The sequence below is a fragment of the Typha latifolia genome, chromosome 7 (assembly GCF_019914945.1).
Source record: "Typha latifolia isolate L0001 chromosome 7, TyphaL0001v2, whole genome shotgun sequence".
NCBI classification, from domain to species: Eukaryota; Viridiplantae; Streptophyta; class Magnoliopsida; order Poales; family Typhaceae; genus Typha; species Typha latifolia.
In genome coordinates, this window is record NC_133092.1 from 5832309 (window position 1) to 5976487 (window position 144179).

Sequence of the window (144179 nt, forward strand, 5' to 3'; positions counted from 1 at the left end):
TTTTTTTAAAGAAGGCATTAGTAATTTAGATATTTATAAATTATTTTATATTTTATAATGAAATATTTGTTTGCTAGTACCGTTTAAATTAATGGAGGGTGTTAAATAAGAATTATAAAGAAAAAGTAGGAGTCACTTTACAAAACCTTAAAGTCGGAGTGTTAATCATAAAATAGATATAATATAGGGTGTGATTTGTAAAATTTTTAAAGTTTTTTTAAAAGTCCAAAGGAAATGTAAAAAAAAAAATACTGCATATAATCCATTAAGGGCACTTTAGTAAATTCCTTGCGGCTGTCGGGGCATCTTCTTAAAAACCGACGCTCCTTGGAGCCTGAAACATTACTTTATAAACTTATTTAACATAACATATTGACTTCTATTATATATATATATATATAAAATAGAGTTGGTAACGGTTCGGTTCTTAATTGTTAATCGCCATTCATCAGTATGCCGCTGATCTTATACGATCTCTATATAAATCGATCCGAATAAAGTAGAGACGTCGAGGGATCTAAAGCCTCTGCCCTCTCTTGGAGGCAGCATCGAGGTGAGTTCGCGCTGCTCTCGATTTTGATTCCTTTCGTTCCTTCTCGGTGTCATAATCCGGAGAGGAATTTGCGTTCTCAAGAAGACCCATGAGAAAAGATTTTTTTTTTTAAATTCTTTAATAGATCTTTTATACAGATATCTAGTATAAACCCACGCTGAAATCATGTACCTTTCTTTGGCAGGCTGATCCCGTTTTGGAAATTAAGGATAGGATTCGATCGAATAAAAAGTTTTTGACATTGGGTCTCTTTGCTTTTGTAATTTCTCGGATTCCAAGTTCTGGGTGGGGTTCCGATTTGAGTATATTTTTTTGTATCTATATATGAGGGGGATTTGATCTGGCATTGCTGGGAATTTCTTGGAGATCATAGGTAGCCCATTAGGATTTTTTTTTCTGCCTTTTGATTTCCACCATTTGAGGGATTAAAGGAGTAAGAAAAGGAAAAGGAGAAGAAATGGGGGTTATGTCTAGGCGGGTTTTGCCTGCCTGCGGAAGTCTTTGCATCTTCTGCCCGTCACTGCGAGCGCGATCACGTCAGCCTGTCAAACGCTACAAGAAACTCCTTGGGGATATCTTCCCTCGGTCTCAGGTAAATTTTCAACTGGTCAGTGAAGGTTGTAATTGTTTGTCTTTTGATAAGAATTTGATGTATTAGGCTTTACATATGTATTGTGAGTGAATTAATTCATACAGTTCATTTCCCTTGCTTCTGGTGATGAAGATTTAAAACTTGTTGTAAGTTGTAAGCCAAGACGAAGACAATATCTTAAATGAACGTGTGTTTATGATTTATCTCAGCTTATCTTGTCTTTTACATTTATTTTGATGCTTAGTTAGCAAATTGAGTTTTTACAGAGATAGCCCATTTCAGGTTGGGCCATAGCTCATGAATCCATGCACATCTCGAGTCATGGTGATATTATGACATCTTTTCAGAACTATATTTTACTATTGTTGTAGAATAGGAAAAGTCCAAGTCTGCATACTTAACTGAGGTCATCCTTTTCAATTTGATGCATAGACAAGTTAGGATATGAAACGCCAATTAACCGCAAATGTCTCCTTGTGAATCTAAACACTATTATTCTAATAATCCCGACATATTCCTCATGCTTAAAAAAGAAAAGTTAATTTCATCTTATAATTGTTTGAATCTGCAGAGTTATCTGTTGAAACTTGGCCTACAGCTCCTGTTGAACTGTGACATGACATGACCTTTCAAGTATTTACCAGATTCACATGCAATGATGACAATAGATTGTTTCTTAACTGTCTGTTCATGAGGTAGCATCATTTCAAATCATAAAAGAAATGAAGCAATGGAAATCTGGCATTTATCATTTGCTGCCTATGTTACATTATTTTAAGTCATCTAACAGCATTGTTTTCCCTATTTTCTTGATTTTCTGAAACCTCATAAATGCCTGTGATTCTCCATGTATTGCTAAATATTCACCTTTTCTTGTTTAAACCATTCAAGCAAACTATAACAGCTGATTTTAACATGATAGACCAACACATATTGTCTATATCCGTCTCCTGTTATGTTCTTTCTCTAGAGTTACTTTTACTCTATAAGAAACTGTTTTGGATGCTTTCTGGATGTGGATTTGCATATTAAAAGAGTCTGTGTTTATCCATTTTGTCAACATTGTTGCATCAGATCTGGAACTTTATAAAAAGTTTAAAATTTCCTTTGTGGATCCTTATCTTCTTTTAATGCGTATTTTTGACATGCGCTAAGAATATGGAAGTTTCTGACTGATTCCCTTGAAATTTATAGGACAGAGAACCAGATGATAGGATGATTAGTAAGCTCTGTGAATATGCTAAAAAGAATCCAACCCGTATTCCAAAGGTATGCTGTGATTATATTATACTTCTATGCAAATGTACTTTTCTCAATTGAATGTATCAAACCAATTTACTCTGTTTCATGTATGTAGACTTTGCAGTGTCTCACATAGCATTACCTGCCTCTGAAAAGAGATGAACATTTAGTTACATACTTTCATTTGAGCACATACTTTCATTTGAGTACACTAGTTTAACCAGACTTTTACAGAAAAATATGGAGCAATATGCAAAATTTTTAAAGTTTCTTAGAGAAATTTAGTTATATGATATTGGTCAATGTTATATTTCATTGAGAAGTGAGAACAATTACTTAAGTTTCCGATTGCTATGATGCAACTTTCATTTTATCAAAACCAATGTGCCTCTTAGCTTGGTGAATAAGGACTATGCTTGCCCAATGCCCACACATTGTTATTTGTGTTGGAGCTATTGAAGTGTAGTGTAGCCACCTTTGACAAGTCATAATTGCATGGTGTGCATTTAAAATGAGGAAATTTGGTGCAAAATGTTTTTTTTTTCCCATGTCTACAACTATTTCAATTGATCTCTTTCATCTACTTTACTTCTTATAATGAACTTCTATCTAATTATTAGTGGAATAAAGCTCTTATGAATAAGAGAATCTGTGATGAGAATTAGATTTCTGTTTTTATTTTTTATTTTTGGATGTATTTTTTTTATCTAAAAACTAGATTTTGTTTTAGAGCTTCTATTTTGTGAAAATCATAAAATCTAGGAGATTTGATTGTTTAGTTTGTTTTGTAATAATATTTGTTAGGATTTGATTGATTTATAGGATAAAAGAGTACTAGCTTAGTCATAGATTAGATTAAAAAAGATCTAGATAAGTTTAAGTTGTGATTTGTTGTAATATTTTCATCTCTATATATAGTGATGACAGGAGTTCTTAAAATGAAGAGAAAAATCATGAAAAATTAAAAATTATCTTGCGGAGGATTCCACATTTATCCTTTTCCTCTTATCCTCATCTCTTTTATAGTGAATTCCACACTTCTTTTATCCCATATGAACCTTCTTCCCCTTATAGCTGATGGGTTATCTTTTATCTTTCTTATTTATCTTTTTCTTCTTCTCTTCCTATCTTTTGTGGTGGATTTCACACTTCTTTTATCCCCTATAAACCTTCTTCCTTATCCCCTATAAACCTTCTTCCTTATCTCCTATAAACCTTCTTCAGCCCTATAGCTTGATGGGTTATTTTTTATCTTTCTTATTTATCTAGCTAATCTAATATAAAAATGTTTCTTGGAGAGTTGGGGACAAAGAAAAGATTCATAGAACCCCTTTCTTTTCTTCTTATGGGTGGATCGATGTATTTCTTTACATTGTTCCATATTGGCATGTTTTCTCAATCCTAAACCACAATGATATGTCTACATGCTTGTGCAGCACTATATTTCTATCTTCTTCTAGGTTGTTCATGACCTCAAGAATATAATTAGAAATGGTTATCCACACATATTCTTTGGAAATATGCATTAAGGTAGACAAATAAGCTCATGACCTCACTTCTACTCGAGCTCGACTTGTTTGTGGCTTGGCTCAATGATGTGGTCTACGGATGATGAAACATGCCTATACAATCTTCATGGAGAAAAGATAGGGTGTATATAAATTTCTTTATCTAATAGTACCGTTTTTATACTAGCGTAAATAGATAGATATGAACCAAATTATGGGTGAAAAAAGTCAAACCCATATAGATTATGGGGAATAAATGAAATGTAAAGTCCACCACAAAAAAGAGAAGAAGGGAGTAGGAGAAGAGGAAGGAGAAGGGGAAGAGGGATAAATGTGGAATCCTCCACAAAAATATTATTTCTTAAATTTTCATCCTTTTTTTTTCCTGGTTTTTTGAAATTCTCATCACTTCTATATATAGAGATGAGATTACGACAAATTATAAATTGATCTTATTTATATCTTTTCTAATCTAATATATAACTAAACTAGGACTCTTTTAACTTATATCTCCTAAGTTTTTAAGTTTTAACCAAATTGACACTCTAAAATCGAATCTAACTTTATAGATAAAAATATATTTGAAAATAAAAAATAAATAAAAATATAATTCCCATTACTCAATCTTACTCATTTGTTAAAGGAGCCAACCTTGAGTTCAATTAGTAGGCTCTTAATAAACAAGCTTAGCTTAAGCTGACTCAAGAGGGTGTTGAAGACATCAATTAGTGATATCTTGAGTTAGATTCTTGCGGAATCCAATTTATGATTTGACTGACATCATTTCCATCTTAGGAAAACAATCTAAGCTTCCATTCACTTGTGGAATAGAAATAAACTTATTTTAGAATAAGTTTTCTTATTTTGGTATAGTCATTAAACAACTTACCTTATTTTGGTATAATAATTATCATTCTCTTTTATTTTATTTTATACAACTTTTAAAAATAATTTAATAATAACTCACAATTACTATTTTACCCTCATATTAGACGACACTTAATTCCACATCACCTCAGTTACAGTTAAATTTTTTTTTCTCTCCTAATTATCTTTTCTCTTAAATACTAGTCATCTCAACTATAGTTTAGATTTTCTCTCTCATCTTCTATTCTTTATTTTTTTCTAGTGCATAATTATTTTACACAGAATGCGAGCTTCTAACTTTATATTACCCCACAGTGCCTCCCTACTACATAGTTATTTTATATAGAGTACGGGCTTATAACCCCGCATTATTTCATAGTGCCTCTTTATATTCTTCTAGTGCATGGTTATTTTACATAGAGTGCGGGCTTATAATTCTGCATAACTCTGCAATGCCTCTTTATATCCTATAGTATATAGTTATTTTACATATAGTGTGGTTTATAATTCCGTATTATCCTACAGTGCTTCTTTATATTCTCTAGTGCATGATTATTTTATATAGAGTGCGGACTTATAATTCTACTTTATCCTATAATGTCTTTTTATATTTTTTAATGTATAATTATCTTACATAGAGTGCGAGCTTATAACCCTATATTACTTCATAGTATCTCTTTATATCTTATAGTGTATGATTATTTTACATAGAGTGCGGCCTTATATTTCTGCATTATTTTACAGTGCCTCTTTAGATCATATAGTGTATAATTATTTTATATAGAGTGCAGACTTATAACCCTACATTATCCCGCAGTGCTTATTTATATTCTCTAGTGCATAGTTATCTTACATAGAGTGTGGGCTTATAACTCTGCAATACTCATCATTACCCTATATTGCATGGTTATTTCCTCATATTGTTGCTGTATAAAGTGTTTTAAGTATTACTAAGAAGAAAAAAATGATGCTTTGGTTGCTTATTACAATATTCTATTTTGTAGATCACTGAGTACCTAGAACAGAGATGTTATAAAGAATTGCGGAATGAACACTTCTTTTTGGCAAGAGTTGTACCATACATCTATAGGAAATTGCTGTCTTCATGTAAGGAGCAGATGTAAGTTTAGTGCTTGTTTGCCAAAACTTGTGCTGAATTTTGACACATTTATTCTGTCAGAATCATATTCTTGATATTTCTGCTAATCAATTTTTCAGTAGACTATTTACAGAAGTTCACAAGAAAAAGAGCACATTTTTATTTAGTTATGGTTAATTATATCAAAAGGATATAATTGCAATTTTCTTTGGTGTATAATTATTGGCATCAGAAACGTGAACAATTCTTAGTAGTATGAAGATGCCATCTTTCTTAGTTGGACTTTTTCTAGAATGATGTAATATGGATTTGGTAATCACCAGATGATATTAATATTTTTTGAAAAGCTATTTGTGCTTTATAACTTTGATCCTAGTCCATCTTCAGCTTAATGACATGAAAATAGGGCTTGGTTTCACTGCACTAAGGTATAAGTTTCCAATTTTCCTTGTAAATGAAGTTAAATTAATGTTATCACAAATTACAAGTAACAATGAACATAGAGGCAGGCTCCAGTGGCGTCTCACTCAAATGTAATTTTAGCAGCTTGATAGTCACCAAGTTCCTAGTCTAGCAGAAGGCACAAAACAATGTACAATATGGTATAGGTAGAAATATATTTGTATGGTATTTTCTTTTTTCTTGAAGCTTTGGTACTTTAGGTATGGGATGAAATTTGTACATGATGATTGAGCCACATAGCTTAGGCTTTTCACGTAAATATCTTGTTTTTGTAATTTTTTGTGTTTTTGTACTGATATATTAGGTAAAGGTTCAACAAAGCAGTTCAAGTAGAATCAACATTTTAAGGACTTAATTTTGGATGAGATATTGATTGTTTGATTTTGTGTAACTTGTAAATTTGGTCTACAATTAATGGTTTTTACTTGTAATTGAAAATGACTTTTGTGGTTACTTATATAAGTTCAACTGTTGTATTCTGTTATGGTGTTCTGACTTTTGAGGTTTTTTTTGACAAACAAGCCGTAGCCCTCATTTCATTGAAATTTAAAACAGAATTAATCTAGAAGAGATTAATCCACAAGTCTATCTGACACCAAACACAGCTTAGGAATTCCAACAAACAAACCATCACCCAAGAAAGTATCAGGAATCCTACTATCAGCTAAACAACAACCAGTAATATCACCAACAAAATATCTACACAACCACACAGATAAAATTTCACCCTTGGTGATACAATACCAGAATAATTAAGTCAACCACAAAGAGATAGCAATTATCTAGGTAAAAGTGCCTCCATTGCTTCCATCATCAGTCTAAATCCGCCAGGTTCTCTTCCGCATCTCCATGCATAAGCTGCGTAGCTTTTTTCACAGCAGCATCTCTTTGATTCCCTGCCCAGCAGAGGAATTTTGAGTTTACTAAACTATAATGGGCTAATCGTCTGGTTAGTTCCTTGCTGTGGGTTTCTCATAATAGCTGTGGGACTTCATGAAGCATTACTAGAAAATCTTCCTTGCTGTCTTGGATGAAGGTTGCTTGGATAATGTGGCGTTGATGATTTTGAATTCAGGCTTGTTGGTTTTGCAGAGGGGAATCGACTATTTCTTTTACATAGTAAATTTGTACATGATTGATGTTTTATTCATTTTCCATGTAATAATTATCTGAACTAATTTTTAGGCCTGAGATCTAAGAACAACAAAATCATTGGTGTGCTGCCTTATCTTTCTCAGATGTTTTAACAAAGATCAATGACTTTTACAACAATAGGTTCTTGAGGTAGGATAAATTCTACAACAAGAGATTTGGGCATATGTCTAGTGAATTAGAAACAGCTAACCTATTTGGAAGTACATTCTATGTAATTCATCATTGTGAAGTAAATTAGATTTCTTAAATGTTCATAAGTTTCTTGAGCAAGAATCTTTCTTGTAAAATCTCAAAATTTACAACCCCACCTAAGGGCTATCTTCCCTATTTCTTGCTGATTTTTATAGGTTCTGAAGCATCCCTTAGGAATTGTTCCATGTAAGAGTCTCTGTTTCTTCCCTGTATACCTTATAGAGTTATATTGTTGCTCCTTTTATTCACCTTTTTTCTAATAAATGATCTTACTCTATTATTGCCTTGCTAATTTTCTCTGAAGGAGAACTTTAGCAAGGATAAAAACTGGTTTTGGGTTGATATTTTGTTTTGCCGTAGTTTTTTGGTGTTCTGATTTAAATTTTTGGTTTTGTTGGCAGTTTAAGAATGATTTGTGTGTTTAGAAATATCCATCTGGCTAATAGTAAGAAAAAGGTGAGACTAGAGAGTCTCGAAGTTGAAATGTAGGGAATGTGAGTGTTTGATGCTTTTCATATTTGTGGGAGGTAGGATTGAATAAATTACTATCTTTTGGGGGCTTATAAGACCTGTTGCAACTTTCTCCCTGTTTTGGACCACATAGAGATGCTCTTTATTGTGTCCACATAACCATTATGGTAAGCCGCAACTACTTTTGGTGGACAATTACAGGCATGTACTTTTAATTCTTAATGCAGGGGGACACTCAGTACATGCATTAAACTTACCTATTTTCCTTCGAAGCTCTGTGGAATATCCTTTAGATTATTACAAATTTATGATTGCAATGTTACTGGAACTAATAGTTTTTTTTATTGCTAGTTCTATGGTGCATTTATTAGTAGATGTTTAGAAGGAAAAAGTCAATTATTTGGTACGTTTTGATGTGACATATATCAAAGTAAGCTGGAAGATGACATAAAGTTTCTTTTCACCTCATTATGTCCTTATTTTGATAGTTCTTCAATTTGCTCATGGCTCCTTTGTCTTTTCATCAATTATATGGATGCAGGTCTTTATTGTCAATGAGCTCACTGTGCATTGTGCGAACCCTTCTTGAACAAACACGCCAAGATGATATCCGTATCATTGGTTGTCTTCTTCTTATTGACTTTCTCAACAATCAGGTAAGTTGTGTGGTTTTTTTGAGATCTCCATTTGTGATGCTACTAGTATTTGAGCAAAATAGCTTTTGCATGACATAATTTATGGCTTTGTGCTTTTATTGTCCATGAATGTAAATAATATGATATCCTCATCATAAACTATGTGCCAGTTTAGTGCTAATGCTATGTTATAACCAATTTATAGCTTATAAATATTTAAAGAGACTACTACATATGAGAAGTACAAGGATAAGGAGAACTAAACCTTCATAGCTTTTTGCGGACAGCTAAGGGTCTTTTTCCTCTATTTAGCTATCCTCATCATAAACTATGTGCCAGTTTAGTGCTAATGCTATGTTATAACCAATTTATAGCTTATAAATATTTAAAGAGACTACTACATATGAGAAGAACAAGGATAAGGACAACTAAACCTTCATAGCTTTTTGCGGACAGCTAAGGGTCTTTTTCCTCTATTTAGCTATCTTATGCAAGGTTCTCGATATAAGTTTAAGTACCATCATATCTACCTTTCTAACTTCTCTTTGCAAGTCATTATATATTCCTGTTAAGACCAATCATCCATCTTGTTAAGGGCCTAAGGGAGATATACATTGTCGGTCCATTTCCTAACAACCTAATTGAAACACCCAAACCTTCAGATACATGTGTATACCACGTAGGTAAATCTCTCCACGCGGTACATCACGTAATCTATCAGTAATATATTTCCACAAGGCACATAGAAATATAGGTTCACACCATAAATGATCTCAAGCAAATATGAGTTAGGATACAAATTTCACAGGCCACAACAAACCTACAAAGATACACATTCAAAATACAACTCTAATGTCCAAAATACAACTCTAATCATAACACCATCGTAGGGGCTCAATACAACTAACAGAAATAACTCTAAATGAAGTAAAGGCAACTACTCCTCGCTACCCGCACCTGCTTTCTCTAACTCTGAAATGATGCCACCAAGAGATGGTGAGCACAAAGCCCAGCGAGTAGAATCCCTATAATCTATAACAATAAAGTCATAAGTGCATATTCTAATGCATTGCTATAGTTGCTAACAATAGATTAAGCTTATTTAAATGACTTACAATGAGTTACTAAATTAATGCAACTGATATAGACTACACGGTACTATCCTTGAACATGCCGAGTCCTAATCATATCAGGATAAGTCTACATAAGTATAAAGCTTGATGCAATCTCTTATTCATGCAAATCTCAATTATAGCATTTACATATTATGCGTAGGAGTAAAAAGAGTAGTTTTCCTCATATTCACGCAAGTCAAGGATGTTTAGTCATTACATGCTCACCAAGGCATTAAGTCATGATTTATCATAGCTCACCGAGCCATTTACCACATAATTTATATATTCTTTAGAAATTATCCATCACATAACCCATCCATCATCTCATACATCGAGGAGGGATATATACACATCTAGCGTTATTGTCATCCAAACATGCATGGCGACACTGCGTGTGACCGATTGTCTGTGGTCATCAGACTAATGCCCTCGGTCGTAGGCCCATATTTCACTATCTCTAAATCATCACCCTCAACGGAATAGTCAAGAGCCCTCAACTTATCAGTGGACGCCATAACCCTGCCTCGTTGGGTACCCCTAGAGATAAATCTCCGTCTCACAATTAGATTCTTACTATCATCATAATCTAGTTCTGACCATGCAATGTAATTACCTAAATGCCACTAAGGCTAACGACCTTAGGTATAAGCCGCTAATAGTATAAGTCATATACGATACACTTTACCCTTAACCTCGGGCTGAGCGAGTAGAGGGCACTGTCTAATTAGAACACGACTACTATTGATAGATAGAAGTGGTGCAGTGTTTGTGGATGTATAAGTCATGTCATAATCATCATGGTTATTACATTCTAATATTCACTATAGGTATTTATGCAATAGTGTCTCATATTAGGATACATATAGATTATAGTTATACTAATGCCTGTGCTAACATTAATATTTCCATAACATCATGAAGAGTATACTATCAATAACTGCACATGTCAAGATATATCATAGTATACTAAATGCATATGCTAATACTAACATTCCTACGATATCATGAAAAGTACACTATCAACAACTACGCATACTGGGATACATAATAGTTATACTAAATGCATGCGCTAACACTATCATTCTCATAACATCAGGAAAAGTATAATAGCAGCAACTACATGGTTCTAGACTCGTATAAACTCTACTCGCCTAAGGGTTTCTATAGTACTCTAGTTCCCCTCAACTAGCTGACTCCTTCGGAATCTCAAAATCCTCATCGCGCAGTGTCTATTTAGAGAATTAATATAATTAATTATCTTATTAGAGAATTTATATTTAGGCATATCATATGAGTCAAAGGGTTCTCTAGGGTGAGTTCCATGTCATCCTAAAATTCACACTATTTAGGTGATAAGAATTTATCTTTAAGGGAATAGTTAGGCTAATTAATAAGGTGGGGATAGGGAAATGGGGCTTATAGGGTCCAAATAACCCCATTGGGCCTAGGTTGGTGCACAGGTGGGTGTTGGGTTGGGCTCGAGCCCAACCCAACAGGCAAGGGGGGTATAGCTCATGGGCTGCAGTCTAAACCGCAGCCCACGAGCTCCATGGGCTATGGTCTAAATCGTAGCCCACCAAGGGATGTGGGTGGGGTTTGTTTAACCCCCATCCTCTCTCACCACCTCCTTCCAAAGGAAGGAGACAGAGGGGGGAGGAAAAGGCCCCGACGTTGCTGGTGGCCCACATTGCCGGCAGCCCACCCTCAAGGCTGGCGGCTCGCGACCATCACCCGAGGTGGGTGGTTAATCGGAGGGAAGGGGAGGGGAAAGAGGAAGAGGAGGGCTCGGCTCGACGACGGCGGGGCTTAGCCCGAGCCATGGTGGAGTCGCCGTCCGTCCTCCTTGCCTATGGGGGAGCGGGGCGAGCCCCCTCTCCTCCACTGGAGCTCTCAGACCGACGACTAGATGCTAAGTCGTCGACTGCTGAGGACTCCGATGACGGTGAAGGGGAGGGGTCGATTTGCTGAAATTTAATGAAGAGTAGGGGCTGATTGAGGGGGTCCCACGGTTGGCTTTGTCGGCTCCGAGTTCGGGGCTTCATTGGCTCCGGCGTCGGCAACACGAGAGGAGAGAGAGAGAGAGATGGTGGGTGGAGGGTGGAGGGAAATAGAGGAGTGGCTGGTGGCGTGCACGGAATGAGAAGAAGAAGAAGAAGAAGAAGAAGAAAGAGAGGACGAGGGTGGCAGGCTGGAACGCATGGCGCATGCGTCGGTTTTTTATTTTTTTATTTTTATTTTTAAATTTTTGGGTGTTACACTAATATTTCTGTAAAGTGGTTATTTAATATGGCAGTAGTGCCAAATTTCTAGAGGCCATGAGTTCAAATCTCATCTAGCCTCATTATTCCTTATATTTTATTATCTATTTTGGTGCAACTTGGGGGCTGCACATTCGCATCAATCATTTGTCCACATGCAATGTATAGGGGTCACATATAAGGAACATGTTAAAGGATGATGAATATTATTGGTTAGTTAGTTAACAACTTAAGCTTTTCAATCAATTGGATATGTAAAATGTCTCAACATTCTCATCTTATTGGACATTTGTTGTTTCCTTGTTAATCATAGATATTCTGCTAACCTGGAATTATCCTATAAATTTTTCCTTGATCCTCTGATATGGAATGCTTCAATAATGATATTTTTTGGGCTTCAATGCCTCTGCCATTGTTTGTGATGCTCCATGATGAGCTTTTATCAGTAAGATCAAATACTTGATGGGAAATTGTAACCTTAAGCTTTTTAAACTAAGGTTCCTAGTATCGGGATCGGGATCGGTATCGACCGTATTGGCCATTTGTATTGGATCAAACTATTTTTTAATTATATAAAATTCTAAATATTATTTAAAAATAGAGAAAAATGCAGAAAAATTTAGAAAAAATGACAAAAAAATAAGAAAACAAAATTCACTCACATATGAAGTATAAAAACTTAAAAAATGTATTAATTTACTCAAAATTTGAAACTTTGATGAATACCGAGCTGGTTCTTATAAATTTCTATAGTCTTCATCATCATAATCACCATAAGTTTGTAAATATTGATGTCTGGGTCCTGATGCTCCAAAAAGTGATTCCATCATACTAGTCATATTGTATGAATTTTGTTGTGTGACTTGCGTCTGAGGAGGATAATAATCAGCATTTGGATCTTGTGTCTGAGAATACTGAGGATAATAACTAGCATATGGATCTTGTGATGACTCCAAATAATAAATACTTGATGTACCATAATCATAGGAAGCAACATTCTCATGACAACGTCGCTGATATGTTATATACATCATCAGTTTCTCTGTCTTCAATCCTTATGCTTCCTTGACTTTCCTCAACAAATGTAGATGGGACGATCTCATCACCATATGTATTATTAGGATTATATAACTAGTACTAGTAGGTATACTATCACTCGTTGCTGAACGACTCGTACCAGCCTCTGCCTTCGTCGTGGTCATCTAATAACCTGTCCTTTATTTTTCTGATCCATGGAGTCAAGGGATCTTCTTTCATCAAAAACATGATTTAAATCAATCAGTTATTCATTTTCTGCTTTTCTTCTTAAATTTCTCTCCCTCAATCTCATATTATAAGAACAAAAAAAAGTAACTTCTCTAATCTTTCTATTGTTAATCGGTTGTGTGTTTTTGTGTGGATTAAGGAGAAAGTAGTCTAATTTCTTTCACACTGTGATGAAGACACAATTTGACTTAAAATCTTTTTTGCTATTGGCGTCAAATTTGGTGTCTCCTTCCATCTATAAATAGATCACCATTCAGCTGGAGTGTTATGAGATATAGCTGTAGCAACTTTAGGAGTACTGAATTGTCCAGCTCTCAATCTATCTCTCCATTTGAAATCAAAAAATATTATTGCATACTGATTATATTGAAAATTAAAACTTGAAATAAATAATAATAAAATTATTTAATTAAATCATAACTCACTTCTTTATCGCAAATGATTTATTTATAAATATTGGGCTCAAGCCTGCTGATTACCTTCCTAACTCCTAACCAAACTTCACTATCATTATTGACATTTGTAGAGAATTGAAATCTTGGTTTAAGAAAATACCCTGTAGAAATTTAAAATTTGTAAGCATTCGAATTTTTAAATATTCATAAATAAAAGTAAATTAGTAAATTAAAACTTAAAAGCATGCCTACTAGCAGCGTGTATATCTCCATGTAGTTTGTTCCATCTAGAATCAATCATCTTCCACCACTTTTTATAACTTTAGCTCACAAGTTTTTGATTGATTATTTTGCTATGTCCATCGCCTCATATAAGAAACCCATCTCAGACTTGTCATTATTATCTACAAGTTTTAATACTTTGATAAGAGGCTCAAATACTGTGGTGGCAATTGTAATATTATTCCAATATGCATTTCCAAGAGCCATATTTTTCAAAGTTTCACCTAAAGATTTATCTTTAGGTTTCATAATTTTAATTTTCATAGACCACTCCTGTGATGTAAACATTCGCATAATATCATCCTTGTAGCGCATGATGCTCTCTAAGGCTAAAAAATGAGTGACGCATCTAGTGATACTGGGTCTGATGATTTCCCTACCACCTGTCATCTGCTTGAGTAAATTAAGAACCAAACTATGGTTATATATAAAATTTGTCAACCTCTGACCTTTATATATGACCATGTCAATTTCATACTCTTTTGCAATATCCTCTAAAATTATATCAATATAATATGTAGTACATGACGTCCAATATAAATGAGGTCTTTTTATCATAAGTAAATTTCTAGCAGCTTTATAATTGGCCACATTATCAGTAACCACTTGAACTACTCTTTTTTCACCGATTTCTTATACTTCATTCATCAACTGACAAATATAATTTGCATTTTTGAAATGAGCAGTAGCATCCACAAATTTCAAAAATATTGTCCCTATGCTAGAGTACATTAAGAAATTAATTATATTTCTTCTATTTTGTGTACTCCACCCATCACACATCAGTGTACAACCAAATTCATCTCAATACTGTTTAAATGTCTCAATATAATTTTAAAGTTCATCTACCTCTGAGTCAAGATATTTAGTAGCAATATCATTTGAACTAGAAGGCGGAACACCAGGCCCTACTGATTGTATAGCATTCACTATAGTGCGATAATAAAGACTATCAGCTACATTGAAAGGAATATGATTGTAGAAGAAAAATTTAGAGATAGTCTTACTAATGTGTTTCTTTGCATTTTAATTCATTTGAGAGCTGTCTTGACAGAAGTCTATGTACGACTCTTTTTTTCTGAAGATATGTATCTATTGGTCTAATATTTTCAGACTCTGCTGTAACATCAGAAGTCCTATGGTAGAACTGTTGCCCCTATAATCTTTCTCTCCCTGTATCTTAACTGATTAAGATCTCTGAAAGTTATCACCAGTGCTTCTTCTCATCTCTTCCTCTCCTTTATATATATTTTTGCTCTCTTTTATTATCCTTCTCATTTATCTCTCCTTATCCTTCTCACTCTGCTCATTGCTATCATCATTAATGTGTATAGGATTATGCATCAATTCTTCACGAACCATTGACTCTCTTTGTTGTGTAGATTATTTATCCTTCTTTTTGTTAATTAAATGAACTAACATTTATTTTCTAACTTCCAAGGACACTTGAGTGCAAGCTGCTACATTTTCTTCTCTTCCAGCTAAATGTTCTTTCAAACAGCTGACACCACCACTCATTTCTTTTCGACACCAGTTGCATTTAACATGTCTTTTATCTTGCCTAATCGTGCTGTAATGTTGCCATCCAATGTCAGTATCATATGACTTCTCTTTTAGAGCCATTGATATTTTAACTCTGCAATTAAAAAATATAAACAAAAATCAAAAGAAAATATAAAATAATTTAAAATTTATAAAAATAAAACCCTCTTAATTTTTTTTCTATTATTTTTCTTTACTTCTTTCTAATTTTTAGTTTTCACCCCTTTCAACTCTCAAGTTTTTAGCAGCAGCTTGCTGTACACCTGCAGTAGTAGCACACCTGCTGCTGCAGGTGCTGAGCAGCATAAGTAGTAGCTGCAGAAGCAATAGGTGCTGCACCCGAGGTCGCCGAAGGTTGAGGTTGTCGAATCTTCGCCGGAGAACGTCGCCGGAAGTCGAGGTCACCGGAGATCTACTCATTTGTGGTGAGAAAAAGACCCGTGAGAAAGAGAGAAAAAAAGAGAGAAAGAGAGAAAGAGAGAAAGAAAGAAAAGAGAGAGAGAGAGAAAGGGGAGAAAGAGAGGTAGGTGGGTTGGGGGACATCAATTATTGATGTCCTTTGGGTTGGATCCGACCCGTTCCCACCCGTTTCGGCCGAAACGGTCGAAACCGGCTTGTTTCAGCTAGGGCCGATCCCGATCTGTTTCAGCCGATCCCACTCGGGATTGGCCGAAACTGGGAACCTTGTTTTAAACACATGTTGAAGTATTTCACATGATTCTAAGTGCCTCTTTGGCTTCCTCTATATAAATAATAAATGGGGAAGGTTAAATTTCACACAAATTTATGATTTACGCCCCCTATTTCTAGTATTTACATTTGGAACTCCATGTTTGGACATTATCCGAAAGCATCCTCCATTACATAAAGGTATAAAAAATGGAATATTCTGTCAGTCTAAAACTTGATTTTTCATTAATACCTCATCATATATGTAGATTTTAGAAGGGACTCCCCTTTAGAGAGATAAGATAAGGTACTTTTTAGAAAATCTAATAGAATGTGCTTCTGTTGATACCTTCCATTAGATATGGTTAACTTAGAGTATTTTCTAAGAATAAAGTCCAAAACATGGGCCTTGAAATGTAAATACTTGAAGGTAGGGTCTGAGTTGTAAATTCATGAAAATGTAGGTCGTGAAATGTAATATTCTTTTATTATAAATTTGTATATTATCAATGCAAATTCTCAAATACTAACATAAACTATCTATTGATATGATTCATAATTACTATAATTTATAATGATATTAAAATTGTAACATCACATTTCACAAGGCCAATTATCATATATAAAAAGTTATTTATGCTTTTATTCCTAAATATATTAATTTATTAATCATTATTTTTTAAAGTATATAATTATATAATTTATAAAACTAATATATCATAGGGTCAATTTGGTAATTGACATAAAAAAGAAATCATCCTTAATTGTTATCCTTTGACCAACCTTTACAATTTTAATTATCTTATTAAAGAGAATCATTATGCCTTTATTTATCTCTTTCTACCAAACACCAAAAGGTGAATAAGGATAAGAGGTGCATTTAAAGTGTGTATAATATCTCCCTAGATTCATTATTCTCGAATTTCATATTATGCAATAAAACGAGGCCTAAAGTTAGTTATCGATAGATATTGAAGTTCCTTTCCTGGTCATAGTCTTTTTTTTCTAGGGTTTCTTTCTTAAAACCCTAAGTAAGCTGTAATTTGGTAATTCATGCATCAAGATTTCATGAACTTTGAAATAATGTAGTTAATCATGGAGCATACTCTTACCACTAGTGGATGTGGTTCATGATTGGATTACTAATCAACAGCATGTTCCTTTACTGATACTTGCAGACTGGATTACTATTTAATTGCATGTTTTTTAACAGGGGGATAGCACATACATGTTTAATGTAGAAGGCCTCATACCAAAACTTTGTCAACTTTGTCAAGAAGTAGGGGAAGATGATAGAGGACTCAGTCTGCGGTCTGCAGGATTGCAAGCACTTGCTTCTGTGGTACTTTAACTTACTGAAACTTGAACTACATTCGTTACTCAAAGATTTGTCTTTGTTTTGTCAAAACCAGTCTTTTGTGGTATCAGTTTATTAAAGAACATTACAGATATATTACAATTAAGATGGTTACATGTTTAACTGAACTGAAACAATAAATTTGACTAATCTATTTATAACTTTGAACAACAATGGCAAGACTAAGTATTTCCTTTCGCCATGCATGCCATTCGTTGGCAGCATGAGATGGCTTTTCATCATGCCAACAGCAAGAAAAGGAGGAAAGTACTCAATATATGTATGAGAGAGAGATAAGAAAATGCCATACGTTTTCTAGGTGATCATTGTTGCAGTCTCATTCTGGCATGCCCTAACTGTATCTCATTGTCATGGAGAAGAAACCATAGAACATTGTTTCTACTTTCTAGTAGAGTATGTCTTTGCTGATCTCACTAATTTATTAGCAGACCATTACGTAAGGGAAGTAGATCCACCACGTAAATGAAGTGGATCGTGTTATTCCATTATTTTCTTAGATTGGCCCATATTGACCATTTCGGTTGGAAATGGCCAAAACTCCCCCGGTATGAGCTGGTTTCTGCTGAAACTTCTTTCCATGATTATTTGAATGCAGTGTGCTACTTGTTGTATTTCTGTGCCCACAAGAAATATATTAATGGATGTTCAATAGCATGTATATTTTTATTATTTTATATATTATAGATAAAATGGTGCATCTACAGACCTCTATGCTGTCAGTGACATTTAGTTAGTCTTTCTTTTTCTTTTCTTTATTGTCAAATTGGGATGTTATTGTAGCTGGGTGGAATCATAGCATAATGAAGTAGATTTTGTCAAAATTTGTACTATTTTGTAGTTGATCATGCTTTGACAAGAGTAGCTTTGACTGCATGATCTGTTAGCAATATTTTTTTTTTTTTGGTATTAAGCATTTCTTTAGAATTGTAGTTTTAAAATTTTAATTGCATGGGCTTGTGGGAAGTCCTCCCTTGTTGCTGTTACAATGATTGAGGTTTTGGCCAATGATCTTCAAGCTCTTTAAAAGATAATGCATAAATGAAAGAAATATATAGAGGTGTTGATATTCTTGGAGTAAGTGCATGTAATACTTTTTATTCATCAGTAATATGGATTTTGAGTATAAATGTTCTGAGTAGATCTTGCGCAGTTATATCTCAAGCATGTCATTCTCTTACTGAATTTTTATCTCTACTTTTTTTCCGTTGTATCCAGGTAAAATTTATGGGTGACTACTCCCACATCTCAATGGAATTTGATGATGTGAGTCTTTCCCCTTTATGCATTTCATGAATAGTACAAAATGTCATCTGAATTTTCTCATTTGTTCTATTTAGTTATTCATGTGGAGATTTACATTCAAGCAGTGTCAACCTAGTATTAACCTTTTTCTGGATGCTACATAACCAATATGCCACTTGTCTGCAAGCTGTCTATCAGGAGACCGCATTTGTCCTTCAAATCGGTAGAGCAAACATTAAAAGACAATTAGAAATAAATCAAGCTTATAATTGTAGACCAACATGCTTTAGATAGGACTAAAGGATAGGAAGCTCTAACAACTAACCAGAGTAGCAATTAGTGCTTTAACCTTCACAAATGGGATCTATCATGAAATTTATACTAGTCCTTAACCAAGGAGTTTTCCCATACTAATCAGAGATATCTATGGTCTAGACTCTTAGTCGATATGAAATTGGGAGCAACAATAAGTTGTTCATACCTTAGCTAAAACCGAGAAGAAAGGAGGTAAAAGAGAAAACGTCCTCCTTTTCTTTTTCTCTGGTATAGGAAAGGTTTTATATTTTGGTCAAAATTGATCTTAAAAATGCTTCATTTTGAGATTTCTAGTTATAAAATGTTAAGATGTGGCTTTATCCGATCTCCCAAGTTAGTTGGGATCCTTTGGGTTCTTTGTAGGGCTTTATGTTGTTCTGCAATTACTCTTTCTGCCAGAAGCATGATTTTAAAAGGACTGGATCTTGCCCCTGTTCCTGAAACTTGGATCTTAGTCTGAAGGGGACAATGCACTTTTCCCTGTGTGGTTAGGCTTGATTTCAAGTTACCCTCTAGACTTTTAGCTTAAGCACTTAATCTTATAACCCTTATATGGTCCAGACCACTTCAAAATTGTTAGATTTTCCTTTCAAAATTAATGTTGTGATGTGTTAGAGGTGTTGTGCTGTTTTGGGGCCAATAATTTACCAAATTGCCCATAGCTTCCACAGAAGCACCATCAATGGCCATTGCAAGCTTGGTTTGATACTTAGAATATAAAAAAACTCTTAACTTCCAACTCCCTTTTGATGTTTCTTCAACTTGCCCCAACCAGCCAACTCCAGCAGGTTGTAATAGTGGTTTTGGATGGGACCCCCCATCTCTTATTGTCCACTCTTTCCTTAGGAAAGGGAAAATTTCGTTTCGGATCCTTGATTACTGCCTGATTGGGATTGGGAAGAGCTTGGGCTTTGCTGAAGTAATAGGAGAATGGGATTGGAATTGTAATAGGGCTTAGATTTGGAAGTGACTATAAGGGGAATGGCTTTGGATGCGACTAGGGATGAAATTGAGTTTTGGCGAATTAATATGAGGAAAGAAATAGGATTAGGATTATGATATGGCTTGGGTTCGACTTAAAAATAGGATTAGGATTGAGATTTGGATGGGTCTTGGACTTTGGAGATCTCTTCATCAGACTCAATTAAAGACCAATATTTTGAAAGGCGGCCGCGGGTGGTGAGCAGTCACCTCACGCCTAGTGCCAAAGCAAAAGACTAGTGAAAAGGCGGGTAACAAGACAGTTTAGCATTTTATATAAAAAAATTTAAAAAAAATTAGATATGATATTATATGTAAATTGTATTAGATTAATTAATATTAATCAGATTAAATTATACTTTGAAATTCACACTATTTGTTACTTATATAGAGAAATTTGCAGCATGTGGCAAATTCAGTAATTATAAAAGAAGATGTAGGCATTTTCTCCTAAAAATAGGTGTACTAGGACAAAGCTAGTGCTTAGGCTAATTGCCATTAATCATTTTACATTAATCACTCTACAATCTACATCATATTTCTCCTAAACTAGATGCCATCCCGTTTGCCTAAACCAACTGCCATCCCAATAATTTTCTTGTTAGGCTTTACCTAATCCAAATGGATGGTGCAAATCCTAGTATTTGGGTTATTAAATTAGGTACCTGTCAATGCTTTAAAAGACTAAAGGCAGCAAACTGGCAGCCAATGATTTGTTTAGTGCCTAAGCGTTAGGCAGGAGTTTAGACAGGCTCCTAGAACCAAGGCAACCATACATATAAGAAATAATTCAAATATAATATATATCATTAGGAAACTACATATACTCATCATAGAATAAAAATTGAGTGCTAGTAATATATCCAAAAGATGGTCTCAGAAGTCCAATGATAATATTTGTAGCAAGGTTCTCGGTTTCGGTGGATCTAGATCGTCTAAAACGGATTGAGATTGGTCATCCCACCTGAAACCAATCTATTGGCTAGTTTAGGTGGGTATTGACTAGATCGATCGAGTTTCAGTCGAAACAAACCGAAACTGAGAGAGAAAGAGAGGAAAAGAGAGAGGAGAATAAGAAAGTAATGGAGATAAGAAAAGAAAAGAGTGGGGAGTGGAGAGATGATAGGTAGCTCATTGGAGAGAGAGAGAAGAAAAAATTGCGGACTCGAGGTATTCAGAGGTTGATGGAGTCAAATCTCCATCCAAGGAGTTCGCCAAATGTTGATGGAAACTGGATATACATTTGAGAATCATCAATTTGCTTGGGAGAGAGAGAGTGGGAGAGGGGAAGTGTAAGGGAAAGAGGGGGAGAGTCGGAGATGGAGAAGGCTTTGAGTGAGATTTTTGTTTGAAGTGAGAATAGGAGATCAAGGATGATTGAGAGATAGGGAGAAGGAGATGAGAGAGAAAGAGTGGGAGAGAAAGAAAGGGATCTTTTATTTGTGTGAGATAGAGGGAGTGAAAGACAGAGAGTGGGAGAAAGTGAGAAAGAGATAGAGATTAAGAAAATAGTATTTTTTTAAGTTTTAGACTTCGTAAGTTCATATATAAGTAATTAAATTTTATTTCATATCTTTTTTTAATTTTTTAGAATTTTGTTGTATTTTAAATATGCTGATATTTATCGTTGTTTTTGGGACGAAGGGTTCCAATCTTTATCCTGATATTGAGAACCTTAATTTGTAGCACTCATAGAAAACTAAGATATAGAACCAAATGCTATAAAATCATAACATTCATATTTGTGAAAAAAAAGAGCAACAAACTGATTAATTATCACGCTGGCCTAAATTTTTAGCTTGATCACTATAAAACTCGTCATTGGATATCTCATCATTAGAATCATTATCGTTTAAGTCTAGATTCACTTCAACTCTTCATTTTTGTCATCCTCAGAGCTAAATATGCTTTATCAATGTTATTTGATCTTCTAGAACTAGAAGCACATGATGATGCAAATATAGAATTTCTCCTTGAAGTCATTATGTCCATTGCATCTGAAACATCTCCAACCATACTCCATGTTAACCCAGCGATGAATGCATTCACAGTAGCCTGCAGTGAGCGTAGCGATGACGAATGCCACCACACCTGGCAAGTGCAACCTTGTGGCTGAAATATCTGGGATGGAAGGGAAGTCAAAACGTCCTGCATTGAGGGTGAATCAATACATGTCCAATTAGTATTAGTGCATCACTAAACAAATTTAATGGATTTGGATCTTTTAAGAACCAGATCCATTTACCCACCTAAAGCCTCATTGCAGCACCTAAGCATTTTGACTGCTTAATTGCTAAGCACTGCCATATTGCCTGCCTCACATAATCCCAAATTCCCAATTAATAACACCGTTTACTCTGTGTACAAGTGACTGCCCCACCTTAGGTTGGTGCCTAGGTGCCTGTTTCTCCTTTTTTTGAAACATTGGTACCTGTTTTGCACTAAATCTGCAAAGAAAGATGCAATCTTTCTCATCCTATGAGTTGCAGTGTGCAGATACAAGATCCATGCACTGTGGATGGACGGTTGATATTGAAGATAAGTGACTAAAGGTTGCAGCAGCATCAAGTGGTTTCTCATTACTGAACTGAAGTTGGTTCTCCTTACAATATACTAATATATGGTTTCTCCATACTGAAGTCAATTCTTCATGTTTTTATTCTTATGAATAAATGATAAATATGCTTAGCATTCACGGAATCATTTACTTGGAATCTCGAATTAATTATTTCCAAGTTGGGACAGTCTGTCAGCTCATGCATGTTTAAAAAACTTTCCCTGTTATATTTGCTATCAAAAGCTTCATCTTTATTCAGTTTCTCATTCTTGTTTCATGTCGATTTTCCACTTTGTTGGTGGAAATAGATTGTCTCAGTGACATTAGATAATTATGAGGCTCATCAACTGGTCTTAGAGAATGGAAAGAAAGAGATATATCACAATCAGTCCCAAACTTACTGCATGAAGGAAGTTACAAGAATGGAAGGTCATCGTTCATCATTTGATGAAACCAGGAAGAATGTTATCTCTGTGTCAGTACGTGATAGTTTTAATGTTACATTGGATTCTACAGTGTGAGACTTCATCTTTACGCTATGGTTTTTTGTGGACTTTACCAATTTTATTTTGTTTATTCCATGTGTAACAGCTTAAATTTGTTAACAGGGATGTGAGCAGAGATCCTGCATACTGGGCCAGAGTATGCTTGTATAATATGACCAAAATTGCCCAAGAGGCAACAACTTTGCGGCGTGTTTTGGAGCCCCTGTTCCGCTACTTTGATAGTAGGAACTTTTGGTCTCCTTATGATGGGATTGCGTCTTCCATTTTGTCTGATATGCAAGCCTTGATGGAGAATTCAGGTGAAGAAATGTCTGTTTACCTTGCATAACTTTTTTATGGTTTTCATATTTTTTTTGGATTGGAAGTGTCTAATAATAGCAACCAGTTACATAATTTTCTTTTTGATGCTAAGCTTTTTTGTTGAACCTTCAGGGCAAAACAGTCATTTATTGTTATCTACCACAATTAAACACCTAGACCACAAAAATATCACCAAGCAGCCCATCATGCAAATCAACATTGTGAAGGTCGCGACTCACCTTGCACGACAGACAAAACCTCAAGCTTCAGTATCTATAACCAATGCAATAAGTGACTTGATAAGGCATTTGCGCAAATGCATGCAATGTTCTGTTGATGCATCAAAGATTGGGGCTGATTCCAGTAAACGGAACTCTGCTCTCCATTCTGCATTGGAGGAATTGCTTGTTCAACTAACGGAGAAGGTAACTTAAATTAATCCCAATTTTTTAAACCAATTGAGTTCCATAATAAGTTTCTTTCATGTTATTTTCTTTAAGAATAAATGCTAGTTTGTGTTGATTACAATATCTGATGGAAAGGTAGGGGATGTTGGACCTATTCTTGAAAAGATGGCTGTTGCGCTTGAGAATTTACCTGCTACTGCTATTGCAGCAAGAACGACAATTTCATCTATTTATCGTACTGCACAAATAGTAGCTTCTATCCCTAACTTATCATATCACAAGAAGGCAAGTTCTTTACCAGTTTCAAATATCTCTACTATATCAGAGGACAATTTTTCTAGTTTCCAATTAAAGAACCCATATTCTAAGTAAATATATGTAACTTCTAACATATATGTTTCAGGATTTTCCAGAAGCTTTGTTTTACCAACTTCTTTCAGCAATGGCACACCCAGACCATAGAACTAGAGTTGGTTCACATCGGGTTCTATCTGCAATTCTCGTGCCCTCATTTAGTTTTCCTTGGTCAGTTAAAAATCTTCCAATTGCGTTAAAGGACTATGATCCACAGGGAACACTTTTGGTAGCTCTCTCAGCTTTCTCTTCTTCTTGGACAATAAATGAGAAGATGGAACAGAACAGTTGCAATTACAAGGAACCCTTAAGAATCCATAAATCAGGTGCTGAAATGGACTGTATGAAAGAGAACGGCTGCCATCATATTGATGAGGATATACAGTGTTGTACAATTTGTCCACCTTGCAAGCGGTACCATAATGCTGAACTATCCGCCTCATGTCCTGTATATGAAGGAACAAATATTTTGAAACTTGAAGATGAAGTACGGATTGCTGAATTCCTAGATGCTTCCATAGTCTGATATCCTCCTTTTCTTTTTGTCATATTAGTTTTCATGCTGATTTGCCATCTTTTCTTCCCATTCATCTGTTCCTCCAGGATTTAAGATTTATGCGATTAAGTAGACATCAAGTGGGTCTACTTCTTTCATCAATTTGGACTCAAGCATCATCAGGAGATAATACGCCTGCAAATTATGAGGCAATGGCACACACATACAGCCTTGCTTTATTGTTTTCGCGAACCAAAGTAAGTTACTTGTGGGCAACCTTTGCTGTTTAATGAGTCATGGTTTTTTTTATTTGAATACATGTTATATCTATTTATAGAATATGGGCATTCATGCACTAGCGTGAGAGATAGGTATAGAGCAAGACAACTCGATAGTGGGAAGGAAAGAGTTGAGCCAAAACCAATGTTTTTAATTATTTTAAGTCTGTCAATTTTTTTTTAGCACGTATTTAATTTATTTTGAAACTGAAATACAAGACTAGATGAGTTGAAAAATTGCTAGTTGGGATAGCGATTTCCAAAATAAGTTGCTAACAATCAGCAAGTTATATGAAAATTTAAAGTTTGCTAAGAAAATTATTAAGTATGAAAGAAATAAATTTGTTAGTAATTTATATATGGAAGTCGTTGAACCAGAAAACAATTTATATATAAAAGTTTTCTCTTGTACTTAGCAAATTTTTTTGTGGATTTAAAGTTTCAATATAAAGTCGTTGTCCTAGTTAGTAATTTTCTAACTTATTCTCATATTTAAGTTTTGAAGTATACTAAACATGTATTAAAATTTTTAGGAAGGCTAGTTTGGTCAAAAACTCCCAAAACTATAATATCTGTCAAATCAATCTTTTCCTTAATTGAGAATGGGTACTTATTATTCTCGATTGTGTGCCATGATAGTTGGCATTTACTGTGGTCCATATCAGGTAAGCATCTTCACTATGGACTACTTGGCAAATTCAAAGCTTAAAATTGAGATGCCAGAAATTAAGTGCTCACTTATGATCAAGAATATTCCAAGAAGCTTTTATCTTGAGACCAACCAAGCTACAAATCGATTGTCCTATCATGCTAAGGATAACTTTCCTAGTAGCTTTAGGATGGATGGGTTCCCTGTCTTCCTGTCCTTTTGTTTAGCCATAAATTAAGTTGCCGTTCTTTTTACATTGTTGATGGGGCTAATGTGTTTTTTTGTGCGGTCTCTCTAATCCCTTTTTGGTTTAAACTTTAATTTTAATTTATAAAAAAAGAGCCACGGTACATCCCTTCCAATGTCCAGGCCTCTCTCCCATCCCCAGCGCTTCCACTTGAATGCTTTTTCCTGCAGCAAACCTGCATGAAGTTCCTCAACTTAGGGCAGCATATAGACTTAAATGTTGATGCTGATGGTAGAAATTCCTAAACTCAGCAATTTCTTGCAGTCAAATTTTCTATGGTGTCTATGCAAATGATGTTTCATGGTGGTTATGATAACTAGAGTGAATGATGTGGAATATGATGCTACTAATATATTTTAGACTATAAAGCTTGTAGTCTTTGATTTCCTATTTCAAGCTTTTGAGAAAACCTTTTTACTCAAAAAAAAATGATGTATTTCAGCAAGAATCCTCAATCCAATGGAGCAACCTCCTGACCAATTTAAAAAACTTTGGATCTACATTGAAGAGGTCATAACTTAATTTGTGTGATCAGGCATAACTATATTATTGACAATTTATATTTAAATTTTGGGACATCTAGGTTCTTTGGCAAGAGAGCAAAAAAAGACCATGACTTTCTTTGGCAATTAATGCTCTTTCGCGAATCATTTTCAATACTAAAATTACCTTGGTACTATTGGAGGCACAATCTTATCAATGAGAACTAAATGTAAAAGTCTAGGTCTGATTTGTGAGTGATCTACAAAATTTAAATACCCAGAGAAATAATTCTCTGACTGATGCATTGGGTTTAGATAATTAGATAGAAAGGTATAATGAATTGTTGTCACATCATCTATCTTTATCTAGGCACTTTTTGGAACCTTTTACATTTATGTCATGATTTCTATTGCTCGCAACCAAATTGTTTGGAAATTTAGTTTTCGATTTCCATGATCCTCTTATATGGTTTCATATAATTATGGAGTACATCTAATACTCTGATTGTCTGTACAGTCTCTAGAGAATAATTTGTGAGAATATGGTCTTACTAACGATTCTTCATTTTGTACATAAAATTCTATCTAAAGGCATGTCGTTTTACAACTTTGAAGTTGTTGAGTGTTGAGAGTATTATCTTAACTTCAGGTCATATATAAAAATGTGTACTAGAAGCAAAATTTTGGTTTTGGTTAAATTCAAGATTGTAATCCTTTCATTCAACTCAAGATTATCAGTTTGTATGCTGAATATTATTAATAAGTGAAAATGCTATTAACCGCAAGAATGGTTTAGAATTCTTCAACTTACTGTGCTAGTTGCTGACATTTCTCTTTAGTTTTAAGGGTATAAAGGAGTGCCATTCCATGTTTTTGGCATGTCCAAGGTATTCTCATTCTGGAAAACTGATGATTCCCGAAATATTGAAATTTTGTAGCAAGGATTGTCATGCCAATAGCACGTGCCGTGCGACACAAGATGTGCAACTCAGTATGCCTTGGCATGCCTCGACATGTTAGTGGCACACTGGCACGCCCACTAGCATGTTTCTAGTATATATTTTAGGATTTGTATACATGTTTTTAGTTTGAACATATATATTAAATCCTACATTAGAATCTTTATCTCTATATAATATTATCAATGACATATTTTGTTAAAGAATGACAATAGTCAAGGAACATAAATGACCTATTTGATCAAATAGTTTCTAATTATGATGAAACTTTAGCTAAAAATTATGAATTTTGGTTTAAAATCAACTCATATGGTTGAAATTTGGGTTCAAATCTTACACCAATTTTGGCCCTATTTGAGATATTAATTTCAGATTTTTGAAACTTTGGGCAAAAATTGGGAGAAACAATATTTTTCTCTTTGATTTCTACATTTTCAAGAGTATGTTTTATCGATCTAGCACTAAAATACTAGATCTATATACAAAGATTCTTGCAAATGATAGATATAGCAAAATTAAGCTAAATTTATCATTTCTACACCCCAAATTGGTTTTTAAAGTGTAAAACAAAGAAAATATTTGAGAGAATGAAAGAAAATTTTACCTTTTGAATGAAATATAATCTTAAAATAATCTTAAATCCCTCCTAAATCTCTTCTATTTCTTGTTTTCTAGTTTCTACCTTATATTTAGGAAAATGGCTGCCAAGAGGCCCATTTTGGATGAAAGGATTTTGCCACTTTCACTTCATAGATTGAAACCCTAAATTTGCATCTACTCCTATCATTATTATCAAATTGGTTTTAGTTTGCCGCAAACGCAAATCAAATCAACCACTTAATTATTTGCTAATGACTCTTGAATTATTATTATTGTTTGTTTATTTGGTAGTGATTACCAGAGTACTATTTGCTATGCACAATGAAATTTATGGAAGTTACTGCAATATTCGCATCAAAAGTTGATAAGATTGTGACTAAAGAGAAAAGTAAAGATGCATTTATTCTTTAACTCTATTTTAGATGCAATTTGTATGTGCTTATCACTAGCTCCTTATGATTAATTATCTACTTCATATGTAGACTTGCCTTAACAAGTTTTAGGCAGCACCTTTTGTGTGCCGCTCAATACTCTACTTGTGCCAGTTGGCAGATGGCGTCACGCACTCATGCCAATCGGCACAGCACCACTTGGCACGCGGCTATGCCAACGGCACACCTCGTTCCAGGCACCAGTGTCTTATCGGCACGGCTATCTTTGTCCCATCATAAGATTCTGTGAAAGAAAACTACTATCTGACATATGGAAAAGTAAAGACTACTTTGTGTTGGCAGATCTAATTGGATGCTAAGTGTTTTGTCATTTTTTTGATGGCTATGCATTTATGCTGACATTTTTCTCTGAGAGGTAAAATGTAGACACTATGGTCATGTATAATTGAAGTTGTTACAAATTACAAAGAGCAAGAAACATGTAGAATGAACTTAATTAACACTGTCCATTCTGTTAGAATCCTTAGCTCTATTTTAATGAATAATTCTATTTTTTTTAACAATATGCATAAAAGTTGTAGGAGAAATTAATTACTCAAAATTTTTTGATGTTTTTATCTCCACATCTGTGTGTGTGTGTGTGTGTTTAACTTGTTTATAACTTTTGCATGACTTTACCAAGTTTCCTGCAGAACTCTAGTCATTTGGTGCTAGTTCGTTGTTTTCAGTTGGCATTTTCCATCAGGAGATTATCTCTTGACCATGAAAGTAAGTTCCTTCGTCTTGATGTTTAATTATTTCTCTTTGGAGAAAATCATGAAATTTTAAAGTAGCTCTATGTTACTTGTTAAGGAAATGTCAACATTGTCTTCTCTCATCTTTATATTATCCTTTTTCTGGTAGGTTTGTTAAAGATCTTCAACTTCTGCTGCGTATTTATGTAAAGTTTTCTTAGATATTAATCACTGATTGACTTCATATTTTATGAATTTGCATCTTCAGTATTTGTACCTTCCTTTCCTAGTCAACAGTTTCATATTTCTCAGATGCATTTGCAATCAACAGTTAGTATTATCAATTTCTTAAGATCATGTACATAAATATGAGTCAACAAACATCTAAAAATCCTTAATTCCTCAAGTTTTACAGTTGGTATGCCTAATTTTTTTCTTCTTACCTTTCATCGTAAATGAAGATTTTTTGCAGCCATCTCGCAAAAGGTCCTTGCATACCTTGGCATTAGCAATGCTTATATCTTCAGCCAAAGCTGGTGATCTTCCTGATATTATTCCAGATGTGAAAGCAATGATGACAGAGAAAATGGTTTGTGGTGATAACCTGTGGTTCTTTGTTTTTTTTTTGTTGAAATAGGTGATAACCTGTGGTTCATTGAACAATAATTTGTCACTTTTCATAGATAGACAAAGCTTCACAAGTTAGTTTAATAATCCTACCTGTGAGGAAATTGCAGCTTCATAGTGCTATATTTATGGATGGTCCCTTTCATGCGTCTCATTAATAAATTGATTTTCCTCTGATATAACTATGTAGATCATATTACAGGTTAATCATCATCTTCATTTGATTGAAGATAGCAGACTATGTGCCACTTATGTAGAACCTTCTGGCAATATCTTAGTTTATGGTTCAGAGGAAGATGAGATTGCTGCAACAAACTTCCTTGCAACAATAAAGAAGGATGATAAGCAATTAAAAGAAACAGTGATATCACGCTTGTTGGAGAAATTTGAAAAAACGCCAGAGGTAACCTTGCCATATATTATATAAATGTAAACAAGGTTTTATGTTGCATTTGTCAATAAATCATCTGTTAGCAAATTTTAAGATTTAGTTCCTTCTGATATCAAATTGTAGAAGTTGATTGGCATAAAAGAACAGCTCCTTCAGGAATTCACACCAGATGATACTTTTCTACTTGGTGCCCCGTTATTCATGGAGACTCCTCACCCTTGTTTGCCATACATGCAAAAAGAAAGTGATTATCTTGATGAGGTAATTTCTCTTTTACTTCTAGTATACTTTACAAAGCCATATAACTGTCATGAGTTTGATCTGTAGTTTATCTTCTCTGTCTACAGGATAGTGTTCCTGCTCTTGCTGAAGATGAAGATCCTGACCTAGATGCAAGTGGAAATCAATCTGATAGGAGAACATCAGAATCTATAAATGCACTTGATGTTCTGAGTGTCAATCAATTAATAGAATCGGTATGTGATATATTAAAATCCAGCATTACCAATATATAAAATAATGTTAAGAAAAAACTAGTAAACCTGTTAATAATTTCTCATTGTGAAATAACAGGTAGTTTACAACACTTTAATTTTATATATGCAATGTGTGCTGGTTTATTATCACCTCACAATCAATAAGCTCCATGACTCATTTCTTCACTCTGCATGAATCAGACAACAGATATTTTCCAATCCTTGTATAACTTACAAGCATCTGTGTCGTTATATAAGTTTAGTGCCAATGGTGCAATCCTAGCCAGCCTACTAAAAGGTGTATCAGTAAAATACTGGGGTTGTTAGTCGAATTCCCCACATTCTGTTACTTTCTTAATTGGAATTTGAAATGGTCACTAAGATGACCTGTTGATTACTCAATTCTTTTCTACCATTCTACCATGATATTCATGTAGAATTATGAAATAACAAAAGTAAATGCATCTATTCTGTTTTCTTTCTGATACCTTGCTTTTTACTACTGATTACATAGTTGCCAGAAATAAAAGACCAACATAATGAGTTCCATGTCAGGAGAAACTAAGCCCTTTGACTTCAGAACTGTTTTCTGGAATGGTAAGGCTGCTGCCAACTATTTAGATGCAAAAATGCCATTCTGTAGGTATTCCTGCTGAACACTTTCTTGCAAACTTTACAAAAGTTTCCTCATGAATATCACAAGAATTAAGCAAGGAATGTCTATGTGAATACCCATTTCCAAATAATCAACTCTAGGATTATCTCTAACTAGATAACTACTCATGCATCATCTGTAGTATATAACCCTTGAAGCTGGATATCAGGTTGGCAGGTACATACTGTCCAACACCCAGCCTGGACCAAACTTGATTAGCTCAATATGGACTTTGGGTTCAAGTATGATAAATCTGGTCACCTGTCTGAGCAATCGGGGTCCATTGCCATTCCCTGTTCCAACTAACTAGGGGCTTTCCTCTGGCCAGTCAATCTTCTATATAATCACTTGCATGCACACAATGTGGGTGTAAAGAGAGCAGTGCATCACTCAGAAATTTTCACTCAAGAAGAATGAGAAAGTTATTGTGTTACAACGAGTTCATTTTGAGTTTATATTGTTCTTGCTGGTAGAGTGGAGCAGCAAGGAATTTCTACATTCCTCTATAGTTTTCTTGGAGGGAAATTTTTTAAATCATGTTGTGCATTCTCATCTAGCTTCGTCCATTTCATGCAATCTTGACTTCACTTTCCTGCAGATTCGTGAGACTGCACGGCAAGTCACAGATCTACCAGCTTCCATTAACCCAGTACCATACGACCAAATGAAAAGCCAGTGTGAAGCTCTTGTTGTTGGGAAACAACAGAAGATGTCAGTTCTCTTAAGCTTCAAGCATCAGCAAGAAAGCTCCAAAGGTTCAACAGAAGAAAACTTAAGTGTTTCAGTGGATACAAACGAGGCATGTCTGTTTGAAACATATTCTGTTCTACTATGCATTTTTCCTTCTTCTTTTCTGACTATTTCTGGACCCCTTGATTACATTTCAGCAGACATTACACCACCCTGAGGCTGAGTCAACATCAATTGAGAAGGAGCACATACGTCGATGTGATTCACTATCTAGTGAGTCTGAGCAGTCCTTCAGGCTTCCACCTTCAAGCCCATATGATAAATTCTTGAAAGCTGCTGGATGGTAAATAGATTCATGCGTGGTGCACGATACATGATAACACAGTGACCAAAAGAGGTGTCGCGTCATTTCTTTGCTTATCTTTTTCTTCTTCTTCTTCTTCTTCTCCTGCTTCTATTCTTTTACATGTATAAGTGGAAAGGACTTGATGTATACCTTCTCCCCATAGATGCATTTGCAAAAGAGACAATGGGGGCAAGTTGTAATCTTCCTTATGGCTGAAAATAAAATAATATCTCTTGTATTTTATTGTTGAATCCTCCATCAGTGTTGTTTGTATAAATGTAAACAAGGTTTGATATAATGGTAGAAAAGCAAAGTTTTCTCAGAATTCCTTTTGTTCATAAATATCTTCCTTGGATGCTCCTCATTTAAACAAGTATCATACTTCAAAATATCAAACTTGGAGAATTCCAGGTGATCAAATATCTACTTTCAGATCTTCATTTTTGTGTCTCATCATAAGGGAGGCTCACTAGCATACAGAATTGATTGATCTTGAAAAGGTTATTCATTATTGATGAATTTTGGCATGTCCACTGCATATGAATATCTGTGTAACAGTATAAGAACTGCATCAAGTTTTGGCTTTACACTAATATATCATGGATGCATACATGTATAGATATATATTATTATACTGTCTAAATTTTGACCATCTTAGTTATGCAGTCAAATATTGTCCTTTATGAACAATGTCTAAAGTCAAAACAAGTGAGACCCTGATGTTCTCACCAAGAAACTAAGGGTCGTTTGGTTTCATGTGTTTTAAGATATAGTATTTATAGTATTTACTAAACAAACCAATGTAAATAAAAGGCTCGTATATTCTCCCTTTGTTTTATTTAAAGGTTGTGAGAACGTGTTTCGAGCCTCATTTAATTGGATGAATGTCAAGATGCTGTAAGCCTATCTTAGTTATTGAAAATAATATTTCATGGATTCTATAAGTTAAAACTAATTTTTGTAATATATTTTATAAGTATAGATGCAGTTTTCCTAAATAAATGTAGCCAAACGGCCTTAAGATGATTTGTATATCAGAAATGGTTCTTAATGGCCTCTACTTCCTAATGGAATTTGAAGCACACAAAAGAAGAAATTTTATATATCACAACCAGTTCGTTTATCTATTTTAGAAAACTACCTCCTATAAAATGCATAAAAATCTCTTACATTTACCTTATTTTCACTTTGCAAGATCACATAATTGACTCTTTTCGGAGGTGGTCAAACTAGTAAATTGATCATTAAATGCAATTGACACGGTAAAAATAAGTTGACCTATTAGTTCAACCAGCAGCAAACGGACTGGGTTGCTTTTTAAACAAAAATATCTACTTAACCTTAATATTCAACTATTCTATTATTTACCCTAGGGTAATTTAATGCTATAATTATCTTTTTAAATTAAAAGTGTACTAAAATATAATTTTGTACGAGTCATATAATTTTATATACTTAAACCTAAATGTTAGTGAACAATCGCTAAATAATGGAAGACATTCAATTGTATTGCTTGTATAGATTTTTTTTTTCTTATTTTTAAAATTATTTCGAAGTATTTTGTTTTTTTTATCATAGAATCTAATTCATTTGGCATAACAGCTTTCCATTCTTCAGATTTAAGTGATTCGAGAGCTTTTATATGAGAATTTGCCTCGTTAACATAAATTGAAAGAAGTATCTCTCTTCTCCGTTCAATATCAAAATATTTCATTGGAACAATTGTATATTTACCTCTTATAATCTGATTTACTTCAACATTCAAAGATATACTCTTTGGAATGCTCCCACATACATCAACATTCATAGGATTATTTCCGCTGTCAATAATAAGAGAAGGAAGATCCAAACCAAGAGTTTCCTAAAAAAATTTTACTGCTTGTGTTTTTTATTTTTTAGGAAAATTATCTTCTATGAACTCAACATCGTTAGATTCTATCTCTGTTACTTCATCTTTATCATGTTCGCAAAGGAAAACACAGTCTTTAGAATGAGTTGAGTTAACATATAAATATACATTCAATTGCTCTACGATCCAAATTCCTAAAAATTGTGAAAGTAATTGAACATGTGCATCACAGCCCCAATGGCGCGACTATGACTCAAATTGAGTTTTTTACTGGTCCAAATCTAATATGGTGTTTTAGAAATAGATTTAGAAGAAACTCTATTCAAGATATCAGTTTCAACTAATAGAGCCTCACCCCAGAAGGAAAGAGGTAAATTGGCATAAGCTAATGTATTTAGGCGATTTGCAGCAAAAAGCCATTTAATTTTTTTAATTGGTAAAAATAGGCTCCCTTATTATTGAATTATAAATTTAAACTTTTTTTACTGATTTAGATCAATTTACTCTTTCTCTAACCCATTTAAGATTTCCTCTTTCTCTCTTCTCTCTCTTCTAGCGTAAGGTAGCATTTTAAGTTAGGAAATGCGAGAAATTTAGGAAATGTGGGGAAGTTGGGTATGACGGAGAAGTTCTTATTATAAGTACAAGGTAGTGTGAGTATACAAAGCATTTTAAGTCCGCAGTTGTAATAAAAAATATTATAATTTTAGTATATAACACTCTTTTAAGCTGAAAAATGCAGAAAAATTCTTAGTAAATGCAATATAATGAGGGTAAATGGAGCATTTTAAGTCCATAGTTATAATAAAAAATATTATAATTTCATATAAATACATATTACTATTATTATTTTGCATCCAATCAAGGGTATTTTTATCATTTGGTATTATACATCACTATGTTTTAATATAATTTAATATCAACTTTATGTCATATTAAGTGTAATTATTATTTTTTATAGTAGTATTCAACTAAATATTAGAATAGCTTATTCATATAGCTTTTTTTTATATGTCAAAATAATAGCACCATCATCTATTTATAGAAAATAAAAAGACACCAACTAAAATGTGCCAGTAGTTAGATAACTGAAAATAGTTACTATAGTTAGAAAACTAAAAAATGCAATTGAAAGGATGTTTCTTAAATATCTAATAATTAGTTATAGTGATGATACGTGTCTTATCTAAACATCCATTCACAAAATTATTTATTTATGTTAAGATAATACCATAGAAATTAATATTTCTAACAATCCCCCACTTATTTTGAAATAAATAATAATAATTTTGATTTTAAATATGCTTGTTGTTACACAGATATCAATACATAAGTGAAAATATTATATAGTTTGAATTTTTATATAGTGTAAAATTCTCAAAGTTGTATCAGGATGTTAATAGACGTAAAGTCCCTGAATTAACAAACTTTATGACACAACCAGATAATTCACAGATATCTTTATTAGAATCTCAATATTCTTTCCAGAAGTACATTTATAGCCATACATTGAATTCGACTTCATATTGTGCTAGGAGTTGACCAAAACTTTGATAGAAGCGGCCTAACTTCTCACTCACATAAATAAAGTTCTTCTAGGTGTTCTTGTAGATTAAACACACTTATTATACAAACTCATTAAGATTTTAACTCAACCTCACTTGTTTATTATAAGAACATAACACTTATCAAATAATTTCTAAGTAGGTTGATAGTGTACTACATTATTACTCTCCAGATTTATTTTTTCCCATTGAACCTAGAGCATGAAAGTCTATAGTTTAAGTAGGATTGCAATCATTTATGTTTATCTAATTATGTATTTTTTATGGCATTTAGTCAAAGCTAAATTTGTGCACGATCTTTATATTCTAATAGTTGTCTCACATAATTATATATGTTTAAAATATATATGTCTTGAATTTCCATTATATGATTCGCTATACGTCTATGATAAAGTGGTTTAGTTTGACTATCACAATGAATTGAAATAAAAAGCATAGGATTTAGCCATATTGACAAATTAATCAACAAATTCTCTTAACTACTCAGTCTCTTTGTTTATTTCTCCTAAAGCCACTTACTCAGACCCCATAGTAGCATAAGTTATACAAATCTGTTTTTTGGATTGGATCCCCAAGAAATAATAGCACCACAAAAAGTGAAAATTGCTAACTTCTAGATTTAGAACCATTATCTGCATAGTTCTAGTTTACATCACTATATTCTTCAATAATAAATAAATTTCCTCCATAGTATAGTGCAAATAATTTAGTTTCTTCAAAATATCTACTTAATTTACTTATAGTAAAAGCAATGTCTGAATGTATGCAATGCATTGCGTACATCACATGTTAAATAACTCTTGGGTATTCAAGTTATAATACACATTGATTTTATGTTTAATTACAGTAATACTCCTTGTACCATAGGGTAGTATCGAAGTGACCCTTTGACATTTAAAACACTACAACCAGACCCCCTAAACTACCAAGGGGTGTAACAGATCGGATGGTGGCAACGAAAAATGGCTAATTACTCTTTTATCCCTGACCACGTGGCATTAATCTCTAATTCTGCTGGTTGTTATGAGATAAAATGTGGATTACCTATTTTACCCTTCGATGTGATGTCATGTGATTTGATTGGGGAAGAAACTACAACAACTTTACCTTTCTCTTCTCCATTTCGAAATCTAATTTCCTCTTTCCATTTTTATATAAGCATTCTGCCTCCTCTATGCCATAATCTCCCATCATCGCCTCTGTATCATTGTCACCTCTGTGTCGTCATCGCCTACATTTTCATCTAAGCAGCCTGAAGGTATACTTTGACAACCCTAATATTTGAGTTTTTTAGTACCCTAACATTTTGATTTTTTTAGTACAAATATTTTGGAGGTAGTGTAATGTTTGTTGGATTAAGTGGAAAAATATGATTTTTAGTGCGAATATATATTTTTTGTCCCTATTTTGGGGAACCGTTTGATTCCTTCCTATAAAAATATGGTTATTTTTCGCTTTGTGGTCCCTAATATCTAGATCTATGTTGGATTTTTTTAGTGTGACTGTGAGCTAGAAAAATGTTTCTTCTTCTATAGTGGTTGTAAAAAAAATGTATTTGTGGTCCCTGTTTTGTTTGACCTAATATCCGGTTCACTTTTGTGGTAGTTTTGTCCCTTAGATTAGTAGCAAAATATCTTGCATGTAATATTTATACTAATTAATTTCATCTAAAAATATATGTCTTTTGCCTATCACAAATTGGTCATTAATTATGGGAGGAAGATAGTTCGTGGCCCTAATGTCAGTTATATTAGAGGAGATGTATCATATATGACAATGGACCTTGATTTGATGTCCTATATAAAAGTATTGGATATTTTGAAAGAATTAAATTGTACTAGAGCTAAGGTATATTACAAGTTGCCTTGTGTTGATGTGAATAGTGGATTAAAGGAGATTACTAATAACAATAATGTTCTAGTCATGTTTGGCATGCATGTTGGGTTAGAGAGGGTACTATTATACATAAATGACCCAACAAAACCCATAGAGGTAGTACATAAACCACCTAAGCCAGTAGAAAAACCTACTGAGCTAGAAACACATGTATCTCAGCTTAAAACACTACACCTTCTGTTTGGCATGCATGTTGGGTTAGAGAGGGTACTATTATACATAAATGACCCAACAAAACCCATAGAGGCAATACATAAACTACCTAAGCCAGTAGAAAAACCTACTGAGCTTCATGTATCTCAGCTTAAAACACTACACCTTCTGAGCTAGAAACACATGCACCTGAGGATGGAATAAATACATATTTTGATAATTTATGAGATGATGATACTTATAGTGATAAGGAGTGAGATAGTTATAATAGTCATGACGAGAAATCCAGTGACAGTGAAAAGGAACCAGGTTTAGAGGAATCATTAAGTGAAGGTGAATTTATGGATGCTACTGGTTTGCATTCTTCCAAATCTATCCCTACCTCTACCGGGTTTATGACTCTACTAGTAGTCAAGAGGCAAAAAGTTTGAGGGGAAGCTCAAGTAATGATGATCAACCTGATTATGAAGAATATATGGGTGAGAAGGACTTGGAAAGCTCTAGGTTATCTGTTGGTATGACTTTCCTAAATATACAAGCATTTAGGCTACTTCTCAAGGAATTTCACATCAAGGAAGATTATAAATACAAAGTTATTAAAAATAAGTACTGTTGTATGCAAGAAAGAATGTGGAATTAGATGTCATGCATCCCCATTAGTAGATAGCTCTACTTATCAAATTAAAAGTCTCAAAGGGTCTCATTCGTGTGAAAGAGTCTATAAAAATGAAGCAGCCGTAAGTACATGGCTTTCTAAAAAAATATTTGGAACAATTAACTAACAATCCAGATTGAAAAGTTAATTCTATGAAGAAGACAATTAGAAGAGACTGAATGTTAAATGTATCAAGAATGTAAGTTTATAGAGCAAAGAAAAATCATTTGCAAAAAATAGAAGGAAGTCATGTGGAGCAATATACTAAGTTATGAGATTATTGTGAAGTGTTAAAAAAAATAGAATCCTAGAAGTAGGGCCATGTTACAAGTTGATAGGCCTACTCTGGATGTACAGTCAGTGTTCAGACGACTTTTCATTATGTATGTTGCACAATTTAGAGGATTTTTAGATGGATGTAGATCCATAATTGGGTTAGATGCTTGTCATTTGAAAGGACCATATGGTGAGCAACTATTACATTCTTCAACATAATATTTGCTGACAAATAAGTTTTTCTTAGTTCGTACAAATTTATTTGATTCAAATATAAACTTATAACTATGCTTAGAAAGCAAATAATTTCAAAACAAGATTCTTTCGAATATCAAGAGCATGGTATACATCAAGTAGAGTAAGAGCTTTTTTCGATGTAAACTTTAATTTCACAGAACCTTTTCCAACTACTTTAGTAAAGAAAGGATTACTCATATAAAATGAATATCATTATTTATAAGTTCGTATTTCTTTAAAAAAGAATTCTCTCTCCATAAATATGATGAGTTGCGTTTGTATCCTTCTACCAATCTGATTGTGGGATTACCAAATTTGCCTCAGACATAACAACAATTAGATTTTTTTTCAACTTTGTTGGATTATTGTTGCTTCTTTTTAAGAATGCGACAGTCATTTTTGTAATGTCCATTCTTCTTGTAGTAATGACAAATTATATATTTTTTTGTTGTTGTTTTTTTCTCACTAGAAGGATTTTCAAATAAGAGTTTCTTCTCTTTCTTGTTGTCTATTTCTGTAATTTACAAAACTTTTGTCAGTTTTTTGATTTCCTCGGTTTTATTTCGAAGCCTTGACTCTTCCACAATTCTGAATTGACATTAGTATCAAGAGTAAAATTATCACTATCTCTCTTAAAGACTTGCGATAGTCTTTTGAACTTAGGATAATTTAGCGATGATAGCACAAACTTGAAATTTCTCGTCTACAAAAATGCCTTCAGAAAGTATTTATTATAAAATAAATTATAAATCGTGGACTTGAAAAAGAATAGACTTATTATCAACCATTTTAAAATCAAAGTAAGTGGAGATAAAATAGTTTTTATTACTAGAGCCTTCTGTTTTGTACTTATTCTCTAAGGCTATCGAAATCTCATTTATGGTCTTTATATGGGAGTACATATTAATTAAGTGGTTGGTAGGGGACTAAGAATAATACCATGGCACAAATATTATCTTTATCCCATTTTTATTTTATGATTTTTTTCTTCTACAATAGACTTTTCGGTTAAGACGGGACATTCTTTTTCCATCACATAATGCATCTTCATCAATATACACACAGACTCTAGTTTCTCCTTCTACTACTTATAGTTATTTTTATCAAAACGATCAAATTTATTATGTGGTAACATAGGTGAAAATGTAGCACTCTAAGTAGCCATTTAAAATCACCAATTAAGACAAAATTTGTTCAAGAAATGTTAGAAAACTAAAAAGTGGAGATGAGTAAAATCAAATGGCTAGTTTGGATTTCTAATCTCATCTATTAATTTTATATTAAACATAAGATTATATGAGGCCCATGGGATAACTAATCCAATTCCATCTTTTTATCTCATAAACAAATATACCTAATACGAATCTCCCCTTAGACCAAGGTTCGATCCTTTTCAATTTTCAGATCTAGACAGGATTTGACACAAAATTTTGGAAATAGATTTCGAAAGATGCCGCCATCAGATCGATGTGAGATTAGATCTTTCCAAAAAATTAAGTTTTAAGTGAATCGGATGCCGAGATCTCGAGATATTGTCCAATTAGTAGACGAACATCGGGTAGTCTGTCTTAGGATCCGTGGATGGAGGCACGAGATCCTAGATGATGGTGGATGGTGGTGGACCGGCGTAATAGGGTGACACCGGTGAATACGTAGAGATGGAAGGGTTATGGATGATGGAAGTGTTAAGATAAAGTGATAGATAAATTGGAAGAAGGGGGAGTGGGCCGTCTTAAGGGACTAGGGTGATTGGCCGGACGAGGGAGGTTAGAAGCGATGATGCCGGGGAATGAGAGAACGAGAGAACGAGAGAAAAGAAGATCAAGGAGGCATGGCAAAAACTCAATTCATCAATAATAATTCCATGGTTGCCATCCACGCTTTTAGAGGCTAACCAAACAATTCAAAAATAACAATTATTAATCCTAAACAATACATTTTTGTCGACCGCGTTCGAACGCGCCCGATCGCGTTTGAACGCACATATTTCACACTTCTCTAGATTTGCGAACGTGATGCAGACGTTTGCAGACGCGTTCGAACACACTTTTCACACTCTCTAAATGTGTGAACCTGATGCAGGCGTTCACAAGCGCGTTCGAACGCGACATATAGAAAACTTAATTTTTTATAAATTAAACACTAAAATCAGAAACAAAGACATCCCTAAAGTGTATCCATACTCGAGACGACATCGGTGAAGTCTGAATCGTATCAATTAAAATGATAAAATAGCTTTCTTGAGAAAATGATTTGAATGTCTATTGAAATGTAATTTAAAATTAAAGGTAAAAAACTGAAGGTAAAGTCATGAAAGGTGGATGAATGTGAGTTTGACTACAAACTGAAGATGTTGGGAACGATATCTTTTTGGGGAATCACTCTAAGAGGCCTCTAAACTTTGAGCCCCAGCAGAGAGGGTACGGGAGCTGCGACGACGCGACAATAGTTCCATATCAAACAAATTATTAAAATATAAATCACACTATACATTTTATCTATTTTGTGATTTACACATTATCTTTAAGAATTTTATAATCCGACTCTTTCTTCTTTTCTATAATTTTTATTTAACACCTTAATATTCCTTTGACTAACTAACATTATATAACTATACTTATCAAATTACTAAAATAACCTCATCACCCCCTCCCATCCTCTCTATCCCATCTTGTGGAGTTCAACGAGGGAGAGGAGCTCGCCAAGGTGGGTGGAGGATGAGGTGGAGCTTGGTGGTTGAGGAAGGTGGAGCTTAATGGTGGGTTTGTATGATTTTTTTTTTTCTTTAGCTGGCTGAGGAAGATGATGAAAGAGAAGCTTCTCTTTCTTTTTTGTGCTTTCCTTGGCTAACGAGGAAGGAGCTCAACGAGAGAGTTTTTTTTTTGTTGCTTTTGGCTATGGGTTGAAGAAGGATAGTGGAAGAGTTTTTTTTTTATTAATTATAGATGAAACCAGGGTAATTTAGTATTCAATAAATTATTTAGTATATTATAATAAATATTCTTTTGCTGGTACCATTTTATTTAGTTACCATTAGGCTAAGTTAACGTAGAGTGTTAGAAAAATTAGAGGGAAAAAAGAAGAGTTGAGTATAAAATCCTCAAAAACAAAGTGTAAATCATAAAATAGATAAAATATAGGGCTCAATTTATAATTCTAAAAAAAAAACTTACAAAGCACTTGATTTTATAATATCTTAATCATTAGATTATACAATTGAATTAATTCTCGATAAGAAATATGCTACATCCTCCTAGTCACCAAGTAACTTCCAATCTCTATCATCTTCAGTAGAGTAGAATGCTGGACTTTGACTATTTGTAGTAGTGATTGAGTCTTTTTTTAAAATATTATATATGGTTAGACTTTTTTATACATTATTTGAGACTTTTGTCTTATAAACTCGAGATATGTTTTAGGTTGCACTTTTCTTTATTTTATATTCCATTGTTAATTCTCTATATTTCACTATTTTTTAACTAATTTCTCATCATCTTATTTTTTAAAAGTTTTTGACAATTTTGCTTTTCATTTAATAAAGTATGGAAAAATGATGTGACATATTTTCCATTCATATGCAAAACATAGAATATTTTAAAGAGAAATTCTTTTTTTATTAAGTCAGAGTAGTGTTTGGAAAGAACTATAGCTATTTTTTTAAGCTCTCCATCGGGATGAAAAAAAATCGCTGTGCAATTTTTGAAGTATTTGTTCATCTTCCACTATGCATTGGAAATTTTATAAAGTATTTGAATATTATTTTATATGCATTGGAAATTTTATTTAATTCTTTAATAAGTATCTTCAAATTCAAACTGTCAATTTGATTAACAAAATCATCTTTCGTTCACTCCTTTTGTCGTATCTTTTCAATATAAACTTTGATAGATTTATTTTATATGTATTTAAAAACTTATTTAATTATCCAAAACTTCATCTCTATTAATATCTTTAAATTAGTAAAATAATATTATTTTATTTTACTGAATTTGCTTTCCAATGCATATAAGATAATTTTGATCGGACTTCTTATAAAACATATATAAACAAAAGAGTAAAATAAAATTAATTTTATTATCTAAATAGTCGAATTTGAAGATACTATAAAGTTTTCGAGAATTAAACTTTTTAACATAAATAAAATAAAGTTGATTGGAGTTCATATTAGAAAAAATATGACAAAATGAGCAAATGAAAGATAATTTTATTATTTAAATTTAAACCCTAGAAGTGGTCTACTTTGAAGATACTCATAGGATATAAAATTGTACTGGATTAAATAAGCTTTTCAATGTATATATTAATTATGATCGGAATACATATGAAAAAAAATATGGAAAGAGTAGTGAAATTTATTCACTTATGTTACTACCAACGTAAATACCTCGATCTCCAATGTAATTTGTTAGTAGCAACATAATTCTTTTTTTTTCTAAGTTATAATATTTAATAAATTTTAAACTCTTGAAATGATCAAATTTAAAGATAGTTATTTGAGATGATGTTGTAGAGGATTGAATAAGATTTTCAATACATATAAAATAATATTGATTAGAGTTCTTATGAGAAAGATATGAATAAAAGAGTAAAATTATAGAAATTTTATTATTTAAATGAATGAATTTGAAGATATTTATTAGAGATGAAGTTCTAGATAATTAAATAAGTTTCAAATACATGTAAAGTAAAGTCGATTGAAGATAATGGTTAGAAATGAAGTTTTAGAGAATTAGATAAGTTTTCAATACATGTGAAATAATGTCAATTGGAGTTCATATTGAAAAGATCCTAATGCTATTATAGTGCAAATAATGTCAATTGGAGTTCATATTGAAAAGATCCTAGTGCTATTACAGTCGGAAGATGAATGAAGACTTCAAAAAGTTACATTGCAATTTTTTTTTCAAATGATAAGGAGAAAGATGGATATGAGAATAAAAAATTCAAAAAAAATGGTCTCTTCCCACACATAGTATCACCTAATAAGCAAGAGTTTTTTCTTTAAAATACTTTATATTTTTTTAGAAATGCTGTATGCTTTTTTAGAAATACTCTACTTATGAAGAGGAAAAAATGTATTCTTTTTTTTTTTTACTTTATTAAATGAAAAGTATAATTGTCAAAAACTTTTAAAAGATAATGTGAAGGCAAATAAAAGATAGTAAAATAAAAAAAATTGTAATGAAAATATAAAATAATAAGAAAAATATCTCATATTTTTAAGGCAATAGTCTCTAATAAGTTGCACAAGTAGGTGTTACGGAGGATGTTTTTCTACTTTAAATTCCAGTTGCATGGGAAATAGCGGTCATCACCCATCACAACGTTTCTTTGCTGATTTCGTGGAAGTCCGACATGGCAATTGGCAAGCGAGTTCATGCAGAAAAACGGATATCTTTTTCTATGAATCTCTACCACCGTCTGATCAACATCAGAGGGCCGAAAATACTCAATACCACCACCAATTGGGTCATCTACCACCGTCCGATCGTACTAGCAGGTAGAAGAAAACGATCAGGTCCGTAGAATGGCCTTCCGCGTAATTCTTCACGTGCCGATCACGTGAGTCGAGGAGAAGGGTTTCCTCCGAGGGGGAGAACGAAGACAAGAGGGGCTAGAAAACCCCCCCTCCTCCATAGCTCTGCCCCAAAGCAGAGGTCGCTTTCTCTCTCCTCTTCTCTCCTCCTGCTACTGCTCTCTCTCTCTAGAAAAGGAAGCCAATTCCGTTCTCCTCTCGTGGAGCTACCGAGGTTAGGGTTTCGATTCATCCCTTATCTTCGCTAATCTTTTCTCTGATCTTCCGCTTCCAATCGAAGACCTACGAAAAGGCGCTTCATTTGATCATCGGATCGGAGGAGTCGTGGCTTCCCCCGGTTTTAGCTAGTTTGTTGCACGATTTGATGTTAGGGTTTGGAAATCGAGCCTTCTTTTGACTTTGATTCGGCTTTTGATAAGGTAATGGTGGGGTTGTCTTGGTAGAGGTGGTTGCCGTCGATGGATTCGAAGGCGGATGGCGCGGCCAACAGGCCTCTGCGGACGAGCGACCGGCTCCGGCAGCGGCGGAAATTCTTCGGTAGGACTTATTTGTACTACAAGCCGGTGATTAGGAAGAAGATTAAGTCCAAGAGGAGGACGGCAGCGTCTCAGATCGCGAAGAAGCTGCTGAGGCCGAGGAACCCGCCGGCTCAGACTCCCCCTTCCGATGTAAGAGCTCTTGCATTGTCTTTTGGATTGATGTAGCTTAGTTGTTTTTTCTTTACCCTTATAATGTGTAAGTAGATAATGTTGGTCGTTCTATCTTGTAAATGGTTGGTTGTTATGCAATCTGCGGAAAGTTAGGGGAATGGAATGGTAGTTGTGTTGGGTATTCGCATGTATGTACAGTGTTTTCTTTATGTAGTGACTAATCATAGTGGTAACTTATCGCAATTTTGTTCTTTCTTTAAGGATCCTTCATTTATTTACAAGGAAACATCATTAATAGTGGATGAAATGCTATTGTTTGATATCTAGGGTTTTCAAAGCTTGCAGTATCTAATGGATATCCGAGATATTAGTAAATATAATTTCCTATTCTCGTTATGGGGAAATAACAATTGTAACATGCTGAGCAAGAGTTATTCCGTCAAGATGATGACTTTAGTTTGTTTCTTTGTAATTGTGGAACTGGCACCTGCTTAAATTGGCAGGGTGAGTAGTTATAGACTGTAGTAGGGCTCTTATATTAAGGGAAGTTGCCAGAACTAGCTATAATTTAATATCTTTTCATTGTTTTCTCTGAAGTCACCAGGGGTGATCAATGAAGTTGCATGTTGGAAAATTTCAGTTGCCTAATGTGGCACATAAATAGGTGATTATGTAATGGCAATGGATGACAGAGGGAAGAGGATTTACTTTTCCTTGTTTGCTGTTGATAAATGGCGAGAGCTTTAGGTCCTTATTCGGTGCTAGTTGTGTTGTTATACTGGTTAGGGCAACAATATACTTTGCAGTATACACTGTGTTGACTGTTTCTTATTTTGTTTTCATGTATGTCAATTTCCATCTTTGAGATTTTAACTTAATGATAGTGAATGTGGACAAGGGTCATTTCTTTTGGGTTGAGGTAGTTTAATTTTTTAGTGGATACAAGAGAAATAAAGATATGAAGTGCCTGGAATGGTGATGTCCTATCAATAATCTACTCACTCTATTTCTGGATTAGTGAGTGAAGTGTAATTATTACAGTTATACCTACAGTGAATACACTTGTTTCTTAACTTAGCTACCAAAAAGAACTTTGGCTAATTTTATTTCTCAGAATAGTGAGAAAAATCTAGTGATAAGAAGAGTTCTCTTATCTTTTTCATAGTTGGCACTTGTCAAGTTTTGCAAATAATTATTGGCAATATTTTTGATGGCTATGGATGTGTATATATCGAAGAAAATCCCACAGCCATATTTAGGTACTCTAAGATGTTGAAGAGTCAGAACATCTACAAGAAAATGCATGAAGTTGAAAGTGCTCCTGATAGTTTGGCAACTGAAGTGACTACTACCATCTATACTTAATCATTAAAACCCTGTCATTTAGTCTCATAAAATTATTAAAGATGCCCAGTATATGGCCTTAAATCCCAGAATATGTCTTTCAACGAAACTAGTTAACTTGCCAAAGTTTGTCAAAGCTACATTATTTTTGTAGCAACTGACTAAATCTAGCAAAAACTGCTGTAACCCAGGAAAGTTTGTATTGATCAAGAATTGATACCTTCTGGAATCTTTTTTCTTGTGAATTGTCATGATCCAGCTTTCTTTAACACCTGGCTAGATATTCTGTTTAGCGTCTATTGAACTCCATAACTAATGTAGTTCCTTCTTCTGCAGTGAGCTAATGTTCTTGGTGTTATAACCAGCTGTAAAAATTCTTGTTATTTACAAGTTTTCGACATGTGATTGCAAATGATTTGAGCATGCGATCCTTTTATTTCTTGGTTCTCTTTGCCTTTGTGTTGTACGTGTCTCATGTGTATAGAGCACCAGCTGGACAAGTGTTGCTTGAGAGTTGGAAATTGTAGTTCTCTTATATGTAGCATATCGTTAATAGATTCTAAATTTCTACTGTTCTTTATATAGTCCATTGCAGCAAATCTTCGCCGATCAACCAGAAAAAGGAAGATTTCCATAAATCTGGAAGACTATGAAACAGACAGCTCCAGAACAGAAGATGATGATCTAATGGTGAGATTTTAAACTCTCCATGCTTGGAATATTTATAGAGGTCAGTTATCAGTATGATATCTTAGGAAACTGGAGTGTAAAACTATGTGCTTTTGTGGTTTAAGTACTCTGTTGAAATTTTTGAATGTTCTTGTTCTCCACAGACACCAAGATACCGCTCTTCTAAAAGCAAAGTAGAAAGTAATGCTAGTCATGATGAAATATCAGCATCACCGAGGAATAAAAAGATCACTAATGCCAAGTCGCTTCCCCGTCGTGAAGGTTTACGACCTAGAAGATCCTTGAGGGAGCGTAGGCAACAACCATATCAAGACTCCGATGATGAGCAGGAAAGTTCTGAGGCGCATGCCGGGCAAGATGAAACAGAAGATGGAAATGATGTTGAGGAGGATGGTGCAAATGAAGACGAGGGTGATGGAGGGGATGAAGCAGAGGACGATGGGGAGGATGAAGAGGGTGAGGAAGAACAGGAAGGACGGAAGAGATATGACCTAAGGAATCGTGCAGAAGTTCGTAGAGTCTCTCCTGAGAAGGAGGGAAAGCAGAGATCACATTCTCCTCGTAGGGTACTACATCATGGAATGGGTTCTAAGAATAACAAGTATTTGAAGAAGGGAGGGTCGCGAGTACACAAACGCCCTCGTTTCTCAATACCGGATGATTCGGATGATTCTCTTCTTGTGGATGAACTGGATCAAGGTCCTGCTATTCCATGGACACGCAGTGGAAATAGAAGCGGGCCACCTTGGCTTTCCGGTGGTTTAGACATGCAAGGAGCAACAGCTTGGGGGCTGAATGTTGCTGCATCTGGGTGGGGACATCAAGGTGAGAGTACTGCTTATCTGATGACAGGTGTTCAAACTGCTGGACCAAGTTCCAAGGGAGGGGCTGATATTCAGCCTTTACAGGTTGATGAAAGTGTGAGCTTTGATGACATTGGTGGGTTGTCCGAATACATTGATGCATTAAAGGAAATGGTATTCTTTCCTCTGCTATATCCTGATTTCTTCGCAAGCTATCACATCACTCCGCCAAGGGGGGTTCTACTGTGTGGTCCTCCTGGTACAGGAAAAACACTAATTGCTAGAGCATTAGCTTGTGCTGCTTCTAAAGCTGGTCAGAAGGTCAGCTTTTACATGCGCAAGGGAGCTGATGTTCTCAGCAAATGGGTTGGTGAGGCAGAGAGACAGCTGAAGTTGCTTTTTGAAGAAGCTCAAAGGAATCAGCCATCCATTATTTTTTTTGATGAGATAGATGGCCTTGCTCCTGTTAGATCCAGCAAACAGGAACAGATTCACAACTCTATTGTCTCAACTTTACTTGCCTTGATGGATGGTCTTGACTCTCGTGGTCAAGTTGTTTTGATAGGAGCAACTAATAGGATTGATGCTATTGATGGCGCTTTACGCCGTCCAGGTCGGTTTGACCGTGAGTTTAATTTTCCTTTACCTGGTTGTGAAGCACGCGGTCAAATATTAGACATTCATACACGCAAGTGGAAGGGCCCTCCTTCAAAAGAGCTAAAGATGGAACTGGCAGCTAGTTGTGTTGGATACTGTGGAGCAGATTTGAAAGCTCTATGCACGGAAGCTGCAATTCGGGCGTTCCGTGAGAAGTATCCTCAGGTATATACTAGTGATGAAAAGTTCATCATAGATGTTGATTCCGTAAAGGTGGAAAAATATCATTTCTTAGAAGCCATGTCTACGATAACTCCTGCCGCACATAGGGGAGCAGTTGTGCACTCCAGGCCGCTGTCACCAATTGTTGCTCCTTGTTTACAAAGACATCTGGGGAGAATAATGGAGCATTTGTCTGATATTTTCCCTTGTCTTTCATCCCTAGATCTTGGCAAGCTATCTGTTTTTTCATATGGCTCTTCTCTTCCTCTTGTTTATAGGCCTCGCCTATTGATATGTGGTGATGAAACTGCTGGGCTGGTAAAATTCTCACTCCTTTTTCTTTGTGAAGATATTATTAATTACAAGCACCGAGTTTTCTAAAAAAAATTAGGTTTATCAGGACAATCTTGGGCCTGCTGTCCTGCATGAATTAGAGAAATTTCCTGTTCACTCTTTGGGACTCCCATCTCTTCTTTCTGATCCAAGTGCGAAGGCACCTGAAGAAGCTTTAGTGCATATATTTGGTGAAGCAAGAAGAACCACCCCATCTATACTTTACTTGCCTCAGTTCCATCTTTGGTGGGAGACTGTGAGTTCCCCAACTCATCTTGAAAGTTATAGATGTTGAAAACGTGATGAATATTAGTAACATAAGATGATTTCTTGTTTCTGTTCTGATTGTTATGTTCATTTATTCAGGCACATGAGCAGCTTAAGGCTGTCCTGCTGACTCTCTTGGAGGAATTGCCATCCAACCTACCAATATTGCTATTGGGGACATCTACAGTTTCTTTTAACAAACTGGACGAAGACTCTACTTCCATATTTGCTTTCCGCAATGTGTATGCTCCCAACCTTATATTGATTGTGCTCAGAAATGAAAATCTAGAATCTTTATTGTCATTTACACTAGTATTTTTTCTCGTAATCATCTAATGCGATAAACAGAGATCTTTTAATGTCAGAAACTAAACACTGATATTTAATTAGGTTTACAAGTCTAATTTGAGCTGCTAAGGTACATTCTAAACTTGATTGAGTTAATGGTGGATGGTGCATTGGTATGAATAGGTTGTCAAAGACCAATTTTACTACAACATCCTTTTAATTTTTATTGATAATATGTCGCATGTCTCAAAATGTGTTTTGGCTTTTTTTTTTTTTTGGTTGATTCGATTGGGATCAGTCTGATTTCTGTTTTCTCACCTTTTGGAGATTCAACATACTGATTTTTGAGTCAGAAACCCTTGGGGTAAAATTCTGATTTCCGCATGAAGCAATGTTACTGTTATAAATGTACCTGTATCTCTTAGGCAAACTTAAATTTTTATTTTTCTTTTATTTTTCCTTTTCATGTTTTCCTTTTTGTCCTTCTCATCAACTCATCATAGATCTTCATTTGGTAGGTATCAAGTGGATCAGCCAACGACGGATGACAGGTCCAAGTTTTTTGAGCTGGTGCTGCAAGCTAGTTTGTCTTTCGAAATGGAAGAATCTGCTGATAAATTGAAAGAACGCAAATCTGTAGTAGAACTCCCCTTAGCACCAAAAGAAGTCAGTGGTCCAAAGGCTTCGGAATTGAAGGCCAAGGCAGAAGCTGAGCAACATGCCCTTCGCCGGTTGAGAATGTGTCTACGAGATGTCTGCAACAGGTCTGGAACCTTATTCCCTTAGTCTAATTATTCATATATTGATTTTTAGTTTTTTACTGGTAATGTTAGCTTGAATTTGGTTTAAAGTCAACTTAACGGCTACTTGGCCCCATTTTCTGTTCTCCACCTATCCCCCTTCAATGGCAGAAAAGGAAGGAGTTGATGAATTTAATCCTATTTCTTTTGTTCTTCATCAGTGTTTAATCATCATAGACTATGGTTCCAGAATAAGTCAATCACTACTACATTCTTCCATGAGCTACATCGTCAACTAAATATTAGTTGTATTTTTTCCTTCAACTAACATATATTGCTGAGCATGTGGAAATTCGGTAACATGATGGTCAAGTTCTAGACTTCTGGTCACTATATATTTCCAGGAAAAGATAGTGGTTTTTTTGACCCACCATAAAAACTAAATGAAACATGTTATAATGTAATTTGGTAGTTTATGGTGCATCTACAAAACTGAGATAGGAGATCATTGTCATTTCATTAGCTTGTCTTTCTGACCTTACTTTTTTTTGAAGAAGATGTACATGTTCTTGTAAGATCAGGTGTTTCTTCTCTGTTTGTGACATAGTTCATCATGCGTCTCAATTATCTTAGTATTTTTACGTGTCAGAAACAAGTGAGATAAGTTCTTCGGATGTTTTTTTGTTTATTATGAGCAGGATTCTCTATGACAAGCGATTCAGTGTGTTTCATTACCCAGTCATGGATGAGGATGCGCCTGATTATCGTTCCATTGTTCATAATCCAATGGATATGGCTACAGTGTTGCAGCGTGTGGACTGTGGACAATATCTAACTCGTGCAACATTCATGAAAGACATTGATCTTATTGTAGCCAATGCAAAGGTTCATTTTTTCTTGTCACACCTGCATTGTCTTTGCTTTTCCCTTAAATGTGTTGTTAGAGTTCTCAGTCTTTAGTTTGTTTCAAGAAGCTTCAGGAAACACTATAATTAATTGCTTATGATTCAATATTTCAATTTTAGTATCTTTATAATAGTTTTGTATCTGAGGCTAAGGTGCTGATTTTTGGAGCCAAAATTCACAGGCTTATAATGGAGATGACTACAATGGGGCTAGGATTGTTAGTAGAGCTTGCGAACTTCGAGATGTGGTATCCTCTCGATTCTCGTACTTTTTACTATACTCATAGTTGGAGTAAAATTTCTGTACTTTGAAGTCAGGTTGATTTTTTTCATTTCTTTCAGGTCCAAGGGATGTTATCACAAATGGACCCAGCGCTGGTCTCATTTTGTGATAAGATAGCAGCACAAGGGGGACCAACTCATGTGGAAGATGATATGGACAACTTGGTTCTTTCGATAGCACCTGTTGTTCAGTTGGCTGCTGTTACTAGAACAAGTGCCAGGCTTCGTAATGTTCAGCCAGATGTAAACTTATCACAAAGTTATGAAGTATTGAAGCGGCAAAAGAAAAGCGCTGACAACGACCAAGCAGGTATTTCACTCTGTTGGATCTTGTTTCCTTATTCTAACAGTAAAGTTAAAGCTATCAATTATCTTGTTAGTGTCTTATGGATGTGTGATTAGTATTTGGTTTCTTTTTCGTGTAGTTTTGGGTAGATTTGTGAACATGTAATATTATTTCATTCTTAATATCAGAAATTAAGGTGTTCAATCACAATAATTGCATGGAATTGTCTGTTCAAGAGCCATTATTGATGAAGATTTAAGCTACATTGTACAGGAGATACACATTATAATAAAGATTTGGTTTAGTATATGTTGGCATGCCACATGCAATAAACTAAAAAAATCATAGTTGGGAAAATGCGGATTTTGATATGCAAGAATCAACCTATATGGAGTTATGGACAGATTGGACCACTGGTAGGAGCAAAAATTACTCCAAAAGAATTACAAATGGCTTCTATCTTATACTTGTGGGCTAGTGTTGCTGTGGAAATCTCTTACTCTTTTTCTTTCTTTAATTTTTTTACACCTATACTGGATTGATTGGAAATTTGACTGAAAGTTGTTAGACTAGTACTACTACTGGTCTTATATTGATTCTAGATTTAACTGTTTCTAAGGGAATTCAAAGAGGAAGGGCAGGGTTGTTTGGTAGTTGAGGTCCAAAATCTACTTGTGACATATGGAGCTGAGTAGAGTTGGTTGACTTTTTCCCATAAAGATTGGATTAAAAATCCTATTGTTGCTTCAATATTCACTGATTTCAACTATTTACATGCTTGAATTCTAAGACCTATTACTTTGGTATAAACACCATTGTCATAAAAACAAATTAGGTCAGGTTTTGTCTATGAGTAGATATCTAATAAACTCAACAGACTGACTGAACCAGCTAATTGGATGGGGTACATAACCATAGAAATATAGGCATGAACCAATGCCAGGTTAGGCCATTGTCAAATTCTAAAACTTTGCAGCTATCCATGGAATTCAAGTATCTACATTAGTTTCTAAGTTCAGAAGCTAATACGATCCATGATTCTATTTCAACCTTTATGTGGTGTGCTACTGTCTATTTAAGAATGAAATTTGAATAAAGTGGTACCGGTTTCATCAATTTTAGTAACCATGTCCATTCAAGAATGCAATTCAAGCAAACTTCTGCTGCTAGCTTATTAGCACGTAAAATCAGAATTTCAATTCTGCTGCTAGTTGCCTCTATAACTTCCTTTCTTTGAAATTCTAAGTTCAAAATTTGAAAGGTCCATTCCAAGTTTTAAGGAGTTCTAGAGTTTCTTCTGAGCTTCCAAAAAAAAGGAGCAAAAAGAAAATAAAAGAAAGAAAATATAAGGTCAACTTAGGATAGATTGGTTTGAAAATATAGTTGTGTTATAGATGTGTATGTACGTCTACCAATATAGTTAATACTTATAAACTACTATATATTGCCTCACTTTGTAAGGTTGCTTATCTTATCTTTCTGTCTGAAAGCATGTATATATTTGTCTATATAGACAGACAGGCATACATGACCAAACTAATATACTAATTCTGTATACATCTGTTCTTTTATGTAACTGTAACATTTAATATACCTTACTAGAAGGAATTATGTCCACCTTACCTATCACAAGTGGAGTGTGCGCCTTTAATCTTGGTGATTGCAGTAGATTTTGTGCAATCTATTTAGTTATTTGTTTCATTCAGAAAGAATAGCATTTAACAGGATACGAAATATAATCACTTGCTATATGTGGTTCAATATATTGCTCTTAGTTGATATAATACTAGATTAAAATGTTAGGAGACCCACTTAAGCTTTTCCAGATTATTCTTCTTGCCTTTTAGATGGATTAGACAATTTTGTTGCAAGTGACTACAGATCATGTTGCCTGCCATTTGGCAATTTGCTAGATGCTGCCCACATACCATGGGCAAATGAATGATCAAAAGGATGCTATTAATCTCCATAATTAGGCTAGACAATGTGATGTCTGTGTTGTGTCAGAATGTACTGGGGACGAGATATTGATGGATATAATGTAGATACTTCATTTTTCTAATTAATGATATATTATAAGGATATTACATTTGATGAAATTGTCTTTTGATGTCAAGTTGTAGATAATCTTTCTTCTATAATATTTTGGATTGAGAGGTGCTTTTTTTCATAAATATAATTCATTGTTGACATGATGAGCAGTCAACTCAGAATATCTGATCATACATGATGAATTCTTAAATAATAAACTAGGGACCTTTCTTGGTCATCTATTATCATATGTTTTACAAACTTGTAGATTTTTTATTTGTTTACACATCAGTATTTTTGTATTACTCATATCCTATTTTTCCAAGATTTACTCCGTTCTTGCTTTATTCTTGACGACCTTATTTGCTTGCCATGCAATCTTTTGACTTTAGATAATTGTGTATTCAGGGGTTCTGCATTTACTTCTTAGATAAATGTTTTAACTGTCCTGCTTTGCTATTCTTCTTTCCTTTTCCCCTTTAAATTTTAGAATGACTTTAGTTTAGAAGTTAATAAAAATGAAAGATGCCATTTTATTGGTGTAAAGTTCATCTAAATTGTTGCAGTGTCAGCCAAAGATGATAGATCTGCTATGGATCTGGATTTATCAAAGCCAAATTCTTCACAAGCAGGAGTGACACAAGAACCAGATTCAAATGGTTCTTCAAGACAACCTGAAAATGCTACAAATAATGAACTCCCAGAAGCATCTGAAGTGGCTTCCAGCCCCCTGGCAAACAATGACTCTGAAGATGTTGTAATGGCTAATGCTGAGATTTTGGAGCAGATTGAGTCTGTGAAGCAACGTCTCATGGATCGCACTGAAGGTTATGGAGTGCCACAGCTTGAGAGGCTTTATACCCGGATAATGAAAGATGTTGTAGCAGTAAGAGGTAAAGAAAGTGGAGAGGATTATAAGCAATCAATTGTGAGGCATCTTTTGAGATTTGTTGAGGATGATGAAAATTTTTAAGCAGTAGTAGTAAGTTCCTTTTTTTTTTCATTCCTACACATTTTACTTAGGAGGTATTCATTATAGATATGTTTCTCTGTATTTTTTTTTATCGTAGGTGTATATCTGCTAAGGTCTGCTAATAAGTTGAGTAAAGTGATCAGAAAAATGTCAGATCGGTGTTGCAACTCCTTATTCCATCTTTTCTCAGAAGCATATCTTACTTCCTGAGCATTTGAGGATAACCAGCATTGGATTTCGTGAGTTATTTTTTGTTTATTTTTCTATTTGAAAACGGGTACTGGGAATCGTCTGATCTTATTATTTCTGTCAAAACTACTAATTTATCCGTTAAGTAGCAGATATCTGAGGAAGACAAGTCAATCAGTCCGTTAAGAGCATGTCAAATGATCGCCCTCATCACTTTCTAATACTACATCACAATCATTGCAAGAAACTCTCGGCGCTCGTTCTTTAGATCTTCACTTGTTTCTGAGACTACACTTTCATGCCAACCGCATCTCACATTTTAGTTGGGTTATGGGCCCCCCTGAGATAAAGAACAATTCACTAAAAGTTGAAAATGGCTAAAGAAAAAGTAAAAAAGAAAAGAGAAGTTTCCCAGTTGTTGCAACAAAGTACAGAATGATGTCCATCTGACAGGCTATAACATAAATGTGGTTTCCTTCTGAAAACAAAAGGATCTGACAGTTTTAAGTCTAGAGCTACAGAAGAATTACATACATACGCTGCACAATGCCAGAATCAATACAGATAGTTGTCACTGCATGGATGAATTACGACAAGAAGATCCATAACATCTCAAAGTAACAGTCTTCACTTCCCATCAATGAGTATCCTGCAATCCATGATTGATCCTGTCCAAACGTGTTTGATAACTTATGGTAATAAGTTTTCCATTAAATCTGGAGATACAAATCCTAAAACCAACAGCGACAATAATTTAATAAAGCTTACATATACTTGCCAATTCAGGACTCAATTGATGAGAACTGGTCATTAACACTCACCAACATCTTTGGAGATATCTGAAATAACCATATGAGAATAGGAGCTGGCAGATATCTAATCTCATCCCTTCAGCACACCTGAGAAGGAAGGTTACTTCTCCGCCACGTCCAGTAGTTCAATCTCATAGGATCTGCAGTCTCTAAGATTGAGCAAATAGTAGTTGCAAGATTGGCATCTGCTAAGTCCGACCTAGAGTCTCGCAGAGCCTCAACAGCTCCTTTAAGTTCACTAGAAGGTTGAAATCCGTAACAAAGAAGATCCAGTAACTGGCTCAATGCAAACGTATAGCTTTGGTTGCTTTTCAGGACCTTCAGACATACTTCACAGACTCGGTTGTCACTCACTAGCAAGCTGATGTCTCCCTTGAATAAACCTCGCAGGTACCTCCAGGGGCTCTCATTCTGAGGGTGCGCCAAGATGGCTTCAATTGTGTAATCAATTTCTGAATTACGCATGGTTTCAAGTCCCCCATGAAGCGGAGATCTTGTAATAACAAAGTACCTCTGGTTCAAAGTAGAATTAATTAGTGAAATATTTTTATCTGATGTAAGAAGAGCATGAATATCTCAAAACTTGCAAAGATATATATGAGTCCATTAACCTGCATAAATTTTTTCTGCCTAACACAATATCACTAAATTGTTACAAACATATGTACATCTAAACTCAATGAAATGAATGTGAAAACAAAAAATCCTCAAAGACTGACAGAGATGGCACTTGCCATACAGTATTAGCATGACACCTAAAGCATGAAAATCATACCCATTAAAGTTAATTTGGTTAAATATGAGTCCTAATAGTCCCATTGAAAGAAAAGGATTTTAATTTGTGAAGACATGCTATAAAAGCAAAAAAAGCTCAATGTAACTTAGCCAGCTAGTCACTGGAAATCAAAGGAACATCACTGAAGAACGTAAAAACATGTTAAATAATCCTGAAATCCTGCAACTGTAATATCCTGAATACCAAATATCATTTAGCAAAAGGTTGAAAAAGTTGAGATATAAAGTCGAAAAACTCAATCAAATTAGGTGAACAAATTCAGAGGCAATTGCCATTAGATTTTCAATTTTTCATAGTACTTAGATGCTTGAATAATGGTCAAAACTGACAACCAAGTAAAGCCCATCATCCAGATATAGAAAAAATAAGCATATAAACAGGATCTTTGAAGTAAAAGTCATATCAATGGCAGGATTCACTACACTAAAGAGCACAACCTTGTATCTGTAAAATACTGATATAACATGGAAAATCATACTAGAATTCTTAACTGCAAGCAGTTACAGATGAAGAAATCTGCCAGACATTGCCGATTTCAATAGTGTAAATACTGAAGCATAAAATGTTGAATCCCAAGCCAAAATTATTCATTTCATCCTTTCTGTTTTCTAACACTAAAATTTTTGTTTTGGACTATCCTTGTAAAACATGAACACAGAGGTCTGACACAATTAGATTTAAGGAAAAAAGTTCAAGCATACTTTGGAATGACTAATTCTTGAAACTATTCTTAAGGAGAAAATCAACAATACCTGATTCCAAGCTGAATTATTGAAAACATCTTCTTCAATCAGCTTCTGGCAATAGTCAAGCTCATTTTCCCAGCCGCCCAAAGCTTGAAGAACCCACTGCATCAAAGAATTTCATCTTATCTCTCACTTTTAACGAGATCCACAGGAAGATTATTGGGTCATACCCCATAAATTTAATCATTCATCTAGATGGAGGATGCTAACAGATTCAAAAGCAAGGGGCTACTTCAAATATAATATTGTAGATATCAAAGTTCTGTAGATGAAAAAGAAAATAAGATTAAGGTAAAGTACTGTATACATGCATCACATTAGATGGCTGGATTGACTTGGTTATTTGAAAAATCTTTTGTAATTACTTACTAGTGGAATAAGGTGGAGGGAAATGAAAGTTACCTGCCTATGAGACCAGGCATGGTAATTTTTCGCATCACATGCAAGTATCCTCCTTGTAAATTCATGTTCTTTACTTGCAGCTTCTGGTCCCAATTTCTCTGCAACCCACCGCCTATGATGCCTACATGGTATCTCCTAATATTATTAAGCAAAGAAACTGCTAAACATTTTAGTCAACTGAATGCAGCTATGCTTTCTACAACCTTGCAGCTAGACAGCCAAAAACAAGGAGAGCAATAAAACATAAGAGTTCACTTGCTGTAACAAACCAGTGCCAAAGACAGTAATAGGACAATCCTTGATTGTTGACTAATAATGCAAAATCACTAGATTTACTATAAAAGAGCTCACCAAATTTGATAATTTTTAGAATTGCCTTTAGCGATCTGGTCAACAAAGTTCCTTTCTTCAAGTAAATCAACATTCAATGCCTCAAGTACAAGTCGTCTGAAATGCCAAATCTACAAAAATGGATACACTGTTTAATAATGTCAAATAAAAAAATATTACAATATACGTGGGGAAAAAAAAAGGTATAAGTTAAAGAAGAAAGGGAAAACCCGAAGATGACAAATGCAGTAAAGAGCAGAATGATCCTTTACCTTGTCACTTTACCTTGTCATGAGTCCTAGCTAGGAAACTGATGGACTTTAACTCTTCACTTAGAAAAGAAGTGGACATTTTCTACAGAATACTAAAGATTTCAAGTATACAGCTCAGTGATCATTTAAAGAAAGATGTTTTAGCATAAAATGTCCTACCAAATACCCCAAAAACTTGGGAAATGACTCAATCCAACTATTTGAAGAGGAGACAGCAGCCAGCCTATCCAGACGATTCATCATTCCCAGATGGGTTAGCAGACATCTATATCATCTCTTGTGGTGGCTCAATTGAAAAGCAAGCTAACCTCCCAGTTATTGCAAACCAATTGGCTTTGTCTATCAACTCCGTTCTGGCTATCCCCTATCTCAAAGGGTTGAGAATCCACCGCTATTGATCATCTTGAAATGACCAACAACAGAAGTATAGAAGAAAGAAAAATTCTCTCTTTATAGGAATCTCTAGATTGAAGTGTTCACAACTCAAAGACAATGGAATTTGAAGGCATCTAGTCGCTCTCACTGACCAACGAACATCAATCACTTTCTCCAACTAATGAACTAGGCATACTCCACCTACCTAGAGTTACTATTCCCACCTAAACCTAGAATTGTTCTCTCTAGAAGAGACCAACGAAAATTGCAGCAGACAAGGAAAGAAAGAAAACCAGAATAGATAATCCTAGATTATAGGTTTAACGTAAGTCCTCACAAGTTCTGTAGGGCACACAAACCTCACCAGGAAGACATCAAAACAAGGACTAGTCCTATCTATTTGTATGCCTTAATCTTGTCCCAAGCCCTTTGTCTAAATCTATAGTCATCTATGCCAATCTCAAACCCCCAAAATTCTCACACAGATTGTCGTTCAGCACTACTGTCAGTCAGAAGATTTTATTCTCTGGAGGAGCCAGTGACTACTATTTTCTGGTTTCTCTTTACATGATTTCACTAATGTGGCACTACTTTGAAACTTCTAAGCATTGTTCAATGTGCATGTTTTAAGCCCTTGACATCTTTACATCATATTAGTAAGCACATCAGTTTGCAAATTGCATAGTATTATCATAAACATATCTATCTTGCCACTAGAAATGAGGTTTGAGTCATCCTTCTGCTAAATGATCTCTAATCATGTTCCGAAATCCAACTCATGAATTGTTACAATGTATGGCTATTAACTATTTATTTTTGCTACCTGGAAAATGCAATGCAATACACAATTATGCTTGTACCATAATGTGATCACAATTATTGTCAATGTACCAGAAAGTGATTCATCACTAACCATTTTTTTCTATTTTCCCATACATTTAAATTGATTACCCCGCAAATTGATAAAATGATAATTAGCTATAAACCTATAAATAAGAGTAATTGAATCTTACTTTTCTTTAAAATGGGTGTGTCTATCCTTTGACCCAATTCAATTCAAAAGACTGATTTGACCGCAAGACAGGGTCGCAGCATATAGTTATTAGATGTAACTTACAAATTTAGATTAGATTTTCCTTCTTGCGAAAGAAAAGTTCTCACTTTAATTTTGTCAAATGCCAAGGTTGAGGATATCGGGAAAGCAAAATCATTCACATTCCAGATCCAAACATAATAAAAAACCAATCAAAGATCAAAGAAAGGGAATGATAATTATATCATCTCACGGTATAGTTCCCCGGGTTCATCTCGATGGCCTCGGTGGTGAGATCAAGGGCACGGCGGCTGCGCTCGTCGGCGAGGTAGACGGCGCGGAAGTAGTCCATGGTCTCCCGGAACTCGTCGCGGTAGGCGATGGAGACCACCGGATGAGGGCCGTCGTCTTGGGGCACGGGCTCCACATCCGACCACTCCGGACGCTGGGAGATGGGGATTCGCTCGTTATCGTCTTCGTCGGAGGAGGACATTGACGTGAGGTAGGGTTTTGAGGATGGATTAAGGGTTAAAGTTTTTTTGGGGTTCGATCAGACTTTTGGGCGAAGTGGGAGAGACGCAGAGTGAGGAGAGAGGGGAAAGTGAGAAAGGTGGGAGACTGTGAGATTGGACGGGATCTTTCCGTGTTTAACTGTTGGGATATAATCAGCAAACAGCGTTTCGAACCAATGATGTTGCAGTCAGCGCAGGGATTCGAACCAATGGATATAAGCCACGTACTGAAAAGAAAGCTATTAGCCACATCTATATCTAGATTATATGTAAGCTACATGTTATTGGCAAAACACAAAATTGGCTTATAATTTTGGCCTGAACAGCAACATGTATGGAACAAAATGGCTCCCCCCGGCGATTCCTTGCACTAGATCCACCATTGCCTCTTCTTCTATAAGAGTTTTAATCTCCCTGAAGGAGTAAATGTCATTCCTGAGTTACTGCTATTACGAAAAAAGAATGTGCTGCTCTCACCTCGTGGGCGCAGCTGTTTAGAGGGTCTAGGGTCTAGGTGACGGGCACAAACCCGAGGTCCTCATGTAGCACTATCCTTTAGCAACTATAAGCCACTACTTCTAGTTCAATTACTCTTGATCTGAAAAGGTTGAAAGATACTAGAGCTGAGTTGATGGTTCAACCTTATTGGCAAATTTCACGGCAGACCACCACCGTAAGTATCGAAACTGCTTGGAGATGGAAGTCGGCTGAGCAACTTGATGTTATTAATATGGCTACTGATTTCTTTACCTTCAAGTTTAGTTTCCAAGATGACATAATGAGAGTGCTCACTAGTGACCCCTGGACTTTCCTAAGTAATTTTTTAAACCTTATTCCTTGGAGGTCAAAATTCTAAACTTTCGGTGAGAAAATTCTTGCTGCTCTAATTTGGGTTCAGTTCTTGAGTCTCGTCTATATCTGATTCTCGGTCGCTCACGCATCCATACTGATAAAATGTGGGATCTCTTTTTAGCATGTGAAGAATACTGTTCCGATATTGGGTGTTCACTCAAAATAGACAGTTATACTCAAGGTAGAACACATGGTCAGTTTGCCCGTGTGTGCATTGAAATTAATTTATCTGCCCTAGTAAAACAATCCACGATGGTTGAGCCAACGGGGGAATAGATGTTCCACGTTGTTGCCTATGAGAACCTCCCTACTATCTATTTCCATTGTGGGCGTATTGGCCATAATCTCACAGCTTTATTTGCCTAGCCCCGGTGAAGAAAGTATTCAATGCTACTTAGGGTGGTCCAGCCCTGCATGTCTCCACTTGCCCTATAGAAACTAATAATGCAACCATTGGCCTCTCCTTCTAGAGCTCTGAACCTTTTGGTCCTTGGATCATGGTGTAGAAGAAAGGGTGGAAACCCCCCTTAGTTGGAGAAGGTGGTGGTAGAGGTTCACGGTAATCTTACCGCCAAAGATGCTATCTCAGTTCCTTTTGGTAAATATGGTAACCTTACTAGGGAGAAAGGTGACATGGCTACTCTAGGCGTGAGTACTACTTCTCCTTCCTACTATGCCTTTGGTGCTTCAAGTGGTGCAGCCAGCGTGTCACCTCCTTTTATCGTCGACTCATTTCAAAATCTTGGTGACCATAATATGTTGGTGGTGGATCAAGTGTCTCTGGCATTGATAGATGGCCAATGCCTAGCCACTGAGGTTGATGTTGAGATGCAAGAAGAGCTACCGGATAGGGACCTCGAACCAGGTCCTCTCCTTTTTAAAGCAGAAATAAAGGGGGCTCTTATCCTAACCTTGATAAAGATTCAGGGTCTATCCAAGAATAAAGGAAGATGAGGCCAAACTACTTAGTCACCTCCCAAGCCTAAAGATCGGGCAGTCTCTGCCCGGATCCTACCCCCTCATTAGTTGGTTAATGCTGATGATAAGTTAGAATTATCGAGGGCTTGCCAAAGAGGGTTATACCTCTCTTATCATTATTTTATATTTTCATAATCTTGATATGATAATCTTACTTGAAACACATACCACTAATCACAAATCTACCTTGTTTCTTAACAGACGAAGGATGACTTGGGATGGGTGCTACACTCCGGAGTCGGGCGCTAGTGGTGAAATCATGACATGTTGGAAACCCACAAAAGTTAGATTTTCCCACATTCACTCCTTCGATCAAGTCACCTATGAAGGTAAGCATCCCTGGCTCTTAACTTCCATATATGCAAGTACCAATGTTGTTAATTATAATTGGCTTCTCCATGAATTAAGTTATGTGGATTCTACTAATCTGCCTTGGATGGTTGTGGGTGATTTTGGTTGTATGCTTAATCCAACTGATAAGATAGGTGGATCCTCTTTTAGAGCTAATTTCTCTATTTGTACTTTTTGAAACTTTATATCAAAAATTGCTATGATTGATTTCAGTTATAATGGTCTTCCTTATACTTAGTGCAATAATCACTATGGGGATGCTCATATATTGTTCGCTTAGATAGAGTTTTTGGTAACACCAATTTTCTTTCGATTTTTTCTAAAGTAACTATTACTCATTTGACTCAGATTGCTTTTGATCATGCCCCCCTCCTAATTTCCCTTGGCTTAGAGATTAAGGTTGGTCATCACCCCTTTAGATTTGAGTGGTTCTAGTTCAATTACCTGGAGGTTCGCTTTATTGTTGAGTCAAAAGTCAAACCATGCCCGGCAACTCTATATCTCGCTCTTCTTTGTTTAACCATAAGCTTGCTTGCCTTCGCAACTTGCTCCTCCATTAGAATAAGGTTTCTCTGGGCTGGATTGAATCCAATTTGGAATTTTAAAAGTCAAATTGTTACTTTAGAAATTAAGAAGAAAAACCTACCCTCTCTCCTTTTTGTATAACTCCTTGTTGGCTATGCTTAATCGTAAATGTTCGACCTTCCTTAGACAAATTTGTTCAAAGTGGCAAAATATGTCTCGGCTCACTTAGCTTAAAGATGGTAACACCAATACTGCTTTCTTTCACCTATCCACTAAAATCCGACGTCATAAGAACCGTATCAACTTAATTACCACTCATGATAGGGTGCTTATCAATGATTTTATGAGCATTGAGAATGATTTTATTAATTTTTACAAGGATCTGTGGCATAAGGAGGTCGACCAGTCTTATTGCCCATGGGATGACCGGTCTATGATCCCTTGTATTAACTCTATTTGCAATGATGATTTTATTAAAGATGTTAACTTAGTAGAAGTAAAAGAGGCCTTGTGGTCTATATCGGCAAAAAAAATCCCTACGTATTGATAGGTACCATGTGAATTTCTATAAAAAATTCTGGGATATTTTAGGTGTTGACCTTGTTTAATCTATTATCAAATTTCAGCACTCTAATGAGTTGGCATGGATGTGGTCAATCCTATATCTCCCTTATTCTCATTATTGATAACCCAACCAAGGTTGTAGATTACAGGTCTATTTCCCTCTGTAATGTTGATTATATAATTTTGGCAAAAATTCTTGCTAATAAGATTAAGCCTGTCCTCCAAATCTTGATAGGACTTGAGCAGATAATGTTTGTTGCTGATCATCATATTCATGATAATACTATTCTTACTTAGGAGATTGCTCATTCTATTAATTCTCTGAAATTTAATAACATGTTTATTATGGTAAAGATTGATCTTAAGAAAGCCTATAATTGGTTAAACTAGGAGGATGTCACTAGGTGCATGAATCATATGGATTTTCCTTCCAAATTCGTGAGATAAATTATGCCATATATTTCTTCACCTACTTTTGCTTTAATTATTAATGGCTCTGCTTCTGGATAGTTTAAGAGTAAGCGGGGTATCCGTCAATAGGACTCAATATCCCTTTATATGTTTATTTTAGTCTCTAAAGTTTTTTCTTCTCTGATAAGAGAGGCTGTGCTTAAAAATGCCATCAAGCCTTTCAGTATTGGGGACTGTGCTCTTAGCCATCTCATGTATGTCAATGAACATTTTTAATGTTTTGTTGCTACTGTCGCGTTTTGTACTAAAATTATGCAATTTTTTGAAAAATACAGTAGAATTACAAACCTACGTATTAATTTTAGTAAATCTAAAGTTTTATCTCAAGAATGTTTTTATTGCTTTGGAAAATAATCTTCTACGCATTCTCAATATGCCAGAAGATTGTTTTCTTTTTAAGTATCTAGGGGCCAAGATATCTCCTAAACGCTTTTTGATCCATGAGCATGAAGATTTCCTAGCTAGAGTGGAGGCCAAGTTAGCAGGTTGGAAACGTGCTTTTCTGTCCCAAGTAGAGCGTATTACTCTCACTAGCTCGGTCCTATCGATGCTAGTGAATCAGATGTCCTCTTCATGGACTCTGCTTGTCGTCGTTGATCATAATTCCAAGCTCTCAAGGAGATTTTTTTGGGATAAATCAAACAACTACTTTGGCCTCAATCTAGTGAGTTGGACAAGGTTACTAGACCTAAGTAGGAAGGGGGCCTAGCTGTTAGAGACCTCTGTATCGTTCGCTTGTCTCTTGTGAGAGAAAAGGTTCTCACTATCCTTAACTATGACCAATCCCCTTGAGGCTGCATGGTTAGAGCCAAATATGGTGGCTTGCATCCTTAGGTCAGCTCTCGGCCCAAGTTCTTGGCTTAGAGCTGGTGAATCGTTTGGGATTTAATATTAGTCATCTGTATTAGCCTGCTCAAAATTATTGTGAATGGCAAGTCCACTAACCTGCTCATGGACCCTTAGCTTTCTTCGATTCTTTTGAGTCATTTGTGACTCTTGTCAATGTTAATTTTGTTAAAAAAATTTATCTGATCTCTGACTTAATTTTTCATGGCAACTGATCTAAGGATATTGTCGTTGAGGTCTTTGGCCTACCTTGTGTGAGGTCACTTTTACTATTCATCTCTCTATTGAGGAAAAACCTAATTATTGGATCTGATCTGCCCATCCCATGAGGCATATGACTTCTAAAACTATTTACACTTTTCTTTGTAAAAAATTGAGATTGATCCTCCTTGGCTTAGCTAGAAGAAAATCTAAGCGATTAATATCTCTCCCAAAATCAAGATTTTCCTGTGGAAAGCTTGTTGGGGCCGCTTTCTCACTTCTTCCCTTCTTCACTCGATGAATATAGGGCTTTATGCCATGTGCCCAAATTGTGGCCTTCATAGTGAATCCATCAGTCATCTATTTTCCTCTTACCCTTTCGTTGCTAAAATTTGGGCCTTCTTAGAGGTTGAGTTCAGTCTTAACATTTCTAACTTGACCTCCGAGGACTATGGGTTCATGTTCTCGATGCCTACCATGAGCCTCTACATGACCTAATTCTTACTATCGTGGTTGTTGCTCACTGGCACATTTGGAAGCATCACAAAGAGATTTGCTTTAATAATATAACATAGTTGACTGATAAGATTTGGGCTTGCACTCTTCGATTATCAAAAAAAAATATCATGATAAGAAAGCCGTAAGGTTAGTAAGCCCCATTCCACTAATCCTACCATTTAGTGGGTTTCAAGTTAGCTTAGATATTATGACAGAGTCTGCTAATAAAAGTACTTTAGAGAGCAATGTCAAACCAAACTTGAACTCAGTTAGATATCCCTCTTAATAACTACAAATATAGGTGAGTTCTCGAGTCTTGAGAGAATACCTTCAAATTTTTATAATTAGACGGTCTGAAATATCGACAAATAGGCTCTATAAGCTCATCCCATGCTTGAAATGGATAGTTTAGTTGTGCCAATTGGAAAATCAGATTACGACATCTTCTAAATGGAAAGAGGCTAGCAACACCTTATACTCCTCCGGTATTACCTTGATATGAGAAAAATTGCTCTGTATGGTAAACCCTTCCAAGTAGTCCAAGTAGGTCTCCATTGCTACATTTTATAAAATCTAGCCGAAAATTTGATTTTGGATCACTAGGCTCCAAAGGTCTAATCTCCTCAACTATAGTAGGGCTCCTATGTCGTCTCCTAGTATAGTTGTTATAACTCATAGTTATCACCCCATAGAGAGTGCTTAGCCGCACAAGTCCTGATTGCACGGTTGATGCATGCTGGCACACCCTTTATTTTCTTAGAACTTCATTTTGTATCGATCACTATACTCTCTTGAACTTGTAATAAACCATAACTATAAACACCAATAGAGATGACAAAATAACTTAAATAACCTTATTTATGTTAAATAAATATGTATTCATAGAGAAAGTTCATGATAACTTAGTAATACAAAAAAATAGTTTAGGGATATAAGCATTTTTTTTTCAAACTGATAACATTTTATAGGATAAAGAAACGTAAATATCATAAACTTTAGGCGGAAAATCTAATCATTACTACTTAGTCAAGAACTAGCTATCTAAATGACAGACAACATATCATTTTTTGAGCCCAATTCAAGCCCAACAAAAGCAAAAGAGTAGTTTACTGGGCCTCTTTTGTCCTTGTAATTGGGTCTAATAACTAGGATATCCCCACTGGCAGATATAGTGGAGGAATTTTTTTATGTCATTTTATTTATGTATTTATTTGTAAAATTAATTTCAAACTGTGTGTGTTAATCAAAAACTTAAGACAAAAATTTACCTTGAAGAAACCAAAAAAATTTAAATTTCAGAACTTTATATAGATTTTACCTTTGTAATCTTCTTTCATTTAAGTATATATTTTTCACCATTGAGGAACCCTTTAATATCTATTGTCATTTCTTATTGGGCTAGCTATATATAATTTTTTAATAGATCATGATAGCTCATGAGCTTGTAGGCTAATTATAAATTAGGCAAAGAGATTAACCCTAATATATAGGGTGAATAACTGGGCCAACTTTTTAAAAAATTGGGCTACAATGAGCCTAAATCATGTCCGAATTAAAAATTTTGATTAGGTGTTTATTATATTTACTCTTTCTATTTTTTCTCGACTTTGATATTGTTATTATTGGTTTTCATTTTTCAATTTAAGTTTGGTTTTCTATTAAGGACTTAGATTTTCTAATTTGTCTAGGGTTCAAGTTTCCTTTCTCTAATCAGCTTTAGTTTTCCAAAGAGACTCGTAATTTATTTTTTAAACCAACTAGGATTAGGTTTTTCTAAACCGACCGGTTTTCTACAAACCTAGGAGGAGGTTTAGAGGATTCTTAAATGTATTTCGAACGAAATAGGAAGATCGATAGGCTCAATGTGATTGAGTATGAAAAATGAAGTCGTTTTAACTTTTGTTTTATTACTAACCATCAAATTTAGTTTTCATTCGAAACTCAGTGAGAGGTTTATGCCGATTCCAATGGAAGAAAAAAGAGTATTTTGGTGCAAATTGCTCAAATATTATAGATGCTACATGCCCACAAGATTCTCTTTCTCCTTTGTGCTTGGGCTCCATGTTGGTTGATGCTTCAAAATAGCATCATATAGTTGGTGTTTTGCTCAATCATATAGAGTTTCACTTTCGCTCATCCATCTATATATCTTGACGTATCGATTCTTCTACCATAATGATAGTAGTATGAATGATGTTACCATACCACAAAAGAAACTTTAATGCTTTAATCAGTCGCCAATTTGATGAGAAAAAAACCCCCACTAAAAATTAAAGCTGAATTAAAGCTTATTGCGACTCGGATTAGTCTAAAAAGAAGTAATTTCTTAAAGCATAAAAAAATAAGTATTAGTGGCACGTTCAAGCATGGAAGCTAATAGCGATCATCAATGTGTGCACTATAAAAATATTAAAATTATCCTTTCACCAATTTTAAGAATATCTCCTTGTATTAAATATAGCCATAATTTTTTTTTACTTCGAGTTCTATCCCTTCTCTTATGAGAAATATTAAAAGATCTTGAAATTTTTTTCTAACTCATCTTCTCCATCCTTCCTAAAATTACAAATCACCAAAAATCCCTAATTTAACGATAAGAGGTTCAAATTCGTCCAATTTCTCAAAAACCATTATTTCTTCTTCACAATCTCTATCTCTTTTAACTCTGGTGAGATGAAACTCAAGTATGCCCTACAAGGGACTCACAAGGCTTGATCATAGAGTTATCTCATATGCATTCTTTTCATTAGGGTTAGAATCTACAGTGCAGTAGTTCTTTCAATTTTTGCTTTGTTGTTTTCTTTTTTTCTTTTCTTATCTTGTCATATCGAATCAGCTTTCAAATAAAACATTAAGATAAAGAGTATTGTTATTCAAACATATTAATTTTTAATTTTATCATCGTTATGTAGGTCACTCAAAACCAAAAATTGGGCTTCTATTAGATTTTAAGACAACTCATGTAGATGACTTGCCTCTCCTAAAATAATTGTTGTTTGGTGAAATGTACATTGAACTTAAGCTAAATCTTGGAGGCATTGAAGGTTTTCAAAAAAGTATGACATTCTATATATCTACTAAATTGTTAATAGCAAATTGAGTTTTTCTAATATTGTTTATATGATAGTAGTCAAAATAAATTTTTAATATTTCTTTGTATTTGTACTCTATTATTTGTTATGGATCGTGCGCCCGTTCCCGATCAAGTTCGGATGTAGGGAAACAATCCATACAGTCGGAGGAGAATATTCTCAAAATATTCTTCTATAGTCAAAAAAATTACGAAACCAGTGGTGATCGTTCCATATCTTCCTGATTTACGTTTTTTATATTCACACCCTTCATAGATTCTAACTGCATCTGGGGCAAAAATATGCAATATTACGGTGAAAGTGGAGATGACGGGTGATGGTGATAAAGGTGGTGATAATGGTGATAGATTTGGTGGCACGTGGTGTTAAAGGGATAAAGACGAGGGGGGAGAAGTTGGTCGAGATCCCAAGGAGGAGGGAGGATTAGAGGTAAGTGATGTCGAGATGACACATGGCTAGGGCTTGAACGAGAAGAGAGAAGAGTTAGAGCAGAGGAGAAAGGGAAGAAAATTCAATATTTATTCATAATGATCCCTTAGGTTGCCGTTCACATCTTACGAGGCTAACCTAACAAGTCAAACTAATAAGTAGTAACCCTAGGAACATTGCATTCTCGTCGATTGCATTCAAACGAGGTCGAGCGCGTTCGAACGCACAATTTGCGTTCTCTATCGATGCGAACGTATTCAGGCGTTCGCACGCATGCGTTCGAACAGGATCGAGCGCGTTCGGACGCACAATATTAGATAATATGAAATATTTCATTAAACTTAATTTTATATGTGCTACCTAATAATATATTTTAGATACTAAGTTTGGATTCCATAGTTTGTATCTTTAAATTTTGTATATACATAAATCTGGATTACATAGTAACTAATTATAAATTCTGTAATATTTTATTATCAAGATGTAACACGCAATCGCATAAATGCATTATAAGAATTAAAACATAAAAAGATACAAGATAAGAATCCATTTATATAATATATGAATTCATAGAAATAAATATGAATCCATAAATACAAAATAGAAATTGATAGAGACAAAATAGGAATCTATATGTATAGGTAGACCAACAAGAAAACTCTAAAAAAGAAATTTTGAATGACATGAATTATGCTTACTATTGGTGGAATAGAGTCCCAATAAGTTACTAATTAGCTTTCCTGTCACATAAATTATATGGATCGATGCTAATATAGCCAAGTGCAGCAATGCCATGCTTACAAGAGAGCCATAACACATCTCATTCTCTACATGTACAGCTCCTCTTTTCTATGTTTACAATAAAATAGATATCACATGTTCTTACTTAGAATTCTAACATTAGTCTAAGGCTGAATTACTGAGTTGCTAAATATTGTGTTCTTTTCCAAGCTTCCTTTACAATTTTATCAACTTATTCTACAACATGGGTGATTGTTTATTTTGTATCTATTCTTTGTTTATAGAAGTAATTTGCACACTTCTGTTGAGTTGTTTCAATTAGAAGTTATATAGTTAAATGTTTGAATATCCTTGTTATCACATCATTTAGACTTTCAGAAATATTACTAGTGAGAGTAGAGTACCTACGAATAGGGAAGCAAGATGTCACCTACCTTGATGTAGAAATTTGCATGCCCAACAGCATAAAACATAAATAAATATTATTCAGTATATTAATTATAGATTATAAACAACATATATCAGGAATCAGAAACTATATTACATCTACGAAATTCTAAAATATCTCAAGGATCTAGAAATATATCTATAGTATCAAAAGTTTTTTACATAATCCAAAGATGAACACTTAATGGAACCTGTAAGCAGTACATGTAAGTATAGATTTTAAATAACATATATAAGAAATATAAAAATATCTATAAAATATATCTATAGAATCTAAAACTATATCTATGCAATATGAACATTTTATGCTCATCCATTTTTATAACACCCACTTTGTAGACTTATAAACATAGTGGTTAGAGTTAAAAAGATTTTTAAACTAAAGTTTCCAATATTAGAGAGTTGAAAAAGTGATTAGGAGTTTGTTGAAGAAGTCTTTTTCGGGTTATTGAAAATAAAACTTAAATGAAGAGTTGTTATGTCGCCGGTGGAAAAGAATCGCGAAGTAATCTATATTTTATCTCATGCTTACTCTTATTTCTTCACAAAATACATATTCTCTTTTCTAACAAGTATAAAACTAGAAAAGCCGAGCAACTTCTACGTTGCTAGCGATAGTGATTTAGTCCACTTAAATAGGTATAAGGGTATTACGATTATTTTACGACTAAAATAGGTAAAGGTATTAAGAAAAACTAAAATAAGTAAGGGTACAAAAATATAAATTCTATTGCTTCGCTTTGCAAAGCGCTCGTTAGCGGTGATTATAACAACTCGATTATTAATTGGGCCACATATGCATTTAAATGAATAGCATATTGCTTTAATTTATCTCCTCTTCTACGTCTATTAGTGGTGCGAGAATATTGGTGCTTTAGCTTCGACATCCAATTCCGAAGGAACAAAGCATATTCAGCTCAATTATTATTTTACACTAGAAAGAATGTAGTCGATCCTGATACTTTCGATCAAGTTCAATTAATTATTTCATATCCACACGTATCAAATAGTATAACCCACATCCTTTTGTGAACATGTATGCTACCGTCCGTAAGCTATCCGAGATACTCGGCATGTTCTTTAATTTTTCTTTTCTTTTCTTTTCTTGTTATAACTCTATATAATGTACAAACTCTTCATGCTTCCCTCACTAATCCTAGCCTATTAAAGAATGCAAGTTTGTATAAGATTAATTTTCCATATGCATGACTTCCAAAGTTTTAAAGTGCACTAGGGTAAGAAGTGGATAGTAATTTGCTAGAAGATCCGATTTTAAATCCGGAGCAAAAATATGGATCTAAACATATTTTCTCCATTTTCACCCTTGCATGATCGATGATGACGGTAATTTACTAATATTATGATCCAAAAGGTTGAATGCATTTATGCTCGTCAACTGCAACGCAGTGGCGGAGCCAAAACTTTGTTCCAGGACAAGTAAAACAAAATAAACTTTTGAGAAATTGGTTGAATGATTGGATGCCTTGAATTGATAAGATGAATACAATTTATACCGATTTATAAAATGATCAGGAAATAAGTAAAATAACATATCTCTAAAGTTAGAAATTTACAGGAGTGAAATGTGTCCGATAATCAAGGTTAAAATCATGTGCTATTATTTGATTGTCCTTTGACTATGGAGGTGCTGCCATTTGATTGTCCTTTGATTATGAAAGATTTTACTGGATTAGATTCTTTCCTTAAGCAAGATTATGAAGTCAAAAATCACTTCTATAAAACAAAAAAAATATTAAATTATATTTTAGTTATATAAAATGAAAACTATAAAATTTTATTAGTATCAACCGAAGTTTTACATCTATGGATGATGAAAAATAAATAAAACTTATCCCTCTAAATTAAACTAAAAATTATAGTTGTTCTCGACGGCGGCGGCAGTGGCGGCGAGGTTTTATTTTTCAAAAACAGCAGTATTATTGCCTCATTGTTTGCAAGTATCCTTCTCATTATATGTAACTAAATTATCATTCATCCACTTTATAGATACCCTTTTGTAGTATATCTCAGTGAGTGATTGTTAAGTATTGTAGTTCTTAATCTAGGATACGACGAGAAGATTTTTTATATCAATATTTTAATAACTTCTATTCGAAATATTTGTTTCACTATCGCTAATTTTCATTTGATCAACCCATAATTAAAACAGAACTCTAACAATAGTAAAAGAGAAATCAATTGGATAAGAAAAATTTTGATAACTACTAATCATAACAATTAATATAAATAAATACTTCTTAACCGGTGGCTATTGGCGTGTGGACTCGCAACACAAACTATTAATTTATTTAAAAATATGGAATTTAAAGAAAAAAATATAATTAAATAATATTTAATAATGTAATTAAAAGAATTTTTATAAATCACACCTTATATTTTACCTATCTTATCATTCACACCCATCTTTAAGAATTTTGTAACTTACTTCTTCTTTTTCCCCTATAATTTTTATTTAACATATTAAGTTATATTTGATGGTATTAGAAAAGAAATATTTTATTATAATATATAAAATAATTTATAAAACCTAAATTATCAAATTAATTTATAAATATCAAAATAATTTAGAAAAGAAATATTCTGTTATAAGGACATGTGGTGACAGCGATAGCAACTATAGATGAGGTAGGTAAGGAAGATGATAAAAGAACTATAGATGAGGTAGGTAAGGAAGATGGTGAAAGAATATAGAAAATGAGAGATAACAATAGAGGTATTTTAGTAATTTGGTCGATATTAGTTAGTCAAAATAATATCAGAGTATTAAATAAGAATTAGAATAAAAAATAAAGAGTCAAATTATAAAATTTTAATGCGAATCATAAAATATATAAAATATATTGTGTGATTATAAATCCCTTAATTAAATAAGGGAGCCGGGTCCAACTAAGCCGCACTACCCACATGTTTTCGTACCCTCCAAGGTGCACCGAGAATGATATAAAAATCCAAAAGTTACGGCGTTACTAATCACACTAAAAAACGAAACAAAATCATATCCTTCGTGAACATAGTACGGTTTCAGCACGTACAACGCAATCCGTGACAAAGTTTTTTTTTTTCTTTTAGAAATCTCCATATGACACCTTAAAACTAGGGGTGGTAATCCTGTTCGGGTCGGGTTAGATTCGGGTCGGGTCAAATTTACCATAACATGAACACAACCCGATAAATAAATATGTTGCATTTATTAGACACGAACAGGACCCGATTATTAAACGGGTAACATGACACGACCCATCTAACCCGTTTAATAAACGGGTCGTGTTAACACGACACAGTAACACAACCCGTCTAACCCGATTACCTTATATCAAATTTAAATTTTATTCTATAAAAATAATGCGTTTAACAAACTAACCTATTTTTATCATAAAACTCATTCAAACATAAAAATTACAATTCTATTAATTTTAGCTAGATCTCGAGCATAAAAAAGAGTAGCCGCCGCTTTGGGAGGAGCGCAGACGACATGCTACCAGGAGGAGTTAACTAGATTTGAAGTTGATGGGGAGAAGGGAACATAACTGATAAGCTCTGATACCAATTGTTAGGCTTTGATACCAATTTGATAAGATCTAGAACCAAAGATAGGCTACGCTAAGATTCCTTCAAGATCTGAATTTATTACAGAAATCAGTCCGCACAATCGAGAAAAAATATTCGTCAGATATACTCCGGTAGTCAAAAAATTACGAAACCAATTGGGTTGGATCCGTACTTCCTAATCTACAACTTTCGTATCCACGCCCTTCACAGATTTGAACTGTAGTAGGGACGAAAACACAGAATAATGTGGGTGATGGTGGTGGTGACGGGTGGAGTGGATGTTAGGGTTATGGATGGGTATGGAGATGAGGGTGGATTGTGGAAGTAATTAGAGAAAGTTGAAGAAGGAAACGAAGTGGTCGAGATCCCAAAGAAGAGGGGTGATTTGACAGACGAGGGAGATTACAAGCGAGGAGAAATCTTGCCAACAATAGAGGTGGAAGGATGGTGAAGAGGAAGGAGAGACGAGTCTAGAGAGAAGATAGGAGGCAAGAAATCAAGAATCTAATTCCAATATGAAGTTGGTTGCCATCCACATATTTATAGAGGCTAGTCAACAAGTCCTAAAATAATATGAAACCATAATTCTAGAGGATTTCCGTCGATCGCATTCAAACGCGCCCGATCGCGTTCGAACGCACTCAAAAATCTCCTTCTCTGGATTTGCGAACGCGACACAGATGTTCACAAGTCGCCCGATCGCTGATATTTTTGTGATAAAGTCTTGCTAAAATAAGCAATAGGATGTCCTTCTTGCATTAGTACTACTTCTATGCCAACACCCGATACATCACAATCAATAATGAATTCTTTGGTAAAGTTTGGTAAAGCTAGAACGGGTGTCGTCATCATTGCTGTTTTTAATTTTTCAAAGGCTAAAGTGGCTTCATCCGTCCATCTAAAAGAGTCTTTCTTCAACAAAGAAGTGAGAGGAGCAGTGATCTTGCCATATCCGACGATGAATCGACAATAATAACCATTCAACCCCAAATATCCTCTCAATCTGGTGGTAGTAGTAGGAATAGGCCAAGTAGTCATATATGCAACCTTTTGAGGATCCGTCGCTACACCATCCGCTGAAATGATGTGGCCTAAATACTCCACCTTCGGTACTCCCTATAGGCACTTGGACTTCTTGATCTTCAATTGATTTTGTTCTAACAAATTCAGCACATTCTCCAAATGCTGCCAATGTTCCAATTCAGTCCTGCTATATACCAAAATATCGTCAAAAAATACCAAGACATACCTTCGTAAGAGAGGCCAAAATATATCATTCATGAGGCCTTAAAAGATAGCTGGAGCATTGGTGAGACCAAAAGGCATCACTCGAAACTTATAATGCCCGTTCGGCGTTCGAAATACAGTTTTGTGCACATCCGCCGGGTGAACTCTAATTTGATGATACCTGGCCCTCAAGTCAAGCTTACTAAATATAGTCGCCCCTACAAGCTCATCCAGCAATTCCTCGATAACCGGAATAGGATACTAGTCCTTGACGGTAATAGCGTTTAGTGCTCGATAGTCGACACAAAAATGTCATGTCCCATCTTTTTTTTGCACCAAAAGCACGGGGGATGAGTATGAGCTATGACTTCGTTGTATAAGGCTTTGCTCCAACATCTCGGCTACTATCTTTGAGATAACTTCTTTTTGCACATGCGGATACCGATATGGCCTCACGTTCGTCGGTGCAGCCCCGGGTACAATCTCTATGCGATGGTCCGCCGCTCTCCTCGGTGGCAACTCCTGCGGCTCCTCAAACAGTCCAGAAAAGTTATATAATAGATTAGACAATTCAATGATAGTACCTGAACTCGTTTGAGGCTCATCTCCTACTGGTCCTAACTGAAGAAGATAAGCCAAATCATATGCACCAAGCAGCCCCACCATAGGCTGCATCGTAGGACTCGGCAAAGTTCAAACACTATCAAGCCGCACATCTTTGTTTCCTTATTTATATTTCATCCACATGCTTTGAAAATCAAATGTGACGGGTCCCAAACTTTGTAAACACTGAGCACCAAGGACAATGTCCGCTTCTCGTAGCGCCAACGGATAGAAGTCCATAATGATGTCATGTCCTTGCACCCGTATACCAACTCGGCGACATAAGCTCTCCATCTTAAGCTTCGTGCCATCTCCAATAGCAACGTCAAATCCCATAGTCGATTCAGCATCCAAATCCAATCTCCTCACTAGCCTCTCATCTAGAAAGTTGTGTGTACTCGCCGAATCGATGAGGATGTGCACACAATGCTTTCTAACAAGTCCGTCCACTCGTAACGTCCTCGGTGTGAAAGTACCCGAATATGCATGCATCGATATTTCAACTTGGATATCCTCCTCCATGCCCTCCTCTACAGTCTCTTCTGGATACTCTCCATCATCAACTACCTTATCATCCTCCTCAGGACGATCGATAAGCATCACGCTCCCAATCGGTTTAGAACACCGATGATCGGGGGTGAAACGCTCATCACATCGAAAGCAAATGCCCTTTGCTCTTTGCTCCTCCACCTAGGCAGGTGTGAGAATTCAAACGGGGGGTCTTGTGCCTCCTCTAACGTTGGAAGAAGGTCTCAAATGTTATCATGGACTAGTAGTCGCAGCCGCTGTTTTTAAAACCGAAGAATTTTCAATTGACGTTCTAGTAGTCGCAGCCGCTCTTTTTGTATGTTGTCAACTCTATGTAACCGTGTTTAGAACATGCCTCTTAGTTCATCCATATTCGAACCCATGGACGTTGGTTGACTCGGTCCTGCCGTGGTCGCTCCAAAGGAATCAGCCTTATGGTTAGGATCATTGTGCATTGAGTCCTCCCTTGTCGGTGTGCTCTCCATAGGTCTCCTTATTGATGTCATCTTCCTTGTTTCAATCATTAATAGAGGTCTGAGGTTTGCCTGCTCTGATACCAATTAATAAGCTCTGATACTAATTGTTAGGCTCTGATACCAATTTGATAAGATCTGGAACCAAAGATAGGGTACGCTAAGATTTCTTTAAGATTTGAATTTATTATAGAAATCAATTCGCGCAATCGAGTAAAAATATTCGTCAGATATACTCTGGTAGTCAGAAAATTACGAAACCAATTGGGTTGGATCCACTTCCTAATCTATAACTTTCGTATTTATGCCCTTCACAGATTTGAACTATAGCAGGGACGAAAACACGGAATAACGTGGGTAATGGTGGTGGTGATGGGTGGGGTGGATGTTAGGGTTATGGATGGGTATGGAGATGAGGGTGGATTGTGGAAGTGATTAAGAAAAGTAGATGAAGGGAACAAAGTGGTCGAGATCCTAAAGAAGAGGGGTGATTCGACATACGAGGGAGATTAGAAGCGAGGAGAAACCTTGCCAACGGTAGAGGTGGAAGGATAATGAAGAGGGAGGAGGGAGGAGTCTAGAGAGAAGATAGGAGGTAAGAAATCAAGAATCCAATCCCAATATGAAGTTGGTTGCCATCCATATATTTATAGAGGCTAGCCAACAAGTCCTAAAATAATATGAAACCATAATTCTAGAGGATTCCCGTCGATCGCATTCGAACGCACCCGATCGCGTTCGAACACACTCAAAAAGCCCCTTCTTTGGATTTGCGAACGCGACACAAGCGTTCACAAGTTGTCGGTCCAAGATATCGGTCTCCAACTCCAATGTCGCCTCATTAGTTGGCTTGCCAAGCCACTCAACTAGAATCTCCATCTCCAATTTGGTACCATGTCATCGTCGGTGTCAAGCAAGTACTCGAGCTAGTCTACGATCTCTATCTCCTCCAATGACTTCGGTAGAACCAATCCAACAATCTCATGATCTCTAATGCGCTCTCTCAATAATGAAACATGAAAGATAGGGTGCACTCTCGACCCCTTCGGCAGCTCCAAATGATTTGCGAACACGACACAGGCATTCACAAGTCGTTCAAATGCGGGCATTCACAAACGCGTTCACAAGGCGTTCATAAACGCGGGCCTTCACAAGGCATTCGTAAGCATTCACAAGCGCTCACAAGGCGTTCACAAGCGCTCAAATGCGACTCCACCTGTGTTCGAACACGACCTACAGGAATTTTATTTTAATAAAAATAAACACCTAATGCAATAAAAAAAGTTCCTAACTAAGTGTATCAATAGCTCCTAGCTATGCGATTAACACGACCTCATTCTTGAATTCATCGCTGCCTTGAGCTGAAGTTTAGAGTCTTTTCACAATTATGTATTCTCCCTCCTTTAGTTGACCCTGTAATCAAAGGAATTAATGACCTTGTAAACTATTTACAATTTGTCTTACTTATTCATATTTGAATCTTTATGATGCTAAATAAAGGAATTAATGACCTTCTAAACTGAGCCAAATCCACCCTCTCTATGCTTGTTGTCTACCGACTATTGAGAAGTTATTGGTGGCGGCTTCTATAACAAGGCAGGAGGTGGTAGATAGGGCGGAGGCGATGCGGAGGCGGAGGCAGAGGCTGCAGACGGATGCGGAGGCGGCAGAGACAGGGGCAAAGGCGGAGGTGGCAGACAGAGGCTAAGGCGGAGGAGACAAACAGAGGCTATGGCGGAGGTGACAGATGGAGGTAGAGGTGGCAGACGGAGGCAAAGATTGAGGCAGCAAACAGGGGCGAAGGCGGAGGCGGCAGACGGAGGCTAAGGCAGAGGTGGATGAATTTTTTCCCCTTTTTCATTGAGGCGACTCAAGAGGAGTGAAGAGTGGAGAGGTGGTGTTAGGGTAGATGTAATTAGATCTAGGGTTTTAGTTTATATATATATTAAATGGGTCAAACGGGTTAGCGGGTTGACCCGACCTGACCCAACCCGACCTATATGCTTAAACGGGTCAAATGGGTCAAAATGGGTTAGTGGTATAAACTCAAACACGACCCGATTATTAAACAGGTTAGGCAGGTTAATCTGTTTACGACGCTAACCTGATTATACTAAACCCAAACCCGATTAAGAACCAGGTTCTCGTGTCGGGTTATCGGGTCGGGTCAAATTTTGCCACCCCTACTTAAAATTGTAATTTTACCCTCTATACTTTTACTATTTATAAATCAAGTCTTATAATTTAGAAAATATCTTGCTATTAGATTTGTTAGTTAAAATTAAATAAATTTCTGAGTTAAATTAACTATACTAAAAAAAATATAAAAGTACTCATAGTCAAATTATACTTATCCAATCTATACTAACTCAACTCAATACAAATAAACTTAATACAACTCAACTAAACCCAACCTATACTAAGGGTATTTTAGTTATTTAGAAATAAAATATCTCTAATTAACAGAATATTCTCACGGTGTTAATTCAAATCTAATCATAGCATTTTCTGCACATATCTACTAAATTATAAAGCTTAATTTATAAATAGTAAAATATAGAGTGTAAATTATAATTTTATTAAATGGTAGGGTGCAAAAATGCTTTTAGTTATCTGAATAAATACTAAAAGCATCCTTGTACAAAAATTAGCTAGTTCTTTAGTTTTCAGAATAATAAAAATAAGTCATTTTTTGCATTTCTTATATAATTTGTGCATATTTTATGATAAAAACATGTACATTTAGAGTATAAAATGAATACATTGAGGTTCAAGAGTACAATATTCATAATACTAAAAGCGAAGAACCTTTTTGTGCAAATAACCCCTCTTTTGATATACAAAATTACAAATTGTACAATTTTATTCTTCCTGCCAGGATGTCATGTGATATTAGGTTTACTACAGTAGTTTAAAATATAATTAAACTTTATCTTATACAGATTGAACCAAGTAAACAAGTTTAATAGTCATGTTAGATTTTTGTCAGTTTAATTCAAATATGGGCAAAATGTTATCAATTTATATGCGTTTAATTGTTCATATCTCATTTAAAATATTAAAAAAATACATATTAATTACACTTAGATATAAATTATTATCCATTTCCATATAAATTATTATATTTATTTTAAGTGATACTTTGACTCTCTCAATTATCTATTCTCCCATCTTATGATACTCACGAAAACCGACAAATGATCATCTTATTCTCAATTTTTTTTTCTCCCACTAAATAAAAGTGTTACAAACTAGATCTAGACTGATCTAAACATAAGAAAATTGTAAAAATATATGTGGTGATAGCTTCATGAGTTAAGGTTCTAATGGCTCTAGTTTCACGTGAATCTGACTCAAGATGAAAAGTTAAAAATAAAAAAGTAGAGCAAGGCTAGAATAGGGTAGAATAGTAAATATCTGACATTGCAGCGGTCATCAGAGTGTGGCGAACGACCAAGGGTGGTGGTAGACAACCGTATATTAGTATGGCTGCTAGAGGGAGATGATGGCTAAGGATTGAAAGATCGAAAAACTTCTTCGTTTATGATATATTCCTAAAAAGATAATGATGATCTAATGGTTGTATGAAAAGATAAAACGAAAAAGAGTTATTTGGCTAAATTCAGATTCATTCAATAATTCTAATCAACACATATCTACTCCTATCCTAGCGGATTAGATCCACATGTAGACTATTTAATTTATTCAAAATTTAAAATATTAAGATAAAGCTAACTAACTAACTTGACTCCACTTAACCCATGTGGTCGGATCGTAACAAAAATAAAAGTAATATAATTTTTAGAGTGTCTAAAATTGAATACATGTAGTGCATAATATTGCGTGACTATGTAGTGTATGACAATGCATGACTATGCAATGATTATACAGTACATGATAAGTCAATATAGTGCGTGACAATGCGTGGCTATGCAATGGCAATGCGTTATAGTGCATATCAATACATATATATATGACGGCTAATAGGAGAGAGAAGGAATCTCAATTGTAGTTGAGGTGATGTGTAATTAAATGATATCTAATCTAGAGTCAATATATTAATCATTAGATATTATTAAATTATTTTTAAAAAATTGTATCAAATAAGATTATAGAAAATAATGAATTACTATATAGAATAAGAAAATGTATTCTAAAATAAGTGAACTAGGGCTTAGTAATTAATGATCCAATAAAAGAGTTGAATGTAGTGTCGGATAGTAACTCTTTTCTCGGAATAAGATTAAAAAGTCAAAATTCGCTTATATAAACAATATTTAATTTATATAGAATACAAATCAAGAAATTTTATCAGCATACATCTGCTGATGATAAAAGAAAGAATAATACTCATAACAATTTTTTGAAACTGCCACATTATTTTTTTTAAGGATAAGGTATTCATTACCACAAAAAAGGGCCAAAAGTGATTTAACTTATCTAGATAGATATCCAAAGCATTCTTATACAGTAGACTAAGTTGGCTTTCCAATAATAGTGAGAGAATATCTCGAGATTTAAATTAAAAAAAGTTAAAAGATATCCAAAAAAATATGTCACCATTGCCACGAATATTCCTTCTTGGATTTAAGAATGTTGATTAGCCTTTGAGAGTCAGATTCCACAAGGAACTCAGATAGATTATGTTTCCTTGCTTGAATAAGAGTAGCCTTTAACATTTCTGCTTCTGGCCTCAAACAGGTCTTCAGTTTTCCCACCCAAGGCCCTGTATAGAACAACTAATCATTCGAGTCTCTAAAAACGTAACCCAACCATGAAGATCCATTTTGGTTGAGGTAGGATCCATCCGAATTGAGTTTAAGCCTTCCTCTCGATGGTGGGATTCATCTTCTTAGTTTGCTAATAGCATTAGCGGGCTTGATAGTGACTTTATTTTGTTGTATAGTCTTCATACATTTCACAAACGTCACACCATCTTTCGTCATACTTTCACCTTCCTTCATTTAGCTGACTTCCATTCAGTCATTGATTAACCTAAAAGTCAAACCCAAGTGTTGTTCCAAAGCTTGCCACAGGCCTTTAGCTCTAGCACACTCCACCACAAATATTTTTCAGTTTCATCTAGTTGCCAGCATAGCGGGCAGAGTCCATTAGGACTTAATGAAAGTTCATGGAGTCTAGAATTAGTCGGCAATCTATTCCATAGGACTTTTCATAAAAACATTTTAATTTTAAGAACAATCAACATCCTCCAAAGTGATCTGCTTAGCCGAGGTCAGGTTGCCCATGGGATTTAGGGCCCAAACCCAAGCATATTGCCAAGAACCTCAAACTGATCTTCTTAGTAGTAAACATATTGCCAAGAACCAGCCCAAAACACTTAAGAATTTTCCTCCTATTCCACTGTTGGTTAATGATTGACCAACTCGCTTTCTTATCATGCAACCTAAGGTTCATATTAACATAAGTAGGCCAAGTGACCAAGGGAATATTAGAATCCAAGGATCATCCATAATGCTTGTATCCTTCCCATTTCCTATAGACTTAACAAGACCCAATCTGGTATATTATAATGCATCAATCATACTCTTAAAGATGCAGACTTGTGAGCCCTCCCTTGCAGCCTCCTCTAAGGCTTAACCCTACCATACTTTTGGACCATGAGCTTAACCCAAGTTTTGTCCTTAGCATGCAACAGATCAAAAGCATGAGATCTAGTAAGAGCAGTCCTAGCATCTCGAAGATGTCTTATGCCCAGCCCACCAGTATCACGATCCCAACAACATTTATCCCACCCAATTAGATGAAGCCTCTTAGAACCCTTGCCTTTACCCCATAGAAAGGTTGTGGCCACCCTATCAACTTTGTTAGGCACCGTGAGAGGCACAGTAGTGCTACACATAGCATAAGTAGAAATTGCAAGAATTATAGACTTGATAAGGGTAGCTCGCCCCATGTGGCTTAGGGTTGCAAGCTTCCACCCATCAAGTTTACTCATGACCCTATTTATAATATGCTCAAAATGCTTAACTTTAGGGTAGGATGTCTGAATATTAATGTTCGAATAGGAAAACGGATAATTCCCCTGACTCATATTAAGGGCCCTAGCCATCGACAGACCTAGGTGGTGACCAGCCCAAGTAGGGAGAAAGAAAGTCTATTTGCTCCCGTTAACCCTTTGATTGGTGAGAACAAAGTATTTTACAAAATTTTATTTAAAATCTCATAATTAATAGAATTTGCTTTAGTAATGATTAAAATATCATCTGCAAAATAAGATGACAAATTTTCAAACCATCCGCAATTTAGAAACCATCCAGAGAATCTTTATCCGTAGCAGTATTAAGAAGACTAGACAATACTTGTGGATATAAGATAAACAGATAAGGGGACAAAGGGTCTCCCTGTCTTAGCCCATATGAGCTCTTCATCCAAGGCGATGCAGAACCATTAATCATAAATGCAAAAGAAGGAGAATTAATGCATGCTTTTATTTACTTAATCTAGTTTTTATCGAAACCCATCATATTCATAACATCAAGAATAGCCTCTCTACTTAACCTATCATACGCTTTTTTTCATATCCAATTTAATAATCATGTAAGGTTCATCTCTACTACCACTCTGAATAGAATGAACAAGCTATTGAGCTAAAATTAGTAGCCTTCTTAATATATATTACTACCAAGTTTATAAAAAAAATATTAAATATTAGATATGATAATTTGTGTTAACTATTATAAATATGCATAGTATATGACTTGTACATATTACTTTTATCTATAGTAAAGAGCAATCTTAACAATATTATAATTTGGTGTGGTTTATTTTATTAAATTAAAAGTATAATTATTTGTCTTCTTATATATAACAATTTATTAAATGTTGGAGTGGACTCCACTAAACCTCTATTGCCGGTGTGGTTCTGGAATCCCACGAGATGCACGAGGAAGGATATAGAAAGTCCAATATAGAATTGTCAGTGGTCTTTTGGCTTTTGCTTATTGTCTATGTCTATCCAACGTCTCTTTGCTCAGTTGGCTACGATAACACGATTCTAACTCGTTGGACTATTTGCTCATCCCAAACAAATACCACTGACAATTCTTTAATTACTCATGTTGCACGCTATGATTAATTTAGACGTTAAAAATTTTTTATCCAAGAATTAATACAAGATCTATTTTAAAACCCCTCTCAGGAAAAACTCATGTGATCAATACTACTATGTGTTCTTTTTCTTAGCAACAAATTCCAGTCAGAGAGAGAGAGAGAGAGAGAGAGAGAGAGAGAGAGAGAGAGAGAGAGAGAGAGAGGAAGGAGGGGGGAGTTATGGCCAGGGAGGAGATGAATGAGGGGTAATTTGATCTATCAGAAGAAAAAATAAATAGTGAGCTATGTTTGTTCCAACGAATAGCTAGATAATATGATTTGACCGATGTAGTATTTTATGTAAAAAACGATGACCAATCTACTATATATGTTACAGTTTTTCAACTATTTATCAAACCACTACAATTATTGTTAGGTAGGATAAATCACTGTTTTGAAAATTGATTTAATAAATCATTGTTTTTATATAGTAATATATCTCAAGAGAGAATCGTTTTTAGTGAGATTTTTTTTATTGCCCTATAAAAAATGTCATCCTAAGAAGTAATAGAAATCGCTAATGGAGGGAGCAATTTTATACTTTGAAAAAAATTTCGCATGACTTGGCAAAACTAAAGTTGATTTCTTTTTGATAAATAATACATTGGCAATAGTACATTGTTAATGTACTTTGGAAGCTAAAAACAATAGATCTACCAAAATGAAAGATGAGGAACACCAGAAATTCTAGCCTCTCCTCCATTAATTGCTCCATAATTGTACTATGCCTTATCGATTGGTCACGTTTTTTTTATTTTTTTGTTTGTTTTAACGATCAATTAAATACACCCAAAATTAATCAATCAGTGCATTAAAAAGGCCATGTGGGAAGTAATATCTACCGACCAAGTTAATTAACGAATTCTGGGCTCTCCCACTTTGCCTACAAATAGCAACACTAGCAAATTAAGAGCCATCAAGCTCCTCTCCAATCTCCTCTATCGAGGAAACCAGGAGAGCAATCCTTTTCTCTAATCCCTTTAATATCGTCTTTGTTAATCTAGCTTTCCAATTTAATGGACTGCAATGTCGCCACTCCGCCGCCGTCTATGGGGAGGATGATCACAGTACTTAGCATCGACGGCGGCGGCGTGAGAGGCATCATCCCTGGAGTCATCCTCGAATCCCTTGAATCAAAGCTCCAGGTCTAATTCACGCACATTTCGTATATATAACGATCTCAGGAGTAGACTGACTACTCTTGTTAATTATGATGGAAAAGGATGACTGATAATTTTACGTCTGGCAGCAATATGATGGTAAGGATGCAAGGCTTGCAGACTACTTTGATGTCATCGCCGGCACGAGCACCGGAGGTCTGGTGACGGCGATGCTCACCGCTCCCGATCCGGCAAACCCGAAACGGCCACTCTTCGAGGCCAAAGAGATCGTTCCTTTCTACCTGAAGCACTGCCCACATATCTTTCCTCAGAGGAAGTCGTACGTATTTGCCATAAATAATCTATGAAACAATAATATATATCTATATATATATTAGTTAATTCCAACACTTACTATACAAATATTATATATACTTCTTTCAGGTCTGGGCTCTTTTCTTTCTTCACGAAGATGGTCAGTTTTTTCGGCGCATTTATGGGACCAAAATATGATGGCAAGTACTTGCGCAAATTAGTCAACGATCTTCTTGGTGACACGAGGTTAGCTCAGACGCTGACCACCGTCGTCATCCCTGCATTCGATATAAGAATTCTCCAGCCGGCTATCTTTTCCACCATCAAGGTTTTGATTCACTTCTACCTTGTCATGTCTACTAGCTTTTATTGCAGTAGTGATAAATTAAGGAATGAATTGGTTCATTAATTTATGTGCAGGCAAAAGCTCGTCCTCTGAAGAACCCTAGATTAGCAGATATATGCATCAGTACATCTGCAGCTCCAACTTACCTTCCAGCGCACTACTTCGAGATGAAGAACGACGAAGGCTTTTCCCGACACTATCACCTTGTTGACGGGGGTGTCGCCGCGAACAACCCGGTAGAACTCGTTGATGTTATGTTGAGATCTAAAAGAGAACAAAAGAAGAAGCTGTGTTGCTAACTAAATCATGGTGACAGATCTAGATCAGTATTCGATGAGCTGTGCTTCAATCATAAAAGTAGTTCTTAAAACCAAAAAGTAAAAGCCAAAAGAGAATATATTCTTAAATTATACAATTTGGTACAGACAAATGATTCGTTAAAAAATGATCAATTTCTGAAGCAAAATTTAACACCCCCACTTATTTCGTACTTTTCCAGTTACATTCTAAATTTTTACTATTTACAATTTAAACCCTATATTTTTCTACTAAATATTTACAAAAGAACATCTTACTATCGTATTTGTTTGGTAAAACATATGAGGTAGTTTTTCTTTTGCGAATTTGTGATTAATATAGAGCTCAATTTATAAATATAAAAACAAATCAAATTAAAATGAAACTCTAGGTAGAATAGTAGTCAAATTTCTTTTAAGCTTTATTAACTCCATCTTGTATGTGATGTTCGTGAGCAGACAGTAGCAGCTGTGACTCATATTACGAAGGAGATTGCTCGAAAAAACGAGGATTTTAAATCAATAAACCCTCTGGACTATCACAAGTACTTGGTAATCTCAATTGGGACAGGAGCATCTCAGCAACAAGACATGTTCGACGCCCGGGATGCCGCGAAATGGGGACTAATTGGATGGTTATTCAAGAACGGAACTACTCCTTTGCTTGATATCTTCTTCCAAGCAAGTAGTGACATGGTGGATATCCATGCAGCCAATCTCTTTGATGCTATTGAGTGCAGTGATAGATATTTGCGCATCCAGGTACGATATAAACATGTCATGTGGCTTTATTATTATAAGCCAATTTATCGTGGATTACATTAATCTTTATACCTAGGATCCTGTTGGACATAGAGATTTCATATGTTGCAACATTTTTAACAAGATGATAGCTAATCTTATCAATTATTTACAGGATGACACTCTAGTCGGCGATGTTGCATCTACCGATATATCAACGGAGAAGAACTTGCAGGACTTGGTGAAGGTAGGGAAAGACCTTCTTCAGAAGCAGTTGACAGAGGAGGACTTTGAGATTGGCAAACTCAAGCCATTGGCAAATGTTGGCAAAGAGGTAACAAATGAAGTTGCCCTAACCTATTTCGCAAAGATGCTGTGCGCGGAAAGAAAGCACAGACTGGCAAATGCAGAATTAGCTGCAAATTAGAATTCAATTCAAAATCTAGCTCTAGACGGTAAGTTGTGAGCATGCAAGGTGCTAAATTATTATCAATCTTAATTTGTGTTACATCAGTGTTGTTTGTTGGAGATTGAATAAGAGTTCAAGTGGGAGACTACTGCAAAAAAAAAAGATAAGAGATCCCACTTGAATTTACTTGTATTAATCCTCTTGTAATCTTTTTTATGAAATAATGTGTTGTGTTATTGTCTCTTCCATTTACTTTTACCGCAAATTATACTTTGACCCTCTCGTGGTTTTATCCGATTTTAATTCTTTGTTGTACTCAATCCTAACAATCTAATTCTCTTGTGCTCCATAATAAATTGTAACTTTGGAAATTTTCTATTCAAAGCTAAAGAGCCTTAAATAAATTGCTAAATGACTATCCTATTTTTACCATCCTAAAATCAAACTATATTTTTGTGAGAGTAATTAAGTCTTTTAGTATCCTCCTTAACAACTAACTAATTATTACAACTTGGCGTTATCTATAGAGGATTAAATATTTAAATTTAAAATATACGACAGTAAGTTGAAATCTGACTAAACCACCGTGATGGACAATAATTTACTCTTACCTTTTCTAGTTACCAGCTATGAACGATTTCTCGATATGACGGTCAGAAAGATATTTACGTGGTTGACGATGACTCGAAATTTAATGTATTCAAATCTTCAAGAATGGAGACTGACTTGAAAGCTCATGGGCTTAGATTCATTCCTTTTTTTAAAGATGGGACACTCTGCCCATGAGCGTTCTTTGATTGGGTGGGGCACTCTCGCCCTCCTAAGTCCCATGGTGGACTCGCTATTAAGAACCTGCGTTTAATGCTTATCTCTTTGATCACAAAATATGTTCTCCTTCTCCTTAATGGTCATAATAGCTGCTGGGTTAGGTTGATTCAGGGCTAAGTATGAGGGTGCTCATTATTGGGCGACTTCTCTCAAGCCTAAGCATGTATATTGTTGGAAATTGATTTTAAATGCCATGAGTCAAACTCGTGAGGGTCACCTTAAGATTATCTGTAATAGGAAAAACACTTCCATCCTCACTCCTGGGTCTCGAGCACTCCTATGGACAAGTGGCCTACTTTTGTTAGTGTCTATATCTCCTCACCCTCACTAAGGTGGCTGAACTCATTAGAGAATAAAATTGGAATGACAACTGGCTTAATCAGTTGTTTGGCCATGAGCTATGTGAGAGAATCCAAAGTATCCACATCCCTCTTAAGGATAGTAGCGATTATTGGATCTAGTCCCCGAACCCCTCGGGTCGAGCCACGACTAAATCTGCTTATTAGTTCCTCTTGCACTTAGATTAACCCCCTCTGCCACCATGGAAGGGTTGGAAGGCTCTTTGAAAATTGAGAGTTCCTATGAAAATCAAGATATTTCCCTGGAAATTTTGTTGGAATAGACTCCCAACCAGACTTGCTCTGAGTCAGATAGGATTGGCTTCTGATAAGGATTGCCCTATTTGTAGGAGAGAGGGTGAGTCCATTTACCACTTAATTTTTACATGCTCATTCAGTCAGGCCCTATGGTGTGCTTTCGGTGATCTCTGGTCTATTGGGCTGCCAGATCTCAACTAGGCCGAGGGATCCTAGCTCACTAAAAAACCCTACTGCCGTCCCAAAATCGACATCTGATTCTAATAGTAATTATTGTTTTATTATGGAAAATATGGAATTATAAAAATAACCTCCTATTCAACTCTATGAAAGAATAGCCGAAGATCATATGGGAAAGAAGCCTGTCACTGGCCTACGAATATTTTGAGCAACTAGCTCCACCGAAGCAAACAAACCCCTTTATTCTCGAATTTATTCGTTGGGAGCCTCCCCCGTCGGGCTTCCTCAAACTTAATATTGACGGTTCATTCTTAGGTCCCAACGAGCCTGGTGGGGCAAGCTTCATCTTGCATTGCCCACTATCCCCGATTATGGCCGGCAGTTGCGGTGAAGAATATTCCTCCCTACTTGATGTTGAAGCAGCGGGCCTTCGCGAGGCTCTAGCCTGTATTCAGAATCGCCGGATCACTCACCTCTGGATCGAAAATGGACTTTCAGCTCCTAGTCAATATTATAAATGGTGTGCATGATGCACCATGGTCTATATTCTTACTCATAGATGACTGTAAACAACTATTATCTGCTTACCCATTTTTGTTTATTTACTATATGTTTATTTACTATATCTATTGTGAGACTAACAAGTCTGCAGAATGGCTCACAAATTACGATAGAAATATGAGATTCAATGTCACATAGGAAGGGTGTTACCCTCCCTTGTTGGTTACTCTTTTGACTACTGATGTTAGCAACGCTCTCTGTAATCGTAGTGGTTAATTAATAAAAATGTTCCTTTTCTTTCTAAAAAAAGGATGACTTCATATACAATATAAGAGGCTGACTAAGATTACAGCCATTTGACACAACGCCCTAACCAATTAAGAACAATACAACAATGAATATAAGGTAACAAACCCAAGAATAAAATAAAATATGACATGAAACACAACCCTAAGGAATTCAGAGATGTAAAATGCCTAAAATTAGCTTGCGGCCCCGTGGTGACGTGGTTGTCAAAGGCACGGTCCTACGAATCTTCAAGCTAGTGAAAGAGATTCTCAAACAAACAAACAATGACACAAAATAAAATAAAGCAAAATACTGCTCAAATTCAGTGGCAAGGCGCATATTCGGCAAGATAGCAACAGTGGAGAAGTGACGGAATAGCAGGGGAGTGACAAGTAAACAACAACACAAATAATGGAAGAATTAGTGAAATAAACTAAAAAAGGCTTGGATCTGACATCTAGATGAGAATCTATCAAAGGAGAGACGAGGCGATGGTGGAGCGATGACAACTCGGAAGGACAACAGAGATGAAAGGAAGAGTGGAGCGGTGCAAGAATGATGAGGAACAATGGGGAGCAGTGAAGGCCACTATAGGGGAGTGGAGATGGAGTGCAGGGAGAAGGCAGCAGAGGAAATATGGAGATGAACAGGAAAATAAAAGGGAGGGGATTGAAGGGGGGACAACCTCATATTAGGGGTGTCAAAATAAACGAGCGGCTTGTGCTTCGCTTGGCTTGGTTTGACTTGAGCTGAGCCAAGCCTGAATATTATTTTAAGACTAAATTTGAATTTTGAGCGAAGCTTGAGCTGGAGCCGCTTGCTCAAGCTCGGTTTGATAGGTTCAGCTTTAATAGAATATTTATTAATATTATATATATGTATTCATATATATTATATAAAAGTAAATTTATAGCCATTAGATCTTTAATTCAATGGCTACTATAATCCTATCTTCACCTAGCCCTAACCTTAAATCTAAGAAAAATCCTCCAACTAACCCAACCTCCTCCTCCTCCTCCACCACCATCCACCAGCTCCTCCGACCTCATTCGGCGGCCTTCTTCCATTAAGGCTAGCTTCCTCCTCCATCATCGTTGGCCCCAATGTCGATCTCCTCCATCATCCTCGGCCTCGGCATCGGTGCCGACCTCCTTCTCCATTGTCCTCGGCGTCAGCTTCGACATCAGCGTCGGCGTCGACATCCTCTGCCACCTCATCTTCCTTCTCCTTCGCCTCCTCATCAATCCTCCTTTACCTCCTTATCCTTCATCAACAAGTCATCATCGTCTTTTCCTCTCCATCGGCCTCCTCCTCCTCATCCTCCATCGATAAGTCAAGTTGTCATCCTCGCCGTCTCCTCCTACTCTAATCAAGCTCGGGCTTGGCTTAGGCTCAATCTAGCTCGGCTCGAGTTGAATTGAGCTGAGCCTAACACATTTGGAGGGCTCAAAATTATTTTGAGCCGAGATTGAGCTAGAGCTGGCTTGCTCAGGCTGCTCATTTACACCCCTACCCCCTATGGGAGGGGTGAGGAGGCAAGTCCACCGATGATAGCGGCAAAGAAAGCTCCATGAGAGGGGAGGATGAAGATAAAAAGCTAGGATCAGCAAGTCAGGCATTTGAATGCTTGGATTAATTCACAACACCTACTAGAAGTGTTAAATTATTTTATATGTTTAGGGTTTTGTATATGTGTTGAAGATCAATAAAAACTTGCTAGGGTTAATCAATACTTATGATCGTGTTCTTAGGAGATACAAGTATTATTTCCCGATCCACGACATCGCAATACTAGAGAATAGGGAATAAAATCGAGATAATGAGATTTGAATTCATAACCTCAAAAATTTTAGCTCAGATAACATATTTTATAACCAGTTTACCTGAGGTCCAACTGACTAATAATTTATATCATGCCATTATCAGATCAGCTTTCGTGAATTATAATAATTTCAATAAGTACACTTTTAATTATTTATTTAATTTAAGTTCCTCGTGTTTTTTGTGCGCCTTTAATTTCTCAAATTTCGGTGCAGACATCATCTTAGTGAAATGGAAATGTTTGGGTGCACGAGATGCCCATTCAGGTGTTGGTCTCCCCCGAGATGAACTACTAGGAATTAAGGACGTACTATTAATAATATTCATCTTAGAATAAAAAGAAAGGAATCTTTAAGTTCGAACTTAAGTTTGTATTGATATAAGAAATTAAACTACATCAACATGTCTACAAACTTTGAAAAATTAGTCACTTTACTTATAGAGTGCTAAATAATGTGCGCCCTAATCTAATCAATAATGATGTTCTACCTAACAACAATGTTTAAAGAAGGGAAGGAATCTGTCATGCCACATGTGGGTACATAATCGTGTTGTTTTGTATAAGTATATATATATATAACCCTATCTTTTGCTTTTATTACGATTTATATTTAGAGCATTTTATTACGATTTACACTGCGATTTTCGTTTTCCATTGTAGAATCATCCAATCATACTGTTTTTTATAAAGTGCCCCCCTTACTTTATTTTTTGGTAGAAAGAAAAATGTATGATTTTCATTTAATGCTAGTTCTCCTTTCCCAAAACTGAACACTATTATTTTTCAGAAAAGACGATACCGTTTGAAACCCAATGAAGATCGAATTATATATTCTTCTTCTTTTTCATGTTTTTCTTACCAACGTTTTATATAAGCAAACTTAATACTATCGTTTTTATTAACCATATTCGCATGAAATATTCTAAATCCTTAAAAATGCTCTAAATTCGTTGGACTTGTGTTAAGAGTGTTTGGTATATATGAGGACGAGTAAGCTGTCCGAGGGATACTAAGTATAGTTTTTTTTTTCTCCTCATCTCTGTTAGAGTTTTCTCTCGCCTAAAGATTCTTCTCTGTCGACTTGGCGCAACCTTTCTACTTTACCTCCTCCGACGACCAATTGAGAAATGGACTTTTTCTTATAGTGAGCTCTAGGTACAGTTCTATGGACTTCCCCTAGACTACTTCACAATGAAGATGAAACGTGCTCTTGCTGCAAGAGTTGGGATCCTGATTACCTTAGATTCCATGGACTCTCCGAAGCAGAGAGGATTAGGATTTTGAGCGCCTCCCTCATTTTTGTTCCTTTTGTGTTTGGGTGGGACGAGAGCTTCAAATTCCCTTGTTGTCAAGTCAAGTCGAATCATATTAATTAGTTAGCTTTATCTTAATATTTTGAATTTTAAATAAATTGAATAATCTGCACGTGGATCCGATCCACTAGGACTCTACTCCTATAAATAGGAGTAGTCATATGTTGATTAAGGGAGTCGTTAAATGAAGATTAAGTTAAGTTATCTTATTATCTCGTCTTTTTATTTTACTGTAGCTATTAGATCCTCCTTATCTTTCTAGGAGTAGATTATAGCCCTGAAAATATTTTGACCTTCCAAACCCTAGCTATCTTCCTCCATCAATAGCCACCATATTTTACGGCCGTCTACCACCACCCTTGGCTGTCTACCACCCTCCGACGATCGCCGCAACGTCATATATTTACTATTCTCTCCTATTTCAACCTTTTTTTACTATTTCATTTATAACTTTTCATCCATATGTCAAATTCTTATGAACCAGATCCATTAGAATCTTAAATTCTAAGGCTACCTCCATATAAATTTTCATAATTTTCTTTTGTCTAGATCATTCCAGATCTGGTTTATAATATTGGTATCAGATTCAACGTTCCTCAAACAATGGTTATCACGTGATCCAAGACGAACGAGGAAGGAGACAACAGAGGACTAGGAATTCAACTCCGTTCCTGTGGGAGTTTCTTCGGCGCCCCTCCGCTACCCGCAACTATCGACGACGAGTCGTTCGTGTGGGCAAAAGTATTTTGTAAAGAATTTTCAGCCGAATCGAAGGAGAGATCTGAAAGGATAGCAAAGAAGATCTAAACCACCATTAAGAACTCAATCTAGGCCTAGATGGTGGTTCTCCTAGCCCACCATGGCCAACCCACACCGCCAACGCCGCCGGCCACGACGGAATTCAGCCACCCAAGGAAAGAAAACCCAAGCCATGAGGGAGGGGACGAGCCGGTCAAAACCGCAGCCTCAACCCCTTCTCCGGCCACGGTGGAGACCCCTCCGGCCTCGGAGACTCTCCCAAATGCCGACGCGATGCCGAAGAAGCCCTCAGTGATGGCCCCAACGCCATCTTCCTTAGCCATGGGGAAAGCTAGGGCCAAAAAACCTAGATTTCCACCGATGGCTATCCGGCCGCTTTCGACCCTCGTCGCCACGTCCGGTACCTTCCATGGGACCCCTGTACCCGACTCAGGCCAGTGATAGCCGTAGTAGGAGATCAGAAGAGTGTTGTCGACGACCCTCCTCGCTATAGCAAAATCGTGACAAAGTGGCCACGGGTCTAACATTTCAATGGCCACCGGCGATCATGATTGACTCTCACTAGCCGACTACAAGACCGTGGTGGCCACCGCACTCACCGGTGACCATCACATAGCCAAACCAGATTGCCAACCTTACAGATATTGCCCCCGAGCGAAGCCACGTTGAGGTGGCTTTCGTAGTCCTCACCGCCATCGGGGCCCCACGACAGTGAGACTATGGGCACCAACCGCAGCTACCGAGAGTCAAGAGACTCGCCAGCGAGGCACCGTGGCCATCGTTGCAGCCACTCGAGCCCGAGCTCAATATTTGGCTTCCACTGTCACTTGTCGCTGCTCCGCCACCGCAAGGACCACTTGGAGGTTGACCGCCGGTGGCCCACAACCTTGCCTAGCTACAACCGATGCCCATGCAGCCCACAACAGTGCCCCTAGGTTGAAATCTAATTTTAGCCCTAGGGTTAGATTTTTGCGTATTAGGTGGGATATATGAATTGCACGTATCTTGAGGCATGCTAAATTTTCACGATTCAATTCTATTAACTTTCACGAATCAGTTGGGAGGCCATGAGCACGACTTGGAGCTCGAGAACAATTGGTGGAACGAATCGGTGGGCTCGCGCTATCGAACTGAATTGTATCTGCATGCAGACCCATGGGCTACAAGCACGATGTAAATTAGAAGATCCAGCTCGTGTACTAGTCACCTTGAGGACAAGGTGTCAGAAGCATGGTGGATTGTTACAATTCGACCATTTAGGTTAAGTCGAGTCGAGTCAAGTTAGTTAGTTAGCTTTATCTTATTATTTAAAATTTTAAATAAATTGAATAATCCGCATGTGGATCCGATCCGCTAGGACTCTACTCCTATAAATAGGAGTAGTCATATGTTGATTAGGGGATTTGTGGAATGAAGATTAAGTGAAGTTATTTTATTATCTCGTCTCTATCTTTTACTATAGCCGTTAGATTATATTTATCTTTCTAGGAGTAGATTATAGTTGTAGAAATATTTCGACCTTTCAAACCCTAGCCATCTTTCTCCACCATCAGCCACCCTACCTTGCGGCCATCCACCACCCTCTGAAGACCGCCGCAACGTTGGATATTTACTATTCTCCCATATTTCGACATTCTTTCACTATTTTATTTATAACTTTTCATTAAGACCTCAAATTCTTTTAAAACTGGATCCATAAGAACCTAACTTTCAATGCTAACTCTATGTAAATTTTCACAATTTTTTATGTCCAGATCATTCCAAATCTAGTTCGTAACATCCCTGCTCATTTCACCCTCAGCTGCTGGATCTTCTAAATCCAAGAGTTTAAAATATTTGAGCAATCCAAAACTTGCATAGAAATTCTGCTAGGAGCCTAGCCGCAAGGTGTTTGGTGCCTTAGAGAGGTTGGTAAGAACAAAGGAGTGTTGACGACTCGCTAACACTAATATCACTTCATCAAGTAGCGAGCTATCGAAGTCTTCGGATCTCGGTATAAGGGCTAGTTGTCTGTCGTAAACAAGTTGGCACTGCTCCTCACACTGCTTATTAATTGCCTCCAGATGGCTCAACAAGTACATCTAGCTAGTAAACCAACCAATCCTACTCTAACAAATCCATTTCCTATTGGTGTTACTGGCGTGCCTTTCCTTGCTTTCTCCTAAACCTTCCCATGCACAACTTACTTCACTGACGTGTAAGTGTTTTCAAATGCGCCATCTCCACCATGCACAATACCACCCTACTACTTCGAACTATTTGCCCAAAATTCCCACTCTCATCACGAACCATATCCATCGACCCCTGCACACTCCGTTTGAACCAACCCCTTTCTTCCATTCTCATCAATCATTTGTGAAAAAACCTCTAGACACAAGTATGTATCTAAATACTAAGCAATAATATCACTCGTTCTCTTAAGTAAAAGTTCGAAGAAATATTAAAAACAAAAACAGAGATGAATGCCAAGATTTTAAGGTAGAAAAACCCAAACGAAAAAAAAACCACGGATCCAAACTCGGATCAAAATCAATCACTAGGATAGTAGCAGTTACAAGACTAACTCATAAAATAACCCGTTGATCCAAACGACTTTGTTCCTCTTAATCTTGTTCGCTAGAACCCATGATTCACTGCTTCTCATGATTAATGTCCAACCTCAGTAGCCCTCGAGATTCATCTTTCGTCTAGATAGCCCTTAAGATGAAAGATTAAGCTTTTTAGAAGAGTAGGACCTTATTAGTTGAAGAACCGATGTAGCCTCAAGAAGTCTCCTTCAAAATTACTTCTTCAACTACCCTAGAGTTAGGGCATCACAATACTTATATATGATCTCTAAGATAGAGCCAAATCCAAGTCTTATCCGAACTTACGAAAGTCCAAAAATTTTAAACTTAGTTGGTGCATTCGAACGCTGCTCGGGTGCATTCAAACAACCTGACTTGATCTTAGGTGCATTCGAACGGGCCTAAGTGTGTTCGAACGCAACAGCCTGAATTTCTCAGGTTGCGTTCGAACGCGTTTGTGAACACAGCTCTCGATCTGTGTGAACACATGTACCCGCGTTCGAATGCATTTGTGAACGCAGCTCTCCGTCTGTGTGAAAACGTGAGCCCACGTTCAAAAGCGCTTGTAAACGTAGCTCTTTGTTTGTGTGAACGCATGAGCCCGCGTTCGAGCGCGCTTGTGAACGCAACTCTCTGTCTGTGTGAACGCATGAGAACGCGTTCAAATGCGGTTGTGAATGCAACTCTCTGTCTGTGTGAATGCATGATAATGTGCTGTGAACGTAGTGTGAACGCGACATGAACTCATAAACTTTTCTCCAATAATCTTGCAATTCTTCAAACTAGAGATTTTCTAGACTTGTATAAAAGCTCATATACATGTATAAATACACTTAGAATATTTTGTACATAATTACCAATAATTAAAAACCTAACAATCTCCCCCTTTGGCAATTTGTGACAAAACATCTAAATTACAAGATATTACAAAGAATTCAAAATGAGCATTCAACAAGTCTAGAATATTTAGCACATCAATCCCTGCAAATAAAAATATACCGATCCAAGATCAAGTGAAAATAACTAGAAGTGAAAAAAATAATTCAAACACAAGTTCACAAGTTCTCAAGCAAACACAAGTTCACATGATCTTCAAGTAAACACAAGTTTACAAGTTCTTCAAGCAAAGTTATTAGCCAGTAAACTTAAACTAGTAAACTCACCCTACACCAGTACTCCCCCTACACTAGTAAACTCCTAAACTCTAAACTCACTCCGAAGATCTAAACTCTCTCCCTTTTTGACACAAATTACAAAGACTAAGAACTAGAAGAAAACTAACGATGAAGAATCGACAACACGGAGTCAAGCACGGTCCCCTGACGAGCTTGCACAGCTCTAAATCATTCACGGCCGAATGTAAGTCTTACACCTGAGTGCTAAGCTGATCAAAGCGATTAGAGAACTGTGGTAACTCCCCCTTAGGATGAGATGAATCATCGTTAGAACTGTCATCAGAATTGTCAAGGTGCGATGGATGTCCAGCGGCGGAAGAGGAGGATGGCTTGAGAGGAGATGGCTGATCATGAGCTTGACTCCGCTTAAGTGTTATCCGATCCAACGGTTTTTGAGCAGTAAGCGAAGCTTCTGAGGCATCCACTCGCACCCCACTCTGAGTGCAAAATTTGGTAATAAAAATATCAAACGACAACCCTTCATGAGGCGCTTCTTTCTATGCAGCTGTCAAAATGGAATCATATATCACAGCGATCAAATCAATAGAAATCCCTGACAGCATCGCATGAAGGAGGAAGGCACAATCCAGACAAATACTTGAGTGTTGAGTCTTGGGGTTGACGCCGTAAAGAGAAAACAGGTGTAGCATGCAAGCCACTGAAGTCAGTTTCTCATGAGGCATCATGTTTCCTTTCCAACATTCCCCTTTGATTAACACAGTACCAACATAGTCTTTAACATCAGGAAGTGGATCAGAAGATGGGTACTGGAACTCGCCATCAGGAAGTTGTAGTTCAGCTCGTATGACATTGGAGTCCAAATATATCGAAACCCCACGAACTATATAACGTATACAACGTTCCAAAATAGTGGCATTGCTAAAATATTCCCTAACAACCTCCACATATGTTGTCCCGTTCATCCGACACACGGACAACCATCCTCGCTTAGTAAATATTTGTTCGATCTACAAGGTGAAAAAATTAGAAATGACAACTGGCCGTTCACAGATAATAGGTCGAGTGCCAAAATTATGTTTATATCGTCATGCTGTAGTAGATGTAGAAAACTTGGGAGCCGAAGATAGTGACGAAGCCGACCTTGGTTTCTTAGAAACTAATGCTTTTTTAGGCATTCTAGAGAAAGAAACAAGTCGCAAGATTCAACACATGTCCAAAGCATACCAAAAAAAAAACAAGAAATCCAAAAAAATTCTAGAAACCATGAAGACCCTAAGTGAAATCCATCTTCCCCTTGAAAAAGTTAAGTTATCATGTTCAATCGCACAATAAATATCAAGATATTAACTTTAACGTGATCAAAACTAAAATATGCACGAAATCAATCAAGATCAAGAGACTCAATTGAATAAAAAATAATAAAATTGATGGATGATCATACCTCGCAAAAAGTGAAGAAAAACTGAAAGTTTTGGCTAAAGACGCTAGATCCGGAGGAGAACTACACTCTAAAAAAGATTTGAAGTGAAAAATTTGATGAAAAAGATGAAGATCTTGAAGATTTGGGAGGAAGAAAATGAAGGGTTTCTAGGGTTTGGAAGATGGAAGATGAAAACCCTTGGGTTCGAACGCACTAATTAAAGAACTCCCGAGTGCGTTCGAACGCACCAGTCTGCGCGTTCGAATGCGCAAGTCACCGCGTTCGAACTCAAGAAGTTCGAATGCCCTTTTTTTTAAGTATGACAATCAAATGAAATAAGTCATACATAGATCAATCAAATCATCAAAAATATATTATAATCAATTCTAATGTATCACTCAAAATTAAATTAATCTTGATTGATCATAACAATATGCATATGAAAGTTGAGCATAGATAACATGAAACATTATTCTTAAATAAACTTTCATATTTAAATAATGATACAACATAATAGTCAAACCGATTTAGTATTTAAATTTACACTTTTCGACTTATTCTCCACAACAGAATATGAATTTTTCCTATAATTTTTTTATACTGAAACCATATAAGTGCAATGATGGCTTTCACACATGAGTAGGTAGCTCTTTTCTTGTAGTACATATCAAACAATGTGCAAGAAGATATTCACATATATTAAAAAATAATTTATTTAATTTGCAAGCAATGTACTGAGTCAAACTAGACGCTAAACAAGATGACTTTCACATTAACTCATTGTAGCAATGTACTAATTTATTTTCATTGAACTTTTATGAACATATTTTTGATGACTAAGCATAAGGTCAAACTATGCAAATCAAATTCAATAGTGAGCTATTTAAAAAAAAATTTCATGATGTTATACTCACTCAAGAATATACACACGTTATGAGTGCATTAAATTTAGTTTACTTATCATAGAAGTCGAGAGAGTGAATAAATCAGAAATGATACAATATACTACAAGATGATAAAATTGACTATAATAACTCATAATCAAGAAAAAAATTATATTTCTATGTCAAGAATATATTATTGAATCGAGGAGTGCATCAAAATTTTTTTTTTTTATAAAAACTAAAACTCTCGACAAATCTAAAACTAAAACCAAATAGAAAATTTTAGAGTAAAAAAAACCTAAAAAGAAACGAAATGAAAACAAAACGCAAACCAAAACGCATAAAAAAATCAGTCCAAAGCACAAATACCTAAAGAAGTACGAAGATACTCAAATCTCTGTAAATCCAAAGGTTTTGTAAACAAATCTCCCAACTGTTTCTCCGTCTCAACATGTTCCAGTGCTATTATTTTGTCTTCAACTAACTCGCATATAAAATGATGTCGGATATCAATATGTTTTGTACACGAGTGTTGGACAGGATTTTTTTGATATATTAATAGCACTCATGTTGTCACAATAAAGCACCATAGTATCTTGTTCAATGTCGTAATCTTTGACCATCTATTTCATCTATAGTAACTGAGAACAATAACTTCCCGCTACAATGTACTCGGCCTCCGCAGTAGATAAAGATATCGAGTTTTGTTTCTTACTATGCCAACCAACCAAATTGTTTCCAATATAAAAACATCCACCTGAGATAGTTTTTCTGTCATCACATGAACCTGCCCAATTAGAATCCGTGTATCCCGATATGATAGCATCCAAGTCCTAAGAAAATCAGATACATAAATCAATTGTGTCACTGACATATTTTATGATACGTTTCATAGCAAACAAATGTGTCTCCTTAGGTTCAGACTGAAACCTAGCACATACACCGACGCTAAATGCAATGTCTAGTCTACTAGCAGTTAAGTACAAAAAACTCCCAATCATGCTCCTATATAGTGTCTGATCAATACTTTTTCCTAAAATATTCTTACCTAGTTTGATAGTTGTACTCATATGAGTTCTAGCATGTTTTGTATTTTCTAAACTGAATTTAGTCACAAGATCCTTAGCATACTTGGTTTGAGTGATAAATATCGCTCTTTCCAATTGAGTAATTTGAAATCCCAAAAGGAACTTCAACTCACCCATCATGCTCATCTCAAAATGACTGTGCATGAGATTTGCAAACTCCTTAGCTAAAGATTGACACATTGCCGTGAAGATTGACACGTTGCCCCGAAGACAATGTCATCTAAAGATTGACACGTTGCCCCGAAATCTGAGCTTTTAAAATCTCGTCTAGTTTGTTCTTTCCTTTAAGAAATATCACTTCTTTCTGCAATCGCTCTAGCTCAACTTCATTAGTCTTCATCTTATTTTTCGCATTGTCAAGTTGTTTAGAAAGGTTTTTGATATGTTCAAGTTCTAATTTGTACTTCTCCTCAAATTGATTTCTTTCTGATTCGATTACCTAAGATTGCTTTTCTTGAGTTTAAACGACTCTAGGTACAAGTCATTATATGCCTTTTGTATTTCATATTCATCTTCCTCAGCTGATAACATATCTAGATCAACTGTACTATCAGTATCAACTACAGAGTTAGTATTAAGAAGAGAGGAGACAAAAGCTATAAAGTTTTCTTCGTCTTTCTCAGAATCATCATCAGATCTATCTGAGTTATCCCAAGTGACTTTCATAGCTTTACCCTTCCTTTTAAGACGATTAGGGCATTCTTGTGCGATGTGTCCAAACTCAGAATATTCAAAACATCGAACTTTACTCTCAGAATTCTTATTTTTCTATTTGACAATGTTGTTGCTTACCCCTGCATTCGAACTCACAGTATTCTTCTTTTTCATAAAAGTTTTATTTTTCTCAAGTTTTTCAGCATTCAACTTGTTTGGCTTCCGAAATAATTTATTAAACTTTTTGACAGATATAGCCAACATCTCAACATCTAAATCACCTTCATCATCAGACTCCTCTATATTTTGTTCAACTTTGGATAGGGCTATCCTTTTGGACTTCCTCGGTCTCGAAAGGCTGGACTCAAATGTTTGTAGATTTTCTACCAATTGTTTAACTTTCATAGAATCGATATCCTTACTTTCCTTAATTGCTGTAACTTTCGCCTAAAACCTTTCTGGAAGAGACCTAAGGATCTTACGAACAATTCTATTTTCAGGAATTTTCTCTCCTAGGTTGAAACTTGAGTTGACTATATCACTCAACTTTGCATAGAACTCATTAAATATCTCATTCTCCTCCATACGTAGAGTTTCAAAACTAGTAGTCAACCTTTAAAGTTTAGAAAGTTTTACAGCTATAGTTCTTTCGTGAGTAGTTTCTAAGATTGTCCAAGCTTCTTTTGCTATCTCACAAGTAGAAATTTTTATAAATTCTTTCGAGGAAACACAACTAAAAATTACATTTATTGCCTTGCTATTCCATCCAACTTTTTCATAATCTATCATATCCCATGACTCGATCAGTTTTTCAGCAAGTTTATCATCCACCATGTACATTGGTGGACTCCAACCGTTCACAACGGCAAACCATACTCGCTCGTCTATAGATTTCAAGTAAGCTCTCATCCAAGCTTTCAAATATCCATAATTTGATCCATCTAGAATAGGAGGTCTAATAGAATGCCTATCTGATCTCTCTCTATGGGTGAGAGAACCTGCTCTGATACCAATTGAAAAAACCACTAGACACAAGTATGTATCTAAATACTAGGCAATGATATCACTCATTCGCTTAAGTAAAAGTTCGAAGAAATATTAAAAACGAAAGCAGAGATGAATGCCAAGATTTTAACGTGAAAAAACTCAAACGGGAAAAAACCACAGATCCAAACTCGGATCAAAACCAATCACTAGGATAGTAGCACTTACAAGACTGACTCACAAAATAACTCGTCGATCCAAACGACTTTGTTCCTCTCAGTCTTGCTCGCTAGAACCCACGATTCACTACTTCTCATGATTGATGTCCAACCTCAGTAGCCCTCGAATTGATCTTTCGTCTAGATAGCCCTTGATGAAAGATTTAGCTTTTCAGAAGAGTAGGACCTTGTTAGTTGAAGAACTAATATAGCCTCAAGAAGTCTCCTTCAAAATTGCTTCTTTCAACTACCCTAGAGTTACGGCATCATAATACTTATATATGATCTCCAAGATAGAGACAAATCCAAGTCTTATCCGAACTTATGAAAGTCCAAGAATTTCAAACTTCATTGGTGCATTCGAACGCGGCCCGGGTGCGTTCGAACGATTTGACTTGATCTCAAGTGCGTTCGAACAGGCCCAAGTACGTTCGAATGCAACAACCTAAATTTCTCATATTGCGTTCGAATGCGTTTGTGAACACAACTCTCGGTCTATGTGAACGTATGTACCTGCATTTGAACGTGTTTGTGAACGCAACTCTCTGTCTCTATGAACACGTGAGCCCGCGTTCTAACGCGCTTGTGAACACAACTCTTGTCTGTGTGAACGCATGAGCCCGCGTTCGAACGCGCTTGTGAACGCAGCTCTCTATCTGTGTGAACGCATGAGAATGTGTTCGAATGCGCTTGTGAATGCATCTCTCTGTCTGTTTGAACGCATGAAAACGCGCTTTGAACGCGGTGTGAACGCGATGTGAACTCATAAACTTTTCTCCAACAATCTTGCAATTCTTCAAACTAGAGATTTTATAGACTTATATAAAAGCTCATATACATGTATAAATACACTTAGAATATTTTATACAGAATTGCCAATAATTGAAAACCTAATAATTTGCCCACTCATAAATCCACGAGAAAAGAATACCTTAACCAACCGCAACCACCCCTCCTCAATCTCACCTTTTAGTCAATAAAAGACCTCCACTCCCCTAATCCTCCTCATCAACCCCGGACAAAGGAAATCCATCTCCGACCTTGGCATGGCCTCCAAATGACAAACAATCCCTCCATGGTAGCTCCTTTACTAAGAAGGCGACCAAATGTTCACGATCATCCCGTGCTATATGAAGAATATTGCATGAAATTGTTAGGGGTGTGGAGGCCTCACAACAATATGCAACATGTACAACGTCCTCCATAGTACTCGTGCAAATATTGCATCTCTCTTCAAAACCAAGTGTGGAAACATTAAATCTCAATCAACCATCCCTTGCCATTGAGGTGAATGGTAGAGCTGACGGCTCCTTCACCCACTCTTGAGGACTCCTTAAGGATGCGCACTCTCGCCATATCTCTTTATCCTGAGATCAAATATCCTCTCAGTCTTGCTTGATCAGGCCTTGTTTTCCAAGAAGCTTAAAGGTGTGAAACTAGTTAGGAGTGCAAAAGCTTCAAGCCACTTAATATTTGTACATAACCTAATGCTATTTGAAAGAGACACAGCAGGCAAAGCTCAACTCTTGTTGATCTTATCAACCTCTGTAGTAGGTTATCTAGCTAAGAAATAATCCTAGGTATTCAATTTACTTCAGCAGGGCTACTAGTGCTGCTTCAAATATCGTCAACCCATCATGTGCTTCTCACGTGAGGTTGTACTCATGTGACATTCACATATAGGCTATGATTCAACCACATAGTCGAGTCAGTTGAGTCGAGTTAATAAAATTTACTTATTGTCTTTAATTTTGAATTAAATGGATAATTCCCATATGGATCCAATCTGCTAGGACTCTACTCCTATAAATAGGAGTGACCATAACTTAATTATCATAGTGAAATGAATATTAAATTAGCTATTTTCTATTTGAGCATTTATCATTTTATCATAGCCATTATTTTTGTAGGAGTAGATCTTAATCTTAGGTCCCTTTCAAGTTTCAAACCCTAGCCACCATTTTTCTTCAGTAGCCACCATACTTTATAATTGTCCACCACCACCCTTGACCATCCGTTACCCTCTAGCAACTGCCGCAACGTCGGATAATTACTAATATGTCTAGTTTCAATCTTTCTCCACTATTTTATTTTTAACTTCTCACCCCGACCTCGGAAATATATGAAATCAAAGCCAAAAGATCCTTATCTCATGCTAAAATATTATATTTTCTTGTGTCTATATTAGTCCAAATTTAATTCGTAACATGCTAGGAGGCTAATAATATATGGTCAATGACATACCAAAATAAAGAAAATGAAAGAGGGGCTCGTAGGTTGCAACAAGTCCATCTATAATACAACAATACGGGTAGAGTTCCAATTACAAAAGCACATCCTAAAAGGAAGATACAATAAGGGAAAAAACATAAACCCATTGCAAAATAATATACTATAGGAAATAAAAAAATAAGCTTAAATGGCACTGTTATTAAGCTCCTGTCATGATAATTATCAATCTATAATATATGACAAATATTAATAAGCCTAATGGTAATCAAGTGACACTATCGCTTGTAGGATAATACGGATATAAGTACACCAAGCATGATAAGTGCATACATATCTAAATAGTTGAACATGATGATAATAAGTCATGCATACAAATGTATTAGTTAGCATGATTTGACTTGAAGCATGCTAACTCTATCAACCCACACCATAACTACTCAACATATCTAACACTTGGCCAACTAGCTACTAATCATACTCGTCTGACATAAAAGCTTCCAAGGGAAGGTAGATCCCAGTGATAAAATAACTTGCCAATTATCTAGCAAACAACTAATTGATCGTCCACTATCGCAAATTAAAGACCTCAGTTGTAGGGTTATCACCATGAGTCAGCATTATACCTCGATGCTAACCACCCAAGCCCTCGACTCAATATCATCGCACTGGCTATGTAAAATTATAAGTCGTTGCTTAAGGACGCCCTCACTCTATATCATCTTACCTTTGAATCTCCAATTTAGAAACTCTAAAATATTTGACTTTTGTCAATCAACAAAATAATCGCTTGTCTAGCCCAATGAATGAGAGGCCCAATTGTTTTAGATTCACAGACTAAGATGTCAAGCATGGGCTCTACTATAAAAAAAATATAGTGTATTTTCTCCACTCCTTACCTTGGCTGAGGAGGTGTCATGTACTATTAATACATAGAGACCACCCCCTTCATGGTAATGCACATGTACTATCCAGATATGCTAAATTTTGTCTAGTGACAACCACTTCCACTCTAATCCCGTTCTATTCCATAGCGGGTGGTAGTTCCGGGGAGCTTAGTGAAGAGGAAGATAGGGGAAGCTCACTAGATCTAGCCATGATGAAGAGAGATAAAGAGAGTTAGGTAGAGCTCATTGGAGGGATATTTTAATCAGTGAAGGAAGAATAGAGGAAATAAGACAATGGGAGTGGAGGGGTAGACAGTGGCCTTCTGCTAGAGGCTAGCGTCCCTGCATGTGCACGACTGATGGCGTGTCCAGGATGGATGTCAAGCCTACCCCGACAAAGGATAAGATCCTTTGTTGGGCAAGTGAGGAAGGGGAGAGGATTTTATTATGGTGTTACACTACTTCAAGAGATATTTTCTGGTTTGATCTCAGGGTTCGACCTCTAGCTATAGGAAAAATGTACCTAGGTTCGCCCTTTTTGTGGCCTAAATCGAAAGCCAATGCCTTTGCCTTCATACTTGAGAAACTACAAGCTAAACTAACAAGCTACAGGCTAAATTAGGCTCCATTCCAACCTATTTCATTTTCTCTTCGATCCTTCCCTAAACCATCCTTGAGAAACTAAGTCCACACTCTATAACTTCTGGTAGGGCTTTGAGAGAGATGGCCACCATTTGCACCTCCAAAGCTAGAAGACTATCTGCAAGCCCATGGTTGTAGAGGGCTAGGTATTATAGACTTCACTCTTGTCAACAAATTGCTAGTACTAGAATTTGCATGTAGATTAATCAACTATCCTCAAGCCCTTGGCTTGTAAATCCACTCTCTACAAGTTCTAGTAGAATTCCGAGGGAGACGATGTAATAACCCAACCTAAAAAAAATCCACTCTCTACAAGTTCTAGTAGAGTTTCGCTGGGACCTAAAGCTAGAGATAGAAATCCTTGAAGGCGTTGCCCACCTCCATTTCTCCTTGAATCCACCCATTGTCTTCAAGAAAGAGGCCGAGGACTTGGTTCTGACAGCATCAGATGGAGGCGATGAGATGAAAGAGCTTCATGTTTCGATCACCGTCTTGCACCTACTTCAGCCGAGACCTCTAAAGCCATTTTGTAACAACCTATCTCACAGCTGTGGCCGGCCAAGTCGTGCCATGCAGTGGCAAGGGGGGAGGGCGCCACGCGCCCTAGTTATTGGTCGGGCCCTACTGCCGCCGCCGCGGCCTCCCTCCCCACCGCCTCTCTCTCTCTTTCTCTCTCTCTCAAACTTTCTCTCTCTTTTTCCCTCATGCCGCCGTCGGCCTGCCGCCATCGGGGTAAGCCTCTCTCTTTCCCTTTCTCTCTCTCTCTCCCTCTCTCTCTCTCTCTCTCTCTCTCTCTCTCTCTCTCGCCCTTGGGCTCGGGCTTGCCGAAGCCAAGCCGCTAGCAAGAGGCCGGCCGTTGGATGGCCACCAGCGGCCGATGCCCTCCCCGTCGGCTCGGGTCCACAATCCCCTCCCTCTCCTCCTCCCTTCTCCTTCTCTTCTTCTCTTCTCTTCTTCTTCTTTTCTTTCTTTCTTCTTCTTCTTTCTCCTTCTTCTTTCTCACCTCTTCCCCCTTCTGCATTAGTGCTGCGCTCAACCCAGCACTATAGCAGACAGTGCTGGGAAGAGTCCAACACTGTAGCAAAGGGGTTGCTCCCTTTTAAATATTTTTACATTAATTATATGTTTTACTTTCTAAAATTTAGGTAAATTAGTTTATTTAGATGGTAGATTATTTTAATATTCACACTCACTACTATAAGTATCAGCTAAGTATTTTTGGTATAATAATTTATTAATTATAATTTTTATAGTTTAGCCATTGTTTATTAGATTAATACATGTAATTATATTGATAATAATCTTATATTTTATATATTTAGTTTTATTAAAAATAATTAAATTATATAAGTTTCTATTAATGTTTATGCATACTTATACATGCATATATTTAATATATATAAATATATAATGTATTTCTAGCACCTTATTATTATATATTATTTTCTATGCAATAAAATGCTGAGCTCGGATAATTATTTTTATATTAATGGATAATGATTATTATATGTATAATTAGTAACTAGTTAAGTAAAAGTACTAGTTGCCAAATAATTGAATTATACTTAGTTATTGTATGTACATGTATTTTAATTATATTATTGTATATCTGATTCTTTTATAATTTTATATCAAAAGAGATTAATTATTATATGCCTAATATATAATTAGAATAAGGTTGCCATAAGTATATATATAATATAAACCCACTTATTTAACCAAAATTTAATAAGTTATTATATTTTACACTAATGAATTCTAAATGGGATAAACGACTAACTATATGTTACTTAAATATTTTTATATCCCGAATCCCCTTATTTGAGATCCTGTGGACCTTACTAGCGATGAGTGTCAGTTGATTGATGGATGTGAGGGATACGTGTGTAGTATCTTCTGATAAGATGTGAGTTTTCTTATCCCCTAGATGCCTTTCTCAAATTTGGTTATATTATATATTATGTATATGCATGTTTTGGCCCCCAGCATGATTATATGACTTTATCTACAGATGATTGCAATCGAGCATATTTTATCATGCATGTAATTAGGCTGATCTTGGATATGAATATGATGAAGATACCCGAGTGGGCGAGCGGGTTAGGACGTGCTTGGTGGATGATTGATCACTCGACATAGTAGCGATCCTGTGGCTTTACGTCCGAGGTCGTTAGTCTGTGTGCGCAGTAGACATTTGGACACATCATTCACTAGGGCATATGTGGCGAGTTATCCTCACGAGATTTCTATTAGCTAGAAGGGTGCTCAGTCTGGATGGATGTTGATACCCTTAGCGGATGACAGGGTATGGTTATATTTGAGATACTCTTTGCGGATGATAGCGTATACTATAAGCCTTCGGGCATGATATTGAGACCGGATACCGGGTGTTGAGTGTACACAGTGGTCTAGTATGATGATGACATATAAAAATGATATTGATGACTGAGATGTTGACAAATGCATAAAATTTTATTATCATCTGATTACCTGATTATCAAGTGGTAAATATACATCATATATGGTTGCATTTAATATCATATTATACTCATGGTTGGCATGCATCATGTGTCATATTTGAGAGAGAGTTATGATGATAGTATGACATGGAGATTTGTTTATTCATTGTCGAGAATTATATACTTTTATTAGTTATGACGTGTTATCTACCTTTTATTAATATATTATTATTGAGGATATATTCATAAACTCATTCATAATATGATACTCTTTCTGATTCATATTATCTAGTACATTATTTACTCTCTGTTTGACATCACTAATTCGGGATAAGGTTTATTCATTGAGCCTTTTGCTCATGATTCCCTTTATTTTCTTTTCTAACCCTCTAAGATATTACGGTACGTGATAGTGACTTAAGATATCCTAAGGAGATATTTTAGAGCAAAGATGAGGTGAGGAATAGACGTGAGATGGTATAGAAGATAGTTTATCTAAATATTGAGTTGTACCATTATTTGATATTTGTACTCCATTGTGAAAAACCGCTAGATACACGTATGCATCTAAATCCTAGGCAATGATATTACTCGTTCACTTAAGTAAAAGTGCGAAGAAATATTAAAAATAAAAGAAGAGATGAACGCCAAGATTTTAACATGGAAAAACCCAAATGGGAAAAAAAATCACAGATCCAAACTTGGATCAAAACCAATCACTAGAATAGTAGCAGTTACAAGACTGACTCACAAAATAACACGTCGATCCAAACGACTTTAGTTGAATAACCGATGTAGCCTCAAGAAGTCTCCTTCAAAATTGCTTCTTTCAACTACCCTAGAGTTAGGGCATCACAATACTTATATATAATCTCCAAGATAGAGCCAAATCCAAGTATTATCCAAACTCACGAAAGTCTAAGAATTACAAACTTCGTTGGCATGTTCGAACGCGGCCTGGGTGCATTCAAACGGCCTGACTTGATCTTACGTGCGTTCGAACGGGCCCAAGTGCGTTCGAACGCAACAGCCTAAATTTCACAGGTTGCGTTCGAATGCATTTGTGAAGGCTGCTCTCGATCTATGTGAACATATGTACTTATATTCGAATGCGCTTGTGAATGTTGCTCTCGGTTTGTGTGAATGCATGTACCCGTATTCGGATGCGCTTGTGAATGCAGCTCTCGGTCTATGTGAATGCATAAGCCCGCGTTCGAACGCGCTTGTGAACGCAATTCTCGGTCTGTGTGAATGTATGTACCCGCGTTCGAATGCGCTTGTGAACGCAACTCTCGGTCTGTGTGAACGCAACTCTTTGTCTGTGTGAACACAACTCTCTATCTGTGTGAACGCATGAGAACGCGCTGTGAACGCGGTGTGAATGCGATGTGAACTCATAAACTTTTCTCCAATAATCTTGCAATTCTTCAAAAATAGATATTTTCTAGACTTGTATAAAAGCTCATATACATATATAAATACACTTAGAATATTTTGTACATAATTGCCAACAATAAAAACCTAATAATCTCCCCCTTTGGCAATTTGTGACAAAACATCTAGATTACAAGATATTACAAGAATTCAAAATGAGCATTCAATAAGTCTAGAAGATTTAACACAATAATCCCTGCAAATAAAAATATACCGATCCAAGATCAAGTGAAAATAACTAGAAGTGAAAAAAACAATTCAAACACAAGTTCACAGGATTCAAGCAAACACAGGTTAATAAGTTCTTCAAGCAAAGTTAATAGCCAGTGAACTTAAACTAGTAAACTCCCCCTACACCAGTACTTCCCCCTACAGCAGTAAACTCCTAAACTCAATCTAACTCTCCCCCTTTTTGACACAAATTCCAAAGACTAAGAACTAGGAGGAAACTAACGATGAAGAATAGACAACACGGAGTAGAGCACGGTCCCCTGACGAGCTTGCTCAGCTCATAAATCATTCACGACCGAATATAAGTCCTGCACCTGAGTGCTAAACTGATCAAACCGGTCAGAGAACTGTGGTAACTCCCCCTTAGGATGATATGAATCATCGTCAGAACTGTCAGCAGAACTGTCAAGGTGTAATGGACGTCCAACGGCGGAAGAGGAGGACGGCTTGAGAGGAGACGGCTCATCATGAGCTTGACTCCGCTTAAGTGTTATCTGATCCAACAGTTTTTTAGCAATAAGCGAAGCTTCTGAGGCATCCACTCGCACCCCACTCTGAGTGCACAATTTGGTAATAAAAATACCAAACGGCAACCCTTCACGAGGCGCTTCTTTCTATGCAGCTGTCAAAATAAAATCGTATATCACAGCAGTCAAATCAATATAAATCCCCGACAACATTGCATGAAGGAGGAAGGCCCGATCCGAACTAATACTTGAATGTTGAGTCTTGGGGGTGACATTGTAAAGACAAAACAGGTGTAGCATGCGAGCCACTAGAGTCAGTTTCACATGAGGCATCATGTTTCGTTTCCAACGTTCCCCTTGTATTAACACATTACTAGTGTAGTCTTTAACATCAGGAAGCATATCAGAAGATGGATACTAGAACTCGCCATCAGGAAGTTGGAGTTCAGCACGAATGACATCAGAGTCCAAATATACCGAAACCCCACGAACGGTAGACCGTATGCAACGTTCCAAAATAGTGGCATTGCTAAAAAATTCCCTGACAACCTCCACATATGTTGTCCCGTTCATCCGACACACGGACAACCATCCTCGCTTAGTAAAAATCTATTTGATCCCTAAGGCGAAAAAATCAGAAATGACAACTACCCTTTCACAGATAATAGGTCGAGTGCCAAAATTATGTTTATATCGCCATGCAGTAGTAGATGTAGAAAACTTGGGAGCCGAAGATTGTGAGGAAGGCGGCCTTGGTTTCTTCGAAACTACAGCTTTTTTAGGCATTCTAGAGAAAGAAACAAGTCGCAAGATTCAACACATGCCCAAAGCATACAAAAAATAATAAGAAATTCAAAAAATTCTAGAAACCATGAAGACCCTAAGTGAAATCCATCTTCCACTTGAAAAAGCTAAGTTATCACGTTCAATCGGTTAAGAAACATCAAGATATTAACTCTAACGTGATCAAAACTCAAAAATGCACGAAATCAATCAAGATCATGAGACTCAATTGAATAAAAAATAAGAAGTTTGATGGATGATGATACCTCTCAAAAAGTGAAGAAAAAACTTAAAGTTTTGGGCGAAAGACATTAGATTCGGAGGAGAACTACCCTTTAAAAGGGTTTGAAGTGAAAATTTTGATAAAAAAGATGAAGATCTTGAAGATTTGGGAGGGAAAAAATGAAGGGTTTCTAAGGTTTGAAAGATGGAAGATGAAAACCATTGGGTTCGGACGTAATATTTAAAGAACCCTCGAGTGTGTTCGAACGCGCCAGTCAGCGCGTTCGAACTCAAGAAATATGCGTTCGAACGCCTTTTTTTTAAGTAAAAAGTCTAAAAAAAATAAAAAATCTTTTTGGAGATACACTTCTAAAAATTCAAAATAGATTTAAGACATAGAATATGACAATCAAATAATATAAGTCATACACAAATCAATCAAGTCATCAAGAGCATATTATAATCAAGTCTAATGCGGCACTCAAATTTAAATTAATCTTAATTGATCATAACAATATGCATATGCAAGTTGAGCATAGATAACATAAAATATTCATCTTAGACAAACTTTCCTATTTAAACAATGATGCAACACAGTAGTCAAACCGACTTAGTATTTAAATTTACACTTTTCGACTTATTCTTCATAACATAACAAAAAAATTTCTTATAATTTTTTTTTTACTGAAACCATATAGGTGCAATAATGGCTTTCACACATGAGTAGGTAGCTCTTTTCTTGTAGTACATGTCAAATAATGTGCAAGAAGATATTCACATATATCAATTTTTTTAATTTGCAAGCAATGTACTGAGTCAAACTGGACTCTAAACAAGATGACTTTCACACTAACTCATTGTAGCCATTTTCATTGATCTTTTATGAATATAATTTTGATGATTAAGCATGAGGTCAAACTGTGCAAATCAAAGTCAATAGTGAGCTATTTAAAAAAAAATTATGATGTCATGCTCACTCAAGAATATACACACGTTATGAATGCATTAAATTTAGTTTAATTATCATAGAAGTCGAGAGAGTGAATAAATCAAAAATGATACAATATACTACAAGATGACAAAATTGACTATAATAACTCATAATCAATAAAAAAAATTATATTTATATGTCAAAAATATATTATTGAATCTAGGAGTGCATCAAAAAAAATTATAAAGAAATAAAACTCTCGACAAATATGAAACTAAAACCAAAGAGAAAATTTCAGAGTAAAATAAAACCTAAAAAAATGAAATGAAATAAAAAAACTCGCAAACCAAAACAACAAAAAAAATCAGTTCAAAGCACAAATCCCTAAAGAAGTACGAATATACTCAAATCTCTGTATATCTAAAGGTTTTGTAAACAAATCTCCCAACTATTTCTCCGTCTCAACATATTCTAGTGCTATTATTTTGTTTTCAACTAACTCGCGTATGAAATGATGTCGGATATCAATATGTTTTGTATGCGAGTGTTGAACAGGATTTTTTGATATATTAATAGCACTCATGTTGTCACAATAAAGCACCATAGTATCTTGTTCAATGCCGTAATCTTTGACTATTTGTTTCATCCATAATAACTGAGAACAACAACTTCCCGTTGCAATATACTCGGCCTCCGCAGTAGATAAAGATATCGAGTTTTGTTTCTTACTGTGCCAAGCAGCCAGATTGTTTCCAATATAAAAACATCCACCTAAGGTAATTTTTCTGTCATCACATGAACCTGCGCAATCAAAATCCGTGTATCCTGATATGATAGCACCCGAGTCATTAGTAAACTAGATACCTAAATTAACTGTGCCATCAGCATATTTTATGATACGTTTCACAGCAAACAAATGTGTCTCCTTAGGTTCAGATTAAAACCTAGCACACACACCGACGCTAAATACAATGTCTGGTCCTACTAGCGTTAAATACAAAAGATTACTAATCATGCTCTTATATAGTGTCTGATCAACACTTTTTCCTGAAATATTCTTACCTATTTTGGTAGTTGTACTCATATGAGTTCTAGCATATTTTGTATTTTCTAAACCGAATTTAGTCACAAGATCCTTAGCATACTTGGTTTGAGCGATAAATATACCTCTTTCCAATTAAGTAATTTAAAGTCCCAAATAGAACTTCAACTCACCCATCATGCTCATCTCAAAATGACTGTGCATGAGATCTGCAAACTCCTTAGCTAAAGATTGACTCGTTGCCCCGAAGATAATGTCATCCACATATATTTGTGCCACAACTAAACTCTTATTCACACGTTTAATGAACAATGTCTTGTCCACCCCCTTCGAGTGAACCCCGCATCTACTAAAAAAGTGATCAACTTCTCATGCCAAGCTCTTGGAGCTTGTTTTAACCTATTGAGAGTTTTTTTTTCAATTTAAACACATGAGAAGGAAATTTATGATCTTTGAACCCCTTAGGTTGTTCCACATAAACATCTTCATTTAGAATACCATTCAAGAAAGCACTTTTAACATCCATTTGAAACAATTTAAATTTTAAATGACAAACAATAGCAAGCAATATACGAATATACTCTAATCTAGCAACATAAGCAAATGTCTCATCAAAATCTATACCCTCAACCTGAGTATATCCATGTGCTACTAGTATAGCTTTATTTCAAACTATATTGCCATGTTCATCACTTTTATTCTTATATATCCATTTTGTTCCAATGACATTCACATTCTTAGGTCTATGAACTAAATAGTAAACATTATTCCTAGAAAATTGCTCTAATTCCTCATGCATAGCATTAACCCAAGAATCGTCTAACAATGCTTCCTTAACATATTTAGGTTCAAAAGAAAATGTATAACAAGTAAATGATACCTCACTTTCGATTTGTCGTCTTGTCTTTATTAGTTCATTCACGTCTCCGATCACTTGTGATAGTGGATGATTTAATTTTACTCTAGCAGATGGTTCTAATATATTGCAGTCATCTTTATTCATTTCAACTTTGTCCTCGTTCTGTTTCTCAATTTCCAGATCAAGCTCCTTTCTAATTTCTTCATCATGTGTACTATTTCAGATTTCATATGCAGTCTTTTTTGTACCTGGTCTTAGATAAACATGATTTATCATATGTACCGCTGTATTGACCGCCTCTGCCCAAAAAATTTGAGTAACCATTTTAGCGTGAAATATAACCCTAGCCATTTCTTGCACAACTCGGTTCTTTCTTTCCACAATCCCGTTCTGTTGTAGAGCTAGCTGAAAATTCATGTTGAATACTAAGAGAATCACAAAATATGGAAAAAAATTTATTTACAAATTCTCTACCATGATCAGAACGAATCCTAACTAGGGTATTAGATTTTTTATTCTGCAATTTTAAACATAGTGATTTAAAAACTTCAAAGGTTTCAGGCTTCTCACGTAAAAAGGCAACCCATGTATATCTGGAGTAATTATCGACCATTAAGAATATATAACGTTTACCTCCAAGGCTTTTCATTTTTATTGGACCCATTAAGTCCATGTGAACTAATTTTAGCACACAGTTAGTGGTAGATTTATTTACCTTATTGTGTGAGATCCTAATTTGTTTTCCAATTTGACACGAATCGCACACTCTTTTTGATATTTCTTTCATCTTAGGTATTCCTCTTACCACTTCTTGTTTAGACAGATTAAATAATTTCTTGTGATTCACATGTTCAAGACGTTGATGTGAAAGATCTGCAATGTCGAAAGAGGCACTATTACATTTTAGTTTATGTGAAGTTCCAACAACATAACAATTATTAGATGTTCTAGATCCATAACATATAATATTACCATCATGATCTAGAATAGTACAATCATTTTTAAAGAATTTTATCTCATAATCTTCATCACAAAATTGACTGATGCTCAGTAGATTTGCTTTCAAGCCCTTAACCTAAAGAACATTTTCAAGAATAGAAACCCTTGGAGAACTTACCTTTCCTTTACTTATTACTTTGGATGAATTTCCATCTCCGAATGTCACAACTCCCCCTTCATGTTCTTTGAGATTAGAAAATAAGGACTTGTCACCCGACATATGTCCTGAACAGCCATTGTCTAAATACCACAAATCAGAATTTAAAGCTTTCAAGGTTGTATACACAACATAACATTTCAAATCACTTTTCTTGACCCATATGGCCTTTGTTTTCATCCTATAAATGAAAGCACTTCTAGGTTTTTGCAAAAATTTGCAATGAGGTCGAATATGCCCAAGAATGCCGCAATGAAAGCATGTCGGAACAAACCATTTTCTACTCACTTTTTGTTGAGGAGTGTGACTAAAGTTTACCTTTGACGCTGCTAAAGAGTTATCAAATTGTTGATTAAACTACAGTTTAGAGAAATTTATCTAGGATTGCTTTGAAAATGCGGTTAATGACCTCAAGTTATCTTCATTTTGTATACCTGCAGAAACAAAGACAGTTTTATTATTATTTGAATTACTAGAGTATCCAATACCATACTTGTCTTTTCCAAAAATCTGAGCTTTTAAAATCTCATGTAGTTTGTTCTTCCCTTTAAGAAATATCACTTCCTTCTGCAATTGCTCTAGTTCAACTTTATTAGTGTTCATCTTATTTTTTGCATTGTCAAGTTGTTCAGAAAGGTTTTTGACACGTTCAAATTCTAATTTGTACTTCTCTTCAAATTGATTTCTTTCTGATTCGATTATCTTGAGTCGTTGAAGTAGTCTAAGATTGCTTTTTTTAGTTTAAACAACTCCAGGTATAAGTCATTATATGCCTTTTGTATTTCAGATTCATCTTCCTCAACTGGTAACATATCTTGATCATCTGTACTATCAGTATCAACTACAGAGCCAGTATTAATAAGAGAGGAGGCAAAAGCTACAAAATTTTCTTCATCTTTCTTAGAATTATCATCAGATCTATCTGAGTCATCCCAAGTGACTTTCAAAGCTTTACCCTTCCTCTTAATACGATTAGGGCATTCTTGTGCGATGTGTACAAAACTAGAACATTCAAAACATCGAACTTTATTCTTATTATTGTTGCTTACCCCTATATTCGAACTCACAGTATTCTTCTTTTTTACAAAAGCTTTGTTTTTCTCAAGTTTTAAAGCATTCAACTTGTTTGACTTCCGAAAAAATTTATTGAACTTTTTGACAAACATAGCCATCATCTCAATATCTTAATCACCTTCATAATCAGACTCCTCTATATTTTGTTCAACTATGGATAGGGCCATCCCTTTGGACTTCCACGGTTTCGAAAGACTGGACTCAAATATTTGTAGATTTTTTACTAATTGTTTAACTTTCATAGAATCGATATCCTTACTTTTCTTAATAGTTGTAACTTTCGTTTGAAACCTTTCTAGAAGAGACCTAAGGATCTTATGAATAATTATGTTTTCAAAAATTTCTCTTGCAAGGTTGAAACTTGAGTTGACTATATCACTCAGCTTTGCATAGAATTCATCAAATATCTCATTCTCCTCCATACATAGAGTTTCAAAACTAGTAGTCAACCTCTGAAGTTTAAAAAGTTTTATAGCTATAGTTCCTTCGTGAGTAGTTTCTAAGATCATCCAAGCTTCTTTTGCTATCTCACAAGTAGAAATTCTTCTAAATTCTTTCGAGGAAACACAGCTAAAAATTACATTTATTGCCTTGCTATTCTATCCAACTTTTTCATAATCTATCCTATCCCATGACTCGATTAGTTTTTCAATAAGTTTATCATCCACCATGTACATTGGTGGACTCCAACCGTTCACAATGGCAAACCATACTCACTCGTCTATAGACTTCAAGTAAGCTCTCATCCTAGCTTTTCAATATCCATAATTTGATCCATCTAGAATAGGAGGTCTAATAGATGATGGTCCATCTCTATGAAAATCTATGCCTATCTGATCTCTCTCTACGGGTGAGAGAACCTGCTGTGATACCAATTGAAAAACCCCTAGACACACGTATGTATCTAAATCCTAGGCAATAATATCACTCGTTCACTTAAGTAAAAGTCCAAAGAAATATTAAAAATGAAAGCAGAGATGAATGCCAAGATTATAACATGGCAAAACTCAAACAGGAAAAAACCACGGATCTAAACTCAGATCAAAACCAATCACTAAAATAGTAGCAGTTACAAGACTGACTCATGAAACAACCCGTCGATCCAAACGACTTTGTTCCTCTTAGTCTTGCTCGCTAGAACCCACGATTCACTACTTCTCGTGATTGATGTCTAACCTCAGTAGCCTCGAGATTGATCTTTCGTCTAGATAGCCCTTAAGATGAAAGATTAAGCTTTTTAGAAGAGTAGGACCTTGTTAGTTGAAGAACCGATGTAGCCTTAAGAAATCTCCTTCAAAATTACTTCTTCAACTACCCTAGAGTTAGGGCATCATAATACTTATATATGATCTCCAAGATAGAGCCAAATCCAAGTATTATTCGAACTCACGAAAGTCCAAGAATTACAAACTTCGTTGGTGCGTTCGAACGCGACCCAGGTGCGTTCGAACGGCCTGACTTGATCTCAGGTGCATTCGAACGGGCCCAAGTGCGTTCGAACGCAACAGCCTAAATTTCATAGGTTGCATTCGAATGCATTTGTGAACGCTGCTCTCGATCTGTGTGAACACATGTACCCGCATTCGAACGCGCTTGTGAACGCAGCTCTCGGTCTATGTGAATGCATAAGCCCGTGTTCGAACGTGCTTGTGAACGCAGCTCTCGGTCTGTGTGAACGCATGTACCCGTGTTCGAATGTGCTTGCGAACGCAGCTCTCGGTCTATGTGAATGCAACTCTCTGTCTGTGTGAACGTATGAGAACACGCTGTGAACGCGGTGTGTTTGCGATGTGAACTCATAAACTTTTCTCCAATAATTTTGCAATTCTTCAAAAATAGATATTTTCTAAACTTGTATAAAAGCTCATATACATGTATAAATACACTTAGAATATTTTGTACACAATTGCCAACAATAAAAACCTGACACATTGTATAGATGATGATTTATATAATACATGTCAGACTATAGTGTACTCATGTATTAGTGATTTTAGTTATATCTTGATTTTTTGTCGTAGCTTGTGTGGGCCTTGCCGATTATATAGGCTGTCTAATTTAGTTGGTGTGGACTTGGACATTCATATGTTAACAGATTTATCTTGGTTGATAGTATGATTGATCTCTGAGATAGACTATGTTGAGTATCCATGTACTTGTGCATGACGGGCCCTGTCCGCCTTGTCGCGTGCATTGCGCATGCCATGTGGGCATGCACGTGCTCGTACCGAGCAGGGGCGTTACACATTTAATGTTAATCTACCTATAAGAGCAGATTTACGGTTGTAAAGGGACCGCCTAAGGAGCTCGTCCTCATCCAGGCCAACTGCTGCATCTCGACTATCATAGTCCTCCTGCACATGTTTGACCTCAACAAGTTTTGCCTCAACATCGCCCACTACCAACTTACTCTAGCTTCTTATGGCCTTCCTAAAGTTGATGGACTTATGAATGAAGGCTTGTATGGGGTTCCCCCACCCTCGCCTGGTCCAAACTTCGCAAGCAATCCTCTCGCTTTCTGCATAGTCAAGCTAGAAAAGCAAATAACGGAATGGGTGGGCTGAGCCTAAGGGCGACTGAGGAGCCGACAGTTATATCGGTCCGTTATCCAATGCAGATTGGTCAATGTGTTTTACCTTGCTTAAGGGGTTGAGCCCAAGCCATCACATATTAACTAGGACCCGATCTAGGCGGCCCAGATACAGTGAGGGCCGCACTGGTTGTTGCACCACATATATGGCGGACCTTCAAACCCTACATCGCATAGCCCTGCTACATCGATGAACTCGGCAAAAGCGATTGACTTTGGGCTGAGAACAATTGTGCTAGAGCTTTTTTTTCTTCAACCTTGAGGTAGGCGTTGAAGTCACACTTCACGGCCCAAGGCATGTCAAGGGGAGCAAGCTACAGTAGCTCCTCCCACATGCACTATTGGCTCGAAAGAGGCCATGGAGGCAAGATCGAGGAGGAGGCGAACCTAGGAGTCGTAGGTGACGAGGATCCAATAGCCATTTAGGATATCAAAGGCATGAGACTGAGAGCGGGAAGAGAAGGAGGGGGACCAGAACTAAGAAGGCAAAGAGGAGGATCTGAGTCTAGGAGAGATGGTGGAGGAAGGAGAGGCAAAGAAGAAGGGAGGAGTTGGAGAGGGGAGAACTAGTTGGTACGTTAAACCATAAGAGATTTAACGAACGAGGGTTATATGTTGATATTAGTTACCAAAGGGGATTGAATTATCTAAGATGATCATCCTCCAATGTTACAGTATTTATAACACAAGTTTACTTTTGGCATTGGATTTAAATAGGAGGAAATCCATAGAGCCAGACATGAAGAAGGAAGCACAATCATCTAATCCTTACCAAATCATTGGAAGATTTATAAATGATTGAAAGAGTCATGCTTTACCGATTGAATGTTCGCATTTTGTATAATATTACAGCTTGTAAACACATTTTTTATGTGTTATTTGATTTATATATTTTCTGTGATATGGGAGAATAAAATCTAAACAATTGCCTACTTACTTTCTTTTCTTTATATATAAGTTTGCATGCTTAGGGCTACTGGTACATCGACTAGTTACCATTAATTTTGACCTATAATTTATATAATTTTACTGATCAAATTTGTTACTTAAATATTTTAGAAAAAATTATAAGACAGACCCATATTAATTAACCAAGATCGTTTTAAACCATATCTAATCACGATGTCATACCTCCACCAAAAAGTAATTTTAAGTATTTTAAAAATCATCTTTGTTCTAATTTAATATTCCTCGGTTGTTACTTAAGTAAAGGATTAACGCTTTTCTAGAATTGCAATTTTGAAGGCCTAAATCATATGACTTAGTTTGCAATCTCTCTACAAGATCAAGAAGACAATTGAAAAACATAATAAACGTTTTAGCAAATAGATTTATCACGTACTATTAATAATAAAATATAAAAAATAAAACATAGAAAAGACAATCGCAAACACAAAAAAATTTATGTGAAAAAATTTCAAATCGAATAAAAAACAACGGATCCAAACTCGGATTGAAACTAATCACCAAACTTGTAGCAGTTAACAAGAAGCTTATAGATCACTCTTCGATTCTCACGACTCAATCTATACCAACCTTGCTCGCTGAACCCCACAACACACTACTTCCCGTAATAGATCGAGGTTCATCATTTCATTTCAAGACAGTTGTTTTTCTAAATCTAATGTAAATGCGTTGAGATGAAAATGATTCAGCACGTTCCGTTTAAAGTAGATAATTGATATCTAATCGCCTCCAAAACATGATCTCCCAATTAATGACGCCCAAGGGTTAGAATAAACCTCTTAGGCAAGTATAAAGTAAATATATTTTAGAGATAAAGATAAGTGCCTCTTAAAATAAGATAAATATATTTTTAAAATTTTGTTATGAATTCTCTTAGAGATAAAAGTCAAATCATCTTAGGCTTGCATCCTGTCGGATCCGGTCAATTACGTCGTGTCGAATCCAGTCATTAGAGTTATAATCAAGCCTAAGCCCAATCACGTAATTTAGTCCCTGCCAGTTGATTAAAAATCCTTGATCTGGACCCCTAGAAAGAAGTCAGGCGAGTCGAATATTTGAGTGCGTTATTACTTATGCTATGTGGAAATGTAGGGTTAAAACTTAACTTTCATGTATCACCTTATGCGGTATCCACCTAAATTGAAAGTGATATTAAAAACAAAAAGTATGTCGTTTGGTGTGCAGACCTAAAACAATCTAGACTTTTCACCTAAAAGACCTGCAGCTAGATTTCTTCTCATTAACACTTTTCTAAGAGTTTCTTTTTACTGTTCAAAGTGTGCATACCAGACAATGAATTTAATTTGGTGAGTTACAAACTTATTAACCCGATTAGTTTTATATTAGCAATCCTTTGGAGCTGTGTACCTTTTAGTAAGTTAATCTTAGGTTCTTTACGTCTCTATTTTTCTATTTAATTTATGTAGCCTTTAATTAATAAATGAAATATGTGTCTACAACTTTCTCTTTAAAAAAAAAATATATCAGCAATCATTGGAAATCTTTGGGAAATTTATCGTTGTTCTACAATAACATTAAAATATTTTCGAACCAATTTGAATGATTTATATAAGAGTAAAATAATATTTTTTTCCTAATCTCAATTATGTAGAAATTCTAAAAAGAAAATCAAGATAAAATCCCACCCCAAACCCAACTACTAACCAACCGAGACTTTCTCATACAAACTAGATCACGTAGTCACGTACTAACCATGCAAATTAAAAAGAAATCCTCAGCGAGAAAAGCGCCCGAGATCTCAGGAGATCCACAAAAATATATACTTCTAAGAAAGACAAAAGGCTAGAAGAAAAATAAAAGTTTTAAACCCAAGCAAATTAAGGAGAGGCTAAGAAGAAGAAGAAGAAGTAGGAGGAGGATAGAAAAGAAAAGGAGAAGTTTAATGAGAAGGTGGTAGTGGTGGTTGCCGGAGAAGGAAGGAAAGAAGAAAGATTAATGGGCGGGTGCTACTCTGCCCCTTCTAGTTCCTTCCAACCCACCCGCGACCTCCGCTGCCTCCCCTCCTCCGCCGCCGCTTCCTCCTCCTCGGCCTCCAACTCCTCCACCTCCCCCGACGACCCCCGCACCGTCTTCGTCTCCCCGCTCTCCGTCCTCCCCGGCACAGGCGACGGCGATGCCTTCCTCCGCCGGTACCGCCTCGGCCCGGAGCTCGGTCGCGGGGAGTTCGGCGTGACGAGGCGGTGCGCCGACGCCGAGACCGGTGAGGCTCTCGCGTGCAAGTCGATCTCGAAGCGGAAGCTGCGGAGGAAAGCCGACGCGGAGGACGTGCGGCGCGAGGTGGAGATCATGGGGAGGATGCCGGAGCACCCCAACGTCGTGCGGCTGAGGGAGACATACGAGGACGCAGAGGCGGTGCACCTCGTCATGGAGTTGTGCGAGGGAGGGGAGCTCTTCGATCGGATCGTTGCCAGGGGCAGGTACACCGAGCGCGCCGCCGCCACCGTCGCAAAGACCATCGTCGAGGTCGTTCAGGTAGGTAGTGAAGGAAAAAAAAAAATTCTCGTTCCATTACCTTTTTTTTTTTTTAATGCCAAACCAAGGCAATATCCAATTTTTTGCCCCAATATTAGTACAAATATACCCGGCAGTGAACGGATAGTAAACTTGATTAATTTGCTCATACAAATACGAATATAGAAAAAAAATTACTCCAACCATATATCACCCTAATAGGTTGCTGAACGTTTCTTGATTCCAGTTATTGATGTTATTATATATGTATACATATCTTCTTCAGCTATGCCATTTGCATGGGGTGATTCACAGAGACTTGAAACCAGAGAACTTTCTCTTTGCAAATAAATCAGAGAATTCCCCACTCAAGGCAATAGATTTTGGCCTTTCAGTGTTCTTCAAACCTGGTAAGCCATTTTGGTTAGTATCAAGAAAATAGTTGCTTCCAATATAATTGATCCAGTGTTAGTTTTCTTACATAAATTTATTGCATTTGCTTCTTTTCACATCAAGTACAGGACAACGCTTCAGAGAAGTAGTTGGAAGTCCTTATTACATGGCGCCAGAAGTCCTCAAAAGGAATTATGGGCCAGAGGTAGATGTATGGAGTGCTGGTGTTATTCTCTACATCCTGTTGTGTGGAGTTCCACCTTTTTGGGCAGGTAAACAAACTTAAATTAAATCTTCAGTATAATTTATTCGTAGGTTTGAAAACATACATGATGTGAGTTAATCCCTAATCTCCTTTTGGTATAACTAGTGCAGAAAATGATGAAGGCATTGCTCAGGCAATTATCCGGTCGGTTATCGATTTCGAGAGAGAACCATGGCCAAAGGTATCCGAGAACGCTAAACATCTCGTGAGGAGCATGCTCGATCCTAATCCATACACGCGCTTGACGGCGCAAGAAGTTCTTGGTATGTTAGGATCCAACAGTAGGACATGCAAATTAAGTTGTTATTTGGAATATAACTTGTCTGTTTACATAGGCCTATATCACTAGCAAATAATAGTAGTCATTTAACGTGATGCAGTTTGTTATTCATTTTCTGCATGGCCATTCTTAACAACAATATCAACTAACTAACTGCTCCTCTTGTTTCTGCTATGAAGACCATCCTTGGCTTAAGAATGCTGATACTGCTCCAAATGTTTCACTTGGAGAGACTGTCAGATCCAGACTTGAGCAATTCTCAGCCATGAACAAATTCAAGAAGAAGGCCTTGCGAGTAACGTTATAACACGTACCTTTTACTTGCAAATGAAGACTGCATCATGTTAATATATACTACTCATACAAGATTAACTTTGAAATGAAGGTGGTAGCGGAGAATTTGCCTGTGGAAGAGGTGGCTAACATCAAGCAGATCTTCGACATGATGGACACCGACAAGAATGGGAACCTGACGTTCGAAGAGCTTAAAGAGGGACTCCACATCATCGGCCAGCCCGTTCCCGAGCCAGATATTAAGATGTTATTAGAAGCGGTCAGTGATCCTTCTGCTTGAAACTCCATTCATGGCATGCATACCTTTTTGCTGTAACACTGAAATAAGAGCAATTTCCATGACTTTTTCTTCTTCTTTTTTCTCAATTACAGGCCGACACTGACGGCAATGGTACACTGGACTGTGAGGAGTTTGTGACAGTCTCAATTCACCTTAGAAAGATCAGCAGTGAGGAGCACCTAACCAAGGCATTCAATTTCTTTGACAAGGACGGGAGTGGTTTTATTGAGATGGAAGAGTTGAGAGAAGCTTTGATTGAGGGTGATCTTGGTCCTAATGATCAGGTGATCTGCGAGATTATCTCCGACATAGACACAGACAAGGTTAGCTTTAGGTCCTCTATCATCCTCATAAAATCTTGCCAAATGAATGGTTGAGTAGATCAAAATATGGCCTCAGTTCTAGTGCTTCAATCTAACATCTCATGAATTCTTTTAGGATGGTCGCATAAGCTATCAAGAATTTGAGCTGATGATGAAAGCTGGATCAGACTGGAAGAATGCTTCACGGCAGTACTCACGAGCTGTTTTCAGTACCCTCAGTCACAGATTGTTCAAAGATAATTGACCCCTTGCTTGCAGCAACGAAGAGAGAAGAGAATCAAAGAGAACATAATGACTGAATCAAATCATCCATCGGTGGACAATAGACAGCAGAATTCAACTATTTGCGAACCTTTGTTTTTTCTTTTTGATGAATAACTATTTGCAAACCTTATATCTTACTCTACGTACCTATTCTTTTTGTACTTTCATATTTGAATTTTTTTCATATTCACTTAATATTCCCAATAATTTTATATTTTTTTGTGCATTTATCTAAGGCAATCCAATATCATGTTCCATATGGTATACACAATACTGTATCATATTCCCGATTATTTAAATAAGAGATAAGAACTAATACTCTGTACCTGACGTCAACCTTATTCTTATTGTAAAAGGAGTTTTTGACCTTAAGGGGTCTCCTTATAAACTTTTTTTATCATTTTGGTGTAAGGAGGTCTCTTTTCGTTAACTGACTGCCTCGTCGTTATTAGCCTGGAAAATTTTTGAACTGTTTAACAGTTTATATTATCAATAAAATGCTAAAATATTCAGAGGTTAAAGAAAATGCTGCAACAGTTTAGTGTTTGTTAAAGAAAAAAGAGTACTATATTTTTTTCACATAATACGATGAATAGCTTAATTGTAAGGCTGGGTTCACTAGTCAGATAAGTTATAATAAGTATAACTATTCTAATTTTTAATACTAGTACAAGCTATTTTAAGATTTAGTTCAATTCTAATATAAGAAGTAATAATTACATGTAACATAAAGTTGATATGAAAGTATTAAGAATTAGTAATGTTTTAATCTAAATGACAAAATTACTCTTAAAAAAGAGGAAAATAATATTTCAAAAAATTTCCCATATTATGCGGGTATACGGGGTTATAACCTCGCACTATGTAGGTATGCAATATTATAACCCCACACATAAGTATGCAGAGTAATAATCTGCACTAACCCTACACTATGCAAGATTATAGTCCCACACTCAGGTGTGCGGGGTAATACCTCGCACTATGCGAGTATCTGGTGCTGGCTTTCAAGAGGAGAAAGCAGCTGAAACTGATATGACTAGTAATTATATGTTACCATCTTAAAGGATAAAATAGTAATATTAGGGTATTAATAAATAATTTTTAAAAATTATATAAAATAAGATGAGAGAGAGTGTTGAATTAATATACTAGAATAAAGTAAAATTTTGTTAGTTACTACATCAGAAAAAGAAAGCTTATTCTAAAATAAATATATTCTTATTTCCACAAGTAAACGAGAAGCTTAGTGTTCTTACATAATTATCGCAACTTATGATGTGACAACTAAACTATCTAAAATAGACTCTCTTTGGTACTAATTTGATGAGTTGAGGAGAATGATAAATAACTTTTTATGGAGTCAACAACTCTAAAAAGAGTGAAAGTACATAGTTTCACATTTTCAGTCCTTGTTCATGCATGCAGAAGATTGCAATTGGTATTGCCTTCGGAAGAGCAAAAAGGAAAATAAAAGGGTTTCCTAAATGGCAAAAAAATTAACTTAGACTACATTCTTTTCTAGAGAAAGTTTAGCGAGCTGAGGTAGAAATCATCTATTCTATTAAACAATCGGTTCCGCTGTTCTGACACCATTAATTTCTCACTTATCTCAAATATATACATGTAATCTATAGCCAAGCTGCAATCTTTTGATGCATTGCAGGTGACTCTTTCAGTGGCTTGAATAAGATTTTTATCATGTATTGATATACTACCATAGATTGGCGGGGCCACAGCAAGTTCGGCAATCTGTTTCCTACTCAGATTTGTTCCATGTAAGGCTGCAAACAAACTTACATTTGTCACATACAAGGATGATTAAGTGCAAAACGAGCTCAAGTTCAAGCTGTAATCCTTGTTCCTTTTTATAGCCCTATTAATGAGGGTTTGGTTGTACTTTAGCTCAAGCTAGACTAGTATTCTTCAGACTAGAAACAGATACATAGCATAATGTCAGCATCGTGAATGTGGACATCTACACACATGTACCTATTTATTTTTGCATGTAATAAAGCACAATTTGATTCTGCAAATTATGTTGATTTGCAGCTAAAGAAAAGGCCACACCATCTAACCATGAGTACGAAGGACCAACCTGTAAGATAACTCAGTCGTCCTGTGGGGAATATTAAATTCCACTGACATACTGGTCTGCAAATGAGCATCTACCAAATAATAGTGAGAAAAAAGACAGCTAAGGAATTGGACAAACCCTCAAAGCATTAGACCTGGCTCACGTATTTACCACAAAATTAGAAATGGTAATCAGCACAACCAGAATTGCACCGGAAAGTTTTTGTTCAACAAAAATACAGTTTGTTACCAGATTATAATTGACAATAGAAGCACGATTACAAGACAAAAGAATACAGCTCAATACAGAACAGATTTGGCAAGTAATCTACGAGTCAACTGAAAATCTACTGTCGAATGAGAATGGTGTGTGATCTACTAAACCATCATTACCTAGGATCATATCAGCAACCATTTCAGCAGTACCCAATGCCTGAAATGAAATCAATCAAGGAGAAAGAGTAGTGTTACAATGAAACTTGGTCACCATAAAACGTACACACATTGCATAGGATAAATTCTACTCATTTGATAGGGAACTGTAATTGCCACAATCATTACGCCTAGAATATATACCAAACAGAAATAACGAACTTGCCATGTCATAGGTTAACCATCAATGGAAGGATAAATGAAGGCCAATGGACATCAACACCATATTTTTGCATACACAAGTAGCCAAGCTATAACTGGGTTGAAGGAAAGGATAAATAGGAGAAGCAAATAAATTTTGAAGGATTTCCAAAGAATGCTCTGTAAATAAGATTTTTCTTTCGTTTTTATAACCACAAGGCAGGTATAATGCATTAATTACTGCACTAATTTAGCCTCTGTGCTGAGAAACAGCTATTTTCTCATCCCTATTTGACTATGAAAATAAACATGATCTGACCGACAACCATATGTTTGTCCAAATGAAATAAAGAGAGTTTTCCACCTGTAATTATTAGATGCCCTGGATAATTAAACATGGTGCGATTTTTAACTTTTTAATTTCTCTAGCATCAGAACAGTAATCCCAACTTTTTGCACCAATATAGGTCTCTTTTCTGGAGAAGACTTGACATCAAGGCCTCCTTGGAAGTCGGAGCAACAGTAATACTATTGACAAGGAAAATAAAAAGTAGAAAGAGAAAAGAACAGAAGCATGTAAACAAAACAAACACTATGACATAGGTAGAATCAACCAAAAGAGTACAAGTTCAACATGGATTGACCTGCTCATAGTGCAAAAACTAGACATATGATACCTTCAGATTTTTAGCTAACACTTCAAATAGAGAAAATATCTTGCACAGACTAAATGCAAATAGGACGTACTTAGGTTCTCACATGGATGGCCTTGCAGGCCAACATGTGGCATGGGGGTGCCAACAGAACACCCCCCCTAGAACCAACATAGACGGCTTCGAAATGCCTTCTAACGGCGTTCGACTGCAATGAATGGCCCTTCAAGCCTCCTGTCACTGTTGGAGAAGGATAAGGGGCCGATTTGCCCCTTCACTCACTGGAGAAGATGATCCATTTGAAATGGATCATGATTTACTCACAATCTGCTTCAAGAGGATCGTCAACTAAGACTATCCGGATAGCATCTTTCTTCTCTAATCGAGAGAGCAGAGCTGCTTCTCCGATCTAGGGCATGCCGCAAGCGAAGGGAGGGAAGATCTCAACAGCTGCGATGGCACAGAACCAGTAAGATATGTAATATGCTTCGTCCTCCTTTTCTCTATCCTATTTCTCCTTTCTTACTGTTTACCAAGCTGGCCGTGCCGTGCATCAGCATGGCGGCAGTCCTTGGGTAGTTGGGTCTTAATGTGTAACACACAAGATAACTCTAAACGATCTAGAGGTTGTTGGAATAAGTGAAGTATACAGTAAGTTATAAAGTTACCAAGGTAAGTCCACTTCCTTCATGTCCAGTAGCAAGTAGAATATTTGGCAAACCTGGAACAGGCCCAATAACTGGCTTCCCATCTGGCACTGAAATAAGCATGAGGATTTTACATTTTTCATTCTACATATTTATAAAGAAGAGACAACAATTTAATGAAATAAAAGAAAGCAAACTATGCAACCATAATAAGGTTTGAACTTACTATAAGGTCGGTGTCCAATTCTTATCTGTATGTTCTGTTTTACATCAGGAGATATAGACTTCAAGGCAGGAAAGAATTCCCCTGCTCGCTCCCATATATGCTTGATAATTGATTCATCTACTTCTCTACAAAATCCAGTGAACTGACGGCTGCTCCCTGTGATGTAAATTAACGATTAGCACCTTAGCAAGCTACCGATTATAGATAGAAATCCATGATTGCAAGCAAAGCTAGAGTAGATTAGCAGGAGAAGATGAAGGCAATATATCATAATGCACTAGAAAATCCTTACCTTAATAAAAGCTATTTTAAACCGATGAAAAAGGAAAATGAAGGGTGAGATAGGGATGCTGGACACAGCCTCTCTAGCATCAACAAACTACAAAGAATTTTAACAAATATGTTTGTTTGTTTGTTTGATAGTCAGAGAAGAATTCTACTTCAGAATATGTGTTATAGATGCACACCCAATATATGAAAAGTAGGCATGTCCCAACTATAGAATTATGATGATATTCCAATTACCTAGAACTAGATTACCCTTCACATCTACCGTGGCAGTCATTGATATGGATAATACGTTCTGGTCATCATCAGCTACTCCTGAAGAAGACATATCTGATGAAGTAGCAGTCTGGTGATCAATATATCCTACCTCCATAAGGCCATGATTCAGTCTGATCTTGTTGAAGTTCTCCAGCACAAGAAGGTGGCCCTAGAGACACAAGATGGAAATTAGTTTTCGTCATTACCAAGGTTGAATGTTGAATGATAAAGTTCCAGCAGTTTCAGAAATGGAGTTCTGATTTCCACAAGAATGGAAAAAGATACAAATGAAATAAGATATTAACTTAACTGTAAATATTAATTTCCATTGAAATCATTGAAGTCTTGCAAAATTGCCATTATGGTTATCTTTTTAAGGAATGATTGTAGAATATTCTTGACAGTCATCTATTAAAGTAAACTGTTGCATCTAAACGATCAAAATAGCCTTCTTTCTTGTACTTTAGAGGGTTAAATTGCTGATTTGTTCTCTTGTATCAAAAAAAGATATCTTTTTTACTGCAATATCAAGTAACATCAAATAGTTTTTGAATTGCTTTATATAAGGTAAAATGGTCTTTTCACAATCTAGCTTCATTTTTAACCATGAAAAACTAAATCTGATGGAATGGAATTTCTAAAAGATCTAAATGATTTTAATGGCAACTAGATGTTTTGAAAAAATATAGTGGCAATTGTGATATTTGGAGAATTTTCAGTGGCAATTAGGTAAAAAAAAGACAATGTGGTAGTGCACAAAGCTCTTGCAAATGTGGGATTGGAGAGGCAAGCCTTGTGGTCAATGAGACAAGATTTTGTCACTGTAGCTGAGATCTAAGTGTAAAACAAAGACACACTCATATATCATCAATCAATTATGAATATCAGATTCACCAATCAAAGAAGTCCAATAAAACCAAGCACCATTCAGAGAACAGCCGATTACCAATATAAACATGATCAGAAAAGGGCTACTATTGGTTGACTATAAAGTATATTAGAACAGGGCAGAAACAGATATCTGAAATGGATATCAACGTCATGAGAATCAATTATACATTATTGAAAACAACAACAAGATACCACCCCAAATAGTAGTTCATTGTACAGGAACAAGATATTCTTTTGGTATTCAATTGACTCCCAGAACAGTAGTACTTGATGAAGAATGCTAGTCATTATAAAGGCTTACAAATCGATGAGAGAGAGAAGAAATAGTTACATATTTGTTAATGATCTTCAAAGTTAAACATGTCATCAACAAATGGAACATACAAAACTGTTGGAATCTGTGGAAAAGAAAAAAAGGATGAACATTCAGAGCAATATTGCATATTTGTCTCATCAGGGCTAGAATCGTAGAAATGAATTCTTTAGGAATCTCTATATTGTGAAATAATCAGATAAAATATGGTGTAATCTCAAGAGAATACATGTTACAAGATAGAGGTGGACCAAAGTAGACCTAGCCATTGAATGGTTGACTGTGGTAAAGATTACAGTATTATACTAGCTCAAAGTTGGATGTATTATGAAAAAAAAGAGAAGTACAAAGAATAATGTAGAACAATTAAGATACTATGAAGTATATTAAAATAAATAAAAGGGACTAAGGAATATCACAAACTCATCATCAATTCATCATTCAGAAAACCTATAAATCATCGCAATGCATTGTCCCTTACTGTGGACACTTAAACAACTTTAAGGTAGCGTTTGGTTAAAGAATTAATGGATTAGGGGTCCCTTATTCATGGTTTGGAGCCAAACACTACCTAAATTTGGTATAAGTGAAAACCTACTTAAAAGTCCTCATGTGACCCTCTTATACTCGTTTTCCAACTTAGGCTTGGAATAGGGAGAAGGGACGTAAACAGGTTTTCTCTTAACATAGCCGGTTACCAAGATACCCCCAAAACAGAAGAACATTAACACTTTTCTAGAGCATCAAGGACATTTTCAGTATTTGTCTTCCATCCTTACAATCCACCCTCCTTACGCACATTTCAACAACTAAGCAACTCTCTGTTCATGGTTATGATTATACCCTCTATTAAGGATAACTACCCTCTAAAACAAGAATAAGAATGAGAATACAACTAGCCATGAATTACACATAAGGGAGAGTATTCATGAATTAACCCTCCCTTATTGACGAATAACAATCAAACACCTCTCTCTCTCTCTCTCTCTCTCTCTCTCTCTCTCTCTCTCTCTCTAGAAGTACGCATAAGTGTGGTCAATGTGCATAACTTTAAAATATGCGCATTTTTCCTATTGTAGATTCGTAGGTTAGGTGGTGTGCTAGAGTTATCATACCCCTCTATCTTACGGTATTGTATATAAACCCTTATCTTTGTTTCTTGCTTATGGATGAACCGGATGCCACCTAAATGAATAATTACTTACTAAAAACATTTTGAATGTGAGATGTTCCAAATTTCTAACCTAAATATATCAGGAAGAATATCAACATAGAAATTCAGACCAGATTACAGCCTTCTAAACGCTATAGCCAAGCAGGCACAAACTAGTGATCAATGATTACAACCATCAATATAAATCCAGTGCATGACATTCACCCCATGTATTTGGGTCTAAATTCACTTCACCCCCTATAGTTTTATTTGTATCGATTTACCCTCATGGTTTAGACTATGACGAAATCATTACTTTTCTAAAATATTTAACTAAGTTACAAGACGAATTAAGATGCTCATTCGAAACAAAATTCTAAAGAATTTAATAACATTTCCAACGAATCTAAAATAATATCGATCAAATTTTAGATAACAAAGATATGACAAATATATTAAATAGATATATATATTTTTGTCACATCTCTATCATCTCAAATCCAATCGATATTATCTTAGATGCATTGAGAGCATGAATCCCAAAATCGGCCGATCCTGAGTCGGATCGCCCGATCCGGATTGGGATCGACCATACCCGACCCCGATCAGACCGGTTTCGGTCCAATTTTGGCCAATATCAGTCGGTTTCAGCCAGTATCAGTCGATCCGTCTCACCGTATCGACTGAAAACAACAATATCGGCTGAAATTAATTTCTTTTAGATTCAGGTCGAAAATAAAATGTATCCAACCTAGGAGACATTAATAATTGATGTCATCAACTACTTTCTTTTCAGTTTTTACTCTCTATCTCTAACTCTCATGTTTTACCGAGTTCATTTGGCAGTCGTTCTGATGAGCCCCTCTAGCTAGTCCAAGTGAACTCAGATGAGTTTTTTTTTCTTTTTTTTTTCCTTCTTTCTCACCCATTTTTTAACTCTTCTTTTCTTACTGCTATAGAACAACTGTGAAGAAGGATCTCTCCATGTTGTTCTTAAGTAATAATTTACGAGTATAAAAATTTGTCTAATTCAAATCATTATAGTTTGAGTGAGTTTTTTCTTTAGTTTTTAAAATTCATATGAGATTAATTTTTTTTCTATTATTTATGATAAATTTTAAAAAAAAATTCTGCATTTTAAATAATGTTAGAGTTTTACAAAATTAAAAATAGTCTGATCCGATACAGGCGGTCGATACAACCGATACAGCCGATACGGCCGATACGTATTATTTTTTCTAACAATTGATTCCAATCCCAATATTGAATTTCGAAATCTTGATTAAAAGCTTATCAAATCCTCTAGAACATTGTTTCTAACCATGGTCAAATATGACCAAAAAATGTAAAGATTTTACTTTGGATATAATTAGAAGTAGGTAAAATAACAAATGAAACTATATGGGGGTGAAATGAGTTCAGATCTAAGCACAGTAAAATACAGTTTCCCCATAAGAGTAATGGTACAACCTAATGAAGCAACTCCTCACTCTATCAAGAAAATTGACCAGAACATGTTTCATGATTATGTCTTAAAATTGTTTTGATCAGCAAAAGATAAATAAGACACTTGAATTCCTAGATAAGGAATTGCATGGATAGAAACATTGATAATCTAACCCTTTTCAGTTTCAGAAGCCTCAACTTGGAGTTGATCAGATTCAAAGTTGGAAATTGATCATCTAAACATGTTCAGTTTTGAAAGCCTAAACTGGACTTATTTTCACCATTAAACAATATGAATATATTAGTTCACTATGGTAAATAGTCATTGAACAGTCATCTTATGATACATAACTGATTGAAGCATATTTGACAGGCAGTTTGTTATTAGATCAAATGCAATCCTTAGTAAATGATGGGGGATGACTGGCTCTTTGATCTAATCTTTTTAATATTTTTATCTGGTTCTCTTGTGCAGATTGCATTTTCTGATAATTGTTTTGGAACTGCTTAGAAAAATGCCAAACTCTCCAACTGGATTATGATTCTAGATAAGAAATGAATTCCATGCTCACCAGCAGTAACTCTAGGCCATTACTTAATACAACTTTGCTCTAAATAGAATGCTAAAACCTAAGTTACCTACAAGGATCTGAAAATTCATCAATATACCAACTTGGAGTTAAGGCATTAAGAATAAACTTTAACAACGAAGATTAAGCTATCGTAATTCGTAAGGGATGTATGCCCTTTATATGTTGCTATCATTACCATGTCAGAGCAATGATTCAAGTTTACTTCTAGGACAATAATCAAGCAATTTTGTTACATGCCCCATCATAACGAGAACTTTTTGTCAGTTCAATGTCCTAAAGGTGGCAGTGTTTCAAAGGTAACACCATATTGACAGATTCTATTATGCATATATATTATATACCATGGGTAACCTCTGAGAGCTCTTTTGAAGTGTATATATTTCTTCAGTCTCTCAAGATATCGTCCCTGCAAGGTAGATTCCTCATACCTGAGGACAAAAATTTCTTGATCTTTTATCACTCACAATACTTAACTATCAACTAACTCACAATAATAGAGATTACCATCGCTGACAACAGGGAAATAGCATGCAAGGTACACCCATCACGATGACCCCAGAGGTCAGAAATGAGTTTCTAGATACTTTGGAGCTTGGACCATAAAAGGGACAATCATTATAACTAGCTGTGAAGCAGTTTTATGAAAACAACGTAACATTTTAAAGGGAATAGGAATATTATCTCATTTCTTTTGACCATCTGACTTGCTTCATGGTTATATTTGACAAAAATGAACAAATAGAGTGTAGTTGTTTGTATCTCATGAAAGCCATTGAACCATGCATCTGTTTGCTTGATGTCCGATTTATATCATTACCATAAAAGTTATCCAGATGGCTGTTAAAATGTTCTTTTGACCAACTTTACCTTGGCAAAAGGTGTAAGTTACATAAATCATTTCAAAGTAACCCTTAACATGCAGCCCCTTGTCAAGATTCATTCATATGACAAACAAGCAGTATAAGAAAACAAAATTTGAGCCACTATGAATTCCAAAGTGTCACCTTTCGAGGCTTGACAGGAATATCTGGTGCAATATACGGTTCTGCAAAAAGGATTCGCATTAAAGATCCGCTCCAGGCACCAGCAGCAATTACAATTGCCTTTGTACCATATAAGATGTTCTTGGAAGTTTGAACAGCTTCAACTGCTCCACTTCTCTGAGATCTTTCTTGTATGAGAACAAAAAGACAAACAATTTAAAATAGCAACTGACACCGGAACAATCTTTCAAAACATAAACTAACAAACCTTAATAAGCCAATGGCAGGATCATTGTAGAACTCAGCATATCTTCCTGTTGGAGCAAAAGACTTGTTACCCTATTACATAAAACGAGATTTTCAACAAAAATTTATCAATTTAAAATTACATTTAACATTTATTTTTGCCACTAAACCACATAATCAATAGGGAGAGGAGGGACCTTTTCAATAAAAGAGACAGTCTGGAAGGCATCCAGCTGGCAGTCATCTGGTACATATGCAGCTCCACCTTCCTTTCCAACTTCAAGTGCAGGTTCCTTTGACTGCAATGAAGTGGCAGATAAGTATTCTGCTCTCAACCCTGCTTGGGACAGAACCTTGACCCTTTCCTCCAACATAGATAACTCTTCTGATGTTCTACCGACCAATAGGCTTCCTATTAATCAAATTTAACATCAGTTTAGTCCTACCAAAGGAAGATTTTAATATATAATCCAACTTAAAAGAAAATATTAAATTGGTCAAATTTACAGTGTCTTTCAATAGGTTGCACGAGATAGGGTGGTAAAAATTATTATTGCAACAAATTACGTTGGGAAGTTTGCTACTTATTGTTTGATGGGACAAGCTCCTATCATTCATTCATAATTTAATATAGAAGGTTCGGAATCTTTGGACATATCCAACAAAACCACATAGTGCACGAGGAAGGAATAATTTCATTAAAGCGGAAGGTTTCTTAAGAGAGTGGGAAGAGCAGCACTAACATGGATGAATGCATAAGAAAAGATATGGTAACACATGGTTCCATACAAAACCATTGGACTAAATGGTGATGATTAGAGAGAAAAGGATCCATATAATTGACACAAAATTGCTAGGAGTATAGGCCCAGTCAAGGATTGTTGTGACAAAGGCAAGGGGCATCCCGACCTTGGCATCAAGAGTTGCATAGCTCTAAGTGGTTTGCTTCTATGAAGTGCAAGTAGAAGCCACCAACAAAAAAATGTTTATAAGTTGTAAGAAAGGATATTGAGTGCACATGCTACATATAGACCTCATTTTATAACAAAGGATAGGCAAGAACATGAAAAGAACATTTCCAAAAATCTAAAATAATATAAAATTATACTTATGAGACGTTTCCACTTTTCCCATTTTTATGATTCATTATTTTTTTCAGAATTTTATAAACTAATCAAATATATTGTAACTTCTATATTACTATTTCTCATAGAGGAAGTTTGGTAACTAACATAAAAAGATAATAATTACTCTTTTATCCTTTTTCTCCCAAGCAAACACCAAAATGTGAGAAAGAATAGAGGTCCAACCTAAACATGATAGCCACTTCCCTCAAATAGCTATTTGTGAATTTCTTATCCTTCAATGAAAGGGGAGCTAAAAGAGAAAAGGTAGGAAGAGAAGAGAAGGGATAATGGTAGTGCAGTACTGAGCATGGACCTAAGTATTGGGTGGCACAGTCTGTGGCTCTGTGCCACTCGAGACATCTCATGTCTGTATAACTTAGAAATCGGCATATAAATGAGTTCAGATACAGGATCCTCTTATTCTGCATTGTGCTACCTGAAACTTAAATTTTCAGAACATGTTGATATCTGGCGGCATGGTCTCACTCTGCCCAAAAACAGTCTTAGGTGCCAGAAGTATTAGTTTTGTCACTTAATATGGCTGACCAGAACAAAGATCGGAATGTATGATACTTAAATCCATGGTACCAAGTATTGCTCCAGTACAAGGATTTAAAGAGAGCATTAGATCTTTTTAGGAGTCATGTAGCTGAGTTTTGTGAGATATAATATGATATTTGTGACTTTTGATCTAAATACTTCTCTCTACACATCCTCTTACCCTCTAATCTCTCTTTTGTCTACTCTTATTTCTCATCAGAATTGCTTTCTTTATCATTGATTTACTTATCACTTAAATTTAAGTCTATGAAAGTCCATAACTTCCATCTCATATGGTACTGATTTTTCAAGAATGTTGTTTCTCTTTCAACTTGTAACACCCCAAAATAAAATAAAATAAAATAATAATAATATATAAAAAAATCTCTCTCTCTCTGACTGACGCACGTGCCGAGCACGTGCGTCAGCCTGCCACCCTGCCCCCTCCTTTTTCTTCTTCTTCTTCCCTTCCTTTGCCGTGCACGCCACCTTCCCCATCTCCCTCATCTCTTCTTTCCCTCACCGCAGCCCTCCCACCTCCAGCCCCTCACCTTCCCCTCCATTTGCTACCTCTCTCTCTCTCTCTCTCGTGGTTGCCGACAGCCGCCGAGCTCGCCGACCCTCCCCCTCCCCTCCGGTAAGCTCTCCTCCCCTCCTTCCTTTCTCCTCTTTTCCTTCCCCTCCTCGGCCTCGTCTTTGTCCGGGGACCCATGCCGCCGCCGTCCCCGCGCGCTGCGCCGCCGCCCTCGTGTCGCGCCGCCGTAGCCCCGCAACCTCGTGGGCTTCTCTCGCCTCACCCTCCTTCCATCGGGAGTGGAAGGAGATGGGGTGGAGGGGTGGGGTTTAACCCCACCCCATTTCCCCCTAGTGGGCCGCACCACCACGCAGCCCACTAATTGTTGGGGGGTGGGCTGCGCACCGCAGCCCACCTAGACTTGGGTGGGGCTGCAGCCGCAGCCCACCCTAGCCTTGGATCCGGTGGGCTGCCGGGGCTGCAGCCCATTAGCCCATTGTGGAGTGGGGCTGCGCCTCGCAGCCCACTATTCCAACCTTGGTGGGTCGGGTCGGGCCCCCACCCACCAAGGCCCTATTGCTTTGTGGGTTGGGTTTGGGCCTACCCATTGCCTCTAGCCTAGCCCATTTGGGGCCATTTGGACCCTATAACCCTGTTTATCATTTTCACCTGATTTGATTAGTCTGATCCTAAATTTTGGAATAACATAAGATTCCTAGGATACCCTTGACTCGTACCAAACATAAATGTGCTAATAAGATAATTAATTCTATTAGTTCGCTAATGGCTTACTTACGTGAATTAATAGGATTTACATCGCGTGAGGAGGATTTTGGACTTCCGGAGGAGCCGACTAGCTAACGAGTTTTACCATACCGTGGAGACCCCCCAGGCGAGTAGAGTTATACAAATCTAGAATAACATAATTACAGTCATTATACCTGTGTAGGAAATGTCGGTATTAATGCATGCAGTTGGTACTCCCTATTATATCTTTTGCATACGTAGTTATTTATAACCTGTTCATCATAGTATTATGAGAATGTTAATGTGACATCAACATTAGTATGATAATGCTTTACATGTGTCCGGTATGGTATACCATTGCATAAATGTATGATTGTTGTGAACGTAGAATGTAATGATCATGATGACTATAACATGTTTTATGCACTCATAAACACTGCACCACTTTCACCTATCATTAGTACTCGAATTCTGACTAGGCAGTACCCCTACTCACTCAGCCCAGAGTTAAGGGTAGAGTGTATCTTATATGACTATACTATTAGCGGCCTACACTTGAGGTCGGGAAGCTTGTGTGGCATTCAGGTAGTTATACTGCATAGTTAGGACTAAATTATGATGATAGAAGAACATGATTGTGAGGCGGGGATATAACCCTAGCGGTACCCGACGACGCAGGGTTAGGGACGTCTGTTGATGAGCCGAGGGCTCCCGATTCTCCCGCTGAGGGCGGTGATGATTTAGAGAGAGTGAGATATGGGCTTACGACCGGGGTCCTGAGTCTGATGGCCACAGACAACCGGTCACATGTAGTGTCGCCATACACGTGTAGGTGACATTACCGCTAGATGTGTATATATCCCCCCTCGATGTATGAGATGATGGATGATTGTTTCTTAAGAGTATTTACCCTGTGTGGTGAATAGCTCGGTGAGCGATGATGAGTACGATTATTGCTTTGGTAGACATGAGATGACTAAACTGCTATTTTATTGCTATGCATAACATGTAAAACCTATGATCGAGATGTGTACGAATAAGAGATTGTCTCAAGCTTTATATCTGTGTGAACTTATCATAATACGTTTAGGAACTAGCATGTTCCAGAATAGTGATTGGTAATCTTTATCAATTGCATTGACTTAGTAAATCGTGGTAAGTCATTTCAATAAGCATATCGTTATCGTTAGCAAATATGGGCATACATTGGATATCTACATGCGATGTCATTAATTTAGATTGTATGGATCCTACTCGCTGGGCTGTAAGCTCACCCCTCGTGGCGGTATTATTTCAGAGCTAGGGGACGCAGTGCGGGTAGCGAGGAGTAGCTACATTTCTTTCCAGTACGTATATTAGTGTATTAAGCCCCTGCGAGGGTGTGATGATGACGTTGTATTTTTGGACTTTAGCATTGTATTTTGGATGTATATTTGGAAGGCTTGTTGTGGCCTGTGGACTTGTATCCGGACTCTTATAATTGAGTTTATTTATGGTGAAATTGTGCTGTTGTGTGCCTTGTGAAATCCATGTACTGACAGGTCATGTGATACACCGCGTGGGGGGATTTACCCACGCGGTTTACACGTGTATTTGGAGGTTTGGGTGTTAAATAACTCCTATCAGATCTAAATTAGTTTCAGAATTAAAAATGAAAAATTTTTGGTGCACTAATATCAGGCTAAAATTGACCTTCAATCAGTATACTAGCTGGACATCTCTTAATGCTTTTACTAGTTCTAAAAATTTCAAAAGTCAAACACTCAGCGCTAACTTATCAATGCAATAGTACTTTTTGATGATATTCGTTCTTACTTTATTCTTATTATTAACGAGTAAATAGTAGTTAGATATCAGCTTGTAATTTGTTTGCATTTTGGTAATCGCTTTTGTGATTATGTTAACAACATGTGAATATTAGGGATTCTCGTCTTCCACTTTGTCTGGAAACTATGGACACTGAACATAAGAGAAAAGGATGTGAGGTAGCCTCTTCAGCCTGATAAGATTAATATCTAATGTCATCAGAAGATATTGATGCTTAATAGAAAACATAGGTTTTTTTCATTCGAAAGCTATAAAGAAAAAGAATATTAATTGATTCTATTCTACATTCCGCATAAAATCAATGTACCATGTAAGATTGAGACAACTAAACATTGGAACCATTGTTTCTCCCATCAAAGTAAAACAGTAAGGAAATTATCTTTACAAAAGAATGCAATTGATTAATCAACTTGATATCGCAACACCATACATGCAGTTATTCATTTCCTTTTGTATTAATCATTCAACTCTTAGCAAAAGGATCCACCAAATCTTACACTTGATCTCATTACCCATTTCCAGACAAAAATGTGCATGGACTGCATAATTAGTATCTTGATAATTGAGCTTTGCTTTCTTCTCATCCTAAAATGACCCACTATTTAAGCAAGAAAAGAAAGTATTTCAAAGGGTAGTTTGCATATAACATCCCGAATTTTGGAAAATCATGGTTCAAACCCTGCATGTTAACTACTTTCAAATGATGAATCTTAGATTTTCCAACAAACAAGCAAAAACACACCTCATTATGTGAGTGATGGTGCAGAAAAAGGGAGCATTGTATTACTTCATTTCAGTTACATCAATAATGTAGTTAAGTTATAATGGAAAACTAAGTACTAACCGCAGACTTCTTTTCATCCATTTCATGGAATTAAATTCTGGACTGGTATCTGGTGTGGGATCTGTAGTCTGCCTATGTTTCCTACACTTTATTAGATTGTGTAGAATGAGGACACAGTGGTGAGAGATACGTGAATGGCAGATTACCTTTAGAAGAAGATCGGGTGATGAGTTAATGAAAGAAGAACAGGGCTTGTATTGTATGCTGGAAGGATTTAATCTGGAGGAAGGAAAAGGGATATTGTGAAGTGGAGATTTGAGAAGAAAGAGATATATACAATGAGGTTTCTGTATAAACTTCCGAATAATTGTGGCAAACTTTCTCCTTATTATAATGGGATATGGGGAATCACTCTGAAAGTAAGAGCTTTTCTCTGCTTAGTATAATAAGACATTGACAAAAGATAACTTGTGTAAAAGGAAGTGCATAGGAGAAACTAGTTGTGTGTTCAGCAAAAAGCTTGAAGCTGTTTTGTTGATTGTGATGAGATTGCACCTAAACTGTGGAGGTGGTGCAGCTAAAGAGGGGAATGTGATGCTACTGGACCCAAACCAATAAGAAAAATTTGAGCTGAGGAATAACTCTCTGTTAAAAATGAAAACAGTAAGGCATTGCAGAGATGAGTGCTTCAATGGTATGGACTATTTGGTTGGAGAGGAACAAATCAACAAAATGTTCTTTACTAAGAAAAAAGCTAGAGATTGGAAACGATACATAACGGCCATATCGGTGATCCATATCGAATTGGACAATTTTTTAATTACACAAAATTTTAAATATTATTTAAAAATGCTGAAATTTTGTAAAAATTTAGAAAAAATGACGGTAAAATAAAAAAATGATAACTATTCACATATAAAACCTAAAAACTTTAAAATAAAAAAAAGTACTCACTTACTCAAAAAAAATTAAGAGATAGTGGAAAAACTGAAAGAAAAAAGAACAAAAAATTAAAAGTCATTGTTTGGCTTCTTCTATAGTGTAGAAGAAGAATAGAAGAGAGAGAGAGAAAGGGTAGAAGAACCGAAAAGAAAAAATAACTTCTACTTTTGCAGTGAAGAAGAGAAAGATAAAGAGATGGAGAGAGTGGAAGAACTGAAAAGAAAAAAAGAAAAAAAAAATTCTACTGCTTACGCAGTAAAGAAGAAGAAGAAGAGAGAGAGAGAATGGAAGAACCAAAAGAAGAAAAAACCACATTTTTCTGCTTCTACGGTGAAGAAGAAGAAGAAGAGATGAGAGAGAAAAAAATTATAGTAAAAAAGAAAAGGGAAAGAAAGGAATAAAAACACATACGCGAGGTCGCTAGAGTTCACCGAAGCTAGATCTACATCATCAGAATTCAAAACACCTCGTTGGAGCTAGATCTCTGTGTCAGAGAAGCACTAGCTTTAGTTAGGAGAAAAAGAAAAAGAGAGACTAAGAGGATGATGAGTACATCAATGGATGTCCTCGGTCCGAATGCAAGTCAGATATGTTATGGATCTAATACATTTGACACAAATCTCAACACGGATCCACTGACATCCACCTAATACCAATCAACTAACTGGTATCATGTCTGGATCAATTGATCCAACTGAAGATTGACCAATTTTTGGTTACAATTAAACTATATTGGTGATTGGTTGTGTTAGGTTGTGTAATCGACTAGTTCAAGACCAAACAAAGTAATTCATGATGTACATTTATCTAGATTTTTCTTCTATGAGCTGTGGCACAATGCTAAAAAAAGACGTAAGTTGTCATGAAGATCACAGGCTGTTTCACATCAAAAGGAGTACAAAGGAGTTTTTGTATGTCATTCGGACGCTGCGTTCAAAAGCATTCAATTCTTATTCAAGTGATGCATGAATGTCAAGTTCAATCAATCTCAAGTTGCTTTTTCCAATCAAGATGTTGAAAACCATTTGACGTTCTCAGGATGGAACATTGAAAACTCAAAAGAGGCTAAAACAGTTTCAGATTGAAATTTCCAGAATGTTGAAGTTTTCAACGGTCGTCTTACGTCCTTAAGTTTGTTCAAACACGTCGTCTGTTCTAGAAAGAAACTAAGCTTGATATGGTGAATATGTTATTAGGATTTTGGTTCTCCTAGGGCAACTATAAAAGGGAATGTGTCCAGACTTAAATGGAACCCTTATGTAGGCTTTTTCAGATCTCCTCCATATCAAAACCTAAGGAGCCACCAAAGAGTAAAGGAAGATGGTCGTGCCGACCAGCACTTGCCGTGCCGGCGGCGTACCAGCACGTGGCACAAGGGTGCCGCACGGCACCCCTCCTAACGCATCGCCACTCACCATCGACCTCGTCGTCGTCGCCGCCTGCCGCCCGCTTCGTGCCCTAGCCCCCGAGAGAGAAGACAGATCGAGACAGAGGGATCGAGAGAGAGAGAGAGAGAGAGATCGGGAGAGGGATTCGAATCCGCAACTTAAATTTTAAACCCTCTCCCGATCTCTCTCTTTCTCTCTTTCTTGATCCCTCTGTCTCGATCTGTCTTCTCTCTCGGGGGCTAGGGCACGAAGCGGGCGGCGAGCGGCGAGCGATGGCGACAACGACGGCGACTACAATGGCAAAGGTGAGTATCCCTTACCTCTTTCTCTCATTCTCTTACGGCACGGCCGGCAAGTGTCGCGGCACCGGCCGGCACGGTCCATGCCTGTGGCACGGCTATCGTTGGGAAAGAAATTATTTTAGTCCAAGATCTATAAAGATCTTGAATTGTTCATCTGTATTAGTGTCTTGAGGGAGTACTGAGATGTAGGCTTTTTCAACTCTGTGGGTTTTAGCAGAGCTGGTGATCTGATGTATGGGAAGTAACTTATCGTGAAGCCTAGTGCACAAAAAAACTTCAACCATTAGTCATGAATATCAAGCAATAGAACAGACTGTAAGTATATCTTGTATCTATGATTATAGGTCGTCAATTTTGATCCAAGTTTTTACCGTTAGTTGATAGGTGCTTTTCACATAGAATTTTAATGTTTTTGCCATGTTATGTTTTGGTTTCTCGATTTGTTTGGCTTCTGTCTTCCATTAAGTTTGATTTGATTGACCTAGGAATTCTCATTCTAGATTCCAGCTGTCTCTAAAAATTCTTTCAGGTTGTATTTCAGACGAAAAAAATTGTTTCCCAGTTTTGGGGACACTTTATATTAATTTATGAATGAATCTTGATGCTAGTGGCATCTTTTGGTTAAAAAAAGAAAGGCAAGGTAAGCACCGCAAATTCGGTGAAATGTATGGTGTCCATACGCAAATTTCACTATTAAGAATCAGCACTTTCTAATCCAAATTCCAAAGATCCCATAAAGGATTAATTTTAACAATTAA

The 144179-nt window shown here is 36.1% G+C and overlaps 6 protein-coding genes across 15 annotated transcripts in view; 4 read left to right on the forward strand and 2 right to left on the reverse strand.

Moving 5' to 3' along the window:
* Window positions 1–354: 354 nt before the first annotated feature.
* On the forward strand, window positions 355–32690 carry LOC140792300 (protein SEMI-ROLLED LEAF 2-like). 5 transcript variants are annotated; one of them, XM_073143198.1, is made up of 20 exons: window positions 355–553; window positions 738–1145; window positions 2340–2414; window positions 5767–5882; window positions 8683–8797; window positions 17517–17645; window positions 18897–18944; window positions 23085–23293; window positions 23385–23581; window positions 23715–24007; window positions 24125–24274; window positions 24393–24830; window positions 24947–25096; window positions 29139–29214; window positions 29642–29769; window positions 30010–30210; window positions 30322–30459; window positions 30546–30674; window positions 31928–32128; window positions 32217–32690. In XM_073143198.1, the coding sequence occupies exons 2-20, from the start codon at window positions 1011–1013 to the stop codon at window positions 32364–32366; spliced, it is 3078 nt and encodes a 1025-aa protein (XP_072999299.1). In that variant the 5' UTR covers window positions 355–553; window positions 738–1010; the 3' UTR covers window positions 32367–32690. The 5 variants fall into 5 exon arrangements, with proteins under 5 accessions (XP_072999299.1, XP_072999300.1, XP_072999301.1 ...); XM_073143199.1 differs by having other exon boundaries at window positions 32220–32690; XM_073143200.1 differs by having other exon boundaries at window positions 30325–30459.
* An 11916-nt stretch (window positions 32691–44606) lies between these two features.
* On the forward strand, window positions 44607–55167 carry LOC140791911 (ATPase family AAA domain-containing protein At1g05910). 3 transcript variants are annotated; one of them, XM_073142635.1, is made up of 11 exons: window positions 44607–44746; window positions 44952–45200; window positions 47112–47216; window positions 47360–49156; window positions 49239–49427; window positions 49538–49680; window positions 50245–50490; window positions 51165–51351; window positions 51554–51619; window positions 51714–51963; window positions 54537–55167. In XM_073142635.1, exons 2-11 carry the CDS (start codon window positions 44991–44993, stop codon window positions 54941–54943), a joined length of 3600 nt encoding a protein of 1199 aa, XP_072998736.1. In that variant the 5' UTR covers window positions 44607–44746; window positions 44952–44990; the 3' UTR covers window positions 54944–55167. The 3 variants fall into 3 exon arrangements, with proteins under 3 accessions (XP_072998736.1, XP_072998737.1, XP_072998738.1); XM_073142636.1 differs by having other exon boundaries at window positions 44613–44746; window positions 44976–45200; XM_073142637.1 differs by lacking the exons at window positions 44607–44746; window positions 44952–45200 and having other exon boundaries at window positions 47115–47256.
* Window positions 55168–55521: 354 nt separating this feature from the next.
* LOC140791912 (protein farnesyltransferase/geranylgeranyltransferase type-1 subunit alpha) lies at window positions 55522–60517 on the reverse strand. 4 transcript variants are annotated; one of them, XR_012109652.1, is made up of 6 exons: window positions 60152–60517; window positions 58240–58349; window positions 57889–58009; window positions 57493–57588; window positions 55954–56457; window positions 55522–55800 (listed from the first exon to the last, which is right to left on the reverse strand). XR_012109652.1 is itself a non-coding variant. In XM_073142638.1 (5 exons), the coding sequence occupies exons 1-5, from the start codon at window positions 60389–60391 to the stop codon at window positions 56023–56025; spliced, it is 1002 nt and encodes a 333-aa protein (XP_072998739.1). In that variant the 5' UTR covers window positions 60392–60517; the 3' UTR covers window positions 55522–56022. The 4 variants fall into 4 exon arrangements, 1 of the variants encoding a protein (XP_072998739.1); XR_012109654.1 differs by having other exon boundaries at window positions 55522–55863; XR_012109653.1 differs by having other exon boundaries at window positions 55901–56457.
* Window positions 60518–84759: 24242 nt separating this feature from the next.
* Window positions 84760–87362, forward strand: LOC140793111 (patatin-like protein 3). Its single transcript, XM_073144483.1, has 6 exons — window positions 84760–85064; window positions 85169–85359; window positions 85464–85662; window positions 85755–85916; window positions 86436–86738; window positions 86893–87362. The coding sequence occupies exons 1-6, from the start codon at window positions 84936–84938 to the stop codon at window positions 87142–87144; spliced, it is 1236 nt and encodes a 411-aa protein (XP_073000584.1). The 5' UTR covers window positions 84760–84935; the 3' UTR covers window positions 87145–87362.
* A 34779-nt stretch (window positions 87363–122141) lies between these two features.
* On the forward strand, window positions 122142–125121 carry LOC140791735 (calcium-dependent protein kinase 29-like). The gene is made up of 8 exons (XM_073142376.1): window positions 122142–122829; window positions 123095–123218; window positions 123330–123473; window positions 123577–123729; window positions 123926–124041; window positions 124132–124299; window positions 124413–124643; window positions 124759–125121. The coding sequence occupies exons 1-8, from the start codon at window positions 122293–122295 to the stop codon at window positions 124885–124887; spliced, it is 1602 nt and encodes a 533-aa protein (XP_072998477.1). The 5' UTR covers window positions 122142–122292; the 3' UTR covers window positions 124888–125121.
* Window positions 125122–127200: 2079 nt separating this feature from the next.
* LOC140791691 (uncharacterized) overlaps window positions 127201–144179 on the reverse strand; it is a 17660-nt gene continuing 681 nt past the window's right edge. Inside the window, exons 3-9 of the mRNA XM_073142304.1 lie at window positions 135448–135662; window positions 135273–135343; window positions 135026–135188; window positions 129605–129794; window positions 129080–129235; window positions 128875–128963; window positions 127201–127413 (exon numbers count right to left, since the gene is read on the reverse strand). Of these exons, the coding sequence (XP_072998405.1) occupies window positions 127309–127413; window positions 128875–128963; window positions 129080–129235; window positions 129605–129794; window positions 135026–135188; window positions 135273–135343; window positions 135448–135662 (989 nt within the window). The 3' untranslated portion in view covers window positions 127201–127308. The remainder of the gene's footprint in view (window positions 127414–128874; window positions 128964–129079; window positions 129236–129604; window positions 129795–135025; window positions 135189–135272; window positions 135344–135447; window positions 135663–144179) is intronic.

Coding starts and splice junctions, on each gene's coding strand:
- LOC140793111 (XM_073144483.1), top strand. CDS start 84,936: ATGGACTGCAATGTCGCCACTCCGCCGCCGTCTATGGGGAGGATGATC. Junction 85,360..85,463: donor ATCTTTCCTCAGAGGAAGTC/GTACGTATTTGC, acceptor TACTTCTTTCAG/GTCTGGGCTCTTTTCTTTCT. Junction 85,917..86,435: donor GTGTCGCCGCGAACAACCCG/GTAGAACTCGTT, acceptor GTTCGTGAGCAG/ACAGTAGCAGCTGTGACTCA.
- LOC140791735 (XM_073142376.1), top strand. CDS start 122,293: ATGGGCGGGTGCTACTCTGCCCCTTCTAGTTCCTTCCAACCCACCCGC. Junction 123,219..123,329: donor TTCAGTGTTCTTCAAACCTG/GTAAGCCATTTT, acceptor CATCAAGTACAG/GACAACGCTTCAGAGAAGTA. Junction 124,300..124,412: donor TTAAGATGTTATTAGAAGCG/GTCAGTGATCCT, acceptor TCTCAATTACAG/GCCGACACTGACGGCAATGG.
- LOC140792300 (XM_073143198.1), top strand. CDS start 1,011: ATGGGGGTTATGTCTAGGCGGGTTTTGCCTGCCTGCGGAAGTCTTTGC. Junction 29,215..29,641: donor ATTATCTCTTGACCATGAAA/GTAAGTTCCTTC, acceptor TCGTAAATGAAG/ATTTTTTGCAGCCATCTCGC. Junction 32,129..32,216: donor TTTCAGTGGATACAAACGAG/GCATGTCTGTTT, acceptor ATTACATTTCAG/CAGACATTACACCACCCTGA.
- LOC140791912 (XM_073142638.1), bottom strand. CDS start 60,391: ATGTCCTCCTCCGACGAAGACGATAACGAGCGAATCCCCATCTCCCAG. Junction 58,010..58,239: donor TCTAAAAATTATCAAATTTG/GTGAGCTCTTTT, acceptor GATACCATGTAG/GCATCATAGGCGGTGGGTTG. Junction 57,589..57,888: donor ATGCCTGGTCTCATAGGCAG/GTAACTTTCATT, acceptor TCTTTGATGCAG/TGGGTTCTTCAAGCTTTGGG.
- LOC140791911 (XM_073142635.1), top strand. CDS start 44,991: ATGGATTCGAAGGCGGATGGCGCGGCCAACAGGCCTCTGCGGACGAGC. Junction 49,428..49,537: donor TCCATCTTTGGTGGGAGACT/GTGAGTTCCCCA, acceptor TCATTTATTCAG/GCACATGAGCAGCTTAAGGC. Junction 51,620..51,713: donor CTTGCGAACTTCGAGATGTG/GTATCCTCTCGA, acceptor CATTTCTTTCAG/GTCCAAGGGATGTTATCACA.